This window comes from Pelophylax lessonae (genome assembly GCF_965119305.1).
Source record: "Pelophylax lessonae genome assembly, chromosome: 6".
In the NCBI taxonomy this organism is placed as follows: domain Eukaryota; kingdom Metazoa; phylum Chordata; class Amphibia; order Anura; family Ranidae; genus Pelophylax; species Pelophylax lessonae.
The window spans coordinates 62,106,167-62,227,786 of record NC_138773.1 but is presented as its reverse complement, the minus strand read 5'-3'; the positions used below and the strand labels follow the sequence as shown (position 1 = coordinate 62,227,786).

Genomic DNA, 121,620 nt, shown 5'->3' with positions numbered 1-121,620 from the left:
TGCTGACTTGGCATCATACCAGGCCTTTTAGAACCACTTTAAGCTTTGACAATAAAACCTGGAAGCTTGGTTTCTGTGCAGAGCTGCACCGGATTTTGCGCTCTCCAGTTTTAGTAAATCAGCCCCTTCTGTCTGGACAGTATCGTCAGTAGGGATGATCTAACTTTTGAAAAGTTCGGTTCGGCCAGAACATCCGAACTACCCGAAAGTTCGGCCCGGATTTCAGAACCCCATTGAAATCAATGGACCCGAACTTCGGTAATCAAAAAACACAATTTTAAAGCCCTAAAACCCAATAAATGCCCCTAAAAAGTGCCTAGGGTTCTGGGTCATGCCCCAGGGATTATTAATCACACAAAAAAAAGTTCTTAAAAATTGTCATTTTTGATAAAAAAGCCAATTATTGAAAACATTTAAAAAAAAAAAAAGAGAGAGATTTAGTATCTGGGGGGTCTAAAAAGTGTACATGTGAAGTTTTAGCTCTGTAGCATGTCCAGAACCAGAAAAAAAGATAATTTTTCAGTAGAGCAGGGATGGTGGGACCCTACTTTTACACCTATATGATCTTTTTTTGGGGGGTTCTGGACATGCTACAGAGCTGAAACATCACAGGTACACCTTTTAGACCCCCCAGACACAAAATCACACAAAAAAAAGTTCTTAAAAATTGTCATTTTTGATAGATTTTTGATAGAGAGCCAATTATTGAAAAAATAAAAAAAATAAAAAATTCTTTGGATTTAGTATCTGGGGGGTCTAAAAGGTGTACCTGTGAAGTTTCAGCTCTGTAGCATGTCCAGAACCATAAAAAAAAAGATTGTTTGTATTAGTGCAATTATAGATCTGGAATATGGCTTCTCGCTTTTCAGACCTTGCCGGTCAGGAAAAACAGTCAGGAAAAGTCAGGAAAAACATCTGAACTTGTGTATAGTGCTACTGTACACAAGTTCAGATGTTTTGCCTGCCTCCAAAAACCCCCAAAAAATGCCTGCAACAACACACCTGGGCGTTTTTTTTTTTTTTGGCGCTAGCGTTTTTTTGGGCATTTTTTTGGGTTCTTTGGAGGCAGGCAAAACATCTGAACTTGTGTATAGTGGTGTATATACACACATACTTATATGTATATACACACCTAGCCATATATAGGTGTGATAGGAGCGTTACTATATTGGTGTTAATTATTTCATTAGCGCAAGTAGTTTTTTCTGCTCCTTTCACACCTATATATGTCTAGGTGTATATATACAGACATGGTTGTGTATATATACCCCCTATACACATGTTCAGATGTCATGTCTGACTCCAAACATGTGCTCAAAAAATCACTAGCAACGCCTGCAGCCAAAAAGAATGCTGGCGGCGGCGAAGCCATATTACAGAAGCGAAAGTGACTTCAGAGAAAATAGCTTTTCTCTATAGCGGTCACCCTGCTATGGAAGGGTTTGGTCACTGTCAGTTAACCCTACACTACACTACGGTCCCCTTACACTTAACACTTTCCCTACAGAAACTGAATAAATTAAAGCTAACTAAAGTGTAAAAGAGCACTCTAACTACACTAGATATCCCTTTCCTCACACTAATAAATGCTAAATGACACTTTGTAACACTTTGTAACAGAAGTAACAGAACAGCATTCCACTCTCTTCCATGTCCCGTATAAGAATGCTAGGAATTTGGCGGGGGCTATCTTATATACTGGGGGGCGTATTCACTAATGATTGGACTATGGACCCCCTAGTCACTCCAATCACATTCCTAGCATTCTCCTGCCCCCTCAATTGGCTTTTGCTAATGGTTCTGATCCAATCACAGGCTTTTAAAGATTATTTCCTGAACCATTGCATTTTGGTCGGTTCTGGTTGCCGAATTCCGAACTTTTTGGGCAAAAAGTTCTAAATTCGGCCGAACCTCGAACACCCAATGTTCCGGCCGAACCGATGGTCGACCCGAACCGTTCGATCATCCCTAATCGTCAGCTGCGGACTTGGCATTATTCCAGGCAAATAAACTCTTTAATAAAATACAGAGGATTTTTTTCGATTCTTTTTAAGTGAAAGAAGTAGAGATTGACCGATTATCGGCAACACCGATATATCGAGGGCCGATATGCACTTTCCCCGATATATCGGAATCGGCCTTTTGATTTGCCGATATTGCCGATATTTCGGGAAAGTGCTTGTACCGGAGTGATGCCTGCAGCTAGAGGCATCACCCCGGTACCGACATCCATAGCTGACGGTCGGCTGTCTTGTAATGACAACCGATGCGGCTGAGAGGCCGCTCGGCTGTCATTCCAAGGAGCGGGAGGGGACGTCACCCCTCCTCCCGCCGCCTCCTGCGGCTCGTGTGTGTGTGAATGAACTGACCTGACACTGGGCGGGGGGAGCGGCCGCTAATAGAGGGAGGACACAGGAGAACATGACTGGGGTGAGCACACCGCTAGATTGTGGGACAGGTGAGTGGCTGTCAGCAAGTCATCAGCTACAAAAACTTTAAACCTTCACTTAAAGTAGAACTATAGGCAAAGCTTTTTTTTCATTTTGGATAGAATAAGGGAGGTTTATAACCCCTGTTACATTTGTTTTCCTCATTTGTGTCCCATAGCCAAACAGGAAGTAAGAGGAAATCCCTGTAAATTAACCGGTTATGGACCGCTCCTCGCAGATATACTGCGGCAGGGCGGCCCTCCTGCACGAAATCATGTACCTGTATGAGATTACATGCACTGTGTCTGGGGTAATGTGACCAGATTTTTAAAATTAAATTTGGGGGACATACTTTTTTTATTGGCAAATGGCACAGAGCGCTGGGCACAGGACTACATAATAAACAGAGCACTGGGCACAGGACTACATAATACACAGAGCACTAGGCACAGGACTACATAATACACAGAGCACTGGGAAAAGGACTACATAATACACAGAGCGCTGGGCACAGGACTACATAATACACAGAGCTCTGTGCACAGGACTACATAATACACAGAGCACTGGGCACAGGACCACATAATACACAGAGCGCTAGGCACAGGACTACATAATACACAGAGCGCTGGGCACAGGACTATATAATACACAGAGTGCTGGGCACAGGACTGCATAATACACAGAGTGCTGGGCACAGGACTACATAATACACAGAGCGCTGGGCACAGGACTACATAATACACAGAGTGCTGGGCACAGGACTACATAATACACAGAGCGCTGGGCACAGGACTACATAATACACAGAGCGCTGGGCACAGGACTACATAATACAGAGCGCTGGGCACAGGACTACATAATACACAAAGCACTACTCACAGGACTACATAATACACAGAGCACTGGGCAAAGGACTACATAATACACAGAGCGCTGGGCACAGGACTACATAATGCACAGTGTGCTAGGCACAGGACTACATAATACGCAGAACGCTGGGCACAGGACTACATAATACACAGAGCAATGGGCACAGGACTACATAATACACAGAGCAATGGGCACCGGACTACATAATACACAGAGCAATGGGCACAGGACTACATAATACACAGAGCGCTGGGCACAGGACTACATAATACACAGAGCGCTGGGCACAGGACTACATAATACAGAGCGCTGGGCACAGGACTACATAATACACAAAGCACTACTCACAGGACTACATAATACACAGAGCACTGGGCAAAGGACTACATAATACACAGAGCGCTGGGCACAGGACTACATAATGCACAGTGTGCTAGGCACAGGACTACATAATACGCAGAACGCTGGGCACAGGACTACATAATACACAGAGCAATGGGCACAGGACTACATAATACACAGAGCAATGGGCACCGGACTACATAATACACAGAGCAATGGGCACAGGACTACATAATACACAGAGCGCTGGGCACAGGACTACATAATACACAGAGCGCTGGGCACAGGACTACATAATACAAGAGCGCTGGGCACAGGACTACATAATAAACAGAGCACTGGGCACAGGACTACATAATACACAGAGCACTAGGCACAGGACTACATAATACACAGAGCACTGGGAAAAGGACTACATAATACACAGAGCGCTGGGCACAGGACTACATAATACACAGAGCTCTGTGCACAGGACTACATAATACACAGAGCACTGGGCACAGGACTACATAATACACAGAGCGCTAGGCACAGGACTACATAATACACAGAGCGCTGGGCACAGGACTATATAATACACAGAGTGCTGGGCACAGGACTGCATAATACACAGAGTGCTGGGCACAGGACTACATAATACACAGAGCGCTGGGCACAGGACTACATAATACACAGAGTGCTGGGCACAGGACTACATAATACACAGAGCGCTGGGCACAGGACTACATAATACACAGAGCGCTGGGCACAGGACTACATAATACAGAGCGCTGGGCACAGGACTACATAATACACAAAGCACTACTCACAGGACTACATAATACACAGAGCACTGGGCAAAGGACTACATAATACACAGAGCGCTGGGCTCAGGACTACATAATGCACAGTGTGCTAGGCACAGGACTACATAATACGCAGAACGCTGGGCACAGGACTACATAATACACAGAGCAATGGGCACAGGACTACATAATACACAGAGCAATGGGCACCGGACTACATAATACACAGAGCAATGGGCACAGGACTACATAATACACAGAGCGCTGTGCACAGGACTACATAATACACAGAGCAATGGGCACAGGACTACATAATACACAGAGCGCTGGGCACAGGACTACATAATACACAGAGCGCTGGGCACAGGACTACATAATACACAGAGCAATGGGCACAGGACTACATAATACACAGAGCAATGGGCACCGGACTACATAATACACAGAGCAATGGGCATAGAGTGCAGAGTTCAGAGGTTTGCTATGCATAGAGGACACTTCTGCCCCCACATCCATAGCTCACCTCTGCACCCTTCTCTCACAGATTATCTCTGCAGCCTCCTCTTAGCCCTTCCCCCGCAACAGCTAAACTCCCCATCTCTCCGTGCAGCTGCATCAGCTCTGGCCCCTCCTCCCCCACTGCCCTCACCTGTGTACAAACAGAAGCACCCCCCTCCCCCATCTGCTCATCTCCTGTTCTCAGTTCTCCACACAGTCAATTTTTTTTCTCCTCCACTGAGCAGCAGATGGATCGGCAGTGAGATCGTCCAGCAGGGGACGTCTGCATCTGAGCCACCAGGCGGTTTCTCAGCCTGCATGGGATGCCCTGTCTACATTAATCCGGCCCTGAATCTGGGGACAAAACAGGGGACAGACTTGGTCCGGGGACAGTGTCCTCAATCCGGGGACTGCCCTCGGAAACCGGGACGTCTGGTCACCCTAGTCTGGGGGCTGTCTGCCGCCGGCGGCCCGCTCATGCTGTGATTGGACACAGCGGGAGCCAATCAGCAGGACCCGATATCCGCCAGGACATGCCGATCGTCTCCAGGAGAGGCAGAAACAAGGCAGACTACCGTTCTGTGAGACGGGAAGATGGAGATCTTATGTTTCTGCTAAGCAGGAACATGAATCTCCGTCTTCTCACAGTCAAAGCACCTCCCACACAGTTAGAAAGCACTCCCTATCAGCACAGTTAATCCTTTGATGTAACCCCTTCCCTGCCAGTGTCATTAGTACAGTGACAGTGCTTTTCTTTAGCACTGATCACTGTATTGGTGTCACTGGTCCCCAAAAAGTGTCGCTTAGTGTCAGATTTGTCCGCCGCAATGTGGCAGTCCCACTAAAAATCGCTGATCACTGCCATTACGAGCAAAAAATAAATGAATAAATAAAAATTCAATAAATATATCCCATGGCTTGTAGACGCTATAAGGTTTGCACAAACCAATCAATATACGCTTATTGGGATTTTTTAAACCAAATATTTGTAGCAGAATACATATTGGCTTAAATTGATGAAGAAATTAGATTTTTAAATTTTTTTATTGGGCGTGTTTTATAGCAGAAAGTAAAAAATATTGTTTTTTAATTTTTTCAAAATTGTCGGTCTTTTTTTGTTTCTAGCATAAAAAAAAACAAAAAACGCACAGGTGATCAAATACCACTAGAAGAAAGCTCTATTTGTGGGGAAAAAAGGACATCAATTGTATTTGGGTACAGAGTTGCACGACCGCGCAATTGTCAGTTAAAGTAACGCAGTGCTGTATCGCAAAAAATGGCCTGGTTATGAAGGGGCTGAAGTAGTTAAAGTGGAGTTCTCACTTGTTACCCCCCCCCCCCCCCCCGGTGCCACATTTGGCATCTTTTAGGAGGGAGGGGGAAACGGGGACCTGTTTTTGACCGGTACCCTTCCCTACTTCCGGGAGACCGTCCCTCGGAAGTTTGGCCCCCTCCTCCTTCCCCCCACCACTGCGCCAATCCGAATGCACAGCGCGCTTCGCGCATGCGCATTAGGGAACCGCCCGTGAAGCCGCAAGGCTTCACTGCCGGGTTCCTTCACCGGCAATGGCGGCGGCAGCACCCAACATCGCTGGACTCCAGGACAGGTAAGAGTCCCAATATTAAAAGTCAGCAGCTACAGTATGTGTATAGTATGTGTAGCTGCTGACTTTTCATTTTTGGAGAGGGGGAGGAACACCGCTTTAACCACTTGCCGACCGCCGCACGAATATTTACTGCGGCGGTCAGCCCCTCACAGGCAAAGCGACGTAGTACTACGTCGCTAGCCTGTAAGGGTTTTGGGAGCGAGCGCGCCGCCGGAGGCGCGTTCCAGCTCCGGCGCGGTCACAGACCCCCCGCGCGTGTGCCCGGCGGACCCGATGTCCACCGGGCACTCGCGATCTTCCGTTACACCAGAAGAAAGGCAGGCGGCTAATGTAAACAAAGCCGCCTGTTATTCTCCCCTGTGTAAGAATGGTGATCAAACGGTTCTGCTATGTAGGACCGTTGATCTCTGTTCTTACACATCAAGCCACAGCCAATCACAGTTTGAAACACGCCCCTAGGGACACACTTAACCCTTCCCTCTCCAATAAAATTCACCCCTTCACTGCCAGTGTCATTTTTACAGTAACAGTGCATATGTATAGCACTGATTACTGCAGTAATGTCACTGGTAACCCCAAAAGTGTCAAAAATGTCAGTCAGGGCAGGGGCCCGATCTGTCCGCCGCAATGTCGCAGTCCCGCAAAAAAAATCACAGATCGCCGCCATTATGCCAAACAACAAAAAATGACAAAAATCTTTCCCTTTGTTAGTAAACGCAATAAATTTTGCGCAAACCAATCAAAATACGCTTTTTGCATTTTTTTTACCAAACACATGGTAGAAAAAAAAAATTGGCCTAAAATGTTAAAAAATTTAGATTTTTACATTTTTATTTTGGGAATTTCATATAAAAAAATTTGAAAAATATTGTTATTCTTGCAAAATTGTCGCTCTTTTTTTGTTTATAGCGCATGATCAAAAAATTGCACAGGTGATCAAATACCACCAAAAGAAAGCTCTGTTTGTGGGAAAAAAAGGACGTCAAATTAGGTTAGGTACAGCGTCGCACGACCACTCAATTGTCCGTTAAAGTCACGCAGTGCCGAATTGCAAAATAGGCCCTGGTCAGGAAAATCTTCCGGGGCTTAAGTGGTTAAGGGGATTTCTTGGGGACCCCCAGCTCAGTAGAACTAGGGACCCCAGTGGAAGATTTCCCCTTTATTACTGTTCTTAGGACAACCCCAAAATGTGGGATTTTCTTTTACTTTCACTTTCTATGATTATGGTAAACAATTAGAGAGAGTGAATCTCCCTAATGGGGAGGAGGGGGGGGGAGCACAGACAGCAATAAAAACCCAGAAGCATTCTAATCCCTTCCCAATCTATCCAAAACTACAAAAAAAAAAAGTTTTGCTTATAGTTATCCTTTAGGAGACTGGAGCCCCATTATGTAGCCTTGCCAGATTGTTGTCCCTGTTTGGGTGGGGGGAGACTTTTTCCTCTTTATCAGTCATTGAAAGGTGTACTGTCAGTATTTTTTAGCATAGCTCCTCCCCACTCATATTCCGACTTTCCAGTCTCCTATTTTTAGGGAGGGTAGAGGGTTAGACTACAACAAAATGGCTGCCCCTGCGCAGTGTACTCTGTGCTCTAGTGACCTAGGGGCTCCGGTGACGTCATTGGATGCGACGTGTTATGAGGCCAGCTGGAGAGGAAGACAACACAGCACGAGAGGTGAGACTGGAGGTGATCCGTAGACTAAAAGGGAATGCCTCCAGACACGCTGGGACTTGTGGTTCTCCCATTAGCTGAACATCCATAGAATGCTTGCATTGCAGTTTCCATCTTCCTGTATAGTAAAGCTGATGCTGGCTGCACACTGGGCCAACTGACCTCTCCATTATTTCACAGTGTATATAGGTGTGAGAGGACTGTGGGGGGAATCCAGGGAGGTTTGGGGGGGATCTTGTACTGCAATGGGAAGAATAGTGCCATTCGCCTGCTGTGTGGGGGTGTAGGCGGGGGCAGCTACCAGCAAGGGGCCCCCTGGTGCAGGCTGGTTTCAGCCAGTTATTTTGCATTGTGTGAAAACGGATCTGTGCATATTCCATGCGGGTTCACGAAGGCCCCGTTCACACCTGCACAATGTTTTGTTTGTCGCACTTCAACGTCAGACTAAAGCGCCAAAGTAGCTCCTGCATTTTTTATTTTTGGCAGTGAGCAGCGTGCGTTTTTGTAATGAGATTTTGTTTGCCTGAGCTGCATTTTGGAGCATCATTAAGAAATAGTTAAGTTTTGGTGCATTTTCGGAAATGCATGCTAAAATGTGCGTTTCTATGCATGTTCCTGGAACACCAGGGTGTGAACGGGGCCTACGGAGGTTCGCACTATAATAGGTCTGGGGACGAGTGTAAATCGCATGCGTTCCCTGACCTATAGGCAAAACACGCTGTTCTTTTGCAGATGTGTGGGGGTGCGATTCTTAAAGGCATCCCCCATGCTTTGGAAAACGCAGCGCATTGAGTGTGTGAGACTGCATGGATCCGTAGGATTATGTGGTTCTATGTGGCTGTGTTTTTAAAGAGGTTGTAAAGCCTCTCTTTGAACTTGTACATATAAATAAGCCTTTAGTAAAGCTTACCTATAGGTACTGTAAATATCTCCTAAACTTGCACCGTTTAGGAGATATTAACTTTTAATGCAGCCGATGACGTCATCGGCGCATGCGCTCTGAAGGAACGGCCACCAGTGCCGTTCCTTCAGAGGCCTGTGCTGTGAACGCCGGCTCCCATGCGCATGCGTGGGAGTGACGTCATTGCGCCTCCGGCCAACCAGATGGCCAGAGGATGCGAACCAGGAAGCGGGACGGCTGAACAGGTTGGCGGTCCTGTCGCTGAGCGGGCGGCACTGCGGGGGCTTCGTTCTAAGGTAAGTATTTTATAATGACCTAGTATGTGATGCATACTAGCTCATTATGCCTTTTGTCTTACAGGTTTTTTTTTTTTTCTCATTTTTTTGGGAGGGTTTACTTTCTCTTTAAAAAGGTTCAGGGACTTTTTCCCTGCGTTTGCCTCAGACCTGGCACTCGGAACCTGCTACCGTGTGAACCCGGGCTCACACCATGTGCATTGATCATCACAAGGACTCCCAAAAGTTAGGGTTGCACTGATAACGGTGCCGATACTAAGCATTTGCACAAGTACTTGTACCCGTGCAACTGCTCAGATAACCTTTGCGGTGCGATTTGAGCTCATACAAAAATGAATGGGCTCAAATCGCATTGCAAAGAATCACATGTGATTTGTAGAGGAATGCAGTGCGATTCCTGCCTGAATCGCAAGCGGTTTTTCCCCACTGCTCTGTGTGAACTCACACTTGTCATAGTGACTTCAGCTTGGGTTCACACAGGAGCGGTGTGGGAAACCGTATACGATTTGGACCAAAAGCATACTGCATTCTTCAATTTGCAGGCGATTCTGTGCAGTGCGATTTGAGGCCATTAAGTTTGTATAGGCTCATACCGCACCACAAAGGTATCAGTACTCAGTATTGGTGAGCTCTTGACCGAAAATATTGGTAAAAAAAAACGGAACCCGTGCAATCCTAATAAAAATAAATGTCTCTGCGCGCTGTTCACACCACACAGGAGCCTTTTTACCCATCTGGTTAGGTTCACACCAGTGCGGGTCGCAAACATTCACATCATCACGTTCCCAGCCTGCACAGAAACGCACTGTTCTTTAGCAGACGCATGAAGGTTCCACAATTCTTAATGGCATCCCCATGCTTTGGCAACTGTGCGCATTTTCGCATGCCAAACCACATGGTGCGGTTGCGCAGTGCTGATCGGTGTGGCAGAGTCTTGTTTCTCGTGGGCAGGGCAGCCCATTGCAATGAATAGGCTGCCCTACAGGGGATGTACAAACACATATGTGAGCTAAGCCTTAGGACGCGTGCATGCTATATTTTTATTTATTACAGGTACTTGTATAGCGCTGCCAATTTACATATATATTATACCAGGGCTTGACAAACCCCAGGCGCCAAGTTGCATTGGCGACTAGAATTAGCGGCCTGGCGCCTGGGTTACACTGCTCCAGGTTTCTTGTCGCCAGACATCAGAAGTCTCCTGCGTGGTTTCGGAAGTCTCCCACATGCGGGCTGTGGCTCCCTGACAACCGCAAGTGCTGTGCCCGATGCAGGAAGCTTCCACAACCTCGCAGGAGACTTGGGATGTCTGGCGACAGAACGAAGTCAATGCTCCCTGTATAGCTCCGGCTCAGTCCTGTCACAGGCAGAGTGATATCAAATGCACTCCGCCTGTGAGAGGAGAGATACAGGAAGCATTGGCTCTGCATGCTCTTCGCCAGCAGTACCCACCAGCAGTAAGTTACGTGCTAGGGGGTGCAACTAGCGCCCAACACATAACTGTAAATATCCCAGCATGTGCAGTTTCTGACTCCTACCACCATGACCACTTCAAATTACTGAAGTAGTCACAGTGGTTGGTGTGTTCCTTTAATATCTCTCAGAAGAAGTAAACAAAGTACTCACGGGTCGAATGCAGGGCAACATCAGCCGGTTCATTAAAAACTGGCCGCCATTGGGCCCGTGTATATGGCACCCGGTCCGACAGAGGCCGGCCATTTGGCATGGGCAGAAAAAAACTGGCTCCTAACTTTTTTAGCTGGCTCCTAGATTTCAAGCAAATTTGTCAGGTCCTGTATTATACATTAACATCAGTGCCTGCCCTCAAGAATCTTACAATGTAGGGTCCCTAACTCACATTCATGCACATACTAGGGCCAATTAACCTACCAGCATGTCTTTGGAGTACCCAGAGGAAACCCGTACAGGGAGAACATGAAAACCCCAGGCAGTTACCGCTGTGGTTAGACTTAAAACTGATGACCCTAGTGCTGCTATGCAGAAGTGCTAACCACATAGCCATTGTGCTTGCCAAGCTATATGTATTTTTCTGCACACAACATTGTAGATCACCACTAGGGTACATACAGAACAATTGTTACCTATGTGCAGCGTTCACACTACAAAGCTGCTGTCATGTGCAGTGTGGAAAAATGAAGACCAGCTGCACTTGTCCGCAGGGCATCAGATAGCACTGCAGATCACCGCCCCACACTGCTTTAACCACTTGCCGACTGCCGCACGACTATTTACATCGGCAGTTAGCCCCTCACAGGCAGAGCGACGTAGGGCTACGTCGCTAGCCTGTAAGGGTTTTGGGAGCGAGCGCGCGCCACCGGATGCGCGCTCCCGCTCGGTCACGGACCCCCCCCCCGCGCGTGTGCCCGGCGGACCCGATCGTCTGTGACAGCGGGAGAAAGGCAGGCGGCTAATGTAAATAAAGCCGCCTGTCATTCTCCCCTGTGTAAGAATGGTGATCAAAAGGTTCTACTATGTAGGACCGTTGATCACTGTTCTTACACATCAAGCCACAACCAATCACAGTTAGAAACACGCCCCTAGGGACACACTTAACCCCTCCCTCTCAAAAAAAGTTAACCCCTTCACTGCCAGTGTCATTTTTACAGTAACAGTGCATATGTACAGCACTGATTACTGTAGTAATGTCAATGGTAACCCCAAAAGTGTCAAAAATGTCAGTCAAGGGTCCGATCTGTCCGCCGCAATGTCGCAGTCCCGCAAAAAAAATCGCAGATCGCTGCCATTACGCGTTTAAAAAAAAAACAACAAAAATGACAGAAATCTTTCCCTTAGTTAGTAAATGCAATAACTTTTGCGCAAACCAATCAAAATACGCTTTTTTAAATTTTTTTTTGGGGAATTTCATATAAAAAAAAAATGTGAAAAATATTATTTTTGCAAAATTGACGCTTTATTTGTTTATAGCGCATGATCAAAAAATCGCACAGGTGATCAAATACCACCAAAAGAAAGCTCTGTTTGTGGGAAAAAAAGGACGTCAAATTCGTTTAGGTACAGCGTCGCACGACCGCACAATTGTCCATTAAAATCATGCAGTGCCGAATCGCAAAATAGGCCCTGGTCAGGAAGGGGGTAAAATCTTCCGGGGCTTAAGTTTTTAAAGAGAGAAGGGATGAGCTCAGGTGTGTTTGGATCCTGGTCCCATCCCACCTGAGCAAGACCAGGAAGTGGGCACTGTTCTGAGTCAATCATGAGTAGCCAATGCATGCCCCTCCCCACAGCTACATGTATACACACTTCTCAGTACAATGACTGCTTCTTGACATCTTGCTCAGTTGGGTTGAGACCAGGATTCAAACATGCTTGCACTCATTCCCAGTGGAGACTTGGATGGAGTGAAAGTTTGTACAATCTCAATAAAGTAAAAAAAATGTAAACAGTGCAATGTACTACATTGAATGCGCTGCATTCAAACTATAGCATTTCATGGTGGCGCACATAAGTGCTTTTTGTTGCGGCCTTGTCCCATTACAGGCATTCGAGATCCCATGAAATTGTATGGGCTGCCCTACATGCGACAAACGCATCAAGTTTGTTCAATTGAATGGGCTGCAAAACATTCTGGACAATGGGAAAAGTAGTGCTTACATGGAATGCGCCTTTTCCCACCCTGCGTTCTGGTTTTAACCAGCCCTAAATTTTTGTTTTGTGGTTTATTACCCTTTAGGCTACATTCACACCTGAGCGTAGCGTTTTTTACCGCGATTTTCAGGCGTTTTTACAGGCGTTTTTTGTGCAAGTGTTTTTAAATTGAATAGAGCCTGTAATCTGCCCAAAAAGAAGCTCATGTACTTTTTTGAGCGTTGGACGTTTTGCTCACAGCGTCAAAACGCTCAGATGTGAACAGGGTCCATTGAAATGAATAGGATTTGTCTTGTTGGGCGTTTTGAGAGCTGATCCTAGAGCAGAAAAACTCCCCAAAAACGCCCCAAAACGCCTACATGTGAACGGAGCCTTAAAAATGAGCTAAAGTAAAAAATAAATAAATACCTCGTCGACTCGAGTCATCTTCTTGCTGTCTTCTTTTGGGTGCCAGTCCTCAGCTGTCTTGAATGGCTGACACAGGATGACATCACTTCTGTGCATGCGTGGGAGTCATTCATTATGGAACACTGGCACTGTGTCAGAAATGTAAACTGTGGTGCACATGCGATGAAGAGCCTCTCTGTTCACAGTTATTTTTTTATTTTAAAGTGGAACTAAACCCTCCAATCCTTTTCAGCCAAGAAAGCTGCCATCTTGGCCTCTGTTTGATCTGCAACTGCCATGGTGCTGCACATGTGATCAGTTATGACACCAGCCATTTGATGATTTGACAATTTGGTTGAGAGTCCAACAAATTTGAAAGTACGTGCCGATAATGAAACTGTTAAATCGATGGGTTTAGTTTTTTAGTTCCTGAGCTTTTTTACAGCTGCTTCTAGGGGCATCTGAATTTCTTTTTTTTTTTTCCTCCCTCTAAACATCCCTCCGTGGTAGCCTATGTCCATTAGGCATGGGCTCAGGCATGTTCAGATCGTAGTCCCAATCCACCTGAGCAATCCCACCAGGAAGCCGTCACTGCACACCACCGATCATAGGCAGTGAGGCATTTCCCAGCCGGCATGTACACATACTGTTAATTATTAGTGGTGTGCAGTGACGGCTTCCTGGGGGGATTGTTCAGGTGGGTTGGAAATACGATACGAACACATTTCTAGTGTCCGTGCACTAGGGACTGACCGATTATCGGCAAGGCCGATATATCGAGGGCCGATATTGACTTTTGCCGATATATCTGTATCGGCCCGGAACTGGCTGATATTCCAAATATTGCCCATGTAAGGGTAAAATGATATCACATAGCATAATTCCGTTTACAAATGTTATTGAATATGCCACTCACATATGTACAAATTAAAGATATAAGCAATTCCTCATTAGCAGATCTGCTGGCAGATCGGTATCTCTCACCCACTTGCCGTAAGTGATACCCGGGTGATACCGCTCCGTTTGGCATCCACTCAATACTACTCTCTCACCCGCTCCATCTCCCACCCGATACCAATCTGTCTCTCACCCACTTGCCGTAAGTGACACCCGGGTAAAACCACTCCGTCCGGCATACGATCCTGACTTCATTGTCACCCCCAAGCTGGACTGACTCTGTGGCTTTGGCTGACCGCGGGCTTCAGCCCACTGTCAGCTGAAAACGGTTCACAGGAGTGCAGAACCAACTGCGCTTCTGTGATCCACAAATTAGTTTTTGCTGTACTTCTCCTTTTAAGGCTCCGTTCACATGTAGGCGTTGGCGTTTTTCAGGCGTTTGTTTATCGTTTTTCAGGCGTTTGACAGGCGTTTTTATAGGCGTTTTTGCAAGCGTTTTACAGGCGTTTTTTTGGGCGTTTTTAACAGGTGTTTTTGGTGACCAATGGAAAAGCAGAGTGTTTTTTTTACAACATTTGCAAAGGAACCTCCCAGGGACCTCCTCCTCTGCATTGGACCTCCCAGGGACCTCCTCCTCTGCATTGGACCTCCCAGGGACCTCCTCTTCTGCATGATCTTTTTTTTTTTTCTGGTTCTGGACATGCTACAGAGCTGATACTTCACAGGTACACTTTTTAGACCCTCCCAGACACTAAAATTAAAACTAAATCCAAAGAAATCTTTTTTTTTTTTATTTTTTTTATTTTTTCAATAATTGGCTCTCTATCAAAAACGACAATTTTTAAGAACTTTTTTTTGTGTGATTAATAGTCCCTGGGGCATGACCCAGAACCCTAGGCACTTTTTAGGGGCATTTATTGGGTTTTAGGGCTTCAAAATGGTGTTTTTTGATTCCATATATATATATCTACATTACGGTCACCTTGGCATAGCAGAGTCAGTTCACCTAAACTACATTACGGTCACCTTGGCATAGCAGAGTCAATTTACCCTAAACTACATTACGGTCACCTTGGCATGGAAGAGTTTGGTCACCCTGGCATAGTAGAGTCAATTTTCCCTAAACTACATTACAGTCACCTTGGCATGGAAGAGTTTGGTCACCCTGGCATAGTAGAGTCAGTTCACCTAAACTTCGTTACGGTCACCTTGGCATGGAAGAGTTTGGTCACCCTGGCATAGCAGAGTCAGTTCACCTAAACTTCGTTACGGTCACCTTGGCATGGAAGAGTTTGGTCACCCTGGCATAGTAGAGTCAGTTCAGTCACCTTGAGTTCGGTCACCCTGGCATAGCAGAGTCAGTTCACCTAAACTACATTACGGTCACCTTGGCATGGCAGCAGGCTACGGTCACCTTGGTATGGCAGGGTCTGGTCACCTAAACTGCCTAACTGCTGTTCTCCATGTTTCAGGAAAATGTGCTCACAGCAGAGGCATGCCAAGGGGGTGGAGAGCTGGGTGGAGAGTTGTGCTGTTTGAGCTGATCAGGAGCAACTAAACGCTTGTAAAACGCCTGTGAAACGCCAAATATCACTTTACATTGAGGTCTATGGGACAAAACGCCTGTGATCTGCCCAAAAAGAAGCTCAAGTACTTTTTTGAGTGTTGGGCGTTTTCCTTAGGGCGCCAAAACGCTCAGATGTGAACAGGGGTCATTGCAATGAATGGGATTTGTCTTGTTGGGCGTTTTGAGAGCTGATCCTAGAGCAGAAAAACGCTCCAAAAACGCCCAAAAACGCCTACATGTGAACGGAGCCTAAGTGTAACTGTTGCTTTGCCCTATGTTCTCAAAGCACAGAATCACTTAAAATACATTTATTGATTTTAGAATGAACACATAACTGGGTAAAGTGTTTTGTTTACCCGCCTGTAGCACTGATGGTAATTTATAGAGTTGCTGAACTGGTTTTGTTTTTTTAGACTGAAGGGAAATAATGTTTGGCAAGGGTCCACTGTAAATACCTCAGTTGTAATTAGGCATACTGTAGCTTCCATAATAACCTAAAATTTTCTGTGCTTGAAAATCCATCCTGATCTATTTCAATGACTCACAAGGTTCAGCTGTTATATCTATCTCTGGGTATACCCTAACTGTTTGACATAAGGGGTCTATGTAGCAAAAAAAATTGCTGTGCTGATTGCCTTAGGGCCCTTTCACATGGGCGCTCCGTATGTCCGCAAATCATCCTATTTTTTTTTGCGGATGATTTGCGGACATAATGTAAGTCAATGGCATTGCGGATGTCAGCGGATGACCATCTGCTGACATCCGATTTTCTTCCTTTCAGTTCTGTTCCGTTTTTTGGAACGGAACAGAACCCTATTTTTCATCCGTTCAAAAAACGGAAAGGAAGGAAAATCGGATGTCAGCGGTGTCATCCGCAATGCCCATAGACTTACATTATGTCCGTATATCATCTGCAAACGGATGGGATGATATGCGGACATACGGAGCAGATGACACAAATGTCATCCACTCCGTGAAAAAAATAAAAAAAAGTCCCGCAGCGGAGAAAAACAGCGGAGCGACCGTGTGAAAGAGGCCTTAGGCCCCTTTCACACTAGTGCGACTTGTCATGCGATTTGGGACTGCAAAATCGCATAACAAGTCGTTCTCCATTATTTCTAATGAGCCCCATTCATATCTGTGCGACTTGAAGTCACACCGACTTCAAAGTAGTCCCTGCACTACTTTTACCATGATTTTGATGCATTTTGAGGAAAAGACATTATAAGCCCAGTCAAACTCGCATCAAAATCGCGGAAAAAAGACGCGGTAAAATCGTGCGATTTTGAAATCCCACAAGTGTGAAAGGGGCCTTAAGTGTTCGACTGTTTACTGTATTTATTTGTAATTTGAATATCTCCTATGATCCATCTAGTGACCATAATGCGGTATCTTGCTGAATTACTTCATTAAATAAAAAAGCAGTATAGCCTCTAGAAGGAGCTGACAGTCAAAGGAGATAATCGTATTAAAAACAATGCAGCTAACATTCGTAGTGCTTGTGTGAAAGCTTAAAGCGGAGTTCTGACCCCAGAAAAAAAATTGTCAGCAGCTACACATACTGTATTCACTTGTGTGTATTTACACTTATGGAATGATATTGAAGAGTTGACAGCAGTTCACTCTTCAGAGGACACTTTTTAATTATTTTTATTTTATTATTTGATGTTTATTCTTTGATTTGGATACATCACTTCTAGATTTTTTTCACGTTTAAGATTATATCACTGCATCTTTATTCCACATAGGAAGTTTATTGGTTCACCTTTCAGAGGGCACCTTTCTACTTTTGATATATTTTGATTTCTTCTATTTTGTTCAATTTTTCTGACACTATTCAGAGTGTCTTATTGTGCACAACCTATATCTTCACTACTGCTTGCACTTCCTATCCTTCTATTGGATGCACTGTCACTTCCGTATTTTATTCTACTGCAATAATTTGTGCTAACGTATTAGATGATTGTCTAAGTGATTGACTTAGAGTAATGGACCACCATTCATAGAGTACTTGCGCTGATATTTTTGACTTGTATACATACTGTATCTGTTGACTTTTTTAGTATTAGGACACTTGCCTGTCCTGGAATCCATCAATGTCGGCACCCCAGCTGATGTTTTCATTGGCTGTTGAATGCTTCCGCTGCCATTGCCGGGAAGGGAACCCGGCAGTGAAGCCTTGCGGCTTCACGACTGGTTCCCCACTGCGCATTCTAGTTGGTGCAGAGGCGGGCGAGGGAGAAGGGAGCTGGGCTTGTGTCGCACTTTGCCGCGGCCGAGTCCACCGGAAGTAGGGAGGGGTCCCTGTCAACAGGTACCCGCTCCCCCCCCCCCCCTCCCACCCAAAAGGTGCCAAATGTGGCCTTGTGGCTTCACGGCGAGTTCACTACTGTGCATGTGTGAAGCGCACTGCGCATTCTAGTTGGGCAGGGGCGGGTGAAGGAGAAGGGAGCTGGGCTTGTGACATACTTCGCCGTGGCCGAGTCCACCGGAAGTAGGGATGGGTCCCTGTCAACAGGTACCCGCTCCCCGCTCCCACCCAAAAGGCGCCAAATGTGGCCTTGCAGCTTCACGGCTGTTTCCCTACTGCACATGTGCGAAGCGCATTCTAGTTGGTGTGGGCGAAGGAGAAGGGAGCTGGGCTTGTGACGTACTTTGCTGTGGCCGAGTCCACCGGAAGTAGGGATGGGTCCCTGTCAAAAACAGGTACCCGCTAAAAAAAGGTGCCAAATGTGACACCGGAGGGGGGAAGTAACGCAGAAGCGGAAGTTCCACTTTTGGGTGGAACTCCACTTTAAGACATCCACATGGTAAAACATTTTGAAACATTGACCCTCTAGTTTTTCAAATTGCTACATGTAAAGCAGACCTTCACCCAAACGTTGCACCCAGCATCACTCGCTTGTGGTACTCATTCCCACTTCCTTGTTCCTCGTTTAGCTGAGGATGAAGTTGCCCCAACCTGCCCACCTGCACAAAGCTTTCTGGGATATACATACCAATCCCAGAATGCTACAGAACCAGTTTCACTGCAGGCAGTGATCTCACTCATGTGAAGTAGGGGGCAGGCTGTGAGTCATCAGGATGTGACATGCGGCTCCTGATGCAGGATGGTGGCAGGGAAGATCAGAAGCCCTGCAAAGAATTGAGTGCAATGAAAACCACGCCAGACTGGGTGGTGAGCATGTTTACAGTATGTTTAAAGACAGCAGCTACAGTACTTGTAGCTGCAGAATTTACTGTAAGTTTTCCCACAGCCAGGCAAAAATCCTCTTCAACAAATAATCACAACATGTTTTTCATAAAATACTTACAAATTTTCTTTTATTCATCCTCTGTTACATCTCAGTGCTGCTTACCTCCTTCAACCTCTTTGCAGTAACTTTGTCTACATGCACTCCAGTGATGGTTGTATGGCATTTCTCAGGGTGGGTCTTCTGGTGATAGCAGCTGAACATGCCTTTGTAATCGTCATTGAAACAGTCACTTGTAGTCTCTGTTGGGATAGCTTGTGAGGGGGTGGCAACTAGAGATGAGCTTGGGCAACATCTAAACTCATGCTCCCTTTTTTTTTTTTTTTTTTTTTTTTTTATATTCCAATAAACTGCGGGCTGGGTCATTCAACCTCCTTAGTTTATTCGAGTTGTGGGGTGGGAATGACTTGGCCTACAGCGTATTGGAGTAAAAAAGCATGCGTTTGGCTAGAGATGAGTTCTTAGAATGCTCCTAATCACTAGTGGCAGCATAGGAGAGCATTTGGGAGACCGGGACAATGTTTTCGCCTTATAACAGGAATCGCCTAAACAAGTAGTACTCTTATGGCAGGATCGCCACTAGGGTTGCCACCTGTCTGGAATTTAATAAAGAACAGGGGGGGGGGGGGGTGAGGCGCCAACTAGTTGTAGTATTAAAGTAATATAGCATGTTAAAAAGGTCCTGATCGCTTGGAAGTGGATGGAAGGAGACAGTAACTCTCTGCAGCAGTGAAAGACTCACGCTGGCCAGTGTAGACCGCACAGGTGGAGGTGGCATCACGAAGGATCAGCAGTCGGGGCTGAACCATCATCCTGGCGGATCTGGAGGTAGCCGACATTCTAAGGTCCTCTCCGCTGTACACTTTCCCGCGGTGGAAATCTGGCAGGTGGATTACCTCAGTCGGCAGGCGTTGGACCAAGGGGAGTGGTTCCTTCATCTGGAGGTGTTTCATCAACTGTGTCTCTGGTGAGGCACCCCCAAGGTGGATCTGTTGGCGTCTCCACTCAGCGGGAAGGTGCAGAGGTTTGTGGCTCGGTCAAGGGATCCTCTGAGGGACGCCACAGATGCGTTGGTGGCCCCGTGGGGTCAGTATTGTCTGATTTTATGCTTTCCCTCCTCTCAAGCTTCTGTCAAGACTTGTCCGCAGGATCGAGACAGAAGGGATTACGGTCATCTTTAGTGGCTCCAGACTGGCCTCCCTGTGCTTGTTACGCTGATCTAGTGTGACTGGTGGCCGACGTTCCTTGGAAGCTTGCTCTCAGGGAGGATCTACGGTCCCAAGGACCAATTTTCCATCCTGCTTTACAGTCAGTGGCTTTGACTGCTTGGCTGTTGAATGACAGGTGCTGAAGGGTAGGGGTTTATCTGAGTTAGTAATTCCTACCCTGTTAAAAGCTAGGAAATATACTTCTAGAAAGATCTACCATCGTATGTGGAAGACGTACATTGCGTGGTGTGAGTCTCTTGGGATTCATCCTTGCTTCTTCTTAGTGGCTCGGATCTTGACCTTGAGTACCATCAATGGCCAGGTGTCGGCTTTGGCGGTCTTCTTCCAACGACCTTTGGCCACTCACTCCCTGGTGCGTACCTTTCTTCAGGATGTCCAACATTGGTTCCCTGAGTGCGGTCTCCATTGCCGCCTTGGGATCTCAATTTGGTGCTTGCGGTTCTCCAGAAACTTCCCTTTGAGAATCTTCAGGAGATTCCCCTGCTTATACTGTCCCAGAAGGTGGTCTTTTTGGTGGCTATCAGCTCTGTGTGCAAGGTGTTGGAACTGGCGGTATTATCCTGTCGTTCACCTTACCTAGGGATAAGGCGTTTCTTCGCCCCGTCCGTCATTCCTTCCAGAGTTTGTCTCTCTGTTTTTCATTTGAATGAAGACGTGTTGCCTTCCCTGTGTCCTAGACCTAAACATTCAAAGGAAATTGCCTTGCATACCTTGGATGTGGTCCGGGTAATTGGGGTGTATCTGTAGCTGCAGAGTCTTTCAGGAAGTCAGACTATCTATTTGTGCTCACGGATGGACCTCGTAAAGGGTTTTCTGCTTCCTTTGCGACCATTTCCAGATGGATCAGACAGTTGGTGATTCAGGCCTATTCCATCAAGGGTCAGGTTCCCACTTTCCCTGTCAAGGCGCACTCTGCTAGGGCGCTTAGTGCCTCCTGGGCTTTCCGTCATCAGGCGTCAGTGATGCAGGTGTGCCAGGCTGGCACCTGGTCGTCTATGCACACTTTCACAAAGTTCTATAAAGTGGATGTGTTGGCCTCATCGGATGCTTCTTTTGGCTGCAAAGATTTGCATGCTGCTGTTTAAGAGGACCTGATCCTCTTTGAGGGTGTATATTTTTTATTTATTTTTTTCAGGTGGGCTCCAGTTTGTTTAGTTGTGCTCCTGTTTACCTGGTTGGCTATAGTTTAGCCTTGCCAATTTATTTTTCGCTGTTCCCACCCCTCATGTTTTACATTGCAATGGTTAAGAATACCAGGAACTGTGGCCGCCAATGAACGAAAGAGAAAATGGGATATTTTACTTACGGTAAAATCTATTTCTCTGATGTTCATTGATGGACACAGCACCCACCCCCTCTGTGGAGATGTAATTCTCCTGACACTGTAACTAAACTGAGTGGCTATAGCAGAGAGAGGGAGTATACCTCCTGGGACTGTCCATGGGCGTAGCTGGACTTTTTTTTTCTGCCTAGTGTCCTACTTCTGTAGGGGGCAGTAAAACCCAATGGTTAGAATATCAGGAGCTGTGTCCATCAATGAACATCAGAGAAATGGATTTTACGGGAAATCAAAAAAAAAAATTTTACCTGCAAAAAAAATGTAAGGTTTTAGTGAATGGGTTTACTTTAAGATGCCTACAGGCCATAGATGATGATGGGCCATGCATGCACTATCCAATCAAAGAAGAAAGTAGCTGAACTCCAGCGTAAATAGCCATAACCTGTGTTCATTGAAGAATCCGATGTACAGAAGACCTTATTCATCTGTGTATATGTTCATTAGCAGGTAAACTCATCAGAGAGAGGAGCTCAGGTGGTGTGCTGTATATCAGATTCATCAATAGATACATTGATTGTGTAGTGGAGGATGAACCACATGGGAGTTGGCAACTAGACCTACATCTGTGTGTTTGCAGAGCAGCAATGGAAGTTTTTTGTGAAGTGCTATCCATTCCTACAGGTTTGCTTGGAGTCCATGTGCATGTGAACTATGTTTGGCCTTTCAGATAGGAAGGGGGAGAACGTGCATGTTGGCTTATCTAAGGGAAATCACATGGATTAGGAACATCCAGCTGCATTTACAGTGGTTTGTGTTCATTGTACATATTCATTCTCTGTCATTCTTACATGTTTTTTTTTTATTTTTTTTTTATTTCCATTTATTCCTCATTTAGGAACCATGATCAACTCCTCTCAGGGCACAGTGGGTAGTGACCCCGTCATCCTTGCCACAGCTGGATATGACCACACTGTACGATTTTGGCAAGCCCACAGTGGCATCTGTACCCGCACAGTGCAGCATCAAGACTCTGTATCCTTTTCAGTAGATTAAGTGTACAGAAAGAGAGATATAACTAGAATAAAGCTGACGTTTAATTTGCTTATATATTTTTCTTTCTCTGGTTCCTCCTTTCCCTCATTAACATGCTAATTATATCTTTAAATAATAAAATAATAATAATCAGCGCAAACCATAAAATTCAAACAATTCAAAAACCATATAAACTAGTGCACACAAGGCTGCAAACAACCAGTGCTAAACACAAAACACCAGTGACTAATCCATAAACAATATTGCTGCGCCAAGTGAAAAGGTATCAATAATTGTGTCTAAATCACATAAATAAGATAACTCAATGTTAATAAATCAACTCTAATAATAGTGATTCCAGTGATATTAATAGTCCCAATAGTGAGCCATAAAGATGAAATCAAAAAACAATCTTCATCTGTGAACACCAATTAAATTGCTGCATGCTTCACTCCAGTGCTGACGAAGTCTCTGACGCAACGCGTACGGGTGAGGAGCCTGCTCGGAGTATGTCGATTCCTGGAGGTGTACAGAGAGCTGTTTGTGACGCTTGAAGCCCGCACTGCTTTAATTGCATCCCAATGTAAGTGTAATGTTATCTGTTTAAGAGGAAATAAATGGCTTTTTGCAAGACAGAGAGCATTAGATCTTCTCCTTTTCTACACACCGGGTTCCTGGTCTATACGGAGTGATAGCTGGAGGCGGTGAAGGAAGGGACATCAGGCTGTTATCCTTACATCCCAAAGTGTGTTTGACTCTCATGAGTCTAGTCCTAAGGTGAGCTGCTTATCTTGCACTAGTCACTGGGAGCACTGGAGTGAAGCATGCAGCACTTTAATTGGTGTTCACAGATGAAGATTGTTTATTTTTTGATTTCATCTTTATGGTTCACTATTAATTGGGACTATTAATATCACTGGAATCACTATTATTAGAGTTGATTCATTAACATTGAGTTGTTCTCTTATTTATGTGATTTAGACACAATTATTGATACCTTTTCACATCTTTAAATAAGACCTTTCCGTTTTCATTACTTACCGTATTTTAGAACCACTGATGTCATTACTGTGTGTCTGTGCTTCTCTATGCAATGCAGGCAGATAATGGCTGGTGGGAGGCGCTGGCAGAGTGCTATATTGAAGGAGTTGTAAAGGCAGAGGGTTTTTTTTATCCTAAAAAAGCCTTGCGTGTGAAGCAGCTGCCCCAGCACCCCTAATACTTACCTGAGCCCCATCTCTATCAAGCAATGCCCCTCGGCCACCCGGGACTATCCCTCCTGATTGGCTGAGACACAGCGATGGCGCCATTGGCTCCCGCTGCTGTCAATAAAAGTTAATTAACCAATCAGAAGAGAGAGGGGGCGAGGCTGAACAGCAGCTCCCTGTCTGAATTGACACCCAGAGTTGCAGCTCAGCTCGGGTACCCCCATAGCAAGCTGCTTGGTATGGGGGCACACGACAGGAGGGAGGGGCCAGGAGCAGCGAAGAGGGACCCGAGAAGAGGAGGATCTTGGCTGCTCTGTGCAAAATCAACTGCACAGAGGAGGTAAGTATAACATGTTTGGTATTTAAAAAAAAAAAACATGAGACTTTACAATCACTTTAAGTATAAGTTTAGTATTAAATTTAGTTTCCTGAAAACCTCACAGCACCCTGCATCAGTACTGGCTCTTAGGAGGGGTTATGCAAATATCAAAATGCCTTGATTGGTGCATGTCGGCCTGGAAGAGTGGCGATTTCTAGGCATTCTAGGTATTTGCATGCAGCAAACACCCACAAGTGTTTTAGCTAGATAGCACCTACAGGTGATGCTGAGTCTCCATGATTGATAGAATTGAAATCTGATGCATGAAAGGGAGTGGGTATTGGCTCATACACACTATAAGAAAGTCGGGCGAACATTTTCATCCTAGGAAGGATCACGATTTTATGATAGTGTGTACACCACTTTTGACAGCCGATTCCGAAGGGACAAACTCCAAAATGTTTCTCGCACGGGAAACAGAATGACTATTTTCGTTTAATGCGTACTGTTTTCGTATGATTTCCGTACGAGAAAAATCTGAAAAGAAGACTGGGCATAATCAGAAACAATAAACAACAAAAAGCCCTTTGTCGTACGAGAATTTTCGTACATTCTTTCCTTCCTCAGGTCCGACTTTGCTATGATACAAGGAAATGCGGACGATTGTTCTCCCAATTTTCTTATAGGTTGTACCCCACTTTAGGGACAGTCAGCCTGGGGAAGAAAGAAGCTAGATGATGCTGGATGTCCTGCAGCCAGGAAATGAGGCAGGCTCTATCTATTGTTGCAGCTCCTAGTGCACACTGTGAGAGGCTTTAGTTACATACAGCCACCTCTGTGAACAGGTGGAAGGAGTTTGACTCTTACCTGGAGAAACTCTATAAAAGGAATTATTGGCCGCATTAGAGGTCAAATTCCTCCTCTTCATTAATGTAGCTAATGAGTCGTATGGTATAGCACAGTGCTTCTCAATTTTCTTTTTTTTTTTTTTTTTTTTGTCAAGCCTCCCTTAAAATTCTACACAATGTTTGAGGCCCCCCCCCCCCTTCCGAAATGTCAAAAGCTGAACTAAAACTGCAGCAACTTCCACGCACATGACACATAGGGGCAAACAAGAATGCTGGGCAGGCTTCTGACATCCTCCTTACGGACCAATGACATCATTGTAAAGACAGACTTGATCCACCCTGTGGCTTGTATACAATTTGTGTTCAATTTTCAGGCATTTGCCAAGGCAACCCTGAAGAAAACTGAAGGCACCCTGGTTGAAAAAGGCTGGCATAGCATGTGGGATTTGTTCCTACCAACCACTGTTACCACATTTTTGTCCTCCTTGACTTTGATTCTTAGCAGGTGAATTCTCTGGAGGTGACCCCAGACCGGAGCATGATAGCAGCTGCAGGTAACATCTTTTTGCTGTTCCTGGCTAATTTTCTTTTTCTGATTTTGTTCATATGTGCAATTCCTGGTGCCTCCAGAGCAGCATATATGTGATAGTATGCTGCCATGGATAGGCACCAGAAAAAGAAAATTGCAGTAAGTATGATACAATTTTTTGTTTTTTTTGTAGTGTACGTTGTAGAGCAAAAAAAACACATATGCAAAAGGTTGAGTGAACTTTGTACTCTATGCCAGTGGTTCTCAAATCCGGTCCTCGGGACCCACTAACAGGCCAGATTTTAAGTATTACCTTGGGGGATGCAGACTAGAATACTGCAATCACTGAGAAGCAAATGAGATCACCTGTGATGTAATTTAGTTATCTTGCAAACCTGGCCTGTTGGTGGGTCCCGAGGACCGGATTTGAGAACCACTGCTCTATGCAAAGACTCCTTTTTTATATGCCCCCCCCCCCTCCCCCAACACACACTTCCTTGGCTGCATAAAAGTTTTAAAAAAACTCTGCAGAGTAAAAAGTTAAACACACCTACCTTTCCTCCAGCATCCGTTGTGCAGGGGGTGACAGCATCACCCTTCAATGAGAATGGTGATCACTCCCAAAAGATACCCTTCAGCCCAGTGCTGGGAGTATCATCTGTGCGAGATTTGAGCTTTTCTATTATTCCAGAGATTGCTGGAAGGAGGATGATGAGTATTAGGGATCGACCGATTATCGACAATGCCGATATATCGGGGGCAAATATGCACTTTCCCTGATATATCGGAATCGGCCCCTGAGATTGCCGATATTTTGGGAAAGTGATGCCTGCAGCTAGAGGCATCACCTCAGTACCGGTGTCCATAGCCGACGGTCGGCTGTCTTGTAATAGCAACCGATGCAGCTGAGAAGCCACTCGGCTGTCATTACAAGGAGCGTCCCCCCACAGCCTCCTGCGGCTCGCCCGGGTCTCCTACCTGCCATCCTACCTGCACGGCCACCGAAGAGAAGACCCGATCAAAGCCGCATTCGGCTCTGATCGGGTCTCCATGTAAGATACCCAGAAGTGATGTCATGACATCACTTCCAGGTACTCGGCGGCAAATTAAAAAAAATGCGAGCATTTAAAACAGCCAAACTTGGCGTTTTAAATGCTTTTAAGTGCAGAGGAGGGGTTTGGGGTCTTTTAGACCCCCAGATCCCTCCACCAGAGTACCTGTGGAAAAAAAAAAATTTATGAAATGTCCGAAAATATCGACCAATGACCAAAATATCGGTAATAAAAAAACGATATTGGTCAATCACTAATGTGGTCTAACATCCTCTACATATCATCTGAAGGTTCTCATTTATCCAGGTCATTGTATATTTAATAGTAGATAATACCATTTAACTGACCTAGTTCTGTGATAGTGAAGACGTTTCAAAGCTTATTCAAGCCACTTCTTCAGTTCTAATGCGTGTCAGGGTAAACATTATGAATGTCATTTAAATCAGTGGTCTCTAAACTGCGGCCCTTTGCTTGTCTTTCTCTGGCCCTTGGGGCACCATTCCAACCACTGACACCAACAATGGGGCATAATTCCTGTTGCTGATACCAACAATGGGCTACTATTCCTCCCACTGACACCAACGGTGGGGCACAATTCCTTCCATTGACCTCAACAATGGAGCGCTTTTTCTCCCACTGACACCATTAATGGGCACAATTCCTCTCACTGATACCAACTTTTGGGAACAATTCCTCCCACTGACACCAATGTAAGGGCACAATGGTAAGTGGCATTCCTCCCACTGACACCAGTGATGGGGCACTATTTCTCCCAATGACTTCAACGATGAGGTACTAGTCCTCCCACTGACACCAAAGATAGGTCATTGTTTACTCCCACTGGCCCCCCTAAAGTCTGAAAGCCGAGCTCCACCCAAAAGGGGAAGCTCCGCTTGTATGTACCCCCCCCCCTCTACTGCCACATTTGGCACTTTTTGGGGGGGAAGGAGGGGAACTGGTACCTGGTTTTGACAGGTACCCGCTCCCACTTCCGGGTAAGATAAGTAATCTACGTTTCCATTTCCGGCCCATGCTCCTGCCCCCCCACACCTTCTGGGACACACACAGGTCCCAGAATACGGTGGGACCAATCTGAAAGCGCAGTGCGACTTGCACAGTAGGAAACAGGCTGTGAAGTCTGAAGGCTCGGCTGCCAGTTTCTCTTGCGTACAATGCCGGCGCCTGCACCCGAAGCCAATTGACGAATCGGCTTGGGGTGCCGACATTGCGGGATCCCTGGAAAGGTAAGTGTCCTTATATTAAAAGTCAGCAGCTACACTATTTGTAGTTGCTGACTTTTATTTAGTTTTTTTTTTTCTCCACACTGGAGCTCCGCTTGAAGTACAGTAAACTGGCTCTTTGTTTAGAAAGTTTGGAGACCCCTGATGTAAATTGAAGGATTAACATATATGAAGACTTCCTGACCCAAAGGATGGGATTATGTAAATCAAATGGGTTGGTTTCCGCAACCTCCTATCCTTCTTTTTTTTTTTTTTTTTTTTTGGATCTATGGTGATTGGATCAAGGTGTTGGTAACTACCTGTGTGGATAAAAATGCTGCAGTATCTTTTTTACAGTCATTAGAAATAGTGAATTGGCTTTGATATAAACCGTTTAGGGCCCCTTTACACTTACAGTTGGGGATGGTCGCAAAGAACACCACACTTTTACTGCCACCTCCTTAAGCTGCAAATGATGCAAAACCTGAAGATGGATGTACACCTACTGTAGCTACAATGCTGTGCTTCTTGGCTGTAGCAAAATGATCCCACTGATGTGTTAAGGGGGAAGAGAATCTCCACCAAGCTTGACCCATTCAAGCGAATCGCATGCAATGTACAGTGTGGCATTTGCATGGTCAAAACAGGCAGTGAGGAGGTGGCGGCATATCCCCTCCTGTTAAAGGTCTCTGAAAAGTGATCCACTGCGGATGGCTTTCACAAGGGTGGACGTGATAGCCGCATATGTAAACATAGAATACCAGCATTACAGAACAAGTCCAGTTGAATGTGACTAACTTCAACTACTACACCTACAGTTATTTTTTTTTTCACTTTTATTCAGTGTATTAGCAAGGGAAAGGGGACACATTTAGGCTGTGGATCTTGTGTTTTAGGTGCATATCCGCACTTAATTTTCATTTGTATGTGACTTTGCTACACTGTGCAGCATTAAAAGATAAGTTCACCAATGTGAAAATGGAACATGTTCCCACTGCTATCTGTCCCTGTGACAGCAGTATGTGGAGAAGTTCCCTGTACTAACTGTCACTTTCTGAAAAGATCACATCATTCATTCACGTATGTCTGTGAATGAATGTGACTACAACTACTGACATCCTTTTTGTGGCAGTCGGCTTGTAGTTCTCAAAGTTCATTGAGTCTTCCTGTCAGTGTGAAACTGCCTGCCTGCGTGTATGATGTACGGGACAGACCTCTCACACTGACAGTCTGGCTCTGGAGAAAAACTAGTAAGGTTTAACCATGCCCAAAACTTTTTTTTCTCCCAATCTACAAATAGTGCTTGGTGGAGTTTTTCTTTAAAAGAAGCCATATGCTCTGAAATTAGACAGACACATTCCCAAAATGTGTTAAATTTTAATTTGTAGAATAGGTCCCTGACTTATATACCCTCTTTTAGGTTATCAGCACATCCGCATGTATGATCTCAACTCCAACAACCCGAACCCTGTTATCAACTATGACGGAGTCAGCAAGAACATCACATCGGTGGGTTTCCATGAGGACGGACGCTGGATGTACACCGGAGGAGAGGACTGCATGGCCCGAATTTGGGACCTGAGGTACTAGAGTTAAAGAGTAATGCCCCGTACACACGCACCGATTGTTGGCCGACCGATCGGCCGTCTTTTGTCCAGTGGTGTTGTGTTGGTTGAAATGTGCTCTAGACTTGCACTGGACTTTTGTTGGCCGACAGAAACCAACTGCAGAAGTGATGTCATGTTCTGGTTTACTTTCCATGTGTTTTTTCTTCTCTGAGCATGCCCAGTCTTGCTCATCACATTTTTGTCTGCCGAAATCTGTACTGACTGACGAACAATCGGCCGTTCTGTTGACGGCCAACAAAAATTTTATAGCATGCACACCAGATTTTGTTCGGCCGAAAAGTCGCAGTCAGTTGTCGGAAGCATCAGACTAACAAGCCGATAATCGGCCGATGGGACGTTGGCTGAAAATTCACGGCCAACAATCGGTGCGTGTGTACGAGGCTTAAGACTCTGTTTACACAGGGCAGATTGCATTTTTATTAGCAGGGGGCCTGTGATCAGGTGGAGGACCTGGTGTAAATGGACAGTGAAGACCGTTTACTCTCGCCACCCATAGAGCAGATACTTAGCAGACACAGATGTGTCCTCCACGAGCAGGTGGAGGACACATTTGTGTCTGCTAAGTATCTGCTCTATGGGTGGCGAGAGTAAATGGTCTTCACTGTCCATTTACACCAGGCTACCTCCGATCAGCTCCATCCAAACAGAAGAGGACAGAGTCCTCTCCTGTGTGTTGTTTTTTTTTTTTTTTTTAAGCAGGCCTGATCAGACCCAGAGGTAGACGGGTGTGAACGGACACAAGTCAGTTTACACCCGCTTCCCCAAAGGGATAAATGGACCTTCCGATCAGGTTCACCTGAAAAACGGACAAGTGGACCTGCTTGGAACGCCTGTCTGAAAAAAAGCCTAACTCCTAACTTTTTTTTTTTTTTGAGAAAGAACAATCCCCTCTGGGTGATCTCGGTACATTGCAAGGATTTTAACAAACTTTGTTGCAGATTACCTATGTCTGATCAGTGTGCAGAGTGAATCTGAATGGGATTTACTTTTTTTATTCTTAATCAGCTGATGCGTTTGCAGTGTCCTAATGTGAAAAGTTGCAGTCTCTGCATCCCTTTAGAAGTAACTAACCCTTGGTATCTCATCCAAAAAATGAATATCTTTGTTGCAGAGGATGCAATCCAATCACACAAGCAGGAAATTACATATCTGGAGGTTTTCCGCACACTAATATTGTGCAGAACTCCTCCAGGTTGCCATATTGTCTTTTACAGAAAATTACAGTGCTGCAAATTGAAAAAAAAGGTACTTTTTCTTTACATTCAGTTACAATATTGTCTGCAGTAAAATAATGTGCAAAAACACATTTTAAATACCACAAAATAAAAGCATAATTAATGCAGCCTGTAACATGGATGAGATTGAGCCCACAGTTCGGCTTGATGAGTTTGGTGTGGAAGAATTTAAGTGGCCTTCAGAGAGCCCTGACATCAACCTTACTGAATACCTTCGTGATGAATTGGAATGAAAATTGCTACTCAGGTCTTCTCATCCAACATCAGTACCTGACCTCAAAGTCTTGTAGAAAGCCTTCCCAAACGTGTGGAAGGTTTTGTAGCTGAATAAAAACGGTGGGGTTGCTTCATATTAAGGTTTCCAACTTCTGTGCTAAACTTAGCCTTCTGAAGTCCACTCATTCATCATGCCTTTGTATGACGAGAGTACCTCAGCAATCAGTAGGGTGCTTTTATTGCATAGGGAACGGCAGAGGGGTGAGGGTTAGCTGTGTAGGTACAATCCTGAAATTGGGGGTGACAGACCCTTAGTTACAAGAAAGGAAAAAAAAATCAGACACATAAAAGAGTAGGGATTTCTGAGTGTAGTGGTTTCTGCTCTTCGCCAGGACTTTTAACTGCTTGCCGACCGCCGCACGACTATTTACTGCGGCGGTCAGCCCCTCACAGGCAAATCGACTTTCCCCCATGGGGGGGCCGCGCGCGTGACTGGCGGACCCGATCGTCCGCCGGTCACTTGCGATCGTCGGTGGAGAGGGAGAAAGGCAGGCGGCTGATGTAAACAAGCCGCCTGTCATTCTCCCCTGTGTAGGAATAGTGATCATACGGTTCTACTATGTAGGACCGTTGATCACTGTTCCTACACCTCAAGCCACAGCCAATCAGTTAGAATCACGCCCCTAGGGACACACATAACCCCTTCACAGCCAGTGTAATTTTACAGTAACAGTGCATATTTATAGCACTGATTACTGTAGTAATGTCACTGGTAACCCCAAAAGTGTCATAAATGTCAGTCAAGGGTCCGATCTGTCCGCCCCAATGTCGCAGTACCGCAAAAAAAAATTGCAGATCGCCGCCATTACGCGTTAAAAAAAAAAACAAAAATTGCCAAAATCTTTCCCTTTGTTAGTAAACTCGATAACTTTTGCGCAAAGCAATCAAAATACGCTTTTTGTCTTTTTTTTTTTTTTTTTTTTTTTTACCAAACATATGTAGCATAAAACAAATTGGCCGAAAATGTTAAATTTTGATTTTTTTACATTTTTTGGGGGGGAATTTCATATAAAAAAAATGTGAAAAATATTGTTATTTTTGCAAAATTGATGCTCTTTTTTTGTTTGATCAAAAAATAGCACAGGTGATCAAATACCATCAAAAGAAAGCTCTGTTTGTGGGAAAAAAAGGACGTCAAATTTGTTTAGGTACAGCGTCGCACGACCGCGCAATTGTCCGTTAAAATCACGCAGTGCCGAATCGCAAAGTACCCCCTGGTCAGGAAGGGGGTAAAATTTTCCGGGTCTTAAGTGGTTAACCATTTAGTTGAAAATGGGTAAAAGGTTCACTTGCTGGCAGACGGGGATGGGAGAAGAGGCTTCTGTAACTAGCAAAGGATATAGTATGTACCTTATTCTGTTCACCATTAGGCAGGATTTTTGCTTTAACAGTTTAAAATGGAAGTCCGATTTATGGTAAATCTGAATGCTTGTTACATGTTACTCCACTCTACACATCATCACTGCTTTCTGCTTTTGAGTAAACCTCTTATTGAGCTGTACAGTCTCTTCTGAGATGCTGCCTTATCTGACTTCATTCTGTGTATTACCCAAAGAGCTGCACCAATCCCCACTTACACGTGCTGTCATTGTATTGTGCAGGTCCCGCAACCTTCAGTGCCAGCGAATCTTCCAGGTGAACGCTCCAATCAACTGCGTTGTTCTCCATCCCAATCAGGTATATGTATTATCATACTATCATTATCATACATCAGGACTAGATAAATCAACATACAATCCTTTGGCAGGTATATCGGATCTCCTAAATATATTTCACCTGTGTGCTTAGCTTCACATATTGGGTGTCTATTTATCCGACACAGCAAATATGGAACTACTACTATTTTATTCTCTAACCATTTAAGGACCGCCCACCGTAGTTTTACTGCGGCATGCAGCCCCTCCTGCGTGAACGCGCCTGCTGCTAGGCTCCGATTGCCGCCTGACACCCGTGATCGCTCCCCGCTGAGAGAGAAGAATGGTCAGCTGTTGTAAACACAGCTGACCGCTCTTCTTTCTGGAATGATCACAGAGCGCCTGTGATCCTTCTATATAGGATCGCATGTCTCTGTGATCATTTCACAAGCCCACCCCCCTACAGTTAGAATCACTCCCCTAGCCTTACATTTAACCCCTTGATCACCCACTGTGTTAACCCCTTTCCTGCCAGTGCCATTATTACTGTAACAGTGCATATTTTTAGCACTGATTACTGTAGTAATGTCACTGGTCCCCCCCAAAAATGTCAGTTAGGGGTCCGATCTGTCCGCCGCAATGTCGCAGTCCCACTAAAAATATCAGATCGCCGCCATTACTAGTAAAAAAAAAAAAAAACCAAAACAATAAAAATGACATAAATCTTTCCCCCAGTTTGTAGATGCAATAACTTATGCGCAAACCAATACAAAAATGCTTATTTTTACTACAAAAAAAAAAAAAAACAATATTTTTCACATTCTGCTAAATAAAATTCCCCCAAAAAAATAAAAATCTAAATTTTTTTATCATTTTAGGCCAATTTGCTTTCTGCAACATATTTTTACTACAAAAAAAAAAAAAAAAAATGTTGCAGAAAGCAAATTGGCCTAAAATGATAAAAAAATTTAGATTTTTATTTTTTTGGGGGAATTTTATTTAGCAGAATGTGAAAAATATTGTTTTTTTTTTTTTCAGAATTGTCGCTCCTTTTTCTGTTTTATAGCGCAAAAAATAAAAATCGCAGAGGTGATCAAATACCACCAAAAGAAAGCTCAATTTGTGGGGAAAAAAAGGACATCAATTTCAGTTGGGTACAGCGTAGCATGACCGCCCAATTTTCCGTTAAAGTAACGCAGTGCTGAATCGCAAAAAATGGCCTGGTCATTAAGGGGGCAAATCCTTCCGGTCCAGAACTGGTTAACCCCCTCATGCCTAAGGCTCCTTTCACACGGCCGCTCCGTGTGAAAGGTCCGCTGCGGGACTTTTTTTTTTTTTTTTTTCCACGGAGCGGATGACATTTCTGTCATCCGCTCCGTGTGCCCGCATATCATCCCATCCGTTTGCGGATGATATGCGGACCTAATGTAAGTATATGGCACTGCAGATGTCAGCGGATGACACCGCTGACATCCGATTTTCCTTCCTTTCCGTTTTTTACACGGATGAAAAAATGGGGTTCTGTTCCGTTCCAAAAAACGGAACAGAACTGAAAGGAGGAAAATCGGATGTCAGCGGATGGTATTCCGCTGACATCCGCAGTGCCATTCACTTACATTGATGTCCGCAAATCATCCGCAAAAAAATAGGATGATTTGTGGACACACGGAAAGCAGCGGAGCGGCCGTGTGAAAGGACCCTAAGGGTAAAACAAATCTTAATGCTTAAGCGCAATTTTGACATGTGTTTTTTCAGGGCCGATACCGATATTTTGGTAACAACGTATCGGTCGATATGGGCCGATATTTTGTACATTTAAAGTTTTGAAAAATAAAGACAATTTTTGTCACAAATCTGGTACTGAACATGGTAAGTTTTGTTTAATGCTTAATGGCTGGCTGGCACCCTGTGGTGGATGGGTGGGTGGCTGGCTGGCACCCTGTGGTGGATGGGTGGGTGACTGGCTGGCATCCTGTGGTGGATGGGTGGCTGGCTGGCATCCTGTGGTGGATGGGTGGCTGGCTGGCACCCTGTGGTGGATGGGTGGCTGGCTGGCTGGCACCCTGTGGTGGCTGGCTGGCTGGCACCCTGTGGTGGCTGGCTGGCACCCTGATGTGGCTGGCTGGCTGGCACCCTGATGTGGCTGGCTGGCACCCTGATGTGGCTGGCTGGCTGGCACCCTGATGTGGCTGGCTGGCTGGCACCCTGTGGTGGCTGGCTGGCACCCTGATGTGGCTGGCTGGCTGGCACCCTGTGGTGGCTGGCTGGCTGGCTGGCTGGCACAGGGCCTGTGGCTCGCTGGTACAGGGCCTGTGGGTGGCTGTTACAGGGCCTGTGGATGTGGGTGGCTGGCTGGCACCGGGCTTCTGTGGGTGGGTGTATGACTGTGATACACTCCTGCGAAACTAGTCCCGACTCCAGACAAGGCTGTCCAAGGCGAGGGTGGCGGCCTAAGAAGGCAGAATGACGTCACAAAAATATCAGCCAGTTACGGGGCTGATACCGATATATCGGGGAAAGTGCATATCGGCCTTGCCGATAATCGATCTATCCCTAGATTATAGGAGGAAGGAGAGAAGTGATTGGCGCTGCCTGGTGGGGTGCTTAGGGAATAAGATCTTACTATACTGATGGTAGGGTGTTATATGGAGATCTGTACAAAAGCTGCTGATAGGATCTGTGCGTAATCTATTTAAATGATTTAGCGTAGCAAATATCAAAAACCTGTATAATACAGGACAGGTTTATGTGCAAATAGACATCAGATAAAAACTTATTAAAATATATCAGCAAATATATACCATAAATAAAATTGTGCAAAAAAGTGCAAAGGTGAGTGGCAAATGTGAAGTAGTAAAAACAATATTGCAATTATGAAGTTCAATAAATAATGTCCAATAATAAATTAACACCCATAAAATAACAGTCAGTAAATATGATCATAAGTGTACCAATAAATATAAGTGCGCAAATAAATAATATATATATATATATATATATATATATATATATATATATATATATATATAGCTACCAATGAATGAGTGAATGTGAAAGTGCAAAGGTGCAAATTTCCTCTTAATATATAGCCGTGCAGGAAAAATAGCAGTGTAAAAAATATAAAAAATGAAAAAATATATATAGAATATAAAAGAATTCAAAATATATATAAAAATATAAAAAATATAAAAAAATATGTATATATAGCAGTATCAAAAAAGTGTCCGTATAATTTATCAAGTAAATAAGTCCAAACACATGTGCAATCTTGGTGACTCTGGATCCAGAAAGAAGTCCTAAATAAGTGCGATCCGTATAAGGTGGAAAAAAAGAAGGTGCTCCTTTATCTATGCCCAAAGTATGGTGGGTGGGCGGAAAGAAGAAATATTCCCCTGAGCCTGGGGTCCTGCGCTTACCAGATTCCCTTACCCCTACAGGGGTAAACAGCGGGTCGATTATTAGGGGATCGCTCCCACACACTGGCACTCAGGATATCCCCCGATCTTGGTTCCTCTCCTTGTTGGTGTATAGGTGTCAGCTCAGTATGTGTATATAGGGGTCCAGTACAGTAACCGGCTTGGAGCTGCAAATAGATGGTCCTGCTAAAATATTGGAGAAATCTCAAGGTTCTTCTTAATTTCTTGCTCATTAATTAAAGTATATTATACTTCCGGCTTTTGGCAGGGGCTTGTACCCCAAGTATGCAGTCCCAAGCAGCCGTCAAGTCTCCAGCCACCATGCAGCAAACAAACACTTGTCTTGAGCAGTTCAGTCTCCCAGGTGTATCTCCAGCTCCTTACTCTCCCGGGAGATTGCACATGTGTTGGGACTGCATACTTGGGGTACAAGCCCCTGCCAAAAGCCGGAAGTATAATATACTTTAATTAATGAGCAAGAAATTAAGAAGAACCTTGAGATTTCTCCAATATTTTAGCAGGACCATCTATTTGCAGCTCCAAGCCGGTTACTGTACTGGACCCCTATATACACATACTGAGCTGACACCTATACACCAACAAGGAGAGGAACCAAGATCGGGGGATATCCTGAGTGCCAGTGTGTGGGAGCGATCCCCTAATAATCGACCCGCTGTTTACCCCTGTAGGGGTAAGGGAATCTGGTAAGCGCAGGACCCCAGGCTCAGGGGAATATTTCTTCTTTCCGCCCACCCACCATACTTTGGGCATAGATAAAGGAGCACCTTCTTTTTTTCCACCTTATACGGATCGCACTTATTTAGGACTTCTTTCTGGATCCAGAGTCACCAAGATTGCACATGTGTTTGGACTTATTTACTTGATAAATTATACGGACACTTTTTTGATACTGCTATATATACATATTTTTTTATATTTTTATATATATTTTGAATTCTTTTATATTCTATATATATTTTTTCATTTTTTATATTTTTTACACTGCTATTTTTCCTGCACGGCTATATATTAAGAGGAAATTTGCACCTTTGCACTTTCACATTCACTCATTCATTGGTAGCTATATATATATATATATATATATATATATATATATTATTTATTTGCGCACTTATATTTATTGGTACACTTATGATCATATTTACTGACTGTTATTTTATGGGTGTTAATTTATTATTGGACATTATTTATTGAACTTCATAATTGCAATATTGTTTTTACTACTTCACATTTGCCACTCACCTTTGCACTTTTTTGCACGATTGTATTTATGGTATATATTTGCTGATATATTTTAATAAGTTTTTATCTGATGTCTATTTGCACATAAACCTGTCCTGTATTATACAGGTTTTTGATATTTGCTACGCTAAATCATTTAAATAGATTACGCACAGATCCTATCAGCAGCTTTTGTACAGATCTCCATATAACACCCTACCATCAGTATAGTAAGATCTTATTCCCTAAGCACCCCACCAGGCAGCGCCAATCACTTCTCTCCTTCCTCCTATTCTCTTTAAATGCTCCCTTTATAGGGTTGCATTTCTTGAAGTGGGCAGCAGCTAGGTGTGGTGTTGATCTTTACATATATACCCCCCATCCTAAGCGCGGAATCACATCTACCCTATCCCTAGATTATACCTTGTTTTTTTCTGGACAAATTGTGCTTTCATTTGGTGGTAAATGGGAATGGAATTGATATATCTCCTGATTTTTTTTTTTTGCTATCAAAGGAATCTTGGCCAAAATAGTAAAAAAAAACAAACATTTTTTTAAATGTAGCTATATATTTCTTGTTACTACCATAACCTACCACCAAAGAACAACGCAAAAGCACAAAGACCAGATATGCATATATGTGGCCCCATGAAAAAAAAGCCCAGTCCATTGAGGCCGCATATCTATGTACTGTCGGCGTGAAGGAGTTAAGGTGTCGGTTTTCAGAAAGTATATATGTTTTTGGGGTTTTACATAATCTTCAGGCCTAAAATTATTTTTTAGACGTGCAAAAGATGCAAAAACTACTTTGGCAGTAAAAAGGGTTAAACCCTTGTTCTCAAAGCCATGTTCCCTATTTGCTTGCATTTAATATCTTTGATAATGTTATTTTTTTTCATGTACTCCAAATCCAAAGGTTTGAATTACAATACTAGTAATACCACACCTCAGAGTGCACACCCCCTATATCCTCCATTTCCACCCAAAGGACTACAGCTCCCATCAGCACTAGCACATACATGCACAATGCTGAGCTGTCAGTCATTAGCTGTTAGTAGTAGAAGCCACTGTAAAAAAAAAAAAAAAGGAAGTGCTGTTATGGAGAAAATATAAACAATCTGTAGCTGAATTGAATGGACTTGAAACCGGCTTGTATTTTCAAACAAGCTGGAAGTAGGTGTTCTTTATGTGATCACTTTTAACATTCGGGCTTAATAATGCTTTAACCACTTCACCACTGGAGGATTTTGCTGTCTTACGTCTAGGCCACTTTTTGTGATTCGGCACTATGCGACTTTTAACTGACAATTGCGCGGTCGTGCAACGCCGTACCCAAATGAAATCAACGTCCTTTTTTTCCCACAAACAGAGCTTTCTTTTGGTGGTATTTGATCACCTGTGCGATTTTTCACTTTTTGCGCTATAAGCGAAAATTTTGAAGAAATAACAATATTTTTCACATTTTTTATATTTATATTCCCCCCCAAAAAATGTAAAAAATCAAAATTTTTTGGCCAATTTGTTTTCTGCTACCTATGTTTGGTAAAAAAAAAATCGCAATAAGCGTATTTTGATTGGTTTGCGCAAAAGTTATTGCGTTTACTAACTAAGGGAAAGATTTCTGTCTTTTTTTTTTTTTTTTTAACGAGTAATGGCAGCGATCTGCGATTTTTTTTTTTTTTTGCGGGACTGCGACATTGGGGCGGACAGATCGGACCCTTGACTGACATTTTTGACACTTTTGTGGGTACCAGTGACATTACTACAGTAATCAGTGCTATACATATGCACTGTTAATGTAAAAATGACACTGGCAGGGAAGGGGTTAATTTTATTGGAGAGGGAGGGGTTAATGTATGCCTGGTGCTTACTGACATGTGTAGGGGGAGGTGACTGAGTGAAACGGGGACAGATCGCAGGTTCAGCTATGCTGAACCTTGCAATCTGACCCTGCCTGTCACTTAGGAGATCCGCCCGCTTTGTTTACACAAGCGGGCGGATCTCCAAACTCGATTCCCCGACGATCGGGGAAGAGCAGCGGTGATAACCGCCGCTCCTTCCCTGGCCCGACTCCCGCTGTGACTGAAAACAGCGGGAGCGAGCCTCTGGTGGCACGCATGCCCCGCCCACAAGGGGAGGAGTCCAGCAACGTAGGTCTACGTCGCTGGACGATAACGAGCCACGTTGCCGCAGTAGCAGCAATGTGAGCGTGGGTAAAGCAGTTAAACCAGTGTTTCTCAACCTTTTTTTAGTTGTGGCACCCTTAACAATTCTGCACAATCTTGAAGCACCCCTTTCTAAAATGTCAAAAACAACCTAAACTAATAGTTTTACATAACGCAGCAACATCCATACACATGGGCCATCCAACATTTAGAAGTGATTTATTCCTCCACTATTGCAAACTGGTACGGACTAGTATTCTAGGGTTTCTCTTCTCCCTCAGTTTCTCTTCTTCTATTTACTAATGTGACCCTAGTGCTGATGGAGAAAGGATGAGGAGGAGTAAATAAGGATGCTGTGCAAGCACCCGTCATTCTCCTTATCAACCAGTGATGTCACTGGTTGCCAGGGTGCCAGTGGCTTGACCCGCACAGTGCCCAGGGTTGTCAGGGTGCCAGTGGCTTGACCCCCACAGTGCCCAGGGTTGTCAGGGTGCCAGTGGCTTGACCCCCACAGTGCCCAGGGTTGTCAGGGTGCCAGTGGCTTGACCCGCACAGTGCCCAGGGTTGTCAGGGTGCCAGTGGCTTGACCCGCATGGTGCCCAGAGTTGTAATTCTACAAAGTAAAAACCTGTGGCAATTTGTTGCCATTTTGCCAAGGCACCCCTGAAGAACCCAGGAGGCACACCAGGGTGCCACGGCACCCTGGTTAAAAAAGGCTGCTTTAAATCACTGCTTTAGGATTTACTTACTCCCTTACTTAGCTGCCTGATCATGTGACCACTGTGATTGGCTGTCAGTGTTCACATGAGGGGGTACTGGTCCCACAGGCCCCCCAATCATTACTAGAAACTAGGAGCTGTTTATAACAACTCGGTCACTGTGCTGGGAGCTCGCAGTGAGCACACTCAGCACAAAAATCTTGCTCGCCCATGGACACATTAACATCCACCCTCTTTGGCACCAAACATATGCGATATGTGGTCCACAAGAGGTTAATAAATAAATAGAAGTTAAAAAGTTTTTTTATAAAAACAATGTTGTAATGTATTTTTAGTGGCCCAGTATACTAAGGGTAGAAGTTCTATGCACATGATGATTTTTAAAGTCTGGATAAAAGTGTTCTTTAGACGCGGATAGGTCAGCTGCCTGCGGCTAGGAGTTACACCCCAGATAAGCCTGCAGACACAATGATACCTTGTTATTTGGGAGATTTCATGTTGTACAATGCCTCTTTGTATATGAACAGAAGAGAAGTGTATTACCTTCAGGCAGCTTCCCGGAAAGCCAACTCTGTGCTTTTTTGTGCTGAAGCCTTGGGATCAGCCAGTTCATAGAGAAATGATTCCATTATTATTATGTATCGTGTTGTGTATAGCTTGTGTTCAGAAGACAATAGGGGTGTATGTTCTGCACTATAAGGAAAAGTGTACAAGCCACAGCACCTTAGAAAAAAATGCAGTGTCCTTGTTTGTTTGTGTTTTTTTTGTATATTAGTCCTTAAATGACTCATTTTTAAAGTATATACTTTTTTTTTTTTTTAATGGAGCAGGAATAGATTTGTCATCAAAACTGGAAAACAGGAAGTGAGATGAAAAATCTCGAATGTGGAAACAGCAATAAAAAGTTGACGATGGTTCTAGCCTTTCCCTGCTGTACTATAAAAAAAAAATAAAATAAATGTTTTTAATTTCATCTGTATGCTGGTGGAGATTTTTCCTTATTGGTAAAGTGGTCACCAGGACAGGAAGTTGGGGGAATCTCTCAAACAACCTCACGCAGCAGTAAAACGGTGGCAACGTTTTAAAGGTTTATTTTTTTCTACTTTTTATTAAAATAAAAGGAAAAGTTTTTGCTGCAGATACTCATAACTGTCTGCACATACCATTAGACAGCTGTGCTAATGCCCCGGGAGCTTTGCTAGCCACTTGAAGTGATTGTAAAGTTGTAATGCATTAAGGTGAAAAACCTTCTTTGCTGCAGCTGCCCCCCAGAGCCCCCCTTTTCCTTACCTGAGCCCAATCCAATCCAGTAATGTGCACGAGCCCAGTGGCTCTAGCCGCTGTCTCTGTCCTCAGACAGATTGATAGCGCTGCTGTCAATCAAATCCAGTGACATGGCGGGGGCGGGGCCTAGTCCTGCTGTGTGTGTCAATGGATGCTGCAGCGGGACTCAGGAGCTCGCTCGCATGGGTGCCCCCATGGAAAGTTGCTTTCCGCGGGGGCACCCGATGAAGGCCAGGAGCGCCGGTGGGGCACCCCTGAATAGGAGGATTGGAGCTGCTCTGTGCAAAACCCTTCCACAGAGCAGGAAAGTATAACATGTTTGTTATTTTTATTTTTAAAAAAAAAGAGAACTTTTACATTTACTTTAAATCCCAGGGCCCTTTATCTCCCTAAAGCTGCCCATAGATGGATCAAAATTTTTTGGTCCATCTATGGCTATTCCCACACGAACGGGAAAGTGGAAAATGTTTATGCGGTTAGAGGCTGCAGCGTGGATTAGTGTATTCTGACAGCAGGGCAGTCCTCGCTTTCAGAATACAAAAGCACAGCTGAGAAGATTCCTTCATCCACTTCATGTGTGGAAGGGGAAATCTTCATTTTGTTAATTGAAGGAAAAAAAAAATAGATTCATCTGTTGCCAGCCAGAGTGTTTTTTTTGTAGTTCAAGTTGTTGTAATGTCAGGATGATAAAACACTGCCATCCCCTCTGTTAAATCAAGATGTACAGTACTATATGTCAGTGTTTTTTTTTTTTTTCTAATTGTAAATTCCTTATCTCACAGCAATGACTTGTTGTCAGTGACATTCCTCTGCTTGATCTTCCCCATTTAAGGAATGAAGAGGGAGGGGCTGAGATAACCCTCTGACATCAGCTGGCCAGCAGAGGAATGTGACCTCTGTGAGATGGGGTATTTACGATAAGAGTTTTTTTTTTTAAAAAGCCTGACATCTAGTAGTTTCGATTTTGATAAAACGGAGGGGAAGCAAGCTACTTTTAGAAGTATTTGAAGTGACAGGGAAGAGCAGTAGGAGGGGGAGGGATGAGGAGGGGAGGGATGAGGAGGGGATCGCTCTCTCACACACAGGCATCGGAACTGACAAGCAGGGAGGGAGGGGGAGAGACAGAGAGGAGAGAGAGCAGACAGCGTGATGACAGAGGCATGTAAGCTGACCACGGTATCATGGATCGGCAGCCATGATTATCGTGGTCAGCAGAGATGGGGGGACAAAGGAACAGGCAGGATCAGCCAGGTATATTACATTACAAAAAGGGACAAGTTACACAGCACATTTCTTTTTGGGTTACAAATGCTTTAAAGCGTGACCCAGGAGTTTGTGAGCTTTTAGAGCACTCAAGCAACATTCAAGTGGTTGGTGTTGACTCCTTCTGTGCACCTCTCTGATCCTAGTTTATTATTGTCTATTAAGAATTTGGCCAAATCTGAGGTTAAAGTGAGACTAAAAAAGTGAAGTAACACTCGTTCTCTCCCTCCTTCCAGCCTGTAACTGAATTGCAGGAATTTTTTTTAGGTCGGTAACTCCTTCTTCCTCAATCCTCACCTATGCAAGGTTAATGTCACCTTGTCCCACCTAACTGCAGCCTCCTGGGGTACATAACCAATCCCATGAGGCTGGGCTGCAGAACTAGTCTTCTTGTCCCATGCAATCTGGCACGTGCAGTGAGGAGCTGGCTGTGATCCATCAAGAAGTCAAAGCCAGCTTCCAAATCCAAAAAGCAGTGCTGGAGATCAGGGCCAGCAAAAGGGTAGCTGCCTTAGAGCGCCAGGAATGGGAGGGATCCAAATCCACCACTTGCTGGGTTTTTTTTTTTGGTCTTTGGTCTTTTTTTTGGGGCCGACAGTCAGCTGTGCTCCTTCTTCTCTGTGTGGCCGGGTGATGTGCAGGGAGGGAAGAGGGAGCAGACAGCAGGGATAGAGATTTTTATTAATACCTTTTATAGCTGATAACATAATCTCTGCTCTCAGCTGTTCAAGGGGCTTAAAGAAGTAGGGGTAAAGAAACCGCAGTACACTGATCTTACCAGTAAATGGCTGCGCGGAGGGCAGGCATGTCTTGACCATTGGAGGACAGGCAGGCTGTTCTCCCAGCACAGCTAGAAAACTGACAACGATGGGATTGATGGGTTCTCATGCCTAGCGTGTTCAGTTTGAAATAAGAAAGCAGGGGGACTGGCAGGATCACCAGAGATTTCACACAGTGGAAGAATTACAAAGAGAACAGGTCAAAATGTTATTTTCTCCAATGTCATGTTTTTTTTGTACATGTTATTTTAGAAGTATTAGGCCTTTTAACACTCACTATTTTTTTTCAGTTGTATACATTTAATATTTACTGTGTCTCTTCAGGCTGAGCTCATTGTTGGAGATCAAAGCGGTGCCATCCACATCTGGGACTTAAAAACTGACCAGAATGAGCAGCTTATTCCAGAGGCCGATGCGGCTGTGAACTCCGTCCATATCGACCCCGATGCCAGTTACATGGCTGCCGTGAACGGTTCAGTGAGTCTCAACTAAGGACACATTAATAACAGAAGCTATCATTAAAGTATATTCACTAAGCTGTTTGCATTTTATATAGAGAAGGTAATACTTAAAACCATGAGATTTTTTTTGCCACCTGTGTCCCATTGGGGAGATTATCTATTACTTCCTGTTGCGTAGACACAACAGGAAGTGAGAGGAAATGTTGGGTTTCCCCATTACAAAGGTCACCAGGACCTGTATAGAGTAAATGCAAGGGTAGTTTTGAAAGTTCCCTGGAGTTCAGCATAAATATGAATCTACATTTCTAGTTCAGTCTTCCACTTTTAATTTGTAACACTGGCAAAAAAAAAAAAAAAAGAAACATGGCTTTTTTTTATGAGGCTGCTTTGTAGACTTGGATGTACAGAGCTCCCCCTAAAATGTCATTCCTTATTCATGGTGTAGGGTATTTTCATTGGCGTCCAACCATTCTGATGCATCAGTTGCTGATTCAAAGAAGTGTGTTTGCCCTCTGGCAGTAAGTTTGGCCGGAAGAAGCATGGCGTATTGCACTAAGATGCTGGAGCCTCTTTTTAACATCTGCAAAGCAGGCTCTGCTTCTCTGGACCTCTGCTGAAAAGTCTGGATAGTAGTAGATTCTAATTCCATTATACAGGATATTGCGGTTCTCTCTTGTTCTTTACCAAGGATGATTTCCTTATCCTTCTAATTTAGCAGCCGTGGCAAGATAGTGAGCAGTGGGCGTCCTGGAGGATGTGGCCTTGGCGGCACCCTATGCGCCCTTTCCACTGAGTATAAGGGAGTGAAGGACTCTTTACCATATAGCTCCAGGAGCTACAGTTCTGCGAATTTTGTGGAGTCCCTCCCCTCCACTTTCTCTGGGAGACCCACAATTCACACGTTATTACGTCTTGGACGATTCTTTGTGTCCTCTGCTCTCATCTCCGTGGCCCTTACCAGCCTTGCGATGGAAAGAGTGTCTCTAACAAGTAGAGCCAGCTTAACTTCCACATCACTTATCCTGCTTTCCAATGCTGTGGTATGCTCGCTCATCTTTTGTAAATCCTGGCGTATTATTCCTACCTCCTCTTTCAGCCTCCGAAGTATTCTTGGGTATTGACTGGTGCCGTGCACTTTTTTACTGCTCTAAGTATTTCTGATAAAGTTGGTTGCTCTCCATCCTCCTCCCCCTCCTCGTGGTCTGTGAGGAGCTGATCTGACATCTGAGGCCTGAGCTGCTGGATAATCTGCAGTCCCAGTATGGAAGATGGCCGGTGTGGCATTAAGATCATCCCCGTAGCCTGTCCAGAAGAGCCTGCTAGCCTCTGAGTATAACACCGCATATCTTTAGAGGGGTCTTTCCCTGCTGTCTTAAGGGATTTAGGTGTCTTAGTTACAGTTTCCTTCCCTCTGTCTGCCCCACATAAGCCGTGCTGGGAGAGGGCCGCCACGCCATGTTGTACCTCAGCCTGTACTGTCCTCTTTGGCCACCTTTCTGGTCAGCATGATTGACGCCGCATGGATCAGAGGCCTCCGCTGGGTCAGGGCTATGTGCTGGGCAGGAGAGGAGTTGATTTGGCCAAATTAGCTGGCTGGGAGAAAGATCCGAGAAGGATCAATGCCGGGAGCCCTGTGAGATGCGACCGCTCACATGCCACACCCCACACTTGATCTTCTTGATTCTCATTCATCATCATATCTAAAGTCCTAGTTTGTTTCCATATCAATCAGAATTCTACTTCCTGCAACTGACATTTTGCCAGCCCAGGTTTGAATCTGATTGGCACTTCAAAGGTTAACTGCTTGTGTCTGTCTAGGGTACTTGGTAAAGTAACTTTTACTTACCTGATCCTCTGCTCCTGCAGTCTTCTCTGTGCTGCTAGACTGCTCTCTGCAGCCTCTTCTCTGTGCTCCAGCAGTCTAAGGCCCTCTGATGTCATCAAGACTGATGTAGGACCATAGCTCTGCATTGGATGTGAGGAAGCTGAGGAACACTCCACCGCTGAAACATGGGGGAACGCCGTCTGCAGGGGGGGGGGAGCGGAGGATCAGGTAAGTCAAACTGCTTTAAGTCCCTTAGACATAAACGAACAGTTAACCCTTGCAGTTCAGACTTTTAGGTTTTCTGGAGATGGGCATTTAAGCACTCTGATACATGTGGCCATTTGTCTCTTATCATTTTTATATAGAAGCTCTGATAAATTTTCTCTTGCTTACAGGGAAACTGCTTTGTTTGGAACTTGACAGGAGGCCTCGGAGAAGACCTGACACAACTTATCCCCAAAACCAAAATCCCCGCTCACAAGCGATGTGCTCTGCGATGTAAATTCAGCCCTGACTCTACGTAAGTGTATAGTTAGCTGATGTAGAGAAAAGCCAGCCTGAGCCTAGGGTCTGTAGTATGGTAACTGTACCTGATTACCAGACCTTTCTTTAAAGGACAACTCGTCTTTTTATGTTTAATAAGGAGCTGTGCCAAAAAATACCAAGCAGAGAGCAAAGGACTAAAGCAGCCCATAAATTTCTCCATTTTCTTTCCAGAACACAGTCAGTGTTTGATGAGGGAATGTCTCCCGCAGGGCTATTGTGTTCTGCCTTCAGGGGGCATAGGGAGGCTTCTCGGCTGGAAGAACACAATGATTACTGCTAGCAGCTATAGCCTCTGGCAGTAGTTGGGTTTAAAAAACTTGACAGGATGTATGTGCTTCCCCATACATGGATCAAATCTTGCCCGGTCCTTGCTGACCAGTATTGCCATCAGGGTCTCTGCAGCTGATCTTCCCCCAATTACTGACTTACCATGCTTTGCTCTGTGCTGTGTCTCAGTGTGGAGGCGGCCATTTTAGTAAAGACCAGGCTTCACTTCCTCCTGTTAGAGAAGCCCTCTGAAGCCTGGTGACCTAATGGCTGATGTGGAACTAAACGAGAAGAAGCAGGAGAGGAAACACAGATAGTGAGGAGATCTGTACACTGCAGGTGTCTCCAGCAGGAACTGTGACAGAAGTAACAGCAGTAGAGGCGTTCACACTGCAGATATAACAGATGTTAGAAAGGACATTTTTTGTGTTGCCCATAAATAAATTCTAGATTTCATTTTTAGAGTCAATATTATGTCTTCATAGTAGTTGGGAGCCTAATTTTGAAAATTTTAGTTGCCTTGCAGTTGTGCCGATCTTCTGAAAGACTGACCCCGAGCGCATACCCAGACCAATAGATTTAATTTTCTGTGTTAAATAGATAAATGCATATTCATAAACCTGTTATAAACCATAATAATACATAAAACGAAAAATCCACTTAAGTGTCCATGTAAAGAAGTGGTCTCGAGAGTCACTAATATAAAGTAGAAAGTAATAAAAAAAGTCTGTGCTCCCAAATGTCCGAACAGAAGAAAATTAACTTCTGTTTGTTAAAACAAAGTATCAAATGAAGAACACATCAATAATAGTCTTCCTCCAAATGTAAAGAAAAAGCCCATAAAACCAGTGTCCACCTAGGGGGGCATAAAGGGTACCTTACCAGATGTGTATAGCCATCTATAAAAGCATGGTCATAAAGTGCTCAAAAAAATTCAGCCACCTGTTCTCCACAGATCTTCAGATAGGCATCATATCAAGTACTCCAGCAGTTCCCCAAATGTAAGCAACATACAAGAGGAACGATTCTGATAATGTACTAAAATTAAATCCAAGAATTTATTAAAGAGTTAAAAAGTGCACACTCGCATAAATAAAAATCAAAAGTGCAGAATCACAAAGTATCATAACCATCCGATCAGCTGCGGTCTCCTCGGTAATACCGCTTCTGGGAACGGCGTGCATGGTGACATCACTACTGCTGGCCCCACCCAATGCGTTTCGTCATAACAGGCGTCATGAGGTGTTGCCACTGCTAAGGTACCTTATACTTACCTGAGGTTGACACTGGTTTGATGGGCTTCTTCTTTACATTTGGTGGAAGACAATTATTGAGGAGTTCTTCATTTGATATTATGTTAGTGCTGCACTTTTTTCCATATACTTTTTAAAGATTTAGTGTCACAGATCGTAGTGCTGGCAGATTTTTTTTTTTTTTTTTGGTTACACCCGAATGTGGAGGTCTCCCCTATATAATTGCTGCATGATTGATCTTGATAAGTAAATCAGAAAGCTTCAGGGCCATGGAGGTCATCGGAGATAGTCTATGTATTTCTTTCAGTGCAGGTTTCCTTTAGGTCCAGTCCAAACCTTTGTGTCGTAAAGTGGCATTATGATGCATCAAAATGCATGTTACCTGGCATCCCAATGTTTTTAATGGATCTTGTTTACATAGTTGCGTCGTGTTGATCTGTTTCATTGAAAATATTTTAGGTATGTTTTTTTTCATCCTTTGATGTGCATTGAGGTACCCATAAAAGCTAATAGGAGTGCATGAGAACAGAAGGCACCTGCACTGAAAATGAATGGATGCTGAGACTTGCCTAGCAGGCTATGCTCTCCTGACCTAGCTACATTGTAGGCTCTTCTCACACTTTTCTAGACGCTGATCACATAATTCAAGAAAATGATAATCGCACATGTAAACGCATGTTGAAAAATGAAGACGGAAACGCATAGATGTGAAGCCAGCCATAAAACCCAATTGAACTTCTTTTTTAAATTCTTTGTTTGATGGTTTTCATAACAGAATATGACACAGAAATTGAACACAGCAGGGTACACGTAGGCAATAAACACAATGGCTTTGTGAAATATGTAATTTGTCAGTCCAATTACACCTATCCAAATGCATACAACACACTGACACAAACATGCATATGTAGGGAAGGGAGGGGAAGAAGAAAAAAAAAAAAAAAAGGAAAGGGTGGAGTGTAAGGAATGGAGTTGATATCACAGTGCTACATCACAAAAGCAACAGGATGAGATAACCAAGAAGTGAAACATTTTCACACATCTCCTGCCAGCAAGAATTTATAGTCCCAGGAACACATGAATAAAGTCCAACCGATTTTACCTTTTTACAGCCTAAGGTGTTTAAGTTTTAAATTCTGTATAGAGGGAACCTGACTTTTTCCCTATTCTTGGCAAAGTGACAGGTTCTCTTGATAGCCCACCTTCCCTACACTGTTTGCCTATCAAAGCCCTATGTCTGATCCCTGTGTAAGCTCTGCATCAAAGCTTAAAAAGGGTTCAAGAATTTCTCCCCTTCTCCATCTGACATGCGCCAAGCACTGCATCCTGGGAAGTAGGGGAAAAAGGCAACATGTTCCCCCTATCTGAAAGTACCAGGTATTTCCAAAGGGCTCCAACAAAGGAATAGTGCATTATGGGAGCACAGCAAAGTTGAGAATCAGCAGAAGGGGTGAGTTTTTAAGAGAACGTGTCACATTCCTATAGAAAAAACATTTTCTCGCCTGTCTTTCTGGCATCTTGTTTGTTAGAAAACAGGAATGCTAGACACTAGCTGTCGCATGGAGAATGAGCTGATCTTCTTCTGTTTCTGCAGTTGTTACCAGCAGAGCACATGAGAATAAAGAATGTTCTGCTGTACTTCTGCCCATTGTAGTGTGCTGGAGAATTCATCGCCTGTCCTTTTTTGTAGACTCCTGGCCACATGCTCAGCCGATCAGACCTGCAAGATCTGGAGGACCTCCAACTTCTCACTGATGACAGAGCTGAGTATAAAGAGTAATAACCCGGGAGAGACATCAAGAGGTTGGATGTGGGACTGTGCCTTCTCCGGGGACTCCCAGTACATTGTTACAGGTACAGATATAATGTGCTTAAAGTGGAGTTGTCAACAATAAAAAAAAAAAATATATATATATATATATATATATATACATATATATATTGTAACATAGCTTTATTACCTGTTGATCTTGCCAGAAAAATCTGTTATTTTCCATTTTCTTTAACAGGGTGAAAACGCTGTTTGTTCTGCAGTGAAATCACTGCAGAATTGTCACCATGTGGACAGAGTAGTCTTTGATAGACTTTAAAGTGGTTTTAGACCCCATTCACACAGGGGCGACGCTACTTGCCGCGGCGACCTCACAGGTCGTGGTGAGCAGCTCGCACCGCAACCTCGGAGCGGCCGGCACAGACTTCATATCATTGAAGTCAATGCAGGTCGCTCCAGGTCGCCCCAAAGAAGCTCCAGACCCTTTTTCTAAGTCAGAGCGACTTGTGTCGCTCCTATTAGAACGGGTCCGCAGCTACTCTATGGCAGGCGACCTACGACGTCCTGTCAGGCGGCCAGGTCGCCCCAGTGTGAACGGAGTCTTAAACGTTTGATATTTATTTATTTTTTCTTAATAACAAACATGCCTATTCTTACCTTCTCTGTGCAATGGTTTTTCACATTGCAGCCCCAATCCTCTTCTTCTGGGGTCCCCCACCAGTGCTCCAGGCCCCTCCTCTTCATCAGGTTGCTCTCTCACCGAGTCCTACTGCTACGTAACGGCTTTTGATTGACAGCAGCAGGAGCCACTACTATCAATTTGTGCAATAAGGAGAGAAACAGCCGCAGAAGCAACTGTGCTCATGCACATCACTGGATCTGATTGGGCTCAGTAAGAAAAAGGGAGGGCGGGGGGGGGGGGGGGAGCTGTAGCACAGAAGGTTCTTCACCTTAATGCATAGAATGCATTAAGATGAAAAGCCTTAAAGTGATTGTAAAGTCTGTCGTTTTTTTTTTTTTATGTGTTATACTTACCTGCTCTGTGCAGTTGGTTTTGCACAGAGTGGCCCAGATCCTCCTCTTCTTGGGTCCCACTTCTGTGCTCCTGGACCCTCCCTCCGGTTGAATGCCCCCACAGCAAGCAGCTTGCTGTGGGGGCACCCAGGCAGAGTCACAGCTTACTGTGTCCATTCAGACATGGTGCTGTGGCCAGCCCCGGCCCCTCTCTCTCCTGATTGGCTGTTGGGCTGACTTTGACAGCAATGGGAGCCAATTATGCCACTCTGCGGTCTCAGCCAATGAGGAGGGGAGTCCTGGGCAGCTGAGAAACCCCTGCAACATTGCTGGATAAAGATGGGTTCAGGTAAGTATGAGGGGGCTGCTGCACACAGGTTTTTTTATCTTAATGAATGCATTAAGTTAAAAAAAAACTTCTGTGTTTTACAATCTCTTTAAGGCTTTAGAACCACTTTAAGTAGGAGACAAACAAATTAAAGGCTAACTCCAGTAAGCAACTACAGTAAGGGCTCATTCACACCATGCCATGCGCATTATATTGCAGATTAACGCATGTTATGTTGGGGCCGCCCATTAATTTGAATGAGCTGCTAACGTACCACAAGCAATTGAATATCAGACCTGCAACATTTTTGGTAACTCAATGACCAGCAATACATAGTAATGCATTAAAATGCCATCCATTGTGCTACAACATGGGTACATTGGGGTGCTTCCACCACAGTGCATGGTGTGTTACTGCATATTGAATGTCTTTGTTTTCAATGGCTCAGCTGACCTAAAGGCATGGTGAAAACGAGCAGTAATTAAACCATAGTTTAGCAGTGTTTTCAGCCACCGGAAACTTGAGGGGGAGGTGTGGGGGCATTTTTCATTACACATGTTAAAGGATAACTTCACCTTTGGGAACATTTTACACGTTCCACGCCTTTTTAGGGTTGAACAGGTAACATGTTTCCGCTCTTGAAGCTTTCCCCACGATCCCCCTGTCCCTGTGATGGGCCGGGGATCTTCTCCCTGCACCCACTGTCACAATTTAAAAAGAATAGCCATGAGATGCTCCGCCCTCATGGTCGCGTCATTCATTCACATAGTTCTGTGAATGATTAGACTACAAGTACCGACAGCCTTTACAGCTGTTTTTGGGCGCTGGTAAGCATCTTCGCAGTTCATTGATTCTTCTTGGACTGAAGTAACTGTCTGCCCGGATCAGAGGTACAGGCGGACACTGCACCTGCAACTTTCTGATTGTGGGGTAATGCTTTACAGGCTCCTAAGAAAACAAATAGTAATTGCACATTTTTTTTGCAGGTAATGTGCAAAAATGTGCATTTACTTAATTTTTTGTATTTGTTTTTTTTTTTTTTGCAAGGTAAATTTTAAGATTGGCTTGTTATAGTCCGATGAGCAGGCAGGTGACACAGGAATGTGCAAAACCTATTATGGTATTAAAAATTATCCACAATTGCCATTTCCCACATTTTGTTAGCTATTTGGCTGGAGTTACACCTTAAAGGCTAAGTTCACCTTTTTGTAAAAAATAATAAATGCACATTTATCATGTAGGTAAAGAAAAATGTAAATGTATTTATTTTTTTCTCTTCTGGAGCCTGAAAGCATTGCATTCGTGATCAGCAGAGTGCAATCTCGTCCTGTCTGCTCGTAGCTTGTACAGACGGGCAGTTACCTATGAGCAGGAAGCTCCATGGACTACAAGCGGCGCTCACCAGCACCCTCACAGCTTATTGAGAACTACAAGCTGTCAGCTGCAATGGATGTTGGTACTTGTTGGCATTCATTCACAGGAAACTATGAATGAATGACACGGCCGTGTGGGCGGTGCCCCACAAGGTGGCGCTGTTTTCACATTGTAACAGCGTGTGTGGGGAGAAGATCTCCTGCCTGCTGTCACACAGTGGGGGGAGAGGCTGCAGATACTGGAATATGTTACATGTTCCGCCCTAAAAACAAGTGGAACATGTACTATGTTCCAAAGGTGAACTTATCCTTAAGCCTCGGTTCACACTAGATGTGCAAATTCACAGCGAATTAGCTGCGGATTCCACACCGTGTCAAAATCACAAACCTTATATGCAAACTGATTGCGGAGTGTATGTTGAATTAACGACACCCTGAAATAAGTTTGCAAAATGCAGTGCTATTTGCAGAATCAGATTGTGTGGGTGTGAACAGCCATGCGATCCGATTCTGGTGCGGACCTGCATGAGTTTGGTGCGACTGCGGTGCAGAGGAAAGGACAACATAAATATGGTAACTCGCTGGACTATAATAAATTGTCAATATATTAATAATCAAACCTAATAGGAGTGTACAAATCCTTATAATAAAATAGTCACCAAGGATTTGTACATTCTAATTATACTTGATTATCAAAAAAAAAAAAAAGTGACAATTTAATATAGTCCAGTGAGTTGTCATATTTATATTGTCCTTTCCTCTGGGGGTTGAGTTGAATTAAATTCAGTTAAATTAATTTAAATTCAGTTTTTTTCTAATGATCCTTACTGATGTACTTCCACCGCTTTGAGAAACGTATTATAAAAAAATATATATATGTTATTAATGTGGATAACCTGGAGTGTCTGATTCAGTTTGTATTTCTGTGTGAATTAATTCTGTGTCCCACACCGTATCAGTGTGAACACGGGCTTAAGTGTGGCTATTACATAATCTTTCACCTTTCTTCCTGCCATCCTACTGATTTATACTGTGTATAGGTTAATAAATCTTTAACTGACCTGAAAAGCAACTCTTTAGTTTCATATTTTTCTAGTAATTCCAAAGGATACAAATAATTTTTTAAATATAAAATTCTCTTTTTCTTCTTGCAGCTTCATCAGATAACCTGGCTCGGCTGTGGTGTGTAGAGACCGGTGAGATCAAGAGAGAATACAGCGGGCACCAGAAAGCGGTGGTCTGTCTAGCATTCAATGACAGTGTGTTGGGCTGACACAAACTAATTCCATGAGCCCTCGGTATAAGGTTCAGCTTTCAATTCACTCTGCTGGGTTACAAACACAGCCAAAGAAAGAGACTTTTATTCTGAAGTGAAGAAAAATGTCAGAATTCCAGTTGGGGAAGATAACCACAGTTGAACAGGTGGTTCTTTGAAATGATTACATGGCAGCCGGATTGAGTTTTAGAGTGTCAGTCAGGAAGGGTATGTGTTATATTCTAGATCGGCTATTCTCAACCTTTCCAACACTGAGGAACCCTTAAAAAGTAACTTTCAGGTTTCAGGGAACCCCTGATAAAAATCGCTATATCTAAAACTCATGATACATTAGTGTGATGGTCATTGTGAAGAATTACCTCCTTCCAGATAGCTAAAATGATCAGTGGTGTCAGTGGGAACTTATCTGAGAGGCAGAAATTACTCATGCCCAAGGAACCTCTTGCAACCTCCCTGGTGGAACCCTAGTTGAGAAATCCTGATCTAGATCATGGGTGCTCAACCTGTGGCCCTTCAGCTGTTGCGGAACAAGTCCCATGAGGCATTGCAAGGCTAACAGTTGCAAGCATGACTCTCAAAGGCTGAGGCATGATGGGACTTGTAGTTCCGCAACAGTTGGAGGGCCACCTGTTGAGCACATATGATCTAGACCAGGGATTCCCAAACGACGGCCCTGCAGCTGTTGCAGAACTTCACATACCATGAGGCATTGTAAAACTCTGACATTCACATACATGACTAGGCATGATGGGAATTATAGTTCCTGAACAACTGGGGGGCCATAGTTTAGGAATCCCTGATCTAGACCATTACTCTAAAGTAGTTCTAATAATGCAGTCTCATTTCCACGGAGAAAAGCAGTTTGTGCTTTGTTATTCATTTGAATTCTCTCCCTGTCAGAGCAGAAATGTCAGGCTAAAAGCCCCCTTGGGAACTGACTTGTCTCCCACCTGAGCTCATGGCTGTTGACAATTTGTCCACGCTGCTAGGGTTGCTGGTTTTGTTACATACCAGTTTCCTGAGTGCCTGTTATCAGCACTGATCTCAGGCAGATGAAAGAAGGACCTTACAACCTGACACTATGACATGGAGAGAATAGAAGAGGATAATCAAAACCAGTCTCTGGGAGGAAAGGCTCTGCTATTATAATGATTCAAGAGTGAAGATTCAGATTGTTACACATGCTGATTGCTGATTGGTTCTCTTGAGGTATACATTCTACATTCTTAGTAGGACCATGCCATATGTAAAATGATTTGGCATAATCTCTTAAGCAACACATTTTCTGTTGAACCTTTATAAATTGTGCAACACCTATTCAACTAAAGCAGTATTTAATATTGTGGATTTGTCAGTTTGTTATATCTACTGGAGAATGCAGTATACCTTTCTTATGTTTATGGAATTCATTGACAAATCTTCAATATTTTGGCCAGTATTGAAGGGGCTGGCATGGACAAAATACTCATGAATATGGTTGAATGTCTTTTTTTTTTTCTAATTGAAATCCCAGCTCTGTGAATCCCACCTACTGGGAGCTTTTATTGTTAAAGCCTGATTGAACTTTCAGTTTAAATCTGCTGAATACATTCCAGGTTGATCAAAATAAAAGATGTACAAAGTCTTACAGTTTGTTTTCTATAGAAAGCAGCCACAGCCTGTAGAGAAGCCTGTCCCCTGACAGCATGCTCTAGAGAGGGACCCTTGCTTTCTATGTGGAAGCAGTGGTCTCTCTTCAGAGGTTCGAATTGCCACTGCTAAGTTACAGTTAGTTTGATTAAAAACACCAGTCCATCCAGTTCAACCTGTGTGGGTGGGGGCATGTGTGAATAATTACAATATGTCTTTGTCGTTTCCCATATTCCTGTATATTGTGTTCGATAAGGTGCCCATCTAAAGGTTTTTTTAAATTATCCACACCTCCCGCTGACACCGATTGTGAAAGGTAGTTCCACATCCTAAATGTCACCGATTGTGGAGGGGGATTCCACTTCCTAACCACCCTAGCAGTAAGAAAAAAAAAATCTACGCAGTTTAGGGTTAAACCACTATTTTTTCCCTATGCTAGGGACATCATTAAAGTTATTGTAAAGTCTTGTGTGTTTTTTTTTTTTTTTTTTAAATAACAAACATGTTATACTTACCTGCTCTGTGCAGTTGGTTTTGCACAGGGCAGCCCAGATCCTCCTCTTCTCAGGTCCCTTTTTGCTGCTCCTTGCCCCTCCCTTCAGTTGAGTGCCCCCACAGCAGGCAGCTTGCTATGGGGGCACCCGAGCCAAGCTGCAGCTCCGTGTGTCCATTCAGACACAGAGCTGCCGTTCAGCCCCGTCCCCTCTCTCTCCTGATTGACCGGTTGACTTTGACAGCCGCGGGAGCCAGTGGCAGAGCTGCTGTGTCTCAGGCAATCAGCAGGGAGAGTCCCAGATGGCCGAGGGACTTGTAGACATTGCTGGACAGAGATGGGGGTGCTGAGGAGGCTGCTGCACACAGAAGGCTTTTTATCTTAATGCATAGAATGTATTAAGATAAGAAAAACCTTCTGCCTTTACAACTCCTTTAAGATATTTGTATGTTGCGATCATATCACCTCCTAAGCGTCTCTTCTCCAGTGAAAGCAAGTTTAATGATTGCTGACGTTCCTCATAACTGAGGTCCTCCAGCCCCCCATTTTAGCTTGGTTGCCCTTCTTTGGATTCTCTCCAGTTCCAGCACAGCCTTCCTGAGGACTGGTGACCAGAACTGGATGGCATACTCAGGATATGGCCTGATTAAACCTATAAATCTGCTTTCTGCAAAGCATATATATCCTGCTTATTGGAGAGCTCCAGGTCTGACTCAGCAGGGGGCATTTTGGACCTCTGAAGAGAGACCACTGCTTATGGCACCTCAACCCACTACAAACTTGCGTGCTTCATTGCACCAAAGGGCACAGATGTCAACCATGTATGGACTGTAGTGCACTGTTTTTAAAAAAGCCAGGCTGCCTCCCTGCACCACATATTATTGGGTGTGTGGTATTGCACTGCAAATGTGTGAATCCGAGCTTAATGAGCCGAAAAGAAAATGTTTCGGCTGATGAATTAGCAAATGGAAGTGATAATAAAAAATTGAATATGAAGAAAATATCGCATGCGTTAGACTTTTGTAAATTGACATTAAAATGTGCTTTTCATAGAAAGGCTGGTAGTTTTTCCTGAAATTGCTTTGGGTCTGTAAGATGTCCAACAGCTGTAAATACTTAAAGTGGAACTTCACTCTCCCAATCAACCTTGATTATTTTTTAATCATCATGCTGCTATCATTAGTAAATAGATAGGAAAGTATATCATATTTGCTTGTTTTAAACTTTTTTTTTTTTACATTTCTTCAGTTACTTCCTGGTTTCTTGTCTAGGCAAATGATGTCATACATCCCAGGAGTCTTCAGGAGGGGAGGAGGGGTTTTCTTAGCTAAGCACACTCTCCTGCATGCATGCTTGAGCTAAGAGCAAATGGATTTCAGGAAGTAAATGCTACATAAATCATCTTACTCAAGATGGCCACAGCCAGAAATGCAAGGGGGGTGTTTTTCAAAGTGATTTCTCAACAAAATGAAGCAGAAAGATGTGGATGGATGGGGGAGTTTGCTTTTAAATAATAAAAATGAATTAAATAGTGTTTTTGGTTTGTGGTGCACAGATGCAGTGAAGATCCGCTTTATTGACACAGATACTAATTACTTTACCAAGTGCTGCACAAATGCATTCAATAAACTTTATTGAACAACACAGGACAAACCCTTATGTGACATGCAGTCCCGCCCATTACTATACTTCTCCAGCTTTTATAGAATGGAGGTCAGGGCTGCACTGGACCATCTCCCAAGCTTCATCGTGTAAAGTCACTGGTTTAAGCAACATCTAAAACAAATTATTTTTCATGGATAAAAAGTCTTCTTTTTTTTTTTTTTGACCAGGGATGAAGGAGAACCATACAATTGCTGGCAGCCACTTTTTCATTAGTAGGGAATGTGCAAAACGCGGCACAGTCCAGCTGCACAAGTAAGGTCAAACATTTATAAACTCAAAAAAAAAAAATGGAAGTGCCGGACTATGTGCAAATCTGCTTCAAGGGGACCGTCCGGGCGAAGCCGTGTGGAGCCAGTGCCCTCAGGTCCAGCTTAGTCAGGCAAGTAGTAAAAACAGACGGACACACAGATGTTGTTGGGAAAACAGATGTCGATGCAGAGATAAATGAGACGTCTTGTTGGACCTGTAGGGATCGGAAGATACAATGTTATATATTAGGTAGATCACACTTTATTTTGTATCCATACACGAGCCAGTTATCATGGGTGCTTAACCTGTAGCCCTCCAGCTGTTGCGGAACTACAAGTCTCATCATGCCTCTGCTTTTGGGAGTCATGCTTGTAGCTGTCAGGCTACCAATGCTCATAGGACTTGTAGTTCTGCAACAGCTGGAGGGCCACAGGTTGGGCTCTAATGTCTTTGATACATTTTGCAGATCTATGGGGTGCAGACAGCTGTCTGATCAGACAAAGATATAAAGTCTGGATGCATAATGATTGCAGCTGTACTTCCACTGTGTTCCAGGATCTGGTATGATTTAGCTATATGTATGTATGAACCAAAGCAGACTATACATTGTGCAATTTTCTTTCCTTCAACCATGGGTTGAAGGAAATAAAATTGCTCGATTCCCCCATCAACAGTCAGGGTTAATGGGGGAATCCCTCCCGCAGTGCTATTGTGTTCTGCCAGCGAAGAGCTTTCCCTGCCGGCAGAACACAGTGATCACTGCTGGCAACTAAAGTTGCCAGCAGTTGTCAGGCAAAAAAAAAAACCTGACAGGCTTGTTGTACTGAAGTCGATTGATGGATTAACTTCAGTACAATAAGCCTGCTCGTAGATGGATTGAAATTCAGCCAGTTCCTGCTGAACTGGCTGATTTTTGATCGGTTGATGGCTGGCTTAAAGCGTTTGTTACCCCAACATATTCCTGATATGTGGCTGCTGTACCATGTACTCGTATGAGAAAGTCTCCTGTTCTCTTTGTATTGTTTCCTTTATGCGAAATCCCTGGTGTTCCTGCTAGTATGCTTTCCTATTAGAAAATGACCACACTAAGCAGGAGAGCTGCTAAAGTATGTGGTCTAAAGTATAAAAAAAAAAAAAATAGTGCAGCACTAGATAAACAGAAAGCGTTGTTTGAACCTAATAAAGTCAATTTATGTACTTCATAAATTAACAGTCCAATAAATGTACTTCAAAGCAATCAAGATGAGAAATCCCACATGCCGTGACAGTAGTGAAAAAATGATCGCAGAGGTGTCACCAGCCAATGATTTCACATCACACTTACCAAGTGTAGTGTGACCCCCCTAATAGGAGTGGTCAGATGCGCTTTCTTTAAAATGAATGGAACCAAAGATCCAGATCACTCGAAAATCCTCCATAGTGTCAGGGTGAATTGCATCATGGGGAGATGTATACAGCCCTCTGTACATTATTCCCCAACTGAGATGAACTCAAATCACCAGGCATGATAATAAAGGGTAACCAACATAGCGTGATACTGTTTGGGCTGGTTTATTTAAAAAGAAAAAAAAAAAGAGTAACACTCACATAGAAAACTTTAAAACATTTGTGTAAGTTCAGCTGATTGTCATTCCAGGATGCAAATGGCCAACATCCACCGCGTATCCGTGGTAGCGTGTGTGCGTAGCTCTTCTGATGCGTTTCGTCATCAGGGGCACGCACACACGCCCTTACCGTGCTAATATATACAGTTGGAGACCCGGGAGGATCGCAACAATTGGACCATCAATTCCCTAAAGGGAAGGTCCCAATCGCTGAATATGTAAATGTTGTCTAAAGTGCTTAGTTAATATCACCACCTGGCCTGCTCCCAGCGCCATCTAATGGAAGAATATCAGTAAGCATTCCCAAAAAATTGGTACGCTTAATACATTTAAATATATATCAATAACATTTAACCAAATTAAACCTATTAAGGGAGAGCCCTATTAGCAAATATACAAAGCATCCTCCCAGATATATACATTTTATTACAGAACTAAATAAAATTTGCAAAATTGAATTTTAAAATTAATTGAGACTCACACAAAAATCTAGTAGCTACAGCTATATTAATGCTTTCTTATCATTACCACTAGTTCCATCAATACATTCTCTGCAATTCTCAACTATTATTGATATAACAGTTATTGTCCCACTCAATATTCAAACTCAAAGGGGAGTAGGGCGCCGCCGCCATTACTAGTAAAAAAAAAAAAAACACTAAAAATGACATAAATCTTTCCCGTAGTTAGTAGACGCGATACCTTTTGCGCAAACCAATCAAAATACGCTTATTGCGATTTTTTTTTTTTTTATCAAAAATATGTAGCAGAAAACAAATTGGCCTAAAATGTTAAACTTTTGATTTAAAAATTTTTTTTGGGAATGTTATATAGCAGAATGTGAAAAATATTGTTATTTTTTTCAGAATTGTCGCTTATTTTTGTTTATAGCTCAAAAAATAAAAATCGCAGAGGTGATCAAATACCACCAAAAGAAAGCTCTATTTGTGGGGAAAAAAAGGACATCGATTTTTTTTTGGGTACAGTGTCGCACGACCGCGCAATTGTCTGTTAAAGTAACGCAGTGCCAAATCGCAAAATATGGCCTGGGGGGGAAAATCCTTCTGGTCCAGAAGTGGTTAACCGATAACACTAAAGTATCCCTGTTCTGCTCACGTGATCCCTGCTCCATTTTTATGCCTTACCTTCTCTCACTTTTGTAAGTACCCAGTTTTTATATTTTTGCTTTTTATTACAATAATTCCCAGGTAATGCACTAGGAGTTTGCACCCTCCTGTGTGTTTTGGCATCAACACTCATATAAAACAAAATACAATAAAATGTCTTTAGTTATACTTTAAGGCCCCTTTCACACGGCTCCATTCCGCCGATCCCCCACTGAGCAGGGGCATGACAGCTCCGTCTCTGTGCTGTGTGCAGAGACGGAGGTGTCAGATCCCCGCTGTCCCCTATGGGGGAATCGGATGAGAACGGACCGCCTGTCTGTTCTCATCCGATCCGCTGGATGGATGGAAAATAGGGTTTCTATCTGTCCGGATTTGACAGACAGGATCGGATCGGATGTCAGCGGACATGTCTCAGCTGACATCCGCTGCCCCATAGAGATGCATGGGGCATCCGTTCAGATCCTCCTGAAAAACTGACAGGCGGATCTGATCGGTCTGCTAGTGTGAAAGGGGCCTTAAGCTTAACTCCGGTAGTTTTCTCTTTCAAAGTGTTTGTATTTATCTGCCTCTAGTCTGGAGACTTAAGCCTCGTACACACGATCGGATTATCAAACGCATTTCTGTCCAATTTTCGTTGCATTGTAGTCTCACATGGAAAGTGAAGAGGTTACTTTCATATGAAAATTCCTGTAAGACAGAACTCAACTTCAGAAGCGATGTCATGTGTTGAATTGTTTGTATGTATTCTTTAGTTTCTGAGCATGCGTAGTCTTGCTCTTCCTATTATTTTTGGACGAACGATAAAAGTTTTATAGCCTGTACATCCAGTTTTTGTCGTCCTCAAAATTCGTAATCGGCTGTCGAAAGCATTATACTAACAATCCGAAAATCGGTAGATCGTTTGTCAAACTAAATTTTACTTCAGATTTTCTTATCGTGTGTACGGGCCTTAACACACTTGTGTAGCCCACACAGACAGGTTGGTGGCTGGGCTTGCCTTTACCGACGTTAAAGCGGAGTTCCGGCCACAGAATCGTTTTTTTTTCTTAATGTCCCCCAAATAGTGACCCTTCGACCTCTATACATCCGCTAATCATGTTTCATAGATTGGAATAATATGTTTGCAAGCACTAAATCTTACTTTTTAAAAATTAGTGTGAGCGCCGCCATCTTTGTCCTGGATCGCGGAGTCCGTTGTGGGGAAATGTCTGGCCTTTTTCCTGTTTGTAGTGGGCAGAGGCCGGTGAATCCAGCGCGAAATCTCGCGCATGCCCAGTACTATGTACTGTGGAGTACTGTGCTCCGCCTAACATCGCGTCATTTCCTGTTTGGAAATCATGTAATGAGAGGAGCAGACGGCCGCCTTCGTCACCGCCCATTGCATCCTGGGAGCCACGAGTAAGAGCTCCCAAGACGCATTGCGGGACAGGAAGTGACGGCGCGGCCGAGGAGGAGGACGTGGATGGTAAGGTGAGTATATTATGCTCTCTACTAAGGTAAGTAAGAAAAAAAAAAAAGGCTGGGAATATCCAACTATTGCTCAGGTAAGGACAAGGAAGCGGATGATATAAAATCTACAAGCTTGATTTTGTGGCCGGAACTCCGCTTTAAGCAATACAGCAAATTGAATGGGGCTGGATGTCCTCCAGCCAGGAAATGAGGCGGGCACTATCAAACTTGCTGCAGCTTTTAATGCACATTGTGAGAAGCTCACAGTGTGCAGTGAAATCAGAGTAAGAAATTTCATTTCAGGAGAGCAGCCTGTACAGCTGTGCTAGAGAGTAAAGGCCCGTACACACGTACCGATCGTCGGCATACAAACGTCGGTGGACGAAGGATCTGCCGATTGTACGCGTGTTAGTATGGTGCCTCCGACAGATGTCTGCGCACAATCCGCGGACAAAAGTCTTTCTTGCAAACATGAAAATTTTTGTATGCCGACACCAGAACGGACGATTGTTCGCCTGTCAGTACAGAATTCGGCCGACAGACCGCAGATTTGCAAGACTGGGCATGCTCAGAAAATAGAAAACACAGGGAAAGTTAACCATTACATGACATCACTTCTGCAGTCGGCGGACAAAATTCTTGTGCTGTCCTTGTGCTGTCTTTGCACTTTTCAGCAGACACCGACATCCCGGGGAGAAAAGAGGAACATTTGTATGCCAACCATCGGTACGTGTGTACGGGGCTTAAGGTTGTGGAGTTCAGCTTTAATTGTAACCAATTCAGCAAATGTGGTTCTTTCTCCCTCCGCTGGCTGTTCCCTTGGTTCCTCTGCCTGGCTGGGTAGTGTCTACTTACCGTCACTCTTCTTCACCCAGTATATAGGGAGCTGGTCACACAACTGCTGTACAGGCTCTCCTACAAGCTCATGGTTGACCTTCCGTCCGGCAAGCACTCCTAGGAATTCTCGGTAGTAGCGCGTCCTATTGTTCTGCAGCAAAAGGACCCCATCCTGCAACAGAGACTGTACACATCATGCACTGGCTGAGGAAAACATATCTCTCCTACTCTCTTACATATACCTCAAGGAGTTTATCTAACTTAGTGTAACTTAAAGTTTTACTAAACCCACAACAGTAAAATCGGTCTGTATATGCAGTAAAGCAGTCTTGTAATACTCACTGTGGAACCTAAGGGGCTAATCTTCTGCATTGTGAATAAAGGCTGTTAGATCCTGTATACACAAATCCTCCCATTCTTTTATTGTTCCCAAAACATCTCTGTATAAGACAGAGTGGAGTCAGGCTACACATGCTCAGTTTGGTTTTTATATTGTCACCACTTCCTGTTTTGGCTATGGGACAAGAAGTGAGGGCAAATCCCAATAAGTGTCCACTGATTGGTTTGCGCAAAAGTTATCACAGCTACAAACTAGGGGAAAGATTTGTCATTTTTATTTATTTATTATTTTTTGCTAGTAATGGCAGCGATCTGCGATTTTTAGCGGGACTGTGACATTGCGGCGGACAGATCGGACCCCTAACTGACATTTTTGACACTTTTGGGGAAACCAGTGACATTACTAAAGTAATCAGTGCTAAAAATTTGCACTGTTACTGTAATAATGACACTGGCAGGGAAGGGGTTAACCCAGGGGCGATCAAAGGGTTAAATTTGAGCCTAGATGGTGTTTTCTAACTGTGGGGGATGGGCTTATGGAATCAATACAGAGACCTGTGATCCTAAATAGGAGGAAAACAGGAGCTCTGTGTTGATTGCTGAGAGAAAAACGGTCTGCTGTGTTTAGAACAGCAGACCGCCGTTCTCTCTTCACAGGAAGCGTCTGCGGGTGCCCAGCGGCCATTAGGGTTGCCGTCTCCGCGGATCAGCTCCCCCTCTGGCGACAGTGCGCACGTGCGCGCACCCCTCAGGATCGACCCTGCAGACTGCTGTACAGGTTCTGCGATTCACGGGAACCTGCCGACCCGCCGCCGTATATCTGCGGTGTCTGGTCGCCAAGTGGTTAAAGACACCAGTCCATCCAGTTCAAGCTGTGTGGGTGTGTGTAAATAAATATGTCTTTACCATTTCCCATATTCCTGTATATTATGTTTGATGAGATGCCTATCTAAAAGATTTTTGAAACTATTCACACTTCTCACTGACACCACCAATTGTGGAAGGAGGTTCTACATCCTAACCATCCTAACAGTAAAAAAAAAACCCTACGCAGTTTTAAGTTTAATCGCATCTCGTCCAAAGTCATGTGTAAATCTTACAGTTTATTTTCTTTATAAAGTAAAGCCTGCATGCTGCAGAGAAGGAGCCTTGCTTTCTGTGTGGAAGTAGTGGTCTCTCTTCAGAGTTCCGATATTCCCCCTGCTGAGTTAAGGCTACAGCTCTGCTTTCAGCACAGCATATGCATCCTTCTTATTGGAGAACTCTAGCTCTGAATCCGCAGGGGGCGTGACACCAGAACAAATCTTCCAATAGGGACACTAGTTCTGGGCACACACCAGGAGTCCCTCACTGTGGGGAGATTTCCTCTCACTTCCTGTTTTGGCTATGGGACAGGAAGTGAATGCTAATCTCCTTTATGGGACACAGTTGGCAAATAAAAACTGAGAGGAGTTATAACCCTCCCTTTCTCTATCCACAATGGGAAAAAAAAAGTTTTGCCTACAGTTCTACTTTAAAAACATGGCCCTTGTTGGGGTGGGGCATACTTTTAGCCATATAACCAATGTGATGGATAGGTGATTACAAACCTTTAGTCATAAAGTGTACAAGACAACAAGTTTAATGAGGTTGGGCAATATAAAATGTTGTAATATTTCACCTTGGGCACAGACGTATTTAAGAAGGATTGTATGTTTTCTACATCTCGGACTTCCATGCGACGCAGGAAACAGGATTTTTCTCCAGCAGCCTTATAGCAGACCAGACTCTGCAAAATGATAGATGAAAAAATCACATTACCTGCATGCATAAGTAGGTATAACACTTATGTGTATTTATTACCTCTCATCCGGGCCACCATCAGGGGGGTACAGCCCATACACATGTAGGGGGCCCGGGCATCCCGAGGGGCCCCAAACAGGATAGGGATGTGTCACCTGTCCTCCAAATACCATTCAATTGTAAGCTCTGCTTTTCCCTTGCAGACTGGCACTATGTGTGTGTGGGGGTGTGGGGGGGGGGGGTCCTGCCCTTCACTAGCCCTCACACACAGCTGTAGGCCCCACCCTCCCCTGTTCTCCAGCTGGTCACACCTGGACAGGAGGGGCAACATTTACCAGAACCATTCACCTTTATTTGTCTGGGATAGAGGAGATCGGACTGGAGGAGGAAGAGGACATGAGACTGGAGGAGGAGGAGGACATGGGACTGGAGGAGGAGGAGGACATGGAACTGGAGGAGGAGGAGGACATGGGACTGGAGGAGGAGGAGGACATGGGACTGGAGGAGGAGGAGGACATGGGACTGGAGAAGGAGGAGGACATGGAACTGGAGGAGGAGGAGAAGTACATGGGATGAAGGAGGACATGGACTGGAGGAGGAGGAGGACATGGGATGAAGGAGGACATGGCACTGGAGGAGGAGGAGGACATGGGATGAAGGAGGACATGGGACTGGAGGAGGAGGAGGACATGGGATGAAGGAGAACATGGGACTGGAGGAGGACATGGGACTGGAGGAGGAGTACATGGGATGAAGGAGGACATGGTACTGGAGGAGGACATGGGACTGGAGGAGGAGGAGGACATGGGATGAAGGAGAACATGGGACTGGAGGAGGAGGAGGACATGGGATGAAGGAGAACATGGGACTGGAGGAGGAGTACATGGGATGAAGGAGGACATGGTACTGGAGGAGGACATGGGATGAAGGAGGACATGGAACTGGAGGAGGAGGAGGACATGGGATGAAGGAAGACATGGGACTGGAGGAGGAGTACACAGGATGAAGGAGGATATGGGGTGAAGGAGGACATGGGACTTTAGGAGGAGGAGGACATGGGATGAAGGAAGACATGGGACTGGAGGAGGAGTACATAGGATGAAGGAGGATATGGGGTGAAGGAAGACATGGGACTGGAGGAGGAGGAGGACATGGGATGAAGGAAGACATGGGACTAGAGGAGGAGGAGTACATAGGATGAAGGAGGATATGGGGTAAAGGAGGACATGGGACTGGAGGAGGACATGGGATGAAGGAGGACATGGGACTGCAGGAGGAGGAGGACATGGGACTGGAGGAGGAGTACATGGGATGAAGGAGGACTTGGTATGAAGGAGGACATGGTACTGGAGGAGGAGGAGGAAGAGGACATGGGATGAAGGAAGACATGGGACTGGAGGAGGAGGAGGACATGGGATGAAGGAAGACATGGGACTGGAGGAGGAGGAGTGCATAGGATGAAGGAGGATATGGGGTGAAGGAGGACATGGGACTGGAGGAGGAGGAGGACATGGTATGAAGGAGGACATGGGACTGGAGGAGGAGTACATTGGATGAAGGAGGACTTGGTATGAAGGAGGACATGGTACTGGAGGAGGAGTACATGGGATGAAGGAGGACATGGTACTGGAGGAGGAGGAGGACATGGGATGAAGGAAGACATGGGACTGGAGGAGGAGGAGGACATGGGATGAAGGAAGACATGGGACTGGAGGAGTACATAGGATGAAGGAGGATATGGGGTGAAGGAGGACATGGGACTGGAGGAGGAGGAGGACATGGTATGAAGGAGGACATGGGACTGGAGGAGGAGGAGGACATGGGACTGGAGGAGGAGTACATGGGATGAAGGAGGACTTGGTATGAAGGAGGACATGGTACTGGAGGAGGAGGAGGACATGGGATGAAGGAAGACATGGGACTGGAGGAGGAGGAGGACATGGGATGAAGGAAGACATGGGACTGGAGGAAGAGGAGGACATGGGATGAAGGAAGACATGGGACTGGAGGAGGAGGAGGAGTACATAAGATGAAGGAGGATATGGGGTGAAGGAGGACATGGGACTGGAGGAGGAGGACGACATGGGATGAAGGAGGACATGGGACTGGAGGAGGAGTACATGGGATGAAGGAGGACATGGTACTGGAGGAGGAGGAGGACATGGGATGAAGGAAGACATGGGACTGGAGGAGGAGGAGGACATGGGATGAAGGAAGACATGGGACTGGAGGAGGAGGAGGACATGGGATGAAGGAAGACATGGGACTGGAGGAGGAGGAGGACATGGGATGAAGGAAGACATGGGACTGGAGGAGGAGTACATAGGATGAAGGAGGATATGGGACTGGAGGAGGAGGAGGACATGGTATGAAGGAGGATATGGGGTGAAGGAGGACATGGGACTGGAGGAGGAGGAGGACATAGTAGGCAGGCCCTGGGGAATGTTGATGGTCAAGCCCTGGGGGGGGGGGGGGGGCAGGCCTAAAACTATGTTAACAATTTCTGATGGCTGCCCTGCCTCTTATAGAAATGACAGTACTAATAATGCCTTAATCTGATTTTCTGTCCAGGTCATGCCTTTATCTTTGTTCAGGCATTACCAAGGATCGGGATATACAGTACTTGCCAGGCTGGCTCAGAGATGACACAGTCATGTAAATCCTGGTGTCTGTGCAGTTCATGGTTGTGTTCACAAATGTCTGACACAGATCAGCCCCTGCTTCAGCCTCCCACCTTGTCACTTACTACAAAGTTGCGTTATTGCAGTCCGATCACTGAGGAAGAGGAGACTGGGGAAATGCTGGTCCATCCTTTGCAGCCATAACAGCTTCAACTCTTCTGGGAAGGCTGTCCACAAGGTTTAGGAGTGTCTATGGGAATGTTTGACCATTCTTTCAGAAGCGCATTTGTGAGGTCAGACACTGATGTTGGACAGGAAGGTCTGGAAAGGTGCAAAATGTGGCACGGGGGGGGGGGGGAGCAATTAAGAGGGGTTTCAACTTTTGGGTGGAACTCCGCTTTAATATTCTGCTCTAAACCCCTGCAGCGCAAAGACTAGTCTCTGGATTGCCCCCTGTGAACACTGTCCTATAAGATAATCATGTCATTTGATTACCAAAGGCAGGTAAAGGTGAGACTATTGGTGCAGTGGGCTATAGGGAAGTGACAGGGATACCATGGAATAACATGGCCCAAAGAAACTGGCGCCCATTTACTGAAAGACTGGGGTGATTCCGCGCCAATGGTTGGTAATTTTACTTATAAGAACTGATGCCCCTACTGATACAACTATCTAATTAGGTAGAGTCTGAAATTAAAGGTGTTTAAGGGTAGTAGGTATAGCGCTGGTCTATTACTTATAAATGTGTGGTGCCCTTTAAATAAAATATATATATCCCTGGTGTTCCATTCATTTACAATTTCATCTCTATACTTCAATGTTATCAAACCTTATTCTTTACATTTTTTCTGTAAATGAAATATAAAATGACAGGTGTTCCTACTTATTCAAAGTTAAATAAATAAAACAACAAAAAATTGATCATTACAAGTTAAAAATAAACCGACAGAAAATTAGTAAACCTTTGCTGTGCAAAATAATCCTTCAGTTACAACCCCCCCCCCCCCCCCCCGCAAAAAGAATTAAAAGTCAGCAGCTTCAAATACTGCAACCCCTTTATCGCCCCTAGATGTCAACTCCTTCCCAGTGTCATTAGTACAATGTCAGTGTATAGCACTAATCACTGTATTAGTGTCACTATTGTTGTCATTAAGTGTCCCCTGCAGCCAGCGTCAGTTAGTGTCAGATTGGTTGCCACACTATCACAGTCCCACTATAAGTTGCTGATCGCTGCCGTTACTACTATAAAAAAAATTCCAATATATATACCATAGTTTGCAGGCGCTATAACTTTCGCACAAACCAAATATATACACTTAGGCCTCTATCACACGGGCGCACCGCCTGACGGAGTCCGTTCTGCTCAGCAGGGGATCGATCCGCCGATCCCCGCTGAGCAGGCGGATGACAGATCTGTCTCTGCTCTGTGTGTAGAGACGGAGCTGTCAGATCCCTGCTGTCCTCTATGGGGAGAACGGACCGCCCGATCCCATCCAATCCTCCAGACGGATGGAAAATAGGGTTTCCATCCGTCCGGATTTCACAGACAGGATGGCAATGGATAGCAGCGGGTGTCAGCAGACATGTCTCCGCTGACATCCGCTGCCCCATAGGGATGCATGGAGCATCCGATCAGATCTGCCTGAAATATTGACAGGCGGACCGGATCGGATCGCCCGTGTGAAAGGGGCCTTATTGGGATTTTTTCCCAAAGACATGTAGCAGAATACATTTTGGCATAAATTCATGAAGAAATTTTATTTTTTTTTACATTTTTTTTGGGATATGTTTTTCAGCAGAAAGTAAAAAATATAATTTTTTTTTAATTTTTGGTCTTTTTTCGTTTATATAATAAAAAAATTAAAACACCAGTGGTGATCAAATGCCACCAAAAAAGGTCTATCTTTTTAAAAAAAATTGTTGTAAATTTAATTTGTGTACAGTGTTGCATGACTGCACAGTTGTCAGTTAAAGAAGCGCAGTGCTGAGTGGCAAAAAATGTCTTGGTCATGAAGGGGTAAAACACTCTGGAGGACACGTGGTTAAAGTGGATCATGTATTTAAAGAAACAAATCCTACGGTATCCACTGGGATTGCTAAATTGTGCCTGGGGTATCTCTCTACATGCTGTCAAGGGTGTCTAGAACCTGGAACCTTCCTATGTATCTGGTGGCATTGCCTGCTTGCTCATGCACTATGGTCCTAGGTCTGCAGACACATGCTATCATGTTGAGGTTATACGCTCCCGTCAGACCCTACTCAGGAAAAAAAACAGGGGGGGGGGGGCATTTACATGCAAAAGTTTATTTTCTAAAACTTACCTTCACTTCAACCTTCAACCAATAAAACCATTGCCTAATCTTGGAAGTCCCCAACTTTGAAGTTTTATGAGGTTACGAGATGGATTAAAGTATAACTAAAGGCAAACCTTTTTTTTTTTTTTTAGTATTGGATAGAGTGGAGAGGGATTAGAGCCCCTGTCAGTTGTTTGTCTGTGCCCCAAAAAAGGAGATTTGCATTCTATTTCTCCTGTTTACCGTTATCATTGAAAGTGAAAATAAAAGAAAAACTGAAATGTTGGGATGTCCCCAGAAAAGTAATAGGGGGTAAATCTTCCACTGGGAACACTAGTTCTGGTGACCTGGGGGGGCCCAAGGAATCTCCTTAACCTCTATATATTATGTTATGAGTCACGCGCTGTCCAAGGAAATATCTAAATACCATAAATCCTTCCTAGATGCTGCATGTACCGTTACTGAAAACCATGCAGTAAAGAATCCCCTGAAGAAGCCACGTGAGCAGAAGTGGCGTAACGCGTAGGGCCGCTACCGGAAGTGACGCACGAACGCGGAAGTGAGGACCGCGATCCTCTTGGTTTGTTAACCTAAGGCGCTTTTTTTAAAAGACCAATGTATGTCTTTTTAATCTACTTCAATAAATTGAATCTATATGGCAATATTGCACTATTGTGAGCACTTTACTTTTGAGATTCGTTGGCCATTGGGAAAGCTGTAAAAGCCGATCCATCCGAGGCACCTCTATTCATTGGAAATCTGGGAAGGAGTGGAGAGGAGTCCGGGCCAGAGTTTATAAGGCGTATAATGAGATATTTGGAGGTGAGAGATTAGTACACCTATAGGGGCACAAAAGTGAGACGAAGCACCCCACTATTTTCTACACTGTGTGAGGTGGAGGGCAGAATCCCTATATGATATTAACTCTATCTGGACACACCATTGGAGTACATTTCCTTTTTCCCCACCTTTGAACTATTTGAGTCACCTGCATTATTTTAAAGGACTGTGTGAGAATATCAGAGATGTATAGTAACGAAGTAGAACTACTTCACTACTGTACTTAAGTACCGAAAGGCGGTATCTGTACTTTCCTAGAGTAGAATTTTTTTCTCCTACTTCCACTTTTACTTCACTAAATTTTTTCGATGATTTCAATACTTCTACTCCGATATTTTTTTTTTTGTGCTGCATAGTTACTTGTTACAATTATAACAATTACCACTGCCAGAACAGTAGATGGCAGGTTTCATGAAGCTCAAAAAAATGTGTATAATGTCATGTGTACTTTTGACTTTTGACTTCTTTCTTTAATAACTTTAACAAACTTTTGACTTCTTTCTTTATTAACTACATAACACAGTACTTGTACTTTTACTTTCAGTACTTGAGTAGCAAATTTTTTTTAAAAACTACTGGTACTTTTACTTTCAGTACTTGAGTAGCAAAATTTTTTAAAAAAACTACTTGCAATAATTAAGTACAAAAAATGTTGAATACTTTAGTACTTCTACTCAAGTCACTTTTTGATCGAGCACTCCCACTTCTACTCAAGTCACTTTTTGATCGAGCACTTGTACTTTTACTCAAGTATGGGTTTCGAGTACTTTATACAACTCTGGAGAATATGCACATCACTGTCTAATGCACTTAACACTTTACCTGTCACTTAATTGGTTTTATATTTGATATTGGAATCAATGGATTATAGATTGCACTGAGCACTTTATTTATCACTTGATTATATTAATTTTATATTGTTTTTATTTGAGATAAGTTTGCGTATATTTTTTATCTATTTATTCACATTTTTTGCACGTTGTATTGGACGCTGTTTTATTGTATGATCCACTCTAATGATTGAATACACTTATGCACTTTACACAAAGTATATTGATACATAAATGAGATACACAGTTTCATTTATTTTTTCACATTTATTACACCCCTATTGGAGTTCCACTTCAATATTTTATTTTAGTTTCATCACTTCCCAGAAGCGCTGTACCCCCTAACCCTCACTACAATCTCCTTAACCTCTTCTGGCCCGGAAGGCTGACCAGGTCGTTTTTTGCGATACGGCACTGCGTTATTTTACAATTGCGACGCTGTACCCAAATAAAATTGATGTCCTTTTTTTCCCAAAAATAGAGCTTTCTTTTGGTGGTATATGATCACCTCTGCAATTTATATTAATTTGCTCTATAAACATAAATATAGCGACAATTCTGAAAAAAAAAACAATATTTTTTACTTGTCATTAAGTGTCCCCTGCAGCCATAACACATTCTTAATAAAAAAAAATGTAAAAATCAAATTTTTTCATCAGTTTAGGCCAATATTTATTCTGCTACATATTTGTGGTAAAAAAAATCCCAATAAGTGTATATTGATTGGTTTGCGCAAAGGTTTTTGCGTCTACAAACTAGGGGAAAGATTTATGTCCTGGTGGCGATCAGCGAATGTTAGCGAGACGGCGACATTGCGGCTGTGAAATCAGACCCCTAACTGACATTTTTGACACTTTTGGGGGTACCAGTGACATTACTACAGTAATCAGTGCTAAAAATATGAACTGTTACTGTAATAATGACACTGGCAGGGAAGGGGTTAACACCAGGGGTGATCAAAGGGTTAAATGTGTCCATAGGGGGTGCTTTCTAACTGTGTGGGGGATGGGCTTGTTCAATGAACACAGAGACCTGGGTTCCTAAAAAGGATGAACACAGAATCCCTGTGTTCATTACTGACAGAACAGTGGTCTGCCGTGTTTAAAACCGCCATTCTGTCTCCACGGGGAGTGATAGCGGGTGCCCAGCGGCAATCAGCGCGTGCCCCCCCCCCACTAGTGGTCCTGCGAAGCTACGTACATGTACGTCATTTCGTGGGACAGAGCCGACCTACCACGATAAAACTATGGTGGCTGGTCGGCAAGTGGTTATTGGCAGGGATTCCCTCTCACTTCCTTTTTGGCTATGGGGGAGATTTACTAAAACTGGTGTACAAAGAATCTGGTGTAGCTGTGCATAGTAACCAATCAGCTTCTAACTTCTGCTTATTCAAATAAGCTTTGACAATAAGGCCCCTTTCATACGGGCTGATCATCCATTGCTCTCTATGGAGTGACACTCGCTGGCATGCGATCCGATCCTGTCTTCTAAAAACAGACCCTTCCCCATCCATCCGGCGGATTGGATCACATGACAGTTAGATGGAAATGGATAGGCTGTCCGTTTCTATCCAACTGCCCCAAAGAGAACAGTGGGCTGTGTCTGTGTCTGCATAGCAGAGCAGACACGGACCTGTCATTCGCCTGCTCAATGGGGATAAACGGAGAGAGCAGGCAGATCTGCTTGACAGGGCCAGCCCCATCTCAAAGGGGCCATAAACCTAGAAGCTGATTGGCTATGGCTACTGTGCACAGCTACACCAGATTCTGTGTGCTCCAGTTTTAGTAAATCTCCCCCCATGGATCAAACACTTTCTCCCATGTTCCATCCACCCTTGACAGACACCCATAGCAACTAGGAATTTAAGGTTGCAGTGCGGGGGCCCATAAATCATGGGTACCTCCCAATACCTCCTCCCTCTTCTTTTACCTTCTTCTGTAGCTTACCGCTGCCCCTGCTTCTCCTTCATTCTCCATGTTGTGCATGGTAGCCAATCAGCTTCTAACTTCTGCTCGTTCAATTAAAGTATAACAAAACTTTTTTTTTTTTTTTCAGTTTCGGACAGAGTGTAGATGGGTAAGAACCCCTGTCAGTTTTTATTGCTGTTTGTGCCCCCATTAAGGAGATTCACCCTCTCTATTTGTCCTGTTTACCCAGGGCTGTCCCAAGACATTGTGCTGCCTGGGTCCAAGAATGAAATGCTGCCCCCCCCCCCCCCAAAAAAAAAAAAAAAATCACGCCCAACAAAAGGCCCCCACATCCATTATTTTATATAAATATAACTTTTGGAAAATATTTTATCTACTGTTATCTTCTTCCATAACTCATCACCGGACCGCTCCACCAAACACCCGCTGTCTGCCCTCCAGTCACTCCTGTGTCTGCCGCGCCCACTGCCTTAGAAGATCCAGCCTGCCCTGCGTGAGATGGAGTGCGCTGATATCTGACGTCATTGCGCACATAATGATCACGTGAGGGAAGTTACGAGGAGTCAATCTGCCTCCTCATACTCATCAGTTTGCACTATGAGTGGCAGTATGAGATGGGGAAATGCCGCCCGTAACATGGCGCAAACTGATGACTCACAAAACTGCTGGAAAAAAAAAATCTTGGGAGTCAATTTGCTGCCCCTCTCCAAGTGCTGCCTGAGTCCAATGGACCCATCGGGACCCAAGGTAGGGCCAGCCCTGTGTTTACCCTTATCATTGACAGTGAAAGTAAAATTGTGGGCTGTCCCCAGAAAGTAATGCAGGGGAAATCTTCCAATGGGGACACTAGTTCTGGTGACCTGGGGGTCCCCAAAGAATTCCATTAACTTGAAGGGTCTTCCTCTTACTTCCTGTTTGACTATGGGACTGGAAATGAAGGTAAATCTCCCCTATGGGACACAGTTTGTCATATCTACTGGAGAATGCAGTATACTTCTCTCATGTTCATGGAATGTATTGACAAACCTTAACCTCTTTACCACTGGCCACTGTGCTGCTACTGCGGCACAGTGGCTCGTTATCGTCTAGCGACGTAGACCTACGTTGCTGGACTCCACCCCCTGTAGGCGGCGCTCGCGCGCCGCCGGAGGCGCGCTCCCGCTGTTTTCATTCACAGCGGGAGTCGGGGCCAGGGGAGGAGCGGCGGCGATCGCCGCTGCTCTGCCCCGATCGTCGGGGAATCCAGTTTGGAGATCCGCCCGCCTGTGTAAACAGAGCGGGCGGATCTCCTAAGTGACAGGGAGTGACAGATCGGAGTGTTCAGCATAGCTGAACATCCGATCTGTCCCTGGCTCACTCAGTCACCTCCCCCCCCACACGTCAGTAAGCACCAGGCATACATTAACCCCTCCCTGTCCAATAAAATTAACCCCTTCCCTGCCAGTGTCATTTTTACAGTAACAGTGCATATATATATAGCACTGATTACTGCAGTAATGTCACTGGTACCCCCAAAAGTGTCAAAAATGTCAGTCAAGGGTCCGATCTGTCCGCCGCAATGTCGCAGTCCCGCAAAAAAAAATCGCAGATCGCCGCCATTACTCGTTAAAAAAAAAAAACACCAAAAATGACAGAAATCTTTCCCTCAGTTAGTAAACACAATAACTTTTGCGCAAACCAATCAAAATACGCTTATTGTGATTTTTTTTTACCAAACATAGGTAGCAGAAAACAAATTGGCCAAAAATGTAAAAAAAAATTGTTTTTTACATCTTTTTTGGGCCGAATCGCAAAAAGTGGCCCAGACGTAAGACAGCAAAATGCTCTAGTGGTAAAGTGGTTAAATATTGTGGCCAGATGGCAAAAAGAATCTGATGGGTTATAACCCTCCCTTGCTATATCCAAAATGAAAATAAAGCATTTTGCGTATAGTTCTACTTTAATCGTTGACAATAAAACCTGCACAAGATTTTACACTCTCCATGAACCCCTATGGGGTTGGTTTACTAAAACTGGAGCACACAGAATCTGGTGCAGCTCTGCATGGTGGCCAATCAGCTTCTATCTTTAGCTTGTTCAATTAGGATCCTTTCACATGGGCTTTCCGCCTGGCGACCCTGTTTTGCTCAGCGGGGGATCGATCTGCCGATTCCTGCTGAGCAGGTGGATGACAGGTCTGTCTCTGCTCTGTGTGCAGAGACGAAGCTGTCAGATCCCCGCTGTCCTGTATGGGAGATCACATGAAAACGGACTGCCTGTCTGTTTCATCCGGAAGGATGGAGAAGAGGGTTTCCATCTGTCTGGATTCAGGACAAGATCTGGACAGGATCGGATCAGATAGCAGTGGGTGTCAGCGAGGATGTCACAGCTGACATCCGATTCTCCTTAGGGGTGCATGGGGCATCCGATCAGGTCCGCCTGAAAAACTGATAGGCAGACCTGATCGGAAAGCCCGTGTGAAAGGGGCCTTAGGCTTTGGCAATAAAACCTGGAAGCTGATTGGTTTCTTTGCAAAGCTGCACCAGATTTTGCACTCACCAGTTTTAGTAAGTAACCCCTACAGTATCTCACCAAAGTGAGTACACCCCTCACATTTTTGTAAATATTTTATTATATCTTTTCATGTGACAACACAGAAGAAATGACACTTTGCTACAATGTAAAGTAGTGAGTGTACAGCTTGTATAACAGTGTAAATTTGATGTCCCCTCAAAATAACTCAACACACAGCCATTAATGTCTAAACCGCTGGCAACATAAGTGAGTACACCCCTAAGTGAAAATGTGCAAAATTTGTCCCAAAGTGTCAATATTTTGAGTGGCCACCAATTTTTTCCAGCACTTCCAAGCACAACCCTTTAGGGCAGGGGTGTCAAACTCCATTTCAACGCGGGCCGCATTAGCATTATGGTTGCCCTCAAAGGGCCGGTTATATCTGTAGGATTAGATGTCCAGAGCACCCCCTGGGGGGTGGCAGGGGGTGGCAGGGGGGGGAGGGGGGGCAAAGAGGAGCCTTTCTACAGCGCTGCACAGAGGAGTGCTGGATCTGGCAAAGGAGTTCTGTCCTCTCTGCTGTCGACTACAGAGACAAGGTGGAGGCAGAGACAAGGGGGGTGCCGCAGCTGCAGGAGAGGTGCGAGGGCCACATGTAATGGCCTGGGGGGCCGCATTCGGCCCGCGGGCCTTGTGTTTGACACCTGTGCTTTAGGGCATGGAGTTCACCAGAGCTTCACAGGTCACCACTGGAGTTCTCTTCCACTCCTCCATGATGACATCACGGGGCTGGTGGATGTTAGAGACCTTGCGCTCCTCCACCTTCCATTTGAAGATGCCCCACAGATGCTCAATAGGGTTTAGGTCTGGAGACATGCTTGGCCAGTCCATCACCTTTATCCTCAGCTTCTTTAGAAGAGCAGTGGTCGTCTTGGAGGTGTGTTTGGGGTCGTTATCATGTTGGAATACTGCCCTGCGGCCCAGTCTCCGAAGGGAGGGGATCATGCTCTGCTTCAGTATGTCGCAGTACATGTTGGCATTCATGGTTCCCTCAATGAACTGTAGATCCCCAGTGCCAGCAGCACTCATGCAGCCCCAGACCATGACACTCCCACCACCATGCTTGACTGTAGGCAAGACATACTTGTCTTTGTACTCCTCACCTGGTTGCCACCACACACGCTTGACACCATCTGAACCAAATAAGTTTATCTTGGTCTCATCAGACCACAGGACATGGTTCCAGTAATCCATGTCCTTAGTCTGCTTGTCTTCAGCAAACTGTTTGCGGGCTTTCTTGTGCATCATCTTTAGAAGAGGCTTCCTTCTGGGATGACAGCCATGCAGACCAATTTGATGCAGTGTGCGGCGTATGGTCTGAGCACTGACAGGCTGACCCTCCCCCACCCCTTCAACCTCTGCAGCAATGCTGGCAGCACTCCTACGTCTATTTCCTAAAGACAACCTCTGGATATGAAGCTGAGCACGTGCACTCAACTTCCTTGGTCGACCGTTGCAAAGCCTGTTCTGAGTGGAACCTGTCCTATTAAACAGCTGTATGGTCTTGGCCACTGTGCTGCGGTTCAGTGTCAGGGTCTTGGGAATCTTCTTATAGCCTAGGCCATCTTTATGTAGAGCAACATATTTTTTTTCAGATCCTCAGAGAGTTCTTTGCCATGAGGTGCCATGTTGAACTTCCAGTGACCAGTATGAGAGAGTGAGAGCGATAACACCAAATTTAACACACCTGCTCTCCATTCACACCTGAGACCTTGTAACACTAATGAGTCACATGACACCGGGGAGGGAAAATGGCTAATTGGGCCCAATTTGGACATTTTCACTTAGGAGTGTACTCACTTTTGTTTGCCCATGTTTAGACATTAATGGCTGTGTGTTGAGTTATTTTGAGGGGACATCAGATTTACACTGTTATACAAGCTGTACACTCACTACTTTACATTGTAGCAAAGTGTAATTTCTTCAGTGTTGTCACATGAAAAGATATAATAAAATATTTACAGAACTGTGAGGGGTGTACTCACTTTTGTGAGATACTGTATGTGTCAATTTGCATTTGTGCACTTGGTTCATTGCTATCACACATGACTTACTCATACCTCCCTAACTTTTTGAGATGGGAACGAGTATTTTGCTAATACTTTTGCTATTAGCAAAAGTATGTATCCATAGGACACACCTCCCTGTCACACCTCCTTAACCACTTAAGCCCCGGAAGATTTTACCCCTTTCCTGACCAGGGCCTATTTTGGGATTCGGCACTGCGTGACTTTAACGGACAATTGCGCGGTCGTGCGACGCTGTACCCAAACGAATTTGACGTCCTTTTTTTCCCACAAACAGAGCTTTCTTTTGGTGGTATTTGATCACCTGTGCGATTTTTACTTTTTGCGCTATAAACAAAAAAATTGCGTAAATTTTGCAAAAATAACAATATTTTTCACATTTTTTATATGAAATTCCCCAAAAAAAAATGTCAAAATCAAAATCTTTTAACATTTTAGGCCAATTTGTTTTCTGCTACATATGTTTGGTAAAAAAAAATGCAAAAAGCGTATTTTGATTGGTTTGCGCAAAAGTTATTGCATTTACTAACTAAGGGAAAGATTTTTGTCATTTTTTTAACGCGTAATGGTGGTGATCTGCGATTTTTTTGCGGTACTGCGACATTGCGGTGGACAGATCGGATCCTTGACTGACATTTTTGACACTTTTGGGGTTACCAGTGACATTACTGCAGTAATCAGTGCTATACATATGAGAGGGAGGGGTTATGTGTGTCCCTTGGGACGTGATTCTAACTGTGATTGGCTGTGGCTTGAGGTGTAGGAACAGTGATCAACGGTCCTACATAGTAGAACCGTATGATCACCATTCATACACAGGGAAGAATGACAGGCGGCTGTGTTTACATTAGCCGCCTGCCTTTCTCCCGGCGGCACGCGCTCGCTCCCTAGACTCTCACAGGCTAGCGACGTAACCCTACGTCGCTCTGCCTGTGAGGGGCTGACTGCCGACGTAAATAGTCGTGCGGCAGTCGGCAAGTGGTTAAAGGAGAATTATACAAAAAAGAAATTATTAGTTAAACCCACAAGTGCTTTTTTTTACCACTACTATTCCCTTATACTGGCTTTGGAAATTTACAAATGCAGCAATCTGGAAATTGGATGAAAGGTTTAGCACTGGGAAACACTTTTTGAAAGATAAAAAGTGCATTTTATATACAACTATATAGATCAGACCAGAATGAGGGACAAATGAGGAGGACAGAGGGACCTTGTTCCAAATCAGGACAGTTGGGAGCTATGCAAACTTAATACTTATAAACCAGCTTTGTGCAACTCATGCCTAAGTTATCTCATATTTAGGCTTATTATGTACTCTTGATGGCATTAAACATTTACTGAAGAATATTCTGCCTGCTTTATCACCTAAATTACACAACCTTTTAAAGCAATGGAAAAGAAAATCCAATGTTTTGTTTTTTCTGTAAAGAACATGGCTGCGCCCACTCTATGCTGCTAATAGGAAAGTCTGCTGGTCATCTGACGTGTGCTGTCACTTATGGCATCTGCTGTTTTCAGGAAGCTACAGTATGTAGAGGTCCTCCTTCCAGCCATGATCTGCCTGCATTGCATAGAGAAGCACAGTGATCCAGTGATTATACCACTGGGTCTAAAATAAGTTATGTAATAAAAATAGAAAAAGTTTGTTTAATATTATGTTGATGAAGGGAGGAGGTAGGAACCAGGAGGGTGAACTATAAGCAGATTAAATTTACATTTTAAATAATAAATTTAAAACAGTTTAACAAATTACAGTACAATTGACCCAAAAGCATTATAGTTTCCTTTACACAGGGAGTACGGTTGTATGTAGGGTGTTGAATTGCAGTCACAGGCACTCACATGTTTGCTGTCATATAACACCACGGAGGTCTGGTTCCTGGAAGTGACGCGATAAGTGACCGTATTCCTCTTCCTATCAGTAATGGCAGACTGGTTTACTGAGGAACCCTGCAGGTTTTTGTAGGTCAGTCGCACCACCTGTAACAGAGGCTAAACATAAAGTTCATGTCAATTATAATTTACTTTGTGTGACTGGAGTCATGAGAGTCTAAAGAAAGACTTGAGTGCCTGCTATGGTCAATGCCACTGCTTTTCCTTTACACCCACCTAAAATAAAGAGGTATATAACTATTCCCATATATGAATAGTAGAGTGAAGGACCTTTCACACTTACATGTATGCAGTACCTATAACTTACCTCCCAACTTTTTGAGATGGGAAAGAGGGACTCCTATTAGCACAAGTATGTAGGCATAAACTCGCCTGACCTAAATCCCATAGAGAATCTGTGGGGTATTGTCAAAAGGAAGATGAGAGACACCAGACACAACACTGCAGGTGAGCTGAAGGCTGCTATCAATGAAACTTGGGCATCAATAACATCTTAGCAATGCCACATGCTGATCGCCTCCATGCAGGGCCGTTTGAAGGAATTTGGGGGCCCCAAGCAAAATGGACATGGAGGCCCCCCGACCCCCCGCACACACGCAAAGCCTTTTTTTTTATCAGCTAAAAGGTATAATATATATATATATATATATATATATATATATATATTTCCATGGTGTCCTGTGTGCGGGGGCTTGTCAGCGTCGCATACTGACGATCCCTGGCGGTTTCTGTTTGATTGTGAGTAGTTCTTGTAACATATGGCCTCTATGTGAAATCCAGCTCAACTCAATGGTCTCTCCTGTGAGGAATGATGTGTACATACATTTGCATTATCCCACACAATTTTAATAAAAATATATGAAAAATATATGATTCATATATATTTTTATTAAAATTGTGTGGGATAATGCAAATGCACACATTATTCCTCAGAGGAGAGACCATTGAGTTGAGCTGGATCCCCCCATATACAGACATCCCTCCCCCTACATACAGACATCCCCCCCCCCTATATACAGACATCCCTCTTCCCCATATACAGACATCCCCCCATATACAGACATCCCCCCCCATATACAGACATCCCTCCCCCTACATACAGACATCCCCCCCCTATATACAGACATCCCTCTTCCCCATATACAGACATCCCTCCCCCATATAAAGACATCCCCCCATATACAGACATGCCCCCCCCATATACATACAGACATCCCTCCCCCATATACAGACATTCCCCCCATATACAGATATCCCCCCCCCCGTATACAGACACCCCCCCCCATATACAGACATCCCCCCCCCCATATACAGACATCCCCCCCCTCCTTGGCATAGATTGCAGAAGATGAAGCAGAAAAAAACCCAGGAACAGACCTTCACTGCAGAGCAGACACATGGGATGTGATGAGTTCCATCCACTTCCTGTACTTCTCTGTACCATGTGACCAAACAGTCACATGGTCTGTGACATCACCAGGGTCCTTCTACTGGGCAGGAACTAGCCACTACCAATGGAAATCCAGCGCTAGCCTGGGCCCCTCCTCCTCCTCTCACTAAAGCAGCAACGGCCACCGGGCCCCTCCCCACCTCACACAGAAGCAGCACCGCCGCCGGGCCCCTCCCCAGCTCCCCTCCTCACACTGAACCAGCGCCGGGCCCCTCCCCTCCGTCCACTACTTATCGTCCGTCATATACACCACGTTCGGAGTGCCCGACTCTGTCCGCCGCTGTACATTTTATATCCAGGAGAAATAGATGACTGACAAAGCTGTTGTCTTGGGGCCCCAGGCCAGCTCGGGGCCCCAAGCAATTGCTTGGTTTGCCTGCCTTGTTGCGACGGGCCTGCCTCCATGCCACGCCGCATTGATGCAGTAATTCATGCAAAAGGAGCCCCAACCAAGTATTGAGTGCATACTATACTGTACATGGACCAGTGGCGGCCTGTGCATAGGGGCGCCAGGGCGCCGCCCCCCCCTAAAAAAAGGAAAGAAAAAAAAGTTTACAAAAAGAAAAATAAAGTTACAAAAAAAAAAATCCCGGCCGCCGGTCTATGTGGTGGCTATGGGGGGGTGGGGTTTACGACCCAGCAGAGGCGCTGATTGGCTGCCTTCTGGGGCGTAACCTGGGTGCTGGTCATAGCGCTAGGACACCCCCACTTTCATAGTTACATAGTTACATAATAGGTGAGGTTGAATAAAGACAATAGTCCATCCAGTTCAACCTGTGTAGGTGTGTGTGACTGTAATCATCTAACATAGCCCTTAATCTCCTGATCCTTGAGATGTAAGTCTAAGAGTCTTTTGAAAGTCACCATACTACCCGCAGAAACCACCTCTTGTGGTAGAGAATTCCACAATCTTGTAGCCCTAACAGTAAAGAACCCTCCTCGTTGCCTGAGGTTAAAACGCTTCTCCTCTAATCGCATTGTATGTCCTCGAGTCCTCATGCAATTCCTTCGAATGAACAGCTTTTTTTCTAAGCTGAGATCCCCATTAAGATATTTATAAATTGCTATCATGTCCCCTCTCAGACGTCTCTTCTCCAGGGAAAATAAATCGAGCGATTGCAGACGCTCTTCATAGTTAAGGTCCTCCAACCCCCTAATCAGTTTAGTTGCCCTTCTCTGGACTTTCTCCAGCTCCAACACATCCCTCCTGAGGACTGGCGACCAGAACTGGAAAGAAAACTCCAGATGCGGTCGGACCAGAGTTTTATAAAGTGATATCCTGGCTGTGATTGGTCCAGTCCTGGCTGTGATTGGTCCAGTCTCCAGCTTGGACCAATCATCATCCAGGACATCCGATTGCTGACCCCGCTGACGTCGCAATGGGGGCGGTGTCGGTGCATGCGTCAGTCACGCACCATCACCGCCCGATCTCCTTCCTGCCGGACGGATATGAAGAGCCAGAAGAGGAAGACAGAAGAGGAGCAGCGCCGTGGACGGTTCCCGGAATCCCGCCACCGTCAGAAGAAGAGGACTCGAGGAGAGGAGCAGCGCCGTGGACGTCTCGCAGGCAGCCCAGGAGGAGAGCAGGTAAGTGATTGAAGCCGACCTGTGACCTCACCTATACCATCACCTGTGCCATGCCTATACCATCACCTGTGCCATGCCTATACCATCACCTGTGCCATGCCTGTACCATCACCTGTGCCATGCCTGTACCATCACCTGTGCCATGCCTGTACCATCACCTGTGCCATGCCTATACCATCACCTGTGCCATGCCTGTACCATGCCTGTACCATCACCTGTGCCATGCCTATACCATCACCTGTGCCATGCCTATACCATCACCTGTGCAATGTCTATACCATCACATGTGCCATGCCTGTACCATCACCTGTGCCATACCTGTACCATGACCTCAAAGTCACGCAATTTTTTTACCGCGTTTTTTGCAGCGAAGCAATACCTATTACATTTTTCTTTTTGCGCCCCCCCAAAAATTTTGAGCACCAGCCACCACTGACATGGACGTAATAAAATAAAGTGCGTTATCTTCTCTGTATGTGACCAAAAATCACTGCATATATAAAAAAAAAGTCCACAGTAGCCTGAAAGAGCTATGAACATGGACCAATTAATGAATTCACAAAGGTGTAAAAGGTGATAATCATTAAAGTCAATAAAAACTGCTACAAATAACATAGATCGTGTAAAATGACAGTCTCTGGTTTTATAAAACTGTGTAAGTGTCCTTTCACACGGTCAGCTCCGTTTTTTTTCCTGTTCAGTCACTTTTAAACAGACACGGAAGTCACTTTTGTCCAGCTGATGCTTGAAATATATATCACTCTGTGTGTAACGCATCTATATAAAATATATGAATTTCACTTTTTGAATTGAATTACTGAAATGAATTACCGTATATGCCGATGTATAAGATGACTGGGCATATAAAACGGCACCCTAATTTTCCACTTAAAACATAGATTTTTGGGTTATACTCACCGTACAAGACTGCATTCACTATATCTGGTCTACCCAAGACTCTGCATTCACTATATCTGGTCTACCCAAGACTCTGCATTCACTATATCTGGTCTCCCCAGGAGCCTGCATTCACTATATCTGGTCTCCCCAGGAGCCTGCATTCACTATATCTGGTCTCCCCAGGAGCCTGCATTCACTATATCTGGTCTCCCCAGGAGCCTGCATTCACTATATCTGGTCTACCCAGGAGCCTGCATTCACTATATCTGGTTTTCCCAGGAGCCTGCATTCACTATATCTGGTTTTCCCAGGAGCCTGCATTCACTATATCTGGTCTCCCCAGGAGCCTGCATTCACTATATCTGGTCTCCCCAGGACTCTGCATTCACTATATCTGGTCTCCCCAGGAGCCTGCATTCACTGTATCTGGTCTCCCCAGGACTCTGCATTCACTATATCTGGTCTCCCCATGAGCCTGCATTCACTATATCTGGTCTCCCCAGGACTCTGCATTCACTATATCTGGTCTCCCCATGAGCCTGCATTCACTGTATCTGGTCTCCCCAGGAGCCTGCATTCACCTAATCTGGACTCCCCAGGAGCCTGCATTCACTATATCTGGTCTCCCCAGGAGCCTGCATTCACTATATCTGGTCTACTCAGGAGCCTGCATTCACTTTATCAGGTCTCCCACAGTACACAGAACTTGGAAATGCAATTATTTAAGTAAATATAAACTGCTAAATACCTTTTCTCATCAGCAGTATATAGCAGTCCTGTGACTTCTCACAGTGTCCGGCTGAGCACTGGTCGAAGCTTGCAGGAAGGAGGAGTTTTCATTCACCTCTGACTGTTCTATGAGGCTGCATGACTCCTGACCCTCTGTCTGGACAGTGCCGATTGGCCCTGTGCTGATCACATGCACCCTCCCAAGACAAAAAAAAAAAACCTCTCTAGAAATACCCATCAAGCTGAGCATGTGCAGAGTGCCCCCAAGGCTCTGTTCTATCAGGGAATGGATTGAGGACAGTGGAAAAAGGGGAGGATCAGAGAAAACAGGATCAAACTGCCTTTTTACACAATGTAGAGGATTAACCCCTCAGGTTCCAAAGTGAGTATAACAAGCATGCTTTCCTGCATATACAATCTGATTTTTTCCTGTTGTGGGTTTAGTAACACTTTAATGAGCAGTTAACCCTTGCAATGTGAAGGGGGCTTCCAGAGTAAGGGTAATTTGTATGTTATTTATTAAGAGTTTATCTTATGCAAAGCTCTGTATCAGGCGTAAAGGAAGCACACTTGTTAGTGGAAAGAAACGGAAGAATTCAAGTCTATAACAGCAACAGTTTGAAGCTGCGTAAATGAGATCGTTGGAAGAGAGCTGCTACACAGTGCCAACACATTTCACTTCACAAGTCACCGGGTGAAGGGCATTGCGGAGACTTCTCTCATTCTCTTCCTATTATTACAGGAAGTCTGCAGTGAAATGGGAGAAGATCACTGAGAGTCTCCTGGCACCTGTCCTGTTCCTGATCCCCTCTGCTATACCCTCCCCCAATAAACAAACCTTTGCCTGGTTACAGCACAGGAGATTGGATTTGATGATAAACTTACCTTATTTCCTCCCCTTTGGTCTGTTATATAATAAATAATTGAAAGTGTTTAAACATACACTATATTATCAAAAGTATTGGGACACCTTCCTTTTCCTGCACATGAACTTTAATGGCATCCCAGTCTTACTCCGTAACGTTCAATATTGAGTTGGTCCACCCTTTGCAGCTATAACAGCTTCAACTCTTCTGGGAAGGCTGTCCACAAGGTTTAGGAGTGTGTCTATGGGAATGTGTGATCATTCTTTCAGAAGCGCATTTGTGAGGTCAGGCACTGATGTTGGATGAGAAGGCCTGGCACTCAGTCTCCGCTCTAATTCATCCCAAAGGTGTTCTATCGGGTTGAGGTCAGGACAGTCAAGTTCCTCCACCTCAAACTCGCTCATCCATGTCTTTATGGACCTTGCTTTGGGCCCAGGTGAAGGAACAGGTAGTGGCGTAAGAGGGGAACCTTTCCTCGATTTTCCTCATTGTTGCACAACAAATCAGAACCGATGAGCGAAAATGCCTATGAAAAGGCTTTTTTTTTTTTTGTTGTTTATTGTTTCTGATCATGCGCTGTCTTTCTTTTCTGATTTTTCTTGTACAAAAATCGTCCAAAAAGGGTACGCATTAAATAAAAATTGTTCGTTTTTTCCCATACAAAAAAATGTTGGAGTTTGTCCCTTCGAGAATTTTCGTACGGAAATTCAGAATCAGCTATAGAAAGTTCTGTACACACTATACAAAAATCGTACAAAAAATTCTTAGGATGAAAATGTTCGCTCGATTTTCTTATAGTGTGTACGAGCCTTCAGTGCCATCTTAAGAGCATTAAAGGGCCCCGGGCAATGCAGTGCACTGGGGCCCCACCTACACAATCACCCACGAGAATAAAAATGCAAATGATTGATAAAGCGATATTTATTGATACAGCAGTGCCAGGCTAATGACAGCTTCTAAGTTTGGTGGCTGGGTCCGGTGAACACACACAAACAGATGGGAGTCAGACTTCACTGTCTTGTGTGTGCCTGGTCCCGTGGAGGCAGACAGGCATTCCTGCAGTTGTGGCCTGACAGCAGTGCAGAGCCAACAGGCGCTTGCCACCTGCTAAGTTCGGCGGCGGGATGCACACGGGAATCAGGACTAATGCTTGGCTGGGGCTGGGCAGGTGGGCCCCCCCGGCGAATGGAGCCCCCGGGCAACTGCCCAGCGTGCCTATTAGCATAGTTGCCAACATTTGAAAAACATTTCCAGGGACACTTTGCAGCACAGCTATCAATTACTTACCACACCCACTTCCCTGAAGCTCCGCCCACTCCACATAATTAATCTCTGCCTACTTATCATCAGATTATAGGGTCTACTCAATAAGGAGAGAATTACAGGAAATTGAAAAGGGAATTTTAAACCTAAGGCCAAAGTAGCAGAGTAGGAATAATTCAGCTGCACTACTTCTGCCTAAAGTTTAAATTTCTCATCACAATTCCCTGCAATTCTAAAGTGTGAAATGTGCTCAGGTGTGACCATAGAAAAAATGTAATATGTAAATATAAATAAAGTGCAAGGTGTAAATAAGAACGATAAAACCTAATTATACTATCTGGTATAATTAGGTTTTAATTGCGCCAAGCGGCGCCATTACGTGCCTGCGCATGCGCTCGCCTGGCCTGAGCTTGTACGAGCTTTCCCGAGCCCGGCAGGCGTCAGAACGGCGCATGCGCAGTTACGATGTCAGCCCGCAACCATTTTTTTTGCCGTAACGGGCATTTACGGGCAGCCCGATTGACGGGCACTTGCAGGGACAATGTAAATTACCCGGGACAGACTCCTATTTGCCGGGACTGTCCCTGCAAAAACGGGACAGTTGGCAAGTATACATTCGGTAAGATGGTCCTGCGAGCCTTTAGACCCAGGGAACCCTGAGCTGGTGATATTTAGGTTGGTTGCAGGCTGGTTGAACTGGGAATTTTCTTAGGTTGTGCCTGAAGTATGACATGTTTGTTATTTTGTTTTTAAAACAAAGTTTTAATATCACTTTAGGCATGTCAGATAAAGCCCGCCTCATTTCCTGGCTGGAGGATGCCCATCATCATGTAGCTACTTACTCCCCGGCCCGTCCCGTTCATTCATTGTATTTTTTGTTCTTTCCATTATAAAGGCTCAGCATCACATATTGGTATTATGTAGATACCCTCTGCATAGGAACACCCACCCCCTCCAAACTGACCCCCGCCCATCAAGGCATTTTGATCTCCTCCCAAAAGCCACCCCCCCCCTCCTCCTTTTATTTATTTATTTTTTTTTTTGTTTCAATATTTTTTATTGAAAATTTACACAATGAAAATAAGACAATCAATACACCTATACCAATATTGACTGGAACAGCAACGATACATTTAAATATCCTTTAAATTTAATATATAATTTGCATTTTGATGAAGGTAGAAACATCTGTTCTGCTACTTCTATATGCTGGAGATAACTACTTGTGAGAAATAAACTAGTGGCGTGTAGAGCTGGATGGAAGTCATGATAGGAAGCACAACTCCAGAGAAGTTCCCTTTAAATCCTTTAGGCCCCTTTCACACGCGTGCGACTTGTCCTGCGATTTGGGACTGCAAAGTCACATGACAAGTCATATGATTTCCAATAAGTACCGTTCATATCTGTGTGACTTCAAGTCGCAACGACTTCAAAGTAGTCCCTGCACTACTTTGGGATGATTTTAATGCGTTTTGAGGTCCAAAGACATAGGCATTGCTTCAAGTCCAGTCAAAATCGCAGCAAAATCGCAGCAACAAAGTTGTGGTAAAATCACGGGACTTTTAGGTCGCACAAGTGTGAAAGGGGCCTAAATTGGATTAAATTAATAGGCTACATCATGCAGAACGGCCTACAGAGCTGCATGGCAGAAAGGAACAGAAAAGTTATTTGTTAAATCCCTATTAGAAAATAATCTTCAGCCTCTATATCTGGCTATTGCATTTAGTGCTGGGACAAGGTCATTCAGAGTCCAGGGCGAACATGCCAAATTGCGCCCCCCCCCCAAAAAATATGAGCATTATGTGTCAGCAAAACCCCCTCCTCCCCAAAAAAAAATGTAAGCACCAATTTACAGGCTCACCCCCTCAGCGCCCAGAAAGTATCTTTCTCCCCATAACCCCCCCCCAGCACAAATCCCCCCCCCCCAAAAAAAAACATGTTTTTCCCTTTAGCACAAATCCTACCACTCAAATTTCCCCTCCAAGCAGAAATCCAACTCCCCTCCCACTCCAGCACAATCCCCCCCCCCCCCAAATCCCCCATCCTAGCATAAATCCACCCCAAAAACGTCCCCTCCTCGCACAAATATCCCCCCACCCTCCAAAAAAATATTCCTCTCTATCATATTACTTTTATAGCACAAAGCCCCCCTCCTAGCACCAATCCTCTTCCCCCCACCCCCCTTCCCAACACAAATCCCCTCAAATCCCCACACCTAGCACACCTCCCCAAGAACAATTCTTATCCCCTGCCGCTCCCCAAATTTTCTTTCTCAACACAAATTGCCTCCCCCCAATCTCCTTGTGGTTTCACCCCCCCACCTCACATAATATCACAGTGCCCAGGGTAGTCGTCCCTTCCGCCCACCCCTTGTCCCAGCCCTGATTGCATTGCCTGCTTTATAAATTCTGCTGGTTGGTCTGTGTGCAAATAATAACAGTGGACATTGAACTGTACCTAAAAGCGAATACAAGCGATGGGATTTATGGAATGCCTGTTCAGCATTTTCAAAGCAACTATGCATTAGATTTGGGTCACTTTTCTTCCTTTGGAAATGAACTATTATCAAGCTGTAAATTTTCCTACTTACCTTTGTTTTATTATCTTTCCAGCCCAACACTCCAACCACACTTATTCCAACTATGGAGAAGAGCAAAGCCACCGCCAGGAAACCCCAAAATATCCTTGTAGGAGCCTTTGATCTCTCTTGCGGTCCACTCTCTGTAGGGGGCTGGGGGAGGGGAGGGAAACAAATCATAATCAGAACATACTCATTAATACAGCTGTTTGAAATATAGTTACAGGATGATAAATATTTCCTAACAAAAAGGCTTTTTTTGTTGTTTTTTGTTCTTTAAAGTGGTTGTAAACCTTATACATGAAATATGAACAAAGCATATCCTTCTATAGTGTGTACTTGTCTCAATTTAGAGCACTAATTATGATTTCTGTCCGCTGCTTTGTTCTTCTTTTATCAGCATGAATCACCTCGTTTTCCTGACACCAAGAGAAAAATGGTGACAGGGGAGGGACCTCCAGCTGATTGACAGCCTCAGCTCTGTTCTTATGCGCTGTGTGGAGGGGGGGGGGGTGTCCCTTCCCTTCCCTCCAATCATCTCTCAGACCTCTCCTCACTGAGCTCCGCAGAGTGTAATTTTAGCTCTCCGTCCCCTTTTTTGACAACTTAGACAAGCTTTATAAATGTGGCAGTTTGAACAAATGTAGAAAAGAGGAGACTGCAGAAAAACAGGTACAACGTACGTATGAGGATTTGTTTTATCTTTGTATATCACCGCCAGTCACTTCACTGCGTGTATGGAAGGGTTTAGAACCACTTTAAGGAACACAGGAATTCAGAGACAGTCTGGTTATACTGCTGCCTTAATGAAGATTCGGTACTGGCATACAGAGAAATTGTATGCCACCCCCCAGTATGACTCCTTCTTTACCCAGCATGCCTCAGTGTTTCATTAGTATATTAGAGCAGGGTTTTTTTTATATCAGGAACGTGAGGGAACGCAGTTCCGGCACCTTCAGCACTGAATGTTTGCAGTGGCAAGGGGTACTAGAATGTGCTGTAGGGTCTATTGATGCTGGCTGCTCAGGGATCTATGGTCGCTTGGGGGATCTATTGTTGTGGGGGTCTAGTGTTGCTGCGGAGGTTAAAATGTTGCTGGTGGAGGATTTACTGTTGCTGGAGGGGGGGTTCAATTGTTGCTGTGAGGGATCTACTGTTGAAGGAGGGATCTATTGTTGCTGGCTGCTGGAGGGTCTATTGATGCTGGCTGCTGGAAGATCTATAGTTGCTAGTGGGGGTCTGTTGTTGCTGGAGTGGGGGTAGTTGTTTGTGGCGGCTATATTATTGCTGGGGGGTCTGTTGTTGCTGGTGGATCTTTTGTTGCTGGGGGGGCTCTATTGTTGATGTGGGGGGTCTATTATTGTCTGCAGGGGATCTATTATTTTTTTTTGCTTTTCCTAATATCAGTGTCAAATTTCATACAAAGTACTTGGTTCTGTATTCCTTCAAAGTGGTGGTACTGGGAGGTGGGTAGGGGGTGGGACCAAGGGACGGTGCTCAAAGGTGGGTAGGAGGTGGAGACAAGGGGTTATTTGAAAGGGGGAATATCTGCCCCTATTCCCCGACAAAAAAAAATTGTTGCTTAAGAGGATGGATAGCTTTTCTTTAGCTATCCTTTTTTGCTAGCCTTATCTCTCTAATTCTAAAACATTAGAATAGAGTACCCTGACCCTGCTGAACTGGATGCACAAGGCTAGTCTAATAACTGTGACATTTGGGCACTAAGATCTGCATTATGCACTTTCCAAAACTTAGTGTACTGGTAAAATTTAGCCACAGAGGACTTTTCAGTTCCAGAGTCATGCATTGCCCAAGAGTGTGACCCTCTCTATGAAAACTCACTTCATGAGTATGGCTGTTCTACAACCCCGGGACCTACATTACGATTCACATTGCTGGGCACCTTTCAAAATTTCTGCCACTGGCAGATTTACTGCAATGAAGGTTAATCCTGAAGGACTAAAGCCTCGTACACACGCAACGATTATCGGCCGACCGAATGTCCGACTTTTGTCCAGAGTTGTGCTTTATTGGTTGGAATGTGCCTAGACTGCACACGAATTTTCTCGGCCAACAAAAATCTACTTCAGAAGTGATGTCATGTGCTGGTTTACTTTCCGTGTGTTTTTTCTTCTCTGAGCATGCCCAGTCTTGCTCATCAGATTTTTGTCTGCCGAAATCTGTACTGACTGCACGAAAATCGGCTCTTGTGTTGACGTCCAACAAAAATTTTATAGCCTGCACACCAGATTTTTTTTGGCCCGAAAAGTCGGAGTCAGTTGTCGAAAGCATCATACTAACAAGCCGAAAATCGTCCGATCGGACGTTGCCCGAAAATTTCCGGCCAATAATCGATGCGTGTGTACGAGGCATAAGCCCTGATCTCATCCACTAGGTTTAGTTACTCCCGTTTCCATGTAGAGGAAGCACCCTCCTACTGCTGCTCCTACTTACAAGCACTGGACCCACAGTCTCCAGTTTTATTTTTCCACTGCTCATCTACAGTGACTTGGCCAGATCCGGTTTTGCCGCCTGCCACTAGTGGGTAAAGCAGTTCAGCTTAAGCCCTCCATAAAAAGTGAGACACATGTGTACCTTTAGCAGGAAGTTCCTCCCTTCTCCTCCATAGAGGGCCTCTTCAGGATGGCCTCCCCCTTTGTTTTTTTTTTCTGTCTCCTTCCAGCCCCCCTCTTGGTTGTCATGGGTTGATCTTCTGAGTAAGTCTACGGACCTGTCTCAGCAGATCAAATTTTCACTGCTATAACCCTTGAGCCTTTTCAGGCAACTGGGGTCATTTCTTCTCTCCATAACTGGGGCATTCTACTCATTTTAGTACCTCTACCCCAAAGACTATTGTCTGATTTCTCTGAACAAATAGATCCCTCTAGGTGGGGGGATCCCACCCATACTAAGTGTCCTGCTTCTGACTTCTTTGGACACCATCTAGGTGTTGCAGTACCTTTGCCTCTAGGACAGAGCGGGAGTCCCACCATGACAGAAAATGTTGCCTGGCCCTGTGATGGACGAAGCTGAGAGTATTAGCCTCACTCGAATTGTCTTACCTAAGGACATTGCCTTAGACAGAGATCATCACTGGAGGGCCCTGGAGCAGAACACTTTACTTTCCTACTGAAAATACTCTCTCCTACTACAGGGTATTTTCAGAGGACTTTGGACATACTCTGGGAATTAGCCCTTCTTCTTAGGCTGATGGCTGACCAGCAGCCCCCTGGGGAAGACTCTCCAGATTTCTTTCCCTTGCCCTGCCCCTCAGGTAAATGCTCTATGTGTTTCGGATAAGATTCCAGTCTCTTGCTCCTCAGCCAGGGCCGGATTAAGAGCATCATGGGCTTGGTGCTGAGGATTTTGAAGGGCCTTAAGGGCCGTGCCTTGGCATGCACCCAGAGGAGGAAGGGTGCAGCCATGCATGCCTAATTCAACATGGGATGCTGTCTCTGAAGCCCATAAACACATCCATGCATCGGCAACTGTCCCTCCTTGTCCGGCCTTCGTGCTGTGTGGGGAGGTTCTGAGGGAGCTGCCTGGGGAAGCGAGCATAGAAGCCAGACTTCTGTGTTTACAAGTGACAGAAGAGCGGTAACAGTGAATATGGCAAACCCGGGGCCTATATAAAGGTAGGGGCCTGGAGCTGCAGCTCCAATAGCCCCTACGTTAATCTGGCCCTGTCCTCAGCTATTGGCCTTTTGCTTGGCATGGGGGATCTGGATCTCCGTAGACCTATTTCTGTAGCTGGGGCTGGGCAGGCTTCACAGCATTCTTCAGCAGGCCCCAGTGTCATCCTGGGATGTCAGAGAGGATTTTTCTATTTCATCCTCATTATCGTTTGGGGCCAAGGTCTAACGCTCATTTCTAAATACTCTTTGGCAGTTCTTTCTTCTGGCATTTTGAAATTGTAGGATCAAATCCTTGAATTCTTTGGCAGTTTCATTGATCACTTCATGCTTTTGTGGGTTATTGGGTTGTACTAATACCATGCATTCCCTGGTGTACCTAGCTTTGCATGATTGGTCTTCTGTCCTGACAATCTCCTATAATCACAAATTTTATCCCCTTGTTCCTAATGATTAGCAATGTCAGACCTCAGGCCTTCTTATGTAGGGTTACCTTAGTATCTGTTCCCTCTGAGAGTTAACCCCAGTTTTTTTTTCTGTTGACTACACCAGGTTGCGGGTCTTTCTTTTCTCTGTTTAAGAGGGTAATATTGTTCCACCTGTTTATGGTGGATTCTAGTTGATCATTTTCACATGAACTCCAGTTCAGAATCACCTTCATGTGGAGTCATTCTCCCCTGGCAGTAGCCTTCTATATCCTGGTCTGGAGAAACAGGTTAATCCTATGTGGTCATGTTGGCAGGTTAATTGGGTAAACAGGCTCTGTCCCCTATACGCGTGACGTCGAAGCCCAACCACAGGCGTTGACTTCCTCAGTAGGGGACCCCTACTGAGGAAGTCAACGCCTGTGGTTAGGCTTCAACATCACGCGTATAGGGGACAGAGCCTGCGTGCTGGAAGCTGTCTCTTCCTAGATACCGTTTATGCTGATTGCTATGCGCTTTGGAAGCGCCACCTTTGTGAGTACCATTCCTTTTACTCAATAAAGCAGTTTACTGCAACCATACAGAGAGCTCTAGATCTCTTCCTTTGTTCCCCTTTTATGTCCAGCGGTGAGAATCCCTCTGGAGGTGATAGGCTATCCATAGCCTTTACTATCTGAAGGTCCCTGTGTATATACAACGCTGAGCCTGTGATTGACCCAGCAGTGGGTCTATAGTGGAGGTGAGAGACCAATTCACCTGGTGGTGGGATTGCACTAATCACGAAAGCACTAATTAAGTTTTGCACAAGATTCTTTTGGACACGTGGATTCACCGTTTATTTGATTGATTGTATGGACATTGGAACATGTATGGACACTGATTTTGAGTTTTATTACACTATGTGTGCACATGACTGGCGCAACACTACTTTTTGGTTTATTTAGTTTACATTGTGTGGTTTAGACACTTTTAGTGTGTGCAGCCGGTCTTTATATCATTTGTTTATTGCACCATTCACTATTGATATTTTTCTGTGCTGATAGTTTTTGTTATATATGTTGGCAGGTTACCCTATTTGGTAGAAGTTCCCCCTCATCCTTTTAGATTCGAACATTGGTCTTTCAGGTGGCTCCTGGGCTACAGGCAGTCCCCAGTTCTTCTACTGAAGCTTATTAGTGTTTTTTTGTGTGCTGCCTACCCCTCAGTTGTATTACAGTACTTTTAAACATCTAAATTGTATCTGAATTCCTGTGTCCCTCAATGGACAAGAAAGATGTACTTACATTAAAATCCATTTCCTATAGTCCATTGAGGGACAGACACAGTTCCCTCCCTTCTGTGTTTTTTTTTTTCATTTCCCTACTGCCCTATCACAAAATTGAAACATTCTGGATGAAAGAGACGTTAAAGTGGAGGCAGGGCCGGTGCTAGACTATTTTACGCCCTAGGCAAGAAAAGCTACTTGCCCCCAAAAGGGAAAGGGTTAAAAACTCCTCTATGTCATACCCAGTGACCCTGATCTGATGGCTCCTCTATGTTATGCTGTCATACCCAGTGACCCCCATATTCCTCCGTGTCAGACCTGGGGACCCTATTGTCACTCTATGCCACACCAAGAGACTCTGATGATCCTCCATGTCACACCAGGGGCACCTGATGTTACTCCATGTCATACCCCGAGAACATGATGTTTTTCCATGTCACACCTGGGGACCTCAATCCCCCATGGCACACCCAGGGACCCCAATTCCTCATGGCACACCTGGTGACCCCAAAACCCTGTTACACCCGGTGACCCCTATCCCCCATGGCACACCTGGTGACCCTGATTCCCTTTCACACCAGGGAACCTCCATGTAACACCCAGGGACCCTGATCCCCTGTTCTGGGGACACTCACTGGGTAGTATGAAGAGAGTGGCCCACACTCTGCCCTCCCTCACCATGATCCTGCTGATTCCTTCTCCTAGGACGCTCCTCTCCTGGACCACAGTGCTCACCACAGCTCCAACCGGCTCCTGGTGAAGGGAGAAGCAGCAGTCAGAGAGCTCCGCACGTCCCTAATCCCCAACCTCCTCAGACCAATCCAGTGCCTTGTTGTTTCTGCTCCAATAAAGGTGCCACCCTCCAGTGCCAAGCTTGGGGTCAGGTTCAGCCTTTCTCCGCTCCCTGCTTAATACCGACCCAGGGAAATGAACGGCTGCCCGCCAGCTCAGTGCAGAGAGTCACTTCCTGCCCAGGGTTTACACCCCTCAGCTCCAGCCAAAGAGGATCATCATGCAGGCAGCACTCCTGTGGGCTCCCTTCCTGCCTCCTGGGCCGGCCCCCCCCCCCCCCAACAGTGGTGGAAAGCCAGGGCCTGGTAGTTCAGCCACTGCCCCAGACACCTGGCATCTTCCTCTGTCCATGCTTCCTCCCCCACTGCCGCCCCCTCCCCTCAGCTCACAAGGATCATTCATGATGGACAGAGAGTGCCGACTAATGGCTGCGCCCCTAGGTTGCAATGCGCCCTAGGCGGCTGCCTAGTTTTCCTAGTGGAAGCACCGGCCCTGAGTGGAGGATGACTTAGACTCTTTTTGTTTGCCAGTGTCAAAACCTTCTGTAGGCAGCAGAATTACCCAACTGTATCTAAATTCCTGTGTCCCTTAATTTTTTTTAAAGAAGATTTAAATAAAAATTGCACTTTTTCCCCTTTCCTCCATCCCACAGAGTGCTGCATATCTGGTCTTATACTCACCTTTAGCCACAATCCAGCGATGTTCACTGTGCAGGTCTGCTTGAAGCTGCATAGCCCCATCACAGCCATAATGGTTGCTTTGTACTGGGCATGCTTGCCACAGCCCCATTCATTCTTATGAGAAAGCTGTAATCTTTCAGCCATAAGTGGTCCTCCTTTTAAGTGTAACTGTCTTTTTTTTTTTGGGGGGCGGGGGGGATGGGTTAGGGCCCCTCACTTCCTGCCATGGTGTCAGCATTGTCCCCAACACAGGAAGTGAGCAAATATCTGCAGTTGCGACACAGACAGCAATACCAAGTTAACAGGGATTTTGCCTTCCACTATTCTACTAAAACAAAGTATTCTTATTACTAAACACTGTGTGTACCTGTTTCCTCTCATTTCTTTCTTTATTTTAATGTTGTCAACAAGATAGAAGTGAGGAGAATCTCTCAACTGGACCCCTAAATAGCCGAGAATAGCATGGAGCTTTGTCCAAAAAAAAGGATTTTGGCTGGAGACACCTGAAACCATGGGAAGAGGTGACTGTTGTAAGCACCTGTTGTGCTGAAAAAAATATTAAGCACTTAAAGCAGGGGTGGGGAACCTAAGGCCTGGGGGCCGTATGCGGCCCTCAAAGTCATTTGGTCCGGCCCCCTGTGCAGCTGAGACTCTCAGCTGATCTGTCAGAAAGAAGCCGATGCTTCCTGTATAATTCCGGCTCTGTTCTGACAGTCTGAGTGAGTCACAGCGGAGTGATATCAAATGAACTCTGCCTGTGACCAATACAGGAAACATCACCTCTTCCTCCAGGGCGGCGCCACTGCTAGCCATCATTTCCCGCCAGCAGCACACACAGCAGTACCAGCCAGAACCAGCAGTACCAGCCAGAGCCAGCAGTACCAGCCACAACCAGCAGTACCAGCCAGAGCCAGCAGTACCAGCCAGCAGTACATACAGCACAGTTCCAGCCTGTGTCAGCAGTACCCACAGCAGTACCAGCCTGAGCCAGCAGTACCCACAGCAGTACCAGCCTGCAGTACCCACAGCACAGTACAAGCCAGCCGTACCAGCCTGAGCCAGCTGTACCCACCAGCAGTACCAGCCAGCTGCACCCTCCAGCAGTACCCACCAGCAGTTCTTTCAAAACTTACCACCACAAATAGTCGAGTGCGCTTCAGACTGACTGACACAAACCTGGAAAACCAGTTGCGAGTAGCATCATCATCAATTCCAGGTAAAATCACACACCTCACCAAAGAGAAGCAGTTGCAGCCATCACATTAGGGGTGAGTTAATTAAATGTTTGACCAAATATAACAGGCACATTTTTAAGTTGATAATTTTATACGGCCCCCAAATTATTTTATAAATACCCAAATGGCCCTTGGCAGAAAAAAGGTTCCTCACCCCTGACTTAAAGGCTGCCTAACGTACATATACCTCGGAAGTTTCATGTGGTATACCAGGACAATGCCTGCAGCTCCAGGCATCATCTTAGTGTTGTTTTTTTTTTATAGGAGGTGATCTGCTTTTTTTTTTAAAGCCATCCTAGAGGAGATCCCTCCTGCCCGTGCCTCTCCGGGCCCTCCTGCCCCACCGGCGAGCCTGGATTGTTGAAGCTGGTGGTTCTGCCAGCTTACCATAGAGCTGTTCGAGGACTGGAAGGTCCCTGATCATCACTATGGTATAGGAAACCAAAAGCGATGAGTATTTTGTCACTTCCAGGCGTAAACAGCGCCATTTTTAAATTGTGAATGCATCTGATCACACTGATCTTGGGGTGATCAGATGCTTTTAAGTATAGAGGAGACATCTGGGGTTCTAATAAACCCCAGATCTCTCCAAAAAGAGTACCTGCAACTGCCTATTGCTGACACAAGGGATGTTCACATTCCTTGTGACAGCAAAAAAAAAAAAAAAAATGATCAAATTTTTTTTAAGAAAGTCTAAAAGTAAGAAAAATAAAATAAATAATAGAATAAAAACCCTTAAAAGCACCCCATCCCCCTGTTCTCACGTGCAAAAGTGAACGCACGCATTGGTCCCACATGCATGCGTAAATGGAAATTGCACCACACATGTGAGGTATTGCCATGAAAATCAAAGCGAGAGCAATAATTCTAGAACTAGACCGCCTGTATAATGCTAAACTGGTAACCTGTAAAGATTTTTAAAGCATCTTCTATGGAGATTTTTAAATACTGCAGCTTGGCGCCATTCTATGAGCGTGACATGTTAGGTACAGTGGGTACGGAAAGTATTCAGACCCCCTTAAATTTTTCACTCTTTGTTATATTGCAGCCATTTGTTAAAATCATTTAAGTTCATTCTTCTTCCTCATGAATGTACACATAGCACCCCATACTGACAGAAAAACACAGAATTGTTGACATTGTTGCAGATTTATTAAAAAAGAAAAACTGAAATATCACATGGGCCTAAGTATTCAGACCCTTTGCTCAGTATTTAGTAGAAGCCCCCTTTTGATCTAATACAGCCAGGAGTCTTTTTGGGAAAGATGCAACAAGTCTTTCACACCTGGATTTGGGGATCCTCTGCCATTCCTCCTTGCAGATCCTCTCCAGTTCTGTCAGGTTGGATGGTAAACGTTGGTGGACAGCCATTTTTAGGTCTCTCCAGAGATGCTCAATTGGGTTTAAGTCAGGGCTCTGGCTGGGCCATTCAAGAACAGTCACGGAGTTTTTGTGAAGCCACTCCTTCGTTATTTTAGCTGTGTGCTTAGGGTCATTGTCTTGTTGGAAGGTAAACCTTCGGCCCAGTCTGAGGTCCAGAGCACTCTGGAGAAGGTTTTTGTCCAGGATATCCCTGTACTTGGCCGCATTCATCTTTCCCTCGATTGCAACCAGTCGTCCTGTCCCTGCAGCTGAAAAACACTCCCACAGCATGATGCTGCCACCACCATGCTTCACTGTTGGGACTGTATTGGACAGGTGATGATTCTCCACACATACCGCTTAGAATTAAGGCCAAAAAGTTCTATTTTGGTCTCATCAGACCAGAGAATCTTATTTCTCACCATCTTGGAGTCCTTCAGGTGTTTTTTAGCAAACTCCATGTGGGCTTTCATGTGTCTTACACTGAGGAGAGGCTTCCGTCGGGCCACTCTGCCATAAAGCCCCGACTGGTGGAGGGCTGCAGTGATGGTTGACTTTCTACAACTTTCTCCCATCTCCTGACTGCATCTCTGGAGCTCAGCCACAGTGATCTTTGGGTTCTTCTTTACCTCTCTCACCAAGGCTCTTCTCCCCCGATAGCTCAGTTTGGCCGGACGGCCAGTTCTAGGAAGGGTTCTGGTCGTCCCAAGCGTCTTCCATTTGAGGATTATGGAGGCCACTGTGCTCTTAGGAACCTTAAGTGCAGCAGAAATCTTTTTGTAACCTTGGCCAGATCTGTGCCTTGCCACAATTCTGTCTCTGAGCTCTTCAGGCAGTTCCTTTGACCTCATGATTCTCATTTGCTCTGACATGCATTGTGATCTGGAAGGTCTTATATAGACAGGTGTGTGGCTTTCCTAATCAAGTCCAATCAGTATAATCGAACACAGCTGGACTCAAATGAAGGTGTAGAACCATCTCAATGATGATCAGAAGAAATGGAAAGCACCTGAGTTAAATATATGAGTGTCACAGCAAAGGGTCTGAATACTTAGGACCATGTGATATTTCAGTTTTTCTTTTTTAATAAATCTGCAACAATGTCAACAATTCTGTGTTTTTCTGTCAGTATGGGGTGCTATGTGTACATTCATGAGGAAGAAGAATGAACTTAAATGATTTTAGCAAATGGCTGCAATATAACAAAGAATGAAAAATTTAAGGGGGTCTGAATACTTTCCGTACCCACTGTATATATTTACTCAATGTAACACCATCTTTTTTTAATTGGGTGTTATATTGTGTTTGTGTGCATTCAAATTTATTAAAGTTTTTTTTTTCCCTAAAAAAATTGTGATAGAAAAACCACAAACAAATACTTTGTAACATTAAAAATTGCAAAACCCACCATTTTACTCTCTAGGGCCTCTGCTAGAAAATATATATAATGTTTGGGGGTAAATAATTTTCTAGCAAAAAATAATGATTTTTACATGATTTTAAACAAAAAAATGTCAGAAATGGGCTGGTCTAAAAGTGGTTGTGTATACACAATTTGATAAAGATGTGAAAAAAATCAATTCACTGAATGCTATCACTGCATTTACATGCTGGATAGTTACTAGAATACAAACTTTTTTTTATATATTAATGGTCCTTTAAGTCAGCTTGAATCTCCTTATACTTTACTGGAATGCTGGCAGCAAATGTATTTCCCCATTGTCTATCTTTACCAGCCATTACAAAGAACTCGCTCTCCCCCATGGACTTTGTACTGCATTAAACAAACTTATAAATGAACCTTAGCAAACCGATATCAGAGACTACCCGATCTCCAATTCTAATTAGCCATGTGACTTAATGCTATATTTACTGAATCACTGGGGGAAAGACCCTTTGAGGTTTAGGATTTTAAAATATAACCAAAAAAAGTCAGATTCAAATTTAGATTCTATACAGGATGTGGAAACCTTACAAGCGGACCTGAACAAAATAATGGGATGGGCAACTACATGGCAGATGAGGTTTAATGTTGAAAAATGTAAAGTAATGCACTTGGGTGCCAGAAACCAGAAAGCAAGCTACTCACTAGGGGGGGAACCTCTGGGTGAGTCTAGGATGGAAAAGGACCTGGGGGTACTGGTAGACAACAGGCTTGGCAGTGGCATACAATGCCAAGCCGCTGCAAGCAAAGCCAATAGAATACTGGGATGCATAAAAAAGGGGATTCACTCCAGAAATAAAGAGATTATTCTCCCTCTCTACAAGACTCTGGTCCGGCCACATCTGGAGTATGCTGTCCAGTTCTGGGCACCGGTCCTCAGGAAGGATGTGCTGGAACTGGAGAGAGTCCAGAGAAGGACAACAAAAATAATTAGGGGAATGGAGGGCATCAGCTATGAGGAAAGACTACAAGCACTGAACCTTTTCTCTCTGGAGAAGAGACGATTGAGGGGGGATATGATATCAATGTACAAATACTGTACTGGCGACCCTAGCATAAGGAACAAACTATTCAGAGAAAGGGAATACAATAAGACAAGTGGCCACTCACTAAAACTAGAGGAAAGGCGGTTTAACCTTAAAGTACGTAAAGGGGTTCTTCACTGTAAGAGCGGTAAGGATGTGGAATTCTCTTCCACAAGCAGTCGTATCAGCAGGGAGCATTGATAGTTTCAAAAAACTATTAGATGGGCACCTTAAAGACCACAACATACAGGGGTATACAATGTGCGGTTAACAGCAAACACATCATAAGTTGAACTGGATGGATGGATGTCTTTTTTCAACCTCACTAACTATGTAACTATGTAAGATCAGTTAAGTTTGTAATGATTTTTTTTTTTTGTGGTAAAAGTCAGTTTACTATTAGTATTAAATATGTTGAACATTTAAATTGAAGTGATTTGAAGAGCTTGAGCACAATAGTTCAAGTGGTTTTCTTTGGTAATGTATTGAAGAGTGACTTCAGATTTGTAAGTTTGACATTGTGAAGGTTGGATGGTGACACTTAACCAACCCTGTCCATCACTTGTGTTCTTCTAAACTTGGTCAATTTTTTACCAGAAAACAAACTTGATCAATTTAACCAGCACCATCACTTGTGTTCTTCTAAGCCATGTCAATTTAATTGATACTGTCCATCACTTGTGTTCTTCTAAACGTGGTCAGTTTATTTTGTACCATCATTTGTGTTCTTCTAAACGTGGTAAGTTTAGTTGTTCCATCACTTGTTCCATCTTTTTTAAACTTGGCCAACTTACCAGCACTACCACTTATGTTCCCTTAAGCTTGGTCAATGTAACCAATACTATCCATCAATTGTGTTCTTAAAAACAACTAACTTAACCAACATTATAAATCGTGTTCTAAACTTCAGCAGGCTCTTGAAATATCTACCTTACCAAATAAAAGTGATCGGTTTGTTGCCTTGATAAAACTGCAAAAAACCTAGCATAAGGCACAAAATCCCAAGTGTATACCTTCTATGGAAACAAGCAGGATTTAATTGGTCTACCTTGGCTTTGATGGTTATCTTAATAGCCCGTGCAAACATCAGGAAACAATAGAAGTAATAAATGTTACTTACAACACTATTTCACATCCTCCTTATGAAAATAATATCTAGACCAGCCACAGTTGGGCAGCCATTTTCTCTGAGAAGTGGATGTTATTGTTGTGATTACTCTGTCCGGCAAGCAAAGTATATCTCTTACCACTGGGTCTCCGCTCCCCTCCATACTGTGCTGCTCTTCCAGGCTGTGCACGTCCCTGCAATGTGCGGACCCTGCATAGTCCTGGGACAGCACAAATGAAGGGCACGTCCATCAACACCCCAGGAACGAGCACCTCCACAGCCACCTTCTCAGCCAAGCCCCACCTGAGAAACCTGAGAACCCGGGAATGGAACAATGACAAGGCTGTGATGAGAAACTAGGAGAAGAAAGCTGGAATCAGTGAAATGGAAAGACAAATCTCAGCTTTGTGCTTGATGGGGGGAAAAAAAAGTTTATCATGGCTTGGATGGAGAGGCCGCCAAGTGCACAAATTCCTGGCCTGCAGCAAGTCACAAAAGACACACAGTGTACCGGAACCTACAGAGCTAAGGGGAAAAACATTTAGATTTAACATTAAACCTGTGCTCAAATTCCAATGAGCCTTGTTTCAAACTACAACTCCAGCCAAATCTTTTTTAGATAGAGTAGACCAGAGTTAGAAACGTTGTCAGGTTTTACAGTGTGTATCCCAATCGTAGATTTCCCCTGGATGGTGACAACAATAAACACTTGACAGAAGATCTAAACTAACAAAAAAGTATTGGCTGGGGTTCCACTTTTAACCGCTTGCCGACCGCCGCAAGTACATATACTGCGGCGGTCAACCCCGGCCAGGAAAAGTGACGTATATATACGTCACTAGCCTGTGACCGGCTTGTGAGCCAATAGCGGGCGAGCCCGCCCCGGCTCGTTCACTAAGGAGTCCGTGCGTGTGACCGGCAGACCCGATGTCCGCCGGTCCCACTGCGATCGTCGGTAGAGCGGGAGAAAGGCAGGCGGCTAATGTAAACAAGCCGCTTGTCATTCTCCCCTGTGTAAAAATGGAGATCAGACGGTTCTACTATGTAGGACCGTTGATCTTTGTTTTTACAGTAGTAGCCATGTCCCATCACAGTTAGAAGCAGGCCCCTAGGACACACTTAACCCCTCCCTCTCCAATACAGTTAACCCCTTCCCTGCCAGTGTCATTTTTTACAGTAACAGTGCATATGTATAGCACTGATTACTGCAGTAATGTCACTGGTAACCCCAAAAGTGTCAAAAATGTCAGTCAAGGGTCCGATCTGTCCGCCGCAATGTCGCAGTACCGCAAAAAAAAACGCAGATCGCCGCCATTACTCGTTAAAAAAAACCACCAAAAATGACAAAAATCTTTCCCTTTGTTAGTAAACGCGATAACTTTTGCGCAAACCAATCAAAATACGCTTTTTGCGATTTTTTTTTTTTACCAAACATAGGTAGCATAAAACAAATTGGCCGAAAATGTTAAAAAATTTTGATTTTTACATTTTTTTAGGGGAATTTCAGGGGAAATGTGAAAAATATTGTTATTTTTGCAAAATTTATGCTCTTTTTTTGTTTATAGCGCATGATCAAAAAATCGCACAGGTGATCAAATACCACCAAAAGAAAGCTCTGTTTGTGAGAAAAAAAAGGACATCAAATTCGTTTAGGTACAGTGTCGCACGACCGCACAATTGTCCGTTAAAGTAACGCAGTAAAAAATCGCAAAAAACCCCCTGGTCAGGAAGGGGGTAAAATCTTCCGGGGCTTAAGTGGTTAAGTTCTGGAAACTTTAGAAGAAAAAAACGTTCTTTGTTGCAGGTTCAGGAGGCCGGCCACATGACCATCATTGCAGTGTCAGTTACATAGTCTGCACCCAAAAGGAGAGTTACAATTGAGGCTATGCTGATTGGCCAGTTCTTCAAGCACCCCATGTCCCTGTGGCAAATGCAGGTGAAGGGGATGTAAGGTCAAAACTGTTTTTTATTTTGATGGAATAGAGAAGGGATGTGACCCTTATCAGTTTTTTGTTTTTTGTTTCCTTCCTGTTCCAGACACACAGCAGGAACTAAGAGGCGGTCTCTTTAAAGTGAAGGGAAAGCCCCTCTTAGCAGTTGTCCCCATTGCAAGATTTCTCCTCACCTCTTTCCCTATGACAACAGTCACCAAGACCTATAGTGAGGGTGAATATTTCCATTGGGACCACAGACAAAAATATAAAATAACCTTTCCACATTCAATCTAATCCAAAAAAACAAACTACAAAAAAAGTTGTGCTTTTACATACACCTTAATACTTTTATTAGTCCTCTGACCAGCAACTAGAGAAATGTAGAGAGATGTTAGAACTCCAAGTCTATATGAAAATCCCTTGCCTATGGAGCACCAGGTACTGACCACAGGAAGCCCAACTACACTCTATGAAAGTAGGAAAGCAGGAGGTCGCACACCAATGAAGTTGGATCACATCCAACTTAATTAAAGTTGGAACATAGCATACTGCAACCCCATCTAGGTACACCCCTCTCTGTTTTATACAGTATGGGCCTGATCACAAGGGGCTGCAGTGTTATGCCTGGGTCTATTAAAGTTGGATGTGATCTGACACCATCAGTGTGCAACTTCTTGCTTTCCTTTTCAGCGATTAAGCAAAACAAGGAATTCAATTATGCATCTTTTCTTGTCACTTTTACATAGTTCATCTCTCCTTGAATTTTTTAAATGGCTCTCTTTAAATTTGAGAACACATTTGCTTTAAAGCCCAAATCCTGGCAAATTTTGAAAATTAAAACAGGCCCCCAGCAGATGTAATAAATCAAACTGCAATATGATGTTGCCCCCACAGTACTACTTTTTCACCACAAGATGTCCTCAGTCTTCTGGGGATGAAAAACACCTAGCATCACTCAACTCAAAAGACTAAAGGATATACTGTGAGTGCAGAGCATCCATCACCCCAGGGTCTTCTATTTACAATTTAATGGTAGAGAGAGTGTCACAGAGATAATTGGCTCCCGGCATCCTCCAAGCTATAACGGAGCTGTGTCCAGATTGAGCTTTGTAAAAATGTCTGTCATACTGCTTCCAATTCAATCTCTCCTGCAATCAGAGCAGAAGTTGGAGCAGTTATCTGTCAAAACCAGCCTTTAATGTGATGTCTGGGAGTTTATTCATAATACAGATGTGAAATGCTAAAGCTAACATGTTTTGTATTAGTGTATTGAAGTGTGAATTTTTGTGACAAGTCCCCTTTACCAGTAAATTTTAATATCTAAGCCACTTAGCTGCAGCTGACTGTCAGGGACGTGCTGGCCACAATAAAGCCAAAGCTCAGAGGCAAATGCGCAGGCACATTCCTGAAAGGGCCCGTCCTGCTGGGCACAGGCTCACCAATATTCGCACACAGAGGCAAACATCTATGCGCATGCGCGCATTTGTTTGGCGCCAAATGGCCTATATATGTGCAGCAGCTGCACTAGTGCTTTGCTGTCTGATCTGCAGCTGTACCTGTGTTCTTGAACCTGATCCTGTTTACTTCTGTATTAGACCCGGCTTGCCTCTGACTTTGTGAATATCTCCAGCCTGTATCTGGACTTTGCCTCTGCCTTCTGCTTATTTGCCTGAACTCGTGTTGCCAATCTTTGCCTGTTCTTTGACTATTCCTTGTCTGCTGTCTGCGCCTGCATCTGACTGTCTGTTACCAACCTGACAAGTCTGACCACGCACCTTGTGTCTCTTCTGCTCTGCATGCACTTGCCTTGCTCCTGCTGGAGCATTCTCTATTGTGGGCCATCGGTCTTCCTGCATCAGCTATTGCCACTGCCTACTGCTGCCTGCTGCCACCAGCCCTGGGTTTGATGCTCCTTCCAACACCCACTGTCCAGCAATTTGGTCCATCCTGTTGACGCACCCGCTACACAAAACTGTACAGGCAAGCTTACAGTGGGGAAAATATTTACTTGATCCCCTGCAGATTTTGTAAGAGGAATTGAAGGGTCTATAATTTTTATCATAGGTGTATTTGAAATGATAGAGACAGAATATCAACCAAAAATCTGGAAAAAATACAAAAAAAACAAATGCTATAAATTAGGTTGCAGTTCAGTGAGCAAAATAAGTATTTGATCCCCAAGCAAAACATGACTTAGTATTTAGTGGCAAGCACAGAGGTAAGATGTTTCTTGTAGTTGGTGACCAGGTTTGCACACATTTCAGGAGGGATTTTGGTCCACTCTTTTGTACAGATCTTCTCTAAATCCTTAAGATTTCTTGGCTGTCTCTTGACAACTCGAAGTTTCAGCTTCTTCCATAAATTTTCTATAGAATTAAGGTCTGGAGACTGACTTGGCCACTCCATGAACTTAATGTGCTTCTTCTTGAGCCACCCCTTTGTTGCCTTGGTTGTATGCTTGTGGTCATTGTCATGCTGGAAGACCCATCCAGGACCCATCTTCAGTGTTCTGGCTGAGGGAAGAGGTTTCTCATCCAATATTTTACATGCAATATTTTACAATACAACATCCATTGGCCCCCTCAATGCGGCAAAGTTAGCCCATACCTTTAGAAGAGAAAAAGCCCCAAAGCATCATGTTTCCACCACTGACTATAGGGATGGTGTTCTTAGGGTCATAGTCAGCATTTTTCTTCCTCCAAACACAGCAAGTCGAGTTAATCCCGAAGAGCTCAATTTTGGTCTCATCTGACCACAGCACTTTCTCCAAATCCTTCTCTGAATCATTTGGGTGTTTATTGGCTGTACATGTGCCATCTTGAGAAGGGGGACTCGCTGGGTTTGGAGGAATAAAAATACTGACTATGACCCTAAGAACACCATCCCTACAGTCAAGCATGGAGGTGGAAACATGATGCTTTGGGACTGTTTCTCTGTTAAAGGTACAGGCCAACTTTGCCACATTGAGGGGCCATTAGATGGGGCCATGTATTGTAATATCTTGGATGAGAACCTTCTTCCCTCAGCCAGAACACTGAAGATGGGTCATGGATGGGTCTTTCAGCATGATAAGGACCTGAAATATACCACCAAGGCAACAAAGGAGTGGCTCAACAAGGGGTTTCTCCACCATGTACTAAGTCAGTGGTTCTCAACTCCGGTCCTCGGGACCCACCAACAGGCCAGGTTTGCAAGATAACTAAATTACATCACAGGTGATCTCATTTGCTGCTCAGTGATTGTGGTATTCTAGTCTGCATCCCCCAAGGTAATACTTAAAATCTGGCCTGTTAGTGGGTCCCGAGGACCGGAATTGAGAACCACTGTACTAAGTCATGTTTTGCTTGGGGATCAAATACTTATTTAGCTCACTAAACTGCAACTTAATTTTTAGCATTTGTTTTATGTGTTTTTCTGGATTTTTGGTTGATATTCTGTCCCTGTTTTTTAAAATAAACCTATGATAAAATTTATTGACCCTTCCTTTCTTTTTAAGTGGGCAAACTTACAAAAATCTGCAGGGGGTCAAATAATTATTTTCCCCACTGTACATCACCACGCTCTCACGGCCACTGTTACATCGGTGGTCTCTGAGACGGGGCTGTACGAGAGGCCTTCCCCCTGGACGTCAGGCTCAGCCGTCAGGTATGAAACACTGACATTAGTAAAATGACTGCTATTTTTATCCTCTATCCCAGAAAGAACCAGTCTAGAGGTCTATTTATTCTTTTTTTCCCCCCTAAAAATCGTGTATATTTGTAATTAAATCATATATGAACAATGTGTTAATTTCTGGATAACAAATGCTAGATTTTTTGCATATTGCCATCTAACTCATAAGCGGTGGAAGACCAGGTAAAGCGGACCTAGACTCAGGCAACCTTCACACAACAGGAGACAAGTACCTGGCTGTTATCACATACCCTATTGATGTGTGCAGGCTTTGCCCCCTCAGCTCCCGTGGCAGGCATACCCGCAGATGATGCGCTATCTTACACATTCTGTGACAATGATTGGAACCCATTTGTGAGTTACAATCTTATAAGGGTTTGGATTTACATAGTTGTTTATTTGCCATATACAGGTTTTTGTTACATATATACATATTATATCCTTTTTAGATACATGAATTGCACCTGCTCCTGATGAAGTGTTTACTCGTGAAACGCGTTGAGCCCCCTAGGAAGCAATCTCATTGTACCATCTTCTATTTGATTATGTACTCAATTGCATTGTTGTTCCAACTATATGTGTATATCATGTACACTTATGTTTTTATTCAATATGAATACATGCATATCATTATCCATTCATCAGTGCTATTGTTTTACTGTATCACCCATGTATTATCCATACCCTCTCATTTTACCCTCTATGTACAATGCTATTACTATTTTATTTTTATGACCCTATCAAAGCATGATCTACATTGATCTGATTTCTTAATTTTTTGGATGTGTCTATATTCATTTTAGACACAGAGGATCACACACCTCACTCAAAGTCCCAAACGTTTCTCATATTTCTATGTTATATATAGGGATGGAGGCACATGTCTTTGTGAGCCTCACTCAAAGTCCCGATTTCCCCTTCCTTGTTGCACACAGTACCTGGCTGTCTTTCAACCTGAAAGACCGAGGACATCCAGTGGTGAAAATGAATTATTGCAGGGGACAGAGCCAGAGAGGTGGTTAAAGCGGAGTTCCACCCTAAATTTATACTTACCTCCATCTTCTCGCTCCGCGTCACCTGAAAAACAAATGGATAATCGCATTTTTTTTTTTTTTTTACTTACCTTGTAGAGAAAATATACTCACCTTACTTCCTTCTTCCTCCCCTCGGCGGCCACGGCGATTCGTCACTTCCTGGCTTTTGCAATGATTCCTGGGAGCTGAACGTCATCGCTCCCAGGAATCAATGCACTGCACCGGCCTCGACCTCAGTTCCGGGGCGCGCGTGTCATTCCCTTCTAAACAGCTTCTGGGCATGCCCAGAAGCTGTGGAGGGATGACGCGCGCGCACCGGAAGTGACGTCGGGGCCGGTGCAGTGCATCGTGGGACCGAAGAAGAAGGAAGAGGACGGAAGAGGACGGAAGAGGACGCGGAAGAGGATCACGCTGGCTTCAAGCTGCCCACACCTGAGATGGCAGCGCTGGACAAGACATTTTCAAGGTAAGTATTTCTCCCAAAAGGTAAGTGCAACCCGGGACAGATCAGAGGCTAGCCATTGTGGAATGTGCTAGCCCTGACTGTCCCGGGGGTATTTTTATTAAAAAATGTATAACCAGGGTGGAACTCTGCTTTAATAATGCAGCCAGAGCAGATTTTCATTTCAAACCCATACCGGGAGGCTCTCCTGCAGTTAAACAATTTTGAAATTATATTGTCTGAGTTTGAGCTTTAGTTGACAATCTATAGTACAACTGGATATTGTTATGGTGGGAAAACAGAGAGGAGCTGTTTATAGAAACCACATTTTTCCTTTTATGTCCAGTCTGCACTAAAATGTCACAACTGACGTCTGATTAGTTCTATAGACAGGAAGCCTATTTCACTATAGTGTGAAATTAGCTTGCAATAACATCAAACATGCCAGAGAATTACACGCCAGTGATTTCCCCATTTCTTTAAATTGTTACGACAGCTGATTTGGAAATGCGTTGCCTTTTTTTTGAAGGTGCAGGCTTCAGGGTTATTACTCCTTCTCTATCCAGCAAGTCACTGATCTGGATACTTGATCTATATAGCTGCTTCCTAGTCAGTGACTCACCAAGTAGTAAGGCAAGGATCAGGGTGGCAGTGCTGAAGCCTTTAACCTAAGGTGACCCTTAACAATATTCTTCTTCCTAGAAAACGACCCCCCCCCCCCCACTTTTCAAGCCGACAGTACGCAAATATGTGGCCCCACTAGACTTACAAATATAAATAAATCAGCGCACCTGACCCCTAAAGTTCAAAGCTGCTAAGCACCAAGGGTCAATAAATCAAAATCCCAAAAACACACATATAAAATAAATAGTGCAGCGCTCATATAATAAACAAAATAAATACTAATAAAGTACATTGAATTGAAAAGTCCCAATGTGAGTTGATTGTGGTCATGCACGAGACAGACAAAGATGTGCTCCGCTTAGTGAATCCTCCACCCGGTCACACTATCCAGGGGCGTAACTACAGGGGTTGCAGGGGTTGCAATTGCAACCGGGCCCCATGCTCCAAGGGGCCTGTGCGGCTCCCCTGTACACCTGGATAGGAGGGGGCAAGGGGGCAGCATGTAGAGAAATCACTGTCCTCCTATTTCCTCCTGTAGCCGCAGGAGGAAAATGGAGGAGATTGGTTCCTCTGTGTGCTAAATCAGTTCCTCTGTATGTAAGGTCTCACTTGCGACCGGGCCCTGGCATTCCACCACCGTTGGGAGGCCCCAAGGTGGCAGGAAGGGGGCCCACTGCAGAACTTGTGAAAGGGTCCCGCTGCGGGACCGTAATATGGGGCCCCGCAATGATCAATGGGAAGAGCCCCAGGCTTTAAGGGAAGGGCCCGGCCAGGGGTCCGGGGGGCCCTTCATGGTTTCTTGCAACGGGGCCCTGAAGGTTCTAGTTACGCCTCTGACACTATCTCTAGCCCCTGTGTCACCAGACGGGCTAATAAAGATGGACGCTGTCTCCAAAGTCAGCATAGTTCTGATCCCAAGGACCCACCACAAATGACCGAAAATCCTGCAACAGAGCACTTTCCAGACTGTACCAGACTCAGTATTGGTAAGCACACTCCCATCCAAGGAACTCCGCTCAGCCCAACATGAAAGAAAGTCCAGACATAGTGCTTTATCCTTAAAACTAACTTTATTGAGAAATGTGCATAAAATTACCTCATACAGCACTGTAAAACAGTGCACTAGATCAGCCTGTCAGAGACGCATAGAGACACTCTCCGATGCCGACTGGCCGACTGGCCGACTGGCATTTTTATGTGGGGCCACAAACTAGCGTATCTCCCTTTGTGCTGGGAGTGTGCCACATGGTGCGCTCCCAGCGCAGAGACCGGGATCTCACAGAGAGCACTGGGCCCAGTTTGAACGATCAGGACCCGGAACGTCTGATTCAGGGTCACCTGATCACTGTGATAGCCTCTGATTGGCTATCACAGTGATCAGTCACTGTGAAGCTCACCTGTGTTTTCTGTATCTGTGAATGGAACGAGAGAAATATATTGTATTCTTCTATGTCCTTGCAAAGATAGAAAAAAAAAGGTGTGTTGAAAAAATAATAGCACTAATCAAAAAAAAAAAAAAAAAGACCTAGATCAAGGCCTAAACCCTGGCACTAGGCCAGTGTCAGGGTTATTGTTTGGGTCAAGGTCAGGGTCAGTATTTTTTGGACAGGATTTTATTTTATTTTTTAGTATCAGTGTCAGTGTGCTTTAGGTAGGATTAAAAAAAATTAAATGTGCACTATTGTTTCTGGGACAAGAAGAAAAATTCCCTAGTGGTGGGACTTTGTAGGCACTCGATTATAACATATACACAAATAGAATTTTACAAATAATGTTTATTAGAACAAAATTGTTACAAAAGATTAAAAGATTGGCAAGCTTGTGTAATACATCACATTAACAGATGGATAGTGACCACATGGCCCCAGGGTAATAACCCGACGCGTTTCGGAGTGTCAGTGATTACTCCTTCCTCAGGGGTGCCCTTGGAAAGTGGTATATTCCACTGTAGTGATTTCAAACAAATAGCCTGCCCACAAATGTTAAAAACAAGAAATCAGCGTGCTTCAGCCGAACAACAGGGATGCCGTTTGAAAATTGTAGAAAGAGTTCTGAAGTTTAGACATAGTCTCAGATGCAAACTTTTCAAAATTTTCAGTATCGTGTGCTGGCCAGCCTATGTGTAGGCTTGGTGGGGACAGCTGAAACCCAAAAAAGTAGCAGTCCTTCTATGTATCCAGTTTTCACAAAGACATAGAACCGTCAGCTTCCTGTGTTTCCGGCTAATGAGCACGAGGGATATTGCATATTGTTTCTGGGATGTACTACGGGTACAAACAACAACTAACATAATGTCATAGGTGTGCGCAGCCTAATGAATAAAGGTGTCCACTCCTAAGTTCAAACAAACATTCCTGTGTGTATATATATATATATATATATATATATATACACACACACACAATATCCAATGGCTGCCACCGCACACAAATCAGGGTTAAAAATTGGGCCCGGGTGCACAGCAGAGATTGCAGCGCACATAAACCAAAAAAGAGAGTGGCACTCACGGGTCTTGAAAGGCGAAGGAACAATGACAAGCTCCTGAGGAAGACGAGCTTGTGCCTCGTCGAAACGTTGATTAACCCATCCATCATTATCCATTCACCTTTCAAGACCCGTGAGTGCCGCTCTCTTTTTTGGTTTATATCTATATATACACACACACACAGACACAAACATGTTTATATATAAAAGTATTATATAGAAAAGTAAACAAACATTTTAAAACATGGACAGTGTCAGTAGAGCAGTGGATGTGTCAGTAGGACAGTGGATGGTTTTAGTCAGTAGAACGATGAACGGTGTCAGAAGCGCAGTGGACTTTTAGGACATCTGCACTGCACAGGGTGATCAGGGTGTGCCCAGGCACTCCCTGTGTGCACACCTATGACTGCTGTTGTATCCCTTGAGTGTTGTGCAAATGTTTATGAAATAAATCTTTTATTTAATAAACATTAAAAAAAAAAAAAAAAGTTTTCACAGAGTCGTCAGTATTTCTATTGATGAGCCATTTTCCTCTGGAGGTTTGCTGGAAATTGCTGGAATGGGGAGGGAGGTAAATATATAACCAGGTGCGCTGTACCCAGAGGGCTGGGGAATTTATTTACTAAATATGTACTTGCACTTTAAAGCTGAACGCCAGAGATTAAGAGCAGACACACTTAAACACCTACAGTATCTCGCAAAAGTGAGTACACCCCTCACATTTTTGTAAATATTTTATTATATCTTTTCATGTGACAACACTGAAGAAATGACACTTTGCTACAATGTGAAGTAGTGAGTGTACAGCTTTTATAACAGTGTAAATTTGCTGTCCCTTCAAAATAACAACACATAGACATTAATGTCTAAACCACTGGCAACAAAAGTGAGTACACCCCTAAGAAAAATGTCCAAATTGGGCCTAAAATGTCAATATTTTGTGTGGCCACCATAATTTTCCAGCAATGCCTTAACCCTCTTGGGCATGGAGTTCACCAGAGCTTCACAGGTTGCCACTGTTGTCTTCTTCCACTCCTCCATGACGACATCATGGAGCTGGTGGATGTTAGAGACCTTGCGCTCCTCCACCTTCCGTTTGAGGATGCCCCACAGATGCTCAATAAGGTTTAGGTCTGGAGACATGGCTTGGTCAGTCCATCACCTTTACCCTCAGCTTCTTTAGCAAGGTAGTGGTTGTCTTGGAGGTGTGTTTGGGGTCGTTATCATGTTGGAATACTTTACGTCCCAGTCTCCAAAGGGAGGGGATCATGCTCTGCTTCAGTATGTCACAGAACATGTTAGAATTCATGGTTCCCTCATCTGGTTGCAGCGACACACGCTTGACACCATCTGAACCAAATAACTTTATCTTGGTCTCATCAGGCCACAGGACATGGTTCCAGTAATCCAGTAAGTCTGCTTGTCTTCAGCAAACTGTTTACAGGCTTTCTTGTGCATCATAATTAGAAGAGGCTTTCTTCTGGGACGACAGCCATGCAGACCAATTTGATGCAGTGTGCGGCGTATGGTCTGAGCATTGATAGGCTGAGCCCCCACCCCTTCAACCTCTGCAGTAATGCTAGCAGCACTCATACGTCTATTTTCCAAAGAAAACCTCTGGATATTAACACTGAGCACGTGCACTCAACTCCTTTGGACGACCATGGCGAGGCCTGTTCTGAGTGAAACCTGTCCAGTCAAACCACTGTATGGTCTTGGCCACCGAGCTGCAGCTCAGTTTCAAGGTCTTAGCAATCTTCTTATAGCCTAGGGAGGCCATCTTTATGTAGAGCAACAATTCTTTTTTTCATATCCTCAGAGAGTTCTTTGCCATGAGGTGCCATGTTGAGCTTCCAGTGACCAGTATGAGAGAGTGAGAGCGATAACACCAAATTTAACACACCTGCTCCCCATTCACACCTGAGACCTTGTAAAACTAACAAGTCACATGACACCGGGGGGAGGAAAAATGGCTAATTGGGCCCAATTTGGACATTTTTACTTAGAGGTGTACTCACTTTTGTTGCCAGCGGTTTACACATGAATGGCTGTGTGTTGAGTTATTTTGAGGGGACAGCAAATTTACACTGTTATACAAGCTGTACACTCACTACAGTACTTTGCATTGTAGCAAAATGTAATTTCTTCAGTGTTGTGTGGTATTACTAAGCTCTGCCATGTCCCCAGTAAAGATTTGTTGCAGTTTGCTCCCCTGGTGTGCTGTGTTCCCGGGAGTTAGACAATCTGACTGTTTTTTGTCTCTGATTCTGTATCTCCTGTCTGCCTCTGGAAGGGCTGCCTGACCTCACCTGCTGCTGCTTTGAAGTAGATGAAAGCAGATGGGTCCTAAAGGGACAGGGTACCTGTTTTTTCTTGGTGAAAGAATTATGATTTTTATTCCATATTTCATTTTTTGCATGAGCTCACCACACCTGTCAGTGGCACAGAAGACTAGCAAAAAGGTAGGAGGGGGCAGCGTGGCTGATGCATATTTAAGCAACACACCTCCAGGAGTGGATGGGGCCTGCCAGCATTTGGTATGAAAGTGTCTTTGCCTTTCAATACCTTTAGGGATCCTATGGTTTGAAAAGTGGACTTGGTTCACACCAGATGCAGTCCAATGCGTTTTTATACTGAGTCAAAAATGCTGAACAGTGTTTACCATGGATTCCAATGGCCTACGCCACACTAGTGCAGTGTGTTCCAGTACATTCCACTAAAGGAGAACATGTTGCATTTTTTCTGTATGGAACACATCTGTAACACGGCAAAACACATTAAAAAAGCACCTGAACACTTAAAAAATGTGCATGCAGAAAGGCCCCTACAACTCAGAGGTTGTGGTGAACTGGCCCGCAGACTTGCAGAAAATCTATACTCTGGCAGGTTTTTTTGCCTGTTGACTAGCCAACAGTGTTACCTGTGATGTTTAAAGCAATAAGAACTTGACTTTAATGTAAGTGGAACCTGCAAGCGTGGGCATAGTTCTGGAGGATTTATACCTGGCTGCTGCCTTTTGGCCGAGACTTCAATAGACCTAGTTTTAGGGCTGGTACATTATGTCACACTGATGAGACCTTTGTGATGGTGGCACTGGAGGGTGGATGAAGCTTCCACACAAGCCCTCTGTAACATTCCCCATAATAGGAGGCTATTTGGCAAAACGCTGGATGAAGCGAGTGACTGATAGAAGAAATGTGGAGACTGTGGCCAGTCTAACAAGAGGAAGTAGCCGTCTTTTTGCTCAAGGCGGTCAATCTTCAGAAGGGTTCAGGAGGCCAAAGTCTTCAGAAGAAGGGCCCAACCAGTGTCTTCCAGTTGGAGCCAGGATAGCCTCTTGTTTTGGAGGGTTTGAGTGACAAACATCAAAGACAGTTAGCTGGGAGTACAATCACCAAATCCTTTCATTCACGATCAACAGATCTCAAGAAGAAAGAATTACTGCAAGATTACGTATAACAATTATACTGTAGCAAGTCCATAGTGCTGCTGCCACCAAAAGAACAAATCTGGGGCTTTTCCCACATTCTTTGTAGCACCTGAGGCATCAGGAGATTTCCCAACTGTCTGGGTTTGAAGAAATTGAATGGGTACATACTAGGCATGTGACGATATCAGATTTCCATGCTGCGATTAATTGATTAGGGTTTTGTCACGGTATACGGTATTATCACGGTATTCAATTATTAAGCTTAAATTATTAAATTTCTACCTCACTTCAATTTCAGCCATCAAGCAATTTCAGCCATCAAGCAGTGTCTGGCCTAACTGGGGATAACTGGTCCTGGCGCTCTGATCCAATGGCCTGATCATTAGGGGCTAAATCCTAGCGGCCCAGAAGTGGTTAAACCTTCAGGAGGACCAGTGTTTTTATTTGTAAATTACTTTTCACATGCTTTAGGCCTAGTTCACATGTATGCGGGTTGGCGGTTCACATGTATGCGGGTTGGCGGCCCACATTTGCACAGACATAGCATCCCATTGATTTGAATGGGCTTCTATGCCCTCATTTTACGCAGAAAAAAGGTGCATGCAGCATTTTAAAAGAATGCAGTGGCCTTTAAATCCATCCTACTTCTGCACCATGCGACTTACCTGCAGTTCCTGCTCTGGCAAGCTTTCTGCATTTTTAAATATATGGGCCCAGCATTTAAAAACACAGTTTGCGTGTGCAGGAACTGCAAGTAAGTCGCATGGTGCAAAAGCAGGATGGGGTTCACGGCCACTGCATTTTTAAAAATTCTGCATGCGGCTTTTTTCAGCTGAAAACGCAGGCATAGCACCCCATTCAAATCAATGGGCTGCTATCCCTATCCCTGTGCAAATGTGGGTCACCAACCCACATACATGTGAACCGCTAACCCGCATACATGTGAACCAGGCCTAAAGCAATAGTAAAGTAATTTACAAATAAAAACACCGCTCCTCCTGCAGGTTTAACCACTTCTGGGCCGCAAGGATTTGCCCCCTTAATGACCAGGCCATCGGATCGGAGCGCCAGGACCAGTCATCACCAGGTAGGCCAGACACTGCTTGATGGCTATATACTAATGTAATGTGGGCTGCTATGCCTGTGCATCTATATATATATATATATATATATATGCTGCTATGTCCGTGTATGTATTTCTATCTATCTATCTCTCCATCTGTATATCTGTCTCTCCATCTATCTGTATATCTGTCTCTCCATCTATCTGTATATCTATCTCTCTATCTATCTGTATATCTGTCTCTCCATCTATCTGTATATCTATCTCTCCATCTATCTATCTCTCCATCTATCTGTATATCTGTCTCTCCATCTATCTGTATATCTATCTCTCTATCTATCTATCTAGTGACAGTGTAAGTACTTGCAGACATTTGCTTGTAGAAGGCACTGTAGGTCTCTCACTGTGTCTCTCTGAGCCCGGGAAGGAAGCATGTGGGTGTGTGCTGAGTGGGAGCCGTCTGATTGGTTACAGGGAGGAGCTAAGTCTCTCACTCTAGGATCATATTACCAGAGCGGTTTTCTATTGAGTGAGTGAACTGCTGAGTGAGTGAATGAGTCATCCAAATGTATCAATTCACAAGTCAGACCGAGGAGCAGAGAAACTCTGTATTTTAAAAATGCCACAATAACAATACCGTGGGTATGCAATACATCGAATTACCGAAAACCGGCATATGTCTAGTACATACACAACAAAATGTTCACAATGGAGTCCGTGCTAACAGTCATAGCAATAGTTCAGCAGTTAAGAGTTAATCGACCTGGCTGACGTATACTTCCATGCACCAATCGATGCGTAAAACCAGAGACATCTGAGATTTGCAGTGACCGGCTGTCACTTCCAGTTAAGGTCTTTGCCATTTTTTAGAATTGGCACAGCACCAAGAAACTTTTTGAACATTTTTAGTTCATAGTCTTTGGCGATATGGCTCTACCACTACTTGGGCAACCTTTTGCTTGTTGCAGGTGTAAGCCAGGAGCTGGCAAAGCATCCCAACCTTGCCCTAAAAATCCTTTTCCTAGTTCAGTCGACAAGTGAACAAACAGGAAAAGCAGTTCATCTATGAAGGATCTTGGAGTAGTTTTTCATGCCCGAATAAGTCAAGTGGTTTTCCAAAACTACAAAAAATTGCAAATTGAAAATCTGCGTACGAAGAGTCATGGAGACAGCATTTATGTCAGCGAGGGACTGCATTGTACCCATTGGAACATTTTACAGCGGCCATTCCAGTGCTGCTTTGGGCCAGGTGGCACATGAGGGCTTTTCAATTTGATTTCCTCAGTCAATGGGTTGGGCTGCCTATGGATCAGATCTTTGGGTCTGCGCAAATTAGCGAGAACTGGAGTTTTGGACACCAGTGTGCTTCTTATGTGGCATGCCTTTCAGCCCAGGAGATGGAATAATTCGGACGTCTGCTCCAGTCTGAGGAGACAAGTGCAAGGCCATTGGAGCCTAGTGAAATGCAGATGCTCTGACGGTCTTAAATGTACGGCAGTTTTTTCTAGCATTGCAAGCCTTTCAGGATCTTCCTCCAAGGGGCCCGAGTGAGGTAGATGATTGGCAACAAGACAGCAGTAGCCTACATTGCCCACCAAGGGAGAACCAAGTGTTTGTCTTTTCCTGTTATTTTTCGCTGGACAGAGAGCTGCTTAACCTCCCTGGCGGTGTGATTATGTCAGGAATTATATACCAAAAGCGGTACAATTTTTTGCATGGAAATTTGGCGTTATGTATTATAGGCCTACAATTCTTAGTAATTACTGACTTAAACCTGACCAAAACAAGACTCTAGTAGACATCCCAGATGTGATAAATTTGAAACACAAACGCATGAATTATAATCTAATCAATAATATAATTTTATTATATAATAAAATTATATTGATTAGATTATAATTCATGCCTTATATATATATATATATATATATATATATATATATAATATAAATGTTGTGTTTTGTGCAACATTTGAATTTCCCTCCCTAGTTCCGCTCCCATGCACCATTGCTGCTGCAGGGAACGGAACTAGGAAGTCATCACACCGACGGACGAGCGGCAGGGATCTCGGCTGGCGATCACAGCAATGGGAGATCATCGCTGGATCGCCAGGAGAAGGTAAGAGACACCGCTGCACGCTCTGCACATCCACCCCGAGCGTGACTCGGGCATACCGATCCTAGCATAAAAAATCCACCCAGAGTCACGCTCGGGGATACCGCTAAGGGGGTTAAAAGCAGTAAATGGCAGTCTACTTACTTGGAAAGCAGGATCTAACAGATCAGTAAGGCAAATTATTTTCCAACACTACGTACCTCAACTAGTATTGGCTCTATGGGGCATTCAAGCACTAGTTCTCACAGAGAGTCCACTGAACACACAACTTCCAGTATTTGTAACAAGGTACAAAGGTGAAGTGATAGAAGGTGGATTCACAGTGCCATGGGATTTTTTCAGTTGGCGTTCGTATTCCTACAGTGTCCTTGATTCTTCTGAACATTTAGACTGAACATGTTTGTGGCATACAGGTGCTTTCCACCTGCCGAGGAGGCCTTAGGTTTTATTGCTCCCCGAGATGTCATCCGCACCACCAATCCCGTTTCCAGTCAAACAAGATCTTTTATGCCAACGTCAATGACAGCACCCCAATTCAGTGAGACTCTTAAAAGCCTGGCTATTGAATTGGCCAGAATAGAGGTGCAGGGATTCTCATCCGAGGTGGTTCAGACCTTGGGGAAGATCACAAGACCATTAACGCTACATAGAAGAGGCTACGCAGGAAGTTTGTTTTGATTGTTCAGCAAAGTTTTCTCTCGTGTTCCCAGCTCTAGCCAATATCCTGGACATTTTTCTAATCAGTGCTTGAGGTTGGTCTGGCATACAACTCAATTAAAAGTACAGGTACAGCCTTTATCCTCTTTTTCAAGCTGCAGCTGGGTGGAAGAGCCATTGAACAAATGCTTCTTGTGGGCCGTAATCCATATACCACCACCTAGGAAATCCTTGTTCCCTTCATGAGATTTAGACTTAGCTCTTAAAGCACTATTACAGGCATCCTTTGTTTCAAAAGCTTTATTTTTCATTTTAGTTCCCAGTAGTAAAACGAGTTCCTCTGAAAGCAGTTGCTTCAGACAGAAGTAGGGATTGACCGATTATTGGCAAAGCCGATATATCTGAATCGGCCCCGGAGGTTACTGATATTTGGGGAAAGTGCATGTGCCAGAGTGATGGCTGTAGCTAGAGGCATCACCCCGGTACCGGCGTTCATAGCCAACGGTTGGCTGTCTTGTAATGACGACCGATGCGGCTGAGAAGCCACTCGGCTGTCATTACAAGGAGGGGGGAGGTGACGTCCCCCACCTCCCGCGGCTCACCCGTGTCTCCCGTCCCACCAGGAGACCCGGGCAATCAGCCTGCACGGCCACCGAAGACCCGATCAAAGCCACATTTGGCTCTGATCGGGTCTCCATGCAAAAAACCATGAGTGACATCACTTCCGGTTACTGCCTGGCACCAGATTAAAAAAAATGACAACATTCAAAACAGCCAAACTTGGCGTTTTGGAATGCTTTTAAGTGCAGAGCAGGGGGTTTGGGGTCTTTTAGACCCCCAGATCCCTCCACAAAAGTACCTATTAAAAAAAAAAAAATGTACAAAAATATCAGCCAATATCGGCCGATACCGATGAGCATTGGCCAAAATATTGGTATCGGCAACGAAAAAACGAAATCGATCAATCACTAGACAGAAGGATGTTGAAGATTTCAGTACTTTCCTGTAAAGATCCCTTTTGTGGCTTTTTACCAGAAATAGTGATACTACGTCCATCTCCTCATTCACATGGTGTCACTGACTACACAGCCAGAAAACTTCCAAGTCCTTACACAAGTTGCTAACCATGTACATAGAAAGGTCAAAGACATGGGGAAAGCAGACAATCTTTTCATTTTGCCGTCAGGGTGTTGAGTCCTCTTCTATTGGTTTACCAGGGTGATTAGATTGGCATGCAAACCTTTCTGCTCAGGAACAGGGGCAAACTCCTTCGACCAGAGAGGTGGCAGCCTTTGGGGCAGTTATGCCAGGATTTCAGTGAAGGATATATTAGAGATAGCTAGCCCTTCATTTGACTTTACAAGCTAGGCGTGCAGTTAGCAAGTTCTGCAAAGATTGGGAAGAGACATATAAATTATTTTTGTCTTTGGCAGCTTTACTGATTGTCAATGTGTTCTCTCCCTCCCATTTATTTAGCTAGTTATATCCCATTGTGTGCTGACGTGAGGTAGAGCAAGGAATATGGAAAATTGTTATCAATTACTTACCGTAGTTTTCCTATCCTCACGTCAGCACATAACTCCCTCCCTAATGTCCTGTCGAAGGGTAGGGTATCGAACACCTCAGTGGGGGACTTGCTGTTTTATTTTGCTAAGAAGAGGTGGTCCGGTGGGCTCCAGCGGAGGTGTTAACCCATTGTGTGCTGACGTGAGGACAGGCTAGGAAATAAAAATTACAGTAAGTATTTGATAACAATTTTCCATCTTCCTGTACCCTCCTAAATGCTGAAGGTGTGTGGCAGCCTGGGCAGACTTCATCCACATTTTCGTAGCTGCGTCCCCATATTCAAACTTTATAGCCAGCCAAAGCGTCCTTCATTCTTACAGCAGATACTATTCAGGTGCTACCGACACTAGCTGTGTGTCTGCTGGGGGTGTTGGCCCCTCTGACGCATCATACATCCTCTAGAACGCTGCTGGGGCTACTATTGTGTTATGCATTGAAAGCTATTGTGCTCAAATGGAAATCCCCAGCCACCCCTACTCTTTACTTTTGGAAAAGG

The 121,620-nt window shown here is 44.4% G+C and overlaps 2 protein-coding genes across 3 annotated transcripts; one reads left to right on the top strand and one right to left on the bottom strand.

The window, feature by feature from the left end:
* Nucleotides 1-8,094: 8,094 nt before the first annotated feature.
* On the top strand, nt 8,095-53,621 carry MLST8 (MTOR associated protein, LST8 homolog; the record flags this gene model as incomplete). Its single annotated transcript, XM_082262214.1, has 9 exons — nt 8,095-8,209; nt 22,536-22,672; nt 25,550-25,601; nt 29,269-29,431; nt 32,589-32,664; nt 43,814-43,966; nt 46,171-46,295; nt 49,532-49,695; nt 53,482-53,621. The coding sequence occupies 9 exons, from the start codon at nt 8,095-8,097 to the stop codon at nt 53,598-53,600; spliced, it is 1,104 nt and encodes a 367-aa protein (XP_082118340.1). The 3' UTR covers nt 53,601-53,621.
* A 4,011-nt stretch (nt 53,622-57,632) lies between these two features.
* BRICD5 (BRICHOS domain containing 5) lies at nt 57,633-102,502 on the bottom strand. 2 transcript variants are annotated; one of them, XM_082261277.1, is made up of 6 exons: nt 102,243-102,502; nt 89,149-89,289; nt 79,713-79,850; nt 64,656-64,763; nt 62,675-62,828; nt 57,633-57,853 (listed from the first exon to the last, which is right to left on the bottom strand). In XM_082261277.1, the coding sequence occupies exons 1-6, from the start codon at nt 102,264-102,266 to the stop codon at nt 57,762-57,764; spliced, it is 657 nt and encodes a 218-aa protein (XP_082117403.1). In that variant the 5' UTR covers nt 102,267-102,502; the 3' UTR covers nt 57,633-57,761. The 2 variants fall into 2 exon arrangements, with proteins under 2 accessions (XP_082117403.1, XP_082117402.1); XM_082261276.1 differs by having other exon boundaries at nt 79,713-79,862; nt 102,243-102,492.
* Nucleotides 102,503-121,620: the final 19,118 nt, after the last annotated feature.

What these genes read in the sequence shown, in the direction of transcription:
- BRICD5 (XM_082261276.1), bottom strand. Translation starts at nt 102,266, where the DNA reads ATGGAGGGGAGCGGAGACCCAGTG. An exon ending in GGAAAGATAATAAAACAAAG is followed by an intron (nt 79,863 to 89,148) that starts GTAAGTAGGAAA and finishes CTTTATGTTTAG; the next exon opens with CCTCTGTTACAGGTGGTGCG. An exon ending in TAAATACGTCTGTGCCCAAG is followed by an intron (nt 62,829 to 64,655) that starts GTGAAATATTAC and finishes TCTCTGTTGCAG; the next exon opens with GATGGGGTCCTTTTGCTGCA.